At 46.5% G+C, this 127291-nt stretch overlaps 3 protein-coding genes across 7 annotated transcripts; 2 read left to right on the top strand and 1 right to left on the bottom strand.

Moving 5' to 3' along the window:
- The first annotated feature begins 15318 nt into the window (after window positions 1-15318).
- On the top strand, window positions 15319-75338 carry LOC102961457 (zinc finger protein 709-like). 4 transcript variants are annotated; one of them, XM_042977707.1, is made up of 7 exons: window positions 15319-15501; window positions 32044-32170; window positions 35362-35419; window positions 35838-36093; window positions 69840-69969; window positions 72668-72831; window positions 73245-75338. In XM_042977707.1, the coding sequence occupies exons 1-6, from the start codon at window positions 15499-15501 to the stop codon at window positions 72721-72723; spliced, it is 630 nt and encodes a 209-aa protein (XP_042833641.1). In that variant the 5' UTR covers window positions 15319-15498; the 3' UTR covers window positions 72724-72831; window positions 73245-75338. The 4 variants fall into 4 exon arrangements, with proteins under 4 accessions (XP_042833641.1, XP_042833639.1, XP_042833638.1 ...); XM_042977705.1 differs by lacking the exons at window positions 69840-69969; window positions 72668-72831; window positions 73245-75338 and adding an exon at window positions 36238-37863; XM_042977704.1 differs by lacking the exons at window positions 69840-69969; window positions 72668-72831; window positions 73245-75338 and having other exon boundaries at window positions 35838-37863.
- Window positions 64793-66456, bottom strand: LOC122236526. Its single transcript, XM_042977710.1, has 2 exons — window positions 66003-66456; window positions 64793-65574 (listed from the first exon to the last, which is right to left on the bottom strand). The coding sequence occupies exons 1-2, from the start codon at window positions 66398-66400 to the stop codon at window positions 65244-65246; spliced, it is 729 nt and encodes a 242-aa protein (XP_042833644.1). The 5' UTR covers window positions 66401-66456; the 3' UTR covers window positions 64793-65243.
- Window positions 75339-86091: 10753 nt separating the features above from the next.
- On the top strand, window positions 86092-102603 carry LOC102963327 (zinc finger protein 77-like). 2 transcript variants are annotated; one of them, XM_007075242.3, is made up of 4 exons: window positions 86092-86629; window positions 92020-92146; window positions 99508-99688; window positions 100338-102603. In XM_007075242.3, exons 1-4 carry the CDS (start codon window positions 86498-86500, stop codon window positions 101605-101607), a joined length of 1710 nt encoding a protein of 569 aa, XP_007075304.3. In that variant the 5' UTR covers window positions 86092-86497; the 3' UTR covers window positions 101608-102603. The 2 variants fall into 2 exon arrangements, with proteins under 2 accessions (XP_007075304.3, XP_042833642.1); XM_042977708.1 differs by having other exon boundaries at window positions 86499-86516.
- The last annotated feature ends 24688 nt before the right edge of the window (window positions 102604-127291 follow it).

Genomic DNA, 127291 nt, shown 5'->3' on the forward strand with positions numbered 1-127291 from the left:
TCTGAGCTGTCAGCACAGAGCCTGACGCAGGGCTCGAACTCACAAACCGTGAGATCATGACCTGAGCCGAAGTTGGTCCCTCAACCGACTGAGCCACCCAGGCGCCCCTGGATAAGCAGTTTTAAAGGGGAGACTGCTGGGGCGCCTGGGTGGCTCAGTCGGTTGAGCATCTGATTTGGGCTCAGGTCATGATCTTGTGGTCGGTGAGTTCGAGCCCCCCGTCAGGCTCTGTGCTAACAGCTCAGAGCCTGTTTCAGATTCTGTGTCTCTCTGTCTCCCTCTGTCTCTCTGTCTCTCTCCCTCTCTGTCAAAAATAAATAAATATAAAAAAATAATAAAGGGGAAACTGCTTAACATTATAAGAATAAGAAAATTCACATTAAATTCTGAGGCCAAAACATGTTCAAAAAGACAAAATTACAGTATTGTTTTGATAATCCATAATTGTATCGGAATATTTTATTTTATTTTATTAAAAAATTTTATTGTTTTATTATTTTTGAGAGAGAGAGAGAGACTGAGAGCAGGCAGGGAAGGGGCAGAGAGAGAGGGAGACACAGAATCAGAAGCAGGCTCCAGGCTTTGAGCTTTCAGGACAGAGCCCGACACGGGGCTTGAACTCACAGACTATGAGATCATGACCTGAGCTGTAGTCGGCCGCCCAACGGACTGGGCCACCCAGGTGCCCCTGTATTAGAATATTTTAACATATCCTTTCAGTACATGAAAAATAAAGTTAAGTTTTAAGTATACAGAAAATATGAAAATATGAAAATTTAGGATTTTTCCAAAAATGATGTACCAAAAAATTGTTTGACAAAACACAAATTCAGGAGAGGGCGGGGATGGGGAAAAACAGGAAAAAAAAGCACAAATTAGTTTGCAAACATAAAAATTGTAATCATTGAACACATGTTAAATTTATCATTTAGAGATTGCATTCATCTCTAACAGAACACTCCCACAATCTGCTTCATGTATTTACAAGGTACCTATTTCTCATGTAGAATTGTCCAGAAACAAAAAGTACGGGGTAAATGCAACAACTCAGTAGAGCAACTGGGAAAAAAAAAAAAAAAAAAGGTCCTGTGTGTTTTCTGACCTAATTGTAAATTTCAGAAGTTCCTGTGGAGTCAGGTACACAGGGCCACTGGACATATTATAGGAAGATGTTTAGTACACAAATTCAACCTAACATAAATATGGTAAAATGAGAGAAATGAGGGAGTGTCAGAAAAGATCAACTAAAAGAATACAAATCAGTGGCCTGGGTGGATGTGTGGGAGCTCACAGGAAAATCTAAATGGTGGATATGTGAGAATGGAAGCAGGCCCATCATGGGAGATGCCTGAATGGCACCAACTCTGATGGAATGAAGCCAAATAACTGATGTTTGGTTTACAGGCACTCTTGATCAATGGGCCCAGAAGGCAGGAGAATCTGTTGGGACTTGGAGTCTGCTGGGGCGTCTGGGTGGCTCAGTCAGTTAAGTGACTTCAGCTCAGGTCATGATCTCACGTTTTGTGGGTTTGAGCCCCGCGTCGGGCTCTGTGCTGACGGCTCCGAGCCTGGAGCCTGCTTAGGATTCTGTGTCTCCCTCTTTCTCTGCCTCTCCCCTGCTCGTGCTCTGTCTCTCTGTCTCTCTGTCTCTCTCTCAAAAATAAATAAACCTGAAAGAAAGAAAGAAAGAAAGAAAGAAAGAAAGAAAGAAAGAAAGAAAGAAAGAAAGAAAGAAAGAAAGAAAGAAAAGAAAGAAAGAAAGAAAGAAAGAAAGAAAGAAAGAAAGAAAGAAAGAAAGAAAAGATATCTATGACTTACACAAATGTGATAAATATTCCTTTGTGAACAATGTGAAGCATTTAACTTTTCTCTCTACCTGAACCCTCCGGAATTCAGAAACATCTCAGTGAGTATTCCTTCTTTGTGGAAATTATGATTGCATAAGTTCAATGAGAATCTGTTCTCCTTGTAACAGGACACCATTGGAAACGCTGGTTATTTTACCAAGGCTTTGACAGGAATGTCAGATTTGGACAGACCTGCATAGACTCAGAACTAACCAGACAGCTTGGAGGAACTGAGGTGGGCTTTGTGGAGCCAGTCAACCCCCGGAAATATTGGCCCGATGCCTGGCTGACAGAGTTCCCAGCAGTCTTACCAGGTGAGTAAAGAATATCGCTTCCTGGCAGGTGCAGGAACCTCAGGATATTTGGGGGACCTCAAGAAGAGGGATACACCCAAATCTACAGGTATTTGGCTTGGCTTCTGGCCTAGAGAGGCTTCTAAAAGTTCAATCTAGGTTCCTTATAAAAAGTTCCAGCAAAGTATATTTTATTTTATTTTATTTTATTTTTTATTTATTTTTTTTTAATTTTTTTTAACGTTTATTTATTTTTGAGACAGAGAGAGACAGAGCACGAACGGGGGAGGGTCAGAGAGAGAGGGAGACACAGAATCTGAAACAGGCTCCAGGCTCTGAGCAGTCAGCACAGAGCCCGACGCGAGGCTCGAACTCACATACCGCGAGATCGTGACCTGAGCCGAAGTCGGACGCTTAACCGACTGAGCCACCCAGGCGCCCCCAAAGTATATTTTAAAAGATGTGTATGATCAATCGCTACTCTTGCTGAGCTTATGTAAATAACTAAACCAAATTAATTAAAGTTGGACGTGTTTTTCAAATGCATTAGTCTTGATTTGGCTACCTTTGATAAAAACGAGGGTGATTATATGGGGCGCCTGGGTGGCTCAGTCGGTTAGACTTCCGACTTCGGCTCAGGTCATGATCTCACGGCTTGTGAGTTCGAGCCCTGCGTCGGGCTCTGTGCTGACATCTCAGAGCCTGGAGCTGGCTTTGGATTCTGTGTCTGCTCTCTCTGCGCCTCCCCTGCTCATGTGTGCTCTCTCTCTGTCTCTTAAAAATGAATGTTTAAATTTCTTTAACGTTTATTTATTTTTGAGACAGAGAGAGACAGAACACGAGTGGGGGAGGGGCAGAGAGAGAGGGAGACACAGAATGTGAAGCAGGCTCCAGGCTCCGAGCTGTCAGCACAGAGCTGGACGCGGGGCTCGAACTCACAGAACGCGAGATCATGACCTGAGCCGAAGTCGGACGCTCAATCGCTCAATCGACTGAGCCACCCAAGCGCCCCATGAATAAATGTTTAAAAAAAAAATGAGGTGCTACTGTATCCCTTGGGTAAATTCCTAGCAGTGCTGTTGCTGGGTCATAGGGTAGGTCTATTTTTAATTTTCTGAGGAACCTCCACACTTCTTTCCAGAGCGGCTGCACCAATTTGCATTCCCACCAACAGTGCAAGAGGGTTCCCATTTCTCCACATCCTCTCCAGCATCTATAGTCTCCTGATTTGTTCATTTTGGCCACTCTGACTGGCGTGAGGTGATATCTGAGTGTGGTTTTGATTTGTATTTCCCTGATGAGGAGCGACATTGAACATGTTTTCATGTGCCTGTTGGCCATCCGGATGTCTTCTTTAGAGAAGTGTCTATTCATGTTTTCTGCCCATTTCTTCACTGGGTTATTTGTTTTTCGGGTGTGGAGTTTGGTGAGCTCTTTATAGATGGGGGGTGGGAGGGAGGGGAGGGTGGGTGATGGGTATTGAGGAGGGCACCTTTTGGGATGAGCACTGGGTGTTGTATGGAAACCAATTTCACAATAAACTTCATATATTGAAAAAAATAATAAAACAATCTAAAAAAAATGAGGGTGATTATAGAGGAAATGTGTTTCCATAACATGTCTTTGTAAGTATTAGAATTTAAGCACTGAGACTCAAGAAAATTGAATTACTATTTTGCCAAAAGTGTTTCTCAGAATGAGAATTGCCCCAAAACAATAGGGTTAAGCCTCTTTGAGTTACTATGCAGAAAGGCCTTTCTCACTGTGACTTGATCAGTAGAGGAAAACTATTATGCTCTGTGAAGTTATTCACTTCAGGTTAATTCATAACTTTGTAAATGGACAAGCAGGCCATCTCCTCCCTAAACCTGATCTGACAGTTACCAGCAACCCACCCCATATAAACACAGGAGACATGCTTTATTTAAGGTATTGGAAGTCCTTTTTTTTTTTTTTAATTTTTTTCTTAATTAAAAAAAAATTTTTTTTTAATTTTTGAGACAGAGAGAGACAGAGCATGAGCACAGAAGGGGCAGAGAGAGAGGGAGACACAGAATTGGAAGCAGGCTCCAGGCTCTGAGCCATCAGCACAGAGCCCGATGCGGGGCTTGAACTCACAGACCGTGAGATCATGACCTGAGCTGAAGTCGGACGCTCAACCGACTGAGCCACCCAGGTGCCCCTTGGAAGTCCTTTAAATGGGAAGTCCTGCCTGGGGGGCTCAGTTGTTGAGGGTCCTGATGAGGGAAACAAAGGCAAGAAAAATGTAGTTTAAATTAAATTCCCATCGTAGATGTCAGAGGCCTGCAGGGTGTAACACTCCCCAACGCGTTGATAGCTGCCCTAATGCCTCAATGTTTATACTTCCTTAAAAACTAAAAGCAACCTTATCTTGACAATAGCTAAATCTTCAGGGTCCTGTGAGACCCTGCTTTCAGCATCCAGAAATTCCTTGGTGACTTTCAACCCCCTCCCTCCACAAATTTGAAAGTATATAATCAGTCACCCCTTACAACCCCAGTGCAGCTCTTTCTGCCCACGGGTCCTGTCCCTGTGCTTTACTAAAACCGCCCTTAGCACCAAAGACATCTCAGGAATTCTTTCTGGGTCGTTTGTTCATGAACCCCACTCCAGATTTCATCAGTAGATTTTATCTACTAAGCTGACTCCTGTCTTTCAGCTCAGGTCATGATCCCAGGGTCGTGGGGCCAAGCCCTGTGTAGGGCTCTGTGCTGAGTCTGGAGCCTGCTTGGGATTCTCTCTCTCCCTCTGCCCCTCTCCCCAGCTCTCTTTCTCTCTCTCTAAAATATAAGTAAATAAAACGTAGCTTCTTTCACTGTGCAAAAGCTTAAAAAAATAAAAGATTGGAAGTCTAATACAGCAGGAGATTTACTTCCAAAATGGAAGGGCCCCTCCTGGGTCACATCATGTGCTGTAACATTCCTCATGGACTCATCTATCAAGAATTAGACCAGTACGTCCCTCACAGGAATCCAGTGTGCCTGCTAACGTGCCTTTTTATTCCTGTGAACTTGTGGAAGATCCATGGCACCAAGATGCCTTCACTGCCTTAAGTTCAAGCTGACAGATGATCCTGTCTGCTGAAGGAGACTCCCATATGTTATCAACTCTAGCCACAGCTGCCTCTGCCTTTAGTAAGTCCTACACGAACGTGCCCACCTGACCAACGTTGACCCATAGGTAGGGACCTCGCTGCCCCCCTATTTAGCCGAGAAGTTGAGGAAGGCCTTCCGCTTTTAGCAACCTTATAGATTGAAGGGTCAACACTGTTTAGAGGGGAGTGGTGAGGAAAGCAAAGGCAAAAGAAATGTAGATAAAATTAACTGTCCTTACAACGTGCAGCCCATTGACAGATACTTGAGACAGGCAGAGTAGGACATTTCTCCGGGAACTGACAGCTGCCTTAAGGTTAATGCTTTGCTAGAGGCAAAAGGCAGCCTTAGCTTGACATTAGACAGACCTCCAGGATCCTGTCAGTCTTCTTTAACATGTGAAAACGCCTTCGGAAACTTCCTTTATCTCTACCCTCCCCTCCACCAAGATATGTGGTAGCAACCATCCTTGAAACATAGGCCCCCCGATACACATCTGAAGGGTCTCGGGATTAATGTTTTACTAGACAGTAGTCAGTAACCTTCTCTTACGAGCAGCTAGCCCCTCAAGGTCCTGGAAGCCTTGCTTCCAAATTCCTTTGAGACTTCTGCTATTCCTAACCCCAACTAACCAAAAAGTATGTAACCAGTCGCTTCTCACAATCCCAGCGCAGCTCTTTTCGACCACGGGTCCTGCCCCCTGTGCTTCAGTAAAAACACCTTTTTGCGGTGAAAATGTCTCAAGAATTCTTTCCTGACTTTTTGCTCTCAGACCCCACATCACATCAGTTTAATACTTACGGCTCTTTTCGTAAGATTTCTCTGGTGTTTTTCATTTAGTTCAATATTAACTGGGGTGAGATGTACAGAAAGTCATGAGTCCCTCTGCGAAAGTAGCAACCAGGGCGTATTTGATCCTTATCAGAACAATGCAGACTATAGGTCAGCCTTCTGGTGAACATTTTTCTGATTCTGTCCTTCATCATTTCCTCCCTGACCAATCTTCGGTCCTTAAATCTTTGAAAGGTGAAGTGCTCATCTTCTGTAACTTCTTCAAACTGACAGGTGGCAGGAGGAAGAGGAAGGAGGGAGGAGGGGAGGGAAAAGAGGGGGGGAGGGGAGGGAGTGGGTGGGGGGAGGTGTTCCTACCTATGGACTCAAATTGGTCACTATGTGTCCCAACAAGTAACTATTACAGAAAGCCGTTGCTGTAGAGTCCAGAGTAGACACAGTAATAAGGATCAAGGAGTCAGGAACTGCGATCGTGAATCTCGACAATAGGAGAAAACACAGAGAAAGAGACAACATATTAGGATTGACATTATGATAAAAATAGGAAGTGTGATAAGAAGATCCTTTAGTGGGGGACTATAATCCACCCCACCCAGGAATGTAACCAATGGTTAAAAGACTATGTAGGGTCCTTAAGAGCACCAATTTAATTATTTATATCACTATCCTGTTACATTTTTGTTATAATCTGGAGTGCAAATGCAACATTCTGCTGAAAAATGCCCCATGTTCCTCCTTGTGTTCTGTTAAGACATCTACTGTCTTTCTATTTTATAGAATTGCTTTACGCATTCGGGTGACGTTGGTGTTTAATAGGGTTAGGCTAGTTTGAGGGTCATTTAAGGCCTTAATTGTGTATTTATCAAGGGCCCCCATGAGCCATACGACCTCTTCCAGACCTCCTGATGAAAGAAACATTGGTGTCAGATGGTCATACCAGTGGAACGGGGAGCTTGTCCATCGTTGTCATGAGCCCATCTGTAGCTTGGCATATTCAGTTAAAATTCTGATAGTTTGATGATGATAAGACAAAGGCCTCTTAGGACCTGCAGAGTCCCAAGTAACATTTACCACCGGCCAGAAAGAAACATTCTTTTTAGGGATAGAAATATCCCTATATGTGCTGGTATTGGGGTGATGTATTATACTGGCTACATATTGATACAAATAACGCTAATCTGTACCTTGTAATGGAGAAACCCCCCAGGCTCAGCATCACGTTGTGCACATTGTAAAAAAAAGAGTTGGCATTTAGGTACCGTGTGTACATCTGCTAAAACTTTGGATACTTTAGCAGAGGCATCTGGGATAAATACACAACATTCAGTCTCAACGTTAGCATGATAGCTTTTTTCTTTGACTTGCAGCCAGGATTAGGTTTTAGAGGGCCACTTTTTGAATTTGTGGGCGGCTGCAGGTTGGGCCTGGTTAAAGGTGGCCACTGTATGCTTGGCTAAAGCTTCTACTTGTAATGTTACATCACAGAGGCAGCTCCCAGAACAAATAGGGCTAAAACAATTAAGAAGCCCCCTTTGCCCGATGTCTGGTCTTAACAACATCCTAATTACAAGGAATCGTTGGCAAGTGGGAGATGAGTTGTTCCAGGAGATAAGGGCGTCCCCAAGTGTGTTGTCCAATCCAGTCATAAGGAGAGTGGGGCCATCCATTAACTCCATAAGTCCATAGTTAACCCCCATGGAGTGGTTTACGCTCTGACTCTTAAGGAGCGGTTTTGACATCCCAGCCGCATAGAATTGATCGAGGTGAGAGCTGAGCTATATAGTTGTTGGGGAGTTCATCCCATTGTCCAGTTGGTTAAATAATCATATGCCTTTGGGTCCTTTTATCGTCCCCACAGAGTAACAAGCAGGAAGGTTGCGTACATATGAACAAGTATGGCAGTCTCTCTGAAGTTCGCCTCAAGTTGTGCAGCTTAGGCAAATGTTTAAAGACAATTGAAAACTAGAATCGAACATCCAGAAGGATGTGTTGTTGAAACATAATTTTTCTGTCAAAATTCACCCTTATTCCCAGGGATAGCCAAATCAAAACGAATTCGTTTATGAAACAAGTCCAGTTTTAACAAACTTGACCTAATTACTTACAAAAGCTCAGCAAGAATAGTGATTGTTCATATAGATCCTTTATTTTTTTGTCTTATTTTTAAAAATGTTTATCTATTTTTTTTTAAATTTAAATTCAAGTTAGTTAACCTGCAGTGTAGACTTGGCTTCAGAAGTAGGACCCAGTGATTCAGCTCTTACATATGACACCCAGTGCTCATCCCAGATGAGCCCTCCTTAATGCCCCTTACCCATTTAGCCCACCCCCCACACTCCTCCCTCCAGCAACCTCAGTTTGTTCTCTGTACTTAAGAGTCTCTTATGGTTTTCCTCTCTCCCTGTTTTTATCTTATTTTTCCTTCCCTTCCCCTCTGTTCAGCTGTTGTGTTTCTCAAATTCCACATGTGAGTGAAATCATATGATCTCTGTCTTTCTCTGATTTATTTTGCTTGGCATAATGCCGTTCAGTTCCATCCACGTTGTGCAAATGGCAAGACTTCATTCTTCTTCATCGCTGAGTAGTATTCCAGTGTGTGTGTGTGTGTGTGTGTGTGTGTGTGTGTTGTGTGTGCGCGCACACCGCGTCGTCTTTGTCCATTTATCAGTCGATGGATGTTTGGGCTGTTTCCATAGTTTGGCTACTGTTGATATCTATTTTTGAGAGAGAGAGAGAAAGAAAGAGAGAGAGAGAGAGAGAGACAGAGGGCGCACAGCAGGGGAGGGGCAGAGAGAGAGACAGAGGATCCAAAGCAGTCTCTTTGCTGACCGCAGAGAGCCAGATGTGGGGCTCAAACTCAAACTCACAAACTGAGAACAGATTCTTACTGAACTTATGCAAGTAATTATAATTGCCATGAAAGCAAAAATACTCGCTGAGTTTCTGAATTCTGGATGGTTCCGGGAGGGAGAAAAGCGAAATGATTCAGTATGTTCAAAAAGGGATATTTTATCGTTTCCCTCATTTCATTGAGTCCTATGTCATTAGTTTTTGTTCTGTTTGCAGCTTTTTCAGTTAATTCTGGAAATTCTTATTCAGCTTGGTTTTATGATTTTAAAGGTAGCAAAACCTATGTTTGTCAAAAGTCCTTTTTAAGAATATCCTTGACGATGAAACACGTTTTGTGAGGACTTCAGAACAAGAACTAACATGATTTACCAAAGAAAAGAAAACGGGGCAAAACAAGCCACCAACTCAGAAATGGCCATGGTCAAAGATCTGATAGGAGAGTTCATTATAATGCCAATGTCAAGGAAAATCTGGTTATTTCCACGACACACGATATTTCAATAATTCAAGTAATGAGTTTCCACCAGGACATAGTAAAACTTGAGGAATTTCATATATTTTCTAGAATAGTTACAGCATCTGCCCATTCAGTACGACGTAAGGCTTATCATCACTGGCTTGACAGGGCTTTCCAATTAGCATACAAAATAGACAAGACTAATTAACTTTCCCATTTAAATCTTGGAAAGTTTGTTAGAAACCTCAGGAAATTTTATTTTCTAATTTTTTAAATGTTCTTTTATTTTTGAAGGAAAGAGACACAGAGTGTGAGGGAGGGAGGGGCAGACAGAGAGGGAGACACAGAATCTGAGGCAGGCTCCAGGCTCTGAGCTGTCAGCACAGAGCCCCAGGCAGGGCTGGAACCCACGAACCACGAGATCATGACCTGAGCTGAAGTCAGACGCTTAACCGACAGAGCCACTCAGCCGCCCCAGAAACCTCAGAAAATTTTAAAACACAAGCCTGATATAGGATTCCATATCATAATAAATTTAATATTTATGTTTAACCAAGGTGGCAATAGGATTCTGCAGGAAGCCATATAATTGTTGGCAAAACTTAGCTGCTTTAACATTGAGAAGTTTTTAACTTTGTTAAGTAATCAAAGACCTGATAAAGACAAAACTTAGAAGCTTTGGTTTTCTGGGCAGATAGAAGAGAAAAAAAAAAATAACAACCTTTGTTTGTGCTTTCTTATCAAGGGTGGACCAACAATCCAAGAAAACTTTGTCGTTTTAACAGAGAGAAAAGCTGAATTTCAATTTTATACCAGTATACTTTTATTTTTTTTAATTAAAAAATTTTTTGGGGGGGCCACCTGGCTGGCTCAGTCGGTTAAGCATCTGACTTCGTCTCAGGTCATGATCTCACGGTCCATGGGTTTGAGCCCTGCATCGGGCTCTGTGCTGACAGCTTGGAGCCTGTTTCGGATTCTGTGTCTCCCTCTCTCTCTGCCCCTCACTCATGCTCTGTCTCTCTCTGCCTCTTAAAAATAAATAAACATTATTTTTAATGTGAGTGTGAGGAGAGGAGAGGCAGAGAGAGAGGGGAGACATAGAATCTGAAACAGGCTCCAGGCTCTGAGCTGTCGGCACAGAGCGTGACCTGGGGCTCAAACCCACAAACTGGGAGATCATGACTTGACCAAAGTCAGACGTTTAACTGACTGAGCCGCCCAGGCGCCCCTAACTCTCTGGTTTTTCTAGGTCACGGTGCCTTCCGTTCTCAGGAAGTAGGCCCCAAGTAGGAAGTAGGCCCCAAGTCAAGTTCTTGTCTAGCCTGACCACAATCCACATCCTGGATGAGCTCGGGACAGAGCCCCTTGAAAACCTGTCACCTCCTGCTCCACCCTGCCCAGGATCCACCCCTTCCCCCACCCTCCACTGTGGACACAGCTACAACCTTCTCATGCCCTAAAAAACTCTTAAAAGGCCCAGCCTGCCAGGAACCAGGGCCGACATTTCTCTAGATGTCCGGTCCCTCTCCTCCCTTGGAGACAGAATCAGCTCCATCCCGCTTGTGGCTCTGCTCTCTCTGCACATCCTCACTGCCTGTGTCACCGGCCAACCCCACACGGCTAGCATGGCCGCCTATGTTTCAAAGTCCTTTAGGACCACGTTCAGACAGTGATCTCAAATAAATTTCTTTCCAGTGTGAAATGTCCCCTTGAAATTTTTTTTTAATGTTTATTTTTGAGAGAGAGAGACAGCAAGGGAGGGTCAGAGAGAGAGGGAGACACAGAATCCGAAGCAGGCTCCAGGCTCTGAGCTGTCAGCACAGAGCCCGACATGGGGCTCGAACCCATGAAACCGTGAGATCGTGACCCGAGCCTAAGTCGGACGCTCAACTGACTGAGCCACCTAGGCACCCTGTAAATTTTTTAAGTACATGTCATATCTGTGGTTGTTTGAAGAGCCTGGGTTCTGTTGAAAATAAGACCACAAGTCCAAAATGGAATCACTTGCTAAGCTCCTGGTCACCAGACCAAGAGTTAACTTAATTGCAGTTTTGGCCTCTCCCAGAAATGGAATCTTAAACCAGTCAATCAGGAACGACCTGGTCAGCCCTGGTGAGGTCGCCGGGCTGCTAGACCCCTGCCCTCCCGGAAGGAAAGGTGACCTCCCACCACCCATCCACTTTTTGTCTAACAGAACTTCCTGTCCCCACTCCTCCCGCCTGTGAGCCCTTCATTTTGCGCAGCTCCTCCGAGCTCCCTTGTATCGGCGAGATGGCATGCTGCCCGATTCATGAATCATTGAATGAAGCCAACAAAGATCTTTAAAATGAATTCAGTTGAGTTTTGCTTTTTAAACAGTTCCAACTTCCCATGAGCACCAAGCTCTCAGGAAGCTGTGGGTTTCCTGATTTAAAGTGCATGTATGTCCAAAAAAAACAAAAAACAGAAAACAAAAACTTGGATTTGTCATAAGGACGAACTTGACTTAGGTAGGAACAAAATGAGCCCAGAAGTCTGCAAAGGTCTCGAATCAGACAGAAAGGGGCTTTTCTTTTCCAGGTAAGAAGGGGAAAGTGCACTGATGAGGACAGACCGGAGGACAGCAGGACCAGCGGGGTGGAGACAGGGTAGGGCGCCCTGTGGTCAACTTGTTCTCAGGAGAAACAGACCAGGAGCTGGTTCTCAGTTCCGGTGTTTGCTCAGTCCTGGAGGTGGCCCAAACTTTGGGGCCTGAATGGAGAGAACCTGATATAACCAAGGGGCAAGAAATGAGGTGTGGGGAACCCTTGGTCAAACCCCAGACGCTGCGGAGGGCAGGGCTGGGCCTCAGGGTGTCCAAGGTCACATGTCAAAACAGCTGGGACACTGTTGAGTGTCTTTGTTGTTAGAGGAAGGACACAGAACCACCAGGACCTCGTCCCCAGGCTGACCCCCCGACCCCCGAAGTCTCCAGACCCTTCTGACCCGTCCAGGCCTGTCCCCTTTTGTCCCAGCTCTGGACAAGGGGGCGCTCCGCAGGGACACTGAGTCAGGACTTCTGGTCCAGGAGGAGGATGCAAGTGGTTTCTGCCTCTGCGTCCTCGGCAGCAGGGTCCGGTTGCACGAAGGCGGCCGGGCAGGGGAGGCTGGGGCCAGAACCCGAGTTCACGCGGGCTCAGCCATGTGCCTGTCACGCAGGACCCACGAAGCACTCTCCAGTCAAGTTGGCCAGGCATGGAGAGCCAGGAGCCCTGACCAAACCCAGTGCCAGTGCTGGGGCGCTGCCCAGTGGGCGGATGTGGGGGCAACTTCCGAAGCTCTGTTGGGTCACAGGTTCTGGGAGGGGAGTGCAGACCGTTCAGGGTGCGGGGAGCTACAGCATCATCCAAGGGGGAGGTCTCCTAGCCTCGTGGACGTGGCTCTGTGCACCTGTCCTTGGGGCCCCAGGTGTCGCCACCATGTTACCCTCACCTGGTAGGACCAGGAAGACTGGGAGGGGCTGGTTCCCACTTGAGCGGGCTGGACGTGGCCGCAGCCTGGGTCTCCCAGTACTGTAGGGGTCCCCACCACAGTTTATGCCCCTGGCCGTGGGCTGGGGTCCCGGTACCCCGTCCATCCCCTCTTTCCACAGGGGTCTGCACTCCAGTCCTTGGCCGGGTGGCATCTGAGGGAGGACCAGAGGGCAGCAGGCACTGCCGGGAGGGGCTTAGGGGAGCCGTGGAAAGACCTGCCGTGACTGAGGCTGGAGGGAAGGGAGGGAGACTCAGGAGACAGACCAGTGTAAAGCCCTTTCGGTCTTAGGCTGACCCTTAACCTAAAAGTCATCAGGTCATGAGAAGAGTCACATGGTCTGACTCATGAGAAACCACAAGACCCCGCTCCCTCCAGCAGTAAAAGCCACAAAGGCTGGACATGCTGAAAATTGCCCGCCGTGGGTGGTTCCACAACCTTAAGACAAAGGAAAAACTCACCTCAGTGATGAACCCAGAGTTAAAGAGTAAGTTCTTTTCTGTACGGTGAGCTAATTAAGATAAAATAAAATAAAACAAACTTATAAAACCTTTGGTTAGAGGCAAGGGAGGGTTGCCTTCTGGGTCATCTGGGAGGAGAGGCCATCATTGTGTGAAGGATCTCCTTTCTTACCTCTATCCTTAGTAAATCTTTGTCCCTTTCCTTAAATGGCTGGCCCTTGGATTTCTTGTGCAAAGCCAAGATCCCTCTCAGGGCCTTGCTGCTCTGACATCGTAACTGAACCCGCGACCTTTTCCCCACTGGCAGCAATGCTGATCACGGAGTCTTGGGGGATGCAGCCAGGACGCCTGTGTTTAAGAGCCAAGCCGCCCGATAGGAAGCTGGCTCAAGTCTGTCTCCCACAACCGACAGTAGAGTAAATCTTTGTGCATCAAAGGACACTATCAAGGGAGTGAAAAGACACCCGCAAAAATGGGAGAACATTTTTATATCACTTATGCGATAAGACTTTATTGACTGGAATACACAGACGGCCCTTATATCTGCAATACAGAGCGTGAAAAAACCTGGTTAAAAGTGAGCAAAACCTTGAACAGCCATTTCTCTTAAGATGATGCACAAATGTCTAATAAACACATGAAACGATCCTCCCATCAGGACGATGCGAGTCAGAACCACGATGAGATGCCACTTCCCACTCACGAGGACGGCTGGGAGCCAGAATCCAGAAAAGAAGCGGCGGCCAGGATGTGGAGAAAGCGGAACCCTGTGCTTGGCTGGTGGGAGTGTCAGGGCAGCTGATGTGGAAAAAAGATTGGTGGTTCCTCAAAAAGTGAAACACAGAACCGCAGTGTGACCCAAGTGTTCCAGTCCTACGTAAACGGAAACACTCAGATGTGTGCCCACGAATGCCAGGTGCAAAACTGTGCAGACCCCGCAAAAGAGGGACACGTCCCAAGTGTCCCCCAGTGTGTGGATGGATGAACAGGGTGCGGCGTATCCACAGGACGGACGGTGATTCAGCCCCAGAGAGGAATGAAGGACAGACACAGCATGCACGTGAACGTATGGTGACAATGTTATACCACGTGGAAGACACCAGCCACACCAGGCCACATGGTGTGAGTCCACTGACATTAAATAGGCAGAGTGGGCAAATCCGCAGAGACACGAAGTATTTCAACAATGCCCAGGAGGCATGATTTCCTGGCTATTGTGGCCTTTAAATTTGTTTCGGAAAATGGAGATATAATTCACATCCCATAGGGCTCACACTTGTCAGAGTAAAACTCAGCGTTCTTTTTATTTTGTGTGTTCCCAGAGCTGTCGCACATCAACCCACCCCCTGAAGAAGGATGTGGAGCTTTTACATTCCACGTTCACAGGGACGGATTATAAAATGGATCTGCGTGACTTTCCTTGCAGAATATAACGCACACCTGAGTACTGTAACGTGTCACATCTGTGGCTGTGCCCAGCTGGGCACACAGGTAATGAAGCCACGTCCCCCGGGGGCTGAGGACCCAGGGCTTGTTTGGTTGACTTGAGGCCAGAGAAGTAGGGGTGGGGCCGGAGGGCGGGGCCTTGCGGTGTCCAAGGGTCAGGTCAAAATCTCGGGGGAGCTTGGCTTCCTTACGGTGACGTCACCGGTCAGTGAGCAGTTCCAAAACACAGGGGACAGGTGCACCGTTATGCTGTATGGGCCACGGACTGAAGGGTCACCGGGTCCTTCTATTCTGTCATCCGGATCCGGATCCCCGCGTAAGGGAGGCTCCGCGGAGAAACTGAGTCAGATCCTCAGACAGAAGGAGGAGGAGACAGGCGGCTCAGTCCGCCCGGAGCGCATTCTACTGAGAGCCCACCTCGGGCAGGGGGATCGGACACGTGTGTACCGCCAGCCTGTCACTCAGGGGCAGGGGGCGGGCCTGGGGGGGGGAGGAAATCAGCTGCAGGACCAATATCCAATCAGATTCGAGGAGAGTCAGCTTCGGAACATCATCCAATCAGGTCGCAGGGACTGAAGGATCGCCCAATCAGGGCCCGGGACCTGCACACCACCCAATCAGGCCCGAGCGAGAGCCCGGTGGGTGTGGCTCTCCGCCGGGGCGGCTGGCGCAGTCGGATCCTGCGCTGCCACAGTTGCGGGGGTGCGCGCCGTGGAAGGACGCCCCGAGGGCGCGGAGCGGGGTCGCGAGATGGTGAGTGCGCGGGCCGGAGGGGACCAGCCGGAACTAGGTGGAAGCGGCCGCGGCGGGGTGTCCCCGTTCCCCGGGGTCCGCACCTGGGTCCTGGGCGGATGGAACTGAGAAGGGAGGCTGGGGGAGGGCAGGGGGGAGGCCTGGGATTCGGGGAGCGTGTGCGACGAGCTGACTAAGCAGGAGTTTGCTCCTCGGTGGGGGACAGGTAGAGACTGTCCGGTGAGTTGTCTCATAAAGGAAACTTTGCAGCCATAAGGAGGCCGCAGGGAATAGCTTCCGAAGCCGCGACTCCCCAGCAGGGAAGAGGGTTTTTCTTTTATGGAGGGTGAGGATGAATATTCAGAAAGGGGAGCTCTGTCGGGGGCAGTCTAGGCGGGCGTGAGGTTGCTCGGACCGAGCTGCAAGACGTGCCCAGAAAGCACGCGTGCAGTGTGACGGTCCCGGAGCCAGAGCTGCTCCCGGGGGCTGAGACTTGGACGTTAGAATCCAGCGGAGGTAAGTGTGGGACGTGGGGCCGGGGCTGAGGGAGCAGGTGCGCGCGCACGGGGTCCTGGGCTGCGATCTCGGGTAAGAAATGCAGGGTTTTCTCACTTTGGAAACCGCGCGGAGAGCTTCACGGGTTTGGCTGTTTCCTGGCCTGGTGCAGACTGTCAGTCTGCAACCCGCTGTTCCCTTCAAGTCGTAAATGGCTGAGATTGCTTTTTTGTTTTTCCATTTCTTTGCGATTCTGACCCGGACCAGGAAGTTCTGCAAGGAGTGTACTGGGCAAATAGAGCCGGAGAGGCGTAGATCACGGAATGGAGCGGGGGTCCTAAAATGATTGCTTTTCTGGGCACCCCCTAAACCCGCTGAGCTTACAGGGGGACCCACGGTGGACCTGTCACCCAACCAACCTGAGTTCTCTGCTTGGTGAGTCAGAAAGTGCTCCACATTGAGCAGTCCCAGGAAGAAAACGTTATTAGCAGCAGATACAGAGATCAGTAGATCCCAGGAAATAACTTCCAAAGCCCTGACTCCCGGAGGGAGGGTGGATGGGCTCTTCTGGTTTAGGGCTGGGATGGATATTTCCATGGGGAAGCCTCCTCATCCTGTGTGGGGTGGAAGGAGGGGTGCTGGAGGTGGGCCTTAGGGCAGCAGGCCTGTCCCCAGGGAGTATGTCATGTACAGGAGGCTGTGCTCCTCCCCCAGTGGAGACTTCAGTGTGATAATGAGGTAAAGGTAATTGGTGGTCATTCCAGAGGTCCCTCCAGGTCCCTCTGCACAGGCAGGAATCCCGGGGCTCCTCAAACTGGTCGGGGAGGTTGGGGCCCTGGAGGTCTGGTGAGGGCAGTGGGTCTGCTCCAGGGGCGGGTTCCTGTCATTTGCCTGAGTTAAAGAGGACAGCTGGAAAGGACAGCTTAGGGAAACGTGGGGCAAAGGTCTGTGAGTACAACCACGTGGGCTTGGGGTCTAGCTGGTGACAGACCTGAGAGATGACCTCAAATCTGCACCTGGCTGAGGACAGTTTATTACAATCAGTTCCAACAGGACCTGCTCCCATCTCAGGGACTCTCCAGTGAAACAGAACCCAGCTTGGCTGTTCTGCGAGAGGGGGATGGGCAGGAAGGCCCAGTGTCAGGATCTGGCCCCTGTGGTGGAGGAAGGCCTCATTGGCTCACGTCCCCAGGGCCTTGTTCCTCAGCTCAGTGGATGCTCAGCGTGTGGGCCACCTGCAGTTCAGGGGCCTGTGGGGAGCACAGCGGCCTGGGCAAAGTTTGGGTAGGAAAGGGGCGGTCGTGGACAGTTGGTCAAACCAGTGTCAAAAAAAAAAATCCGAGTTGAGTAAGGAGAGTCCTGTATTGAGAAGAATGACTGCAAAGAAGGGGGAGGGAACTGTTGCATTAGGGGCAGGGGCCGTGCAGGGGGGTAGGAGGGCTGTTGCACTATGGGCAGGGACTGTGCAGGGGTGAGGGGGACTGTAGCATTAGTGGTGGGGGCTGTGCAGGGAGGCAGGGGGCTGTTGCACTAGGGACACGGGCTGTCCAGGGGGGCAGGGGCGGGCTATTGCATTAGGTGCAGGGGCTGAGAACAGAGTGGGGGGCAGTTGCATTAGGGGCAGGGTCTGTGCAGGGGGAAGGGGGGGCTGTTGCATTAGGATCAGGGGCCATGCAGGGCACGGGGGGGCTGTTGCACTAGGGGTGGGGGCTGTGCAGGGGGGTAGGAGGGCTGTTGCATTAGGGGCAGGGGCTGTGCAGGGGAAAGGGGGAGCAGTTGCATTAGGGGCAGAGGGGCAGGGGAGGCTGTTGCACTAGGGGCAGGGGATGTGCAGGGGGCAGGGGAGGCTATTACATTGGGTGCAGAGGCCATGAAGGGGAGTGGGGGAGCAGTTACATTAGGGGCAGGGGCTGTGCAGGGGGGAGGAGGACTGTAGTATCAGGGGCAGGGGCCATGCAGGGGATCGGGGGGCAGTTGCATTTGGGGCAGGGGCTACATTGACACTGTGAGCCTAAGACCTGCGAGTGTCTCAAGAGTCGTGTAGAAGGGAGGAGAGGAGGAAAGAAACCAGGCATGAACAGGTATGGTGCTGACGTTGGGGTTCCCTGAGGCCAGCCTGTCCCCCCTGTCCCCCAGGAGGGGCTGTGTGTGGCTCAGCCTGAGAGCAAGCCCACATTCAGGGGCCTGGAGGAAGGAGAGAAGCCAAAGCAAAGCGGGACCAGCCAGCATTTTGTGCCCCTTGGTCACGGGGACAAGCAGCTGAGCTGATCGCAGATGAGGCACAAAGTGTGGATTTGGGGGCTTTGTGCATGGCCCTGTCGTGGGTGAGCCAGGGGGACTTCCTGTGAGTCTTCTCTCTCTTTTTATATTTATTTTATTTATTTTCAGGCAGAGAGTGTGAGCAGGGGGAGGGGCAGAGAGACAGGGACAGAGAATCCCAAGCAGGCTCTGAAGCCTCAGCTCAGAGCTCGATGTGGGGCTCGAACCCATGAACCATGACATCACCACCTTAACCAAAATCAAGACTCACATGATTTAACACTTAACCAACTGAACCACCCAGGAGCACAGGGCTCAGGTAGGCGTCTGCAGGTCACCTGTCACCTGTGAGCAGCGCTGTCCCTGTCCAGCTCAGCACTGATGGCTCTGTCCTCCGCCAGCCTCGCGTTGAGCAGGTGTAAAGTGCCCGAGTTCTTTCTGCCTCCTTTCTTCCTCGGGTTACTGGGGGGCTTTATCCAGAGAGCGTCCCCTGGGGAAAAGTATCTCAGGACAGAGCTGTCGTTCTCCATGAGGGTTGGGGGGGGGGTCTGCAGGGGGCTCCACACCTTCATGCCAGGTGGATGGGGTCATGGATCAGGGGATTCATCCCAGGCACCTGGGTTGCTCAGTTGGTTGAGCAGCTGACTTCCCCTCAGGTCGTGATCTCCGGGTTTGTGAGGTCAAGGCCAGGCCTCACATCCAGCTCAATTCTGTCAGACTGTCAGTGGAGAATCCCTTTTCTCTCCCCCTCTCTCTGCCCCTTCCCTGCTTGTGCTGTCCTAAAAATAAATATTAAAAAAAAAAAAAAGGATTCATCCAAATGCTAGTGACGGTTCCATGCAGGGTCCAGGGTTGCAAAGCTGTGACCCTGATCTGTCTCACATATTGCATATTGTAGCTCATGAGTAACTTATATGTTAGTAGGAAACGCGGGTGCAGAGTGTGAGCCACACGTCAGTGCTGGGTCCTGTCCCTTCTGGCTTCCTGTTTTCTAGTTCGTGGGTGTGACACGGGGTCTCCTGGATGTCACACGTTGGTTTTTCTGATTCCTCCAGGGCTGAGCATTTCTCACGTGTGGGTTCCCTCTTCCGTGGAAGCGTTTCCAGCGTGTTGTGACCTGTAACTCACATGTCTTCTTCCTGATGATCTGTTTCCTTCACTTCCTGGGGACATTTGTCTGTTTCATTTCTACGTGTTGTGTTTTCTCCACGTCAGGGTGTGTCCTTTCTCTGGGTTGTCTGCGTGGATGCACCCTTCACGTTGTTAGTAGACTTGTCCTTCCCCGTCTCTTCCTGTGCAGACGACCGTCTTTTGTTCTGTGGGAAAACTCCTCCATCGCTCAGGTCTGATCACACGTGCTGGAACTTTTCTGTCCGTGTATGTTCCTCTTGTTTCCGTGGCAGTTAAATCCACAACACTCGGTTATTGTCCGTGAATCTGATGATTCCTTTTACCCCTTAGATAACCAGCCTTCCCTGGCCCCATGTGTCCAAGTGTCCCCATCTCTGCTGATGCCACTTGCTAAAGTCAGGGGCGCCTGTCTGTGCATTTCTTTGTCGATCAGGGTGTTTATCCGTCTGTCTGTTGCTGCCACGTGTTCTGGTTACTGGTAACTTGTAAATTGAAACTGTCAGTTACTTTACACCCAAAACTGAGTTTGTTCCGGAACAGCAGAGAATTAGTTCTGGACGTGTAAGATACCACAGGACCACAGGCAGTTACTAGAACAGAGGAGAGGGACACTCTCCTAGAGAGGCCAGGAGGGGCCGGGATGGAAACACGGGATGTGGAAGAACCTAGGGCTGGAAGCACAGTGGCTCCTCCCTGGCAGGGTGGGGGTGGGGAGGTGGCGTCCCAGCTGAGGCAGGATGGGCTTGCAGGGTGCTGGGCTTGCGGCTGGGGCCCCCCGGTGAGGATGGGGCAGGACGCGAGGGCGCCCCCTGCCCGCCCCCCACTCCGTCCCTAAGGAGCTTTCCGTGTGCGAATTTCTGCATTTCCTCTGTGTGACCTCAGTGTTTCCTGAGAAGCATCTGGGAGTGAGAGGCGGGTTTGCTGTATTTTGTGGATTTGTCCCTCAGCGCCAGGAAGGACGTCTCCCGCTTGGCGTGGCTCGTGTTGGAGGGAACGAGCAGAGCAGCGGAAACCAGTCGAGGCCACAGCTGAGTAACAGGGACGGTTCGGAGGGAGATGCCGTCAGACACTTGTCGTCTAGGCCGTGTTCACCAGCAGTGTCAGCCTTGCAGAGCGTGTACTTGTATGAATCACACGGGTCACTGGCAATAAAATATGGAAGAAAAGTAGCATAACTCTATGGTTTGTTCTAATCCGGGACCCCGGGTCTGAAGGCAGCCCACTGAAATGTTTATTGGCACTTATTCCAACCCCGGGGAGAAAGTTCTCCCTGTGGAGCAGACCCGGAGTCCTGTTGGCCTCTTGGAAGTCCCCGCCTGGGCCACCGTGAGGGCAGATGGTGAATCCCAGGGACCCAGAGGGAGAGAACGAACCCAGGGCATTTGGGAGGAGACAGTGTCGGGGGGCGGGGGGGGGGACACAAAGCTTAGTGGTGAAGTTTCTGAAAAAGTAGCAAAACTTGAAAGATGTTTTAACAAGTGTTCTCAAAAGTGCAGTTTGGAACCACATGTTACCCAGAAATGCAGCCTGTAAGGTTGTGAATGGAGAGACCATGAATTTGGGTAATAGGACGGCATCAGCTAATAGTTCGGATGAGGAAAGACTTTTGTGAATTTAGAGCCTTCTAACACGTGAGAAAAGGCAAGTGACCGGTTCATTTGTCTCGGGATCCTGATGAGGCCTTTCCTGAAAGGCCAGAACCCCACGAAGAGAGTTCCATGAAGCAGAGAAGAAGCAACAGTGAGAAAAAGGGCCCCAAGCCAGGGCCGGACGTCTCGGGAAGGCTGTGGCACAGATGTCGTCTGCTGCCGTTCGGGAAACCTTTCCTGTCGCGTCACCATGTGGTGTGCAGGGCAGTCAGGGTTTGCTGTGTGTCTACACGTGCCACGTGCCTCCAGGGTCTGTGCCCTGGAGTGCGGTGACACAGGGGCTGGCGGGCAGATGCTGACGGGGGGCCTTTCCTGGGAGGCCGGAGGGAACCAGGAGGGGTCGCGTCAGTAGACGAAATCTCGGGAGTTGGAAGGTGGGAGGCCTCAGGGTCTTCCTCCCCCCGGGAGGGCACTGTGAACATTGCTCTCCCACGGCATGGTTATTTTGTTTTGTTTTGTTTTTAATTTTTTTTTATTACATTTATTTATTTTTGAGACAGAGACAGAGCATGAACGGGGGAGGGGCAGAGAGAGAGGGAGACACAGAATCAGAAGCAGGCTCCAGGCTCTGGGCCATCAGCCCAGAACCCAACGCGGGGCTCGAACTCATGGACCGTGAGATCGTGACCTGAGCCGAAGTCGGACACTCAACCGACCGAGCCACCCAGACGCCCCTATGGCATGGTTATTTTGATAAGAAGCTATTAATTTTTTCCAATACTAACGTATACACCTTTTTGTCACCGGGAGTCAAAGGAGCGAGGGCCAGGGCCTATGACGTGCTGTGATTTCTCAGGGTGGGAGTCGGGGGGGCTCTGGAGGGGGGGTGTGAGATGGAAAAGGACCAACCCCAGTGCTTTTGGACACGGTGTTTGGGAGGCGGGGGTGTCTCCACACAGGGTGTCCGTTGAGTAGCAGCAATGCCTTCAGTGAGTCCACCTGAGCCCGAGGATCCTCGGTGTTACGCAGAGCGAAGGTGTAAAACGGGCCGAACGGAACGGCACCTGGCCGGTAAACTGGGCTCCCGGATCCCTGTGAAGTTTGCGAGGTGTTCCCCAGGTAGGGACGCCCTTTTCTCACAGCACTGCAGCCACAGGACAAGAGAAGGCTTCCGCCAGTGAGATAACCTATGAACCGTGACTAACACATACTCATAGAGAGGGGGCTGCGTGAAATCCGTTCATGCAAACAGGTTTCCCTGGGTTGTAACTGGACAGGTGGGACCAGCGAGGTTGTCACGTTTTTTTGTGGCTTCAGTCTTTCTCCACGAGTACTTCTCGAACACTCTCCTGTTGTTGGAGGCCGCTGCTCTACTGTGTGTTCAGTGGTGAGCAGTTAATATTGTAGAATCGCTCCTAGGGCCAGACTGTTCTTTGGCCCAAAGCAGAGTTCTCCCTTTTTTTGAAGTAACAGTTAGACTTCTAATAAAGTGTTTCCATTTCTGGGGCGCATTTTGGGGACACCTCTGGTCAGTTTTGCTAAATTATTATTTAGGAGAACATCCCTTTGAAGTAGAACAGAAGTTTGCCTGTTGGTTTCCTTGAGCTGGCTTCCATTTTTTGCGTTGAAGACGTGTCAGAGATCAAGAGGGAACTTGGGGCAGAGCCCCTGTGGTCCTTAGGGCCCAGATGTTGGCAATGAGGAGGGGTTGGGAAGGGCTGGGAGGAGGGCTCCCGCATCTGGAGCATTCAGGCTGCTGATAACCTTCTCTCACATGTCCCGCCTGTTTGCAATCGTAGTGCGAACTGTAGGTGTTTGGTTTTTAGGAGGCTTCAGATGCCGTAGGTGAGAATTAAGAATTTTGGCTGCCTTTCCTCCATGTGGGGTGTGAGTCCGCTTGTTTGCCAAAATAACGAAAATGCAGTGGACGTGGAGTCCCATTCCATCTTGGGCCTTTTAAGTAAAAAGCAAGATCCCAGTTCAGCCCATGAAATGCTGCCTGGGTAGATTTCACATGTGAAGAAAGACCTGAAGTTATGTTGAAGACAAGCTGGAGTCTGTTACAACAGCCACGTACAGGTTCATCAGGCTTTTGTGTGGAAGTCTAGATTTTGTCTTAATTCACAATCTTAGGAAAAGCTACTGTAATTGCTCGGTGGGGATTTCCAGCGAGTGTCATAAGCATCTTTCCAGAAGTGGGCATCTGTGTCTCGCGGGTTAGTTTCATCCCATGTGTGGCCTGGGCCTCAGCAACACGCATGTGGACTAATGATCTCAATCTGGGACACCCTGTTGGTGTGTCCCAGTTGAATAGCTGTGTTATGTTCCTCAGCGAGCTTATGGGGGTTCTAGGCATTTCTGGAAACTTCTGCCTTAGTCCAGGGAACATGAGAAATGTGGGGTTTTAGATCTTGAGAAGCCTTCCCTTTAAAGAGGCCTGGTTAACAGGCTGAGGTAAGGAGGGATCAAGGGCAGGTTCAGAAGAAAAGGGAAGTTCAGAGCTTGTTGAGGAAAGTGGTTGGAGGCAGGTCCTGGGTGTAGAGTAGCCGCCGGGTGTCTGCAGCAGTGAAGTCAGGGTGGGAGAAAAAGACACTTCGGAAGCCATTTGTCGTATTTCAGTTGTTTGCCTCCGTTCATTTGAAATAGTCTTTTGCAAAGAGGCACACTTAGATCCTGAAAATATTTGCAAGTCTTGAGGTACCGAATAAAATCTGTATCAAACTCAATGTTCTGAAGTCACGACTTCCTAATTTAATTTTCAATAAAACAAGTTTGGGGAGATCGAAAGTTCCCCATAAAGGCCATTGTAATTTTAAATTACATTTGGTTCAGTTGTTCATTTTTTAGAAATGCACATGAGGACGCACCATGGCTTTTTAAACGTAAGACTGGTCAGGGTCCCAGGTGGGAGCCCCCCCTCCCTGCGCTTTGATGTTTGGAATCCATTTCATGGTGGTTTTCTCTAGACCAGTGTATAAACACTGGTCTCTACAGGGGTAGCCTCTTTACAGAAGAAATCAGACCAAGGGCTAGCACATTTCCAACAGGTACGGTTCTAAGAGGTACAGTCCAGTTCTGAAAAGTAGTCGGAACAAAAGCCAAATGAGTTCTCTCAGAAAGGACAAGCCCCTAAGACAGGTCCCCAGTAAACCCCGGAGAGCACAGACACAGGACAGCGCAGACCCGGGGAGCGGGGCTCTGATCCTGGCACAAAACTTACCCTCCACTTCAGGGTCCGCGAGAAAGCAGCGCAGTGGGCTCTGTGGGACCTGCACCTGTTTGCTCGCCAGCCCGGAGTGGTTGGGGTCTTTTGTGGGTCCACCAGTGATCAAGTAACTGTTAACCTTAAAACCAGATTATTTTTCCAGGAAAAAATGGGTTTATCTGGGACTAGCAGAGAATTGTAATTTGGGACACATATGCCACAGCAAAACCACAGGCAAATCTGGAGGAAAAAAGGGGAGGACTATAGGGAGGGCTACTGTTTTCTAGAGGAGAGGGGGCATTGGGAGGGGCTGTGCAAACAAGAAGTCCGTTGGAGCAAACTGGGGGGGGGGGGTTCTACGTTCAGGGGCTTCTCATTGGCTGGGCTATGACCATCTCTCATTGGGTGATCCATGACTGTCTCTCATTGGCTGGGCTGCTACTATCCTGCATTGGCAGGGCTGTGGCCGTCTCTCATTGGCTGGGTTGTGGCTCTCACTGGCTGAGCCCTGGCTCTCTCTCATTGGCTGGGCTATGATTGTCTCTCATTGGCTGGGCTGTTGCCACCCCAGGAAATAATCTCCCTTCCTCCTGCAGGAGCAGTGATGCATTATGGGTGTGCGGGTGCGTCTCTCCGTGTTGTGTCTGCCCTTGGCCCTGAGCGGCAGGTTGGGGAGCTTCCCCTGTGGACTCCTGACTCCACTTCAGTCGTGTCGCCTTTACTCAGCCTGGAAGGGGTTCCCGGCTTCTGGGTGGTTTTCATCGCTGGCGATCGGGAGTCGTGCCGCGCAGAGCAGAGCGCGTGCGCACGCGTGTGTGTGATGGCGCTCGTCCTCCCGGGTCTGGGGCAGGTGGATACGAGGAGCGGACCTGCCGTGTTGGGTGGGAACTCCACGTTGCTCGTGTTGGGGGTCCACCAGACTCTTCCAAGGCGGCCGCCCCCTCTTACATCCGCAGCAGGATGAACGAAGGAGAATGCGCCCTGCTCACGTCCTCGCCAGCGCTTCCCGGGGCGTCTTTATAGCCAGTGTGGTGGGTGCGAAGGGGCCTCTGCTGGTAGTTCGAGGCGCGTGTCCCGCGTGACGAATGTCTAGCATCTTTTCATCGACCCACTGGCCATTTGCATATGTTCTTTGGAGAAGTGTCTGGGTGCGCAAATGTTAGGTGTGGACTTTTCCCCGCCGCCCCTTTTCCGGGATGAGGAAGTTCCTTTCTGTTCCTAGTTGGCTGAGTATTTTTGTCAAGAGAGGGTGGTGGGTTCAAGGAGATACCTCTTCTGTGTGTAAGTGATCATGGGGTTTTTGTTTCTCTCCTGTTCATGAAGTTTATGACTGCTATTTTGCTTGCTGAACCAACCATTTTATTCCCAGATAAATCCCGCTTGGTCACGTTGTAGAATCCATTTTATATATGACTGGTTTTGGTATCACCATAAACTGGCCTCATAGAGTAGGTTAGACGTGTCTGTGCACAATTAAATTTTGTGAATGGATCCCAGATGATTGGTGACATAGAGCATCATTTCATATGGTTTTTGGCCATTGTGTATCTTCCTGGGGAAATGTGTACTCGCGTTCTTTGTCCATTATTTGGTTGTATTATTTGTCTTTATAATGTCTTTTTTTAATTGTTGTTATATGAGTTTTTAGAAACTTGTTTAGATCACAAACCTCGTATCAGCTGTGTGACTAGCAAACCCATGTTACAGCCCCAGACGAAGGGGTGTTGCCTTTGTTGTAGCTGGAGTTCTGTGTCCTTAGATTTTGGGAACATGTCTTTTGTTTAAACAACTTTTGATAATTTTATGATAATTGTTTTCTTTATTTCAATGATATGGTGGCTTCTTGTATTGCTCCAAAGATATTACGTATGGGGGTTCTGATGTTTGGGGGACCCAGCAGTGTGGGTTGTGTAAGAATTCACCCAATGCAGCACAAAGGAGATAGAGGTTTATTGAATGCACCATGAGGGAGCAGAGGGCCACCAGGAAGTGGTTTGGGGCCAGACTTATAGGGCAGAGTGAAGGAGTGTGGGAACATATGGAAATTCCCCTTTTTATGGTAACTGTGCCTGGTTATAAGTAGGCCATTGGATAGTTGGGGCCTGTGGCCATTTCGAGGTGGGTCACTTCATGAGCCTGCTTTTTATGCATCTGTGTGTTCACTGTGGGCCCTTTTGCCTAACTCCGTTTTCCATTGGTGAAGCCTGTTATCTAAATGTGGCCCTGACATCCCCCTGACAGGTGGACAATACAACTCTTTGGCATTAGGGCAGGGGTGTCACCTTCAGTAGCTTCTTCCTGCTGAATGAGGGCATAGAGATGTCCCTGGTGGGTCAACATTCAGCAGGAAGAGAAGCTGAAATAAAAGACCTTTAATAGTTGACCAAAATCTTCCTACAGTGGAGTTTAACCAGTTATTGAAGGAGAGGGAGGGATCCTTTCAAGCACCAACATGAGTATCCATATCTTTTAGCATTATTGTAATCTGAAGCATATATTTAACACTCTTTTAAAACGATTTTTTTGGGGGAGGGTTGGGTTGCCTGGGTGGCTCAGTCTGTTAAGCATCCGACTTTGGCTCAGATCATGATCTCACAGTTCATGGATTTGAACCCCACATCAGGCTCTGTGCTGACAGCTCAGAGCCTAGAGCCTGCTTTGGATTCTGTGTCTCCCTCTCTGTCCCTTTCCTGCTTATTTCTTTTTGAGAGAGAGAGTGCACGAGGCAGTAGAAGGGCAAGGAGAGTGGAAGACAGGGGATCCAAAGTGAGCTCTGCGCTGACAGCAGAGATCCCGATGTGGAGCCCAAACTCCTGAACCAGGAGATATGACCTGAGCAGAAGTCAGACTCTTAACCAACTGAGCCACTCAGCTGCCCCAACACTGTTTTAATGAAAGTATACGTTACTCCTTGAGCTGCAGCAGGATTTTAAGGGCTGTTTGGTTTTGCAGGACCACCTCAATTTCTGGGTGAGCATGTGTTGGGGTTGGTTAAAGGTGATGTCTGTGTGCTTGGTTAAAGCATCTACTTATAATTTTACATTGATAGAGGCAACTCCTGTGACAGATATGTCTAAGGGGTAAAACCATCAAGAAGGCTTCTTTGCCTGATGTCCAGCCCTAATGACATTCTTTTTTAAATAATTTTTTTACTGTTTATTTTTGAGAGAGAGAGAGAGAGAGAATGTGAGCAGGGGAGGGGCAGAGAGAGAGAGGGAGACACAGAATCCAAAGCAGGCTCCAGGCTCTGAGCTGTCAGCACAGAGCCTGACGTGGGGCTTGAACACACGAACCGTGAGATCAGGACCTGAGCCGAGGTCAGATGCTTAACTGACTGAGCCACCCAGGTGCCCCTAGCCTTAATGATATTCTAATGATGAGGAATTGCTGGCAAGTGAGAGGTGACTTGTCCTGGTAGATAAGGGCATCCCTAAGTGCATCATGCAGTCATATCATAAGGAAAGAATGGCTACCCATTATTTCCAGAAGTCTACGGCCAATCCCATGGAGAAGGGGAAATTCGGGATTTTGTGGAGTGATTTTTGGCCTCCCAGCCACACAGAATTGGTCAAGGTGATAGTTGAGTTATGAAAATGTTGGAGAGTTCCTCCCATTTTTTTGGCTGTTCAGATGATCGTATGTCCATGAGGTCTTGTTATCATCCTCACAGTAACAAGCATCATGATTCTTTATACATGAGCTTTTGCCAGTTTCTCTGAACCTCACCTCAAGTTGTCCAGCATCAGTTTTCAAGACTTTAGGAAAAAGGGTGGTTGTGGTTTTTAATGACTTTAGTCAAGAGGATGGAAGGTTGGAAACCTTAGTTTGGAGAACTCTAGCTAAATATTTGATGAAACCAGAAGAATTCAGGACCTAGTCTGGTTTATAAGAAATAGTGTTAAAATCTAATATCTACAAAGATGTGTTATTGAAACATTATTTTTTATTCTCTCTGAAATCACCCTTATTTCCAGACATAGTCAAATCAAGACTAACAAACATGGCTTAATTATCCACAGAAGCTCAGGAAGAATGTGTTGGTGGGGCGCCTGGGTGGCTCAGTCGGTTAAGCATTCGACTTTGGCTAAGGTCATGATCTCACAGTTTGTGGGTTTGAACCCTGCGTTGGGCTCTGTGCTGACACCTCAGAGCCTGGATCCCGTTTCGGATTCTGTGTCTTCCTCTCTTTCTGCCTCTCCCCTGCTTGTGTTCTGTTTCTCTTGCTCTCAAAAATAAATAAAATATAAAATAATAATAATAATGATAAAAAGAATAGTGATTGGTCATAGGAGTTTTTTTTTAATGACTTTCTTTGCTTGAAATGTTTATAAATAATCTCTAGATTGAATTTTTAATAACCTCTCAAGGCCAGAAGCCAAGTCAAATACTTGCTGTCAGATTTGTCTACAATCCCTGTAGATTCAGGTGAATACCTCTTCTTGAGGCCCTGAATAAATCCTGAGGTTACCTGCACCTGCCAGGAATTGACTTTGTCTACTCACCTGGTAAGGCTGCTGGGAACTCTGTCAGCAAGGGATCAGGCCAGCATTTCTAAGGGGCTTGATTGGCTGCATAAAGTCAACCTTATTTCTTTAAAGCTGCCCGGTAGTATCTGTTGTCTTACCATGTCTCTCTGAAATATGACATTTCAGTCGAAGCCTCGGTAGGATAACCAACATTTCCGATGGTGTCCTGTTACAAGAAGAAGAGAGGCTCATTGAACTTACACAAATGCTTATCCTTGACAGGAAAAGAAAGAATACTCACTGAGAGTTTCGGAATTCTGTGGCATTGAGGTAGGGAAAAAAGGGAAAGGTTTCCATTTGTTCACAAAGGAATACTTCATCACATTTCTGTAAGTCCTAGGTATTTCAAGAGAAAACTTCCTCAGTTTGTTAGAGCAAACACTATAGAACCAGCAATATTTCAAATAAGAGTTACAAAAACTATAAGCATCTTTAATTCACTTAGTCCTATGTTAATTAATTCCTGTTTGTTTGAATGCAACTTTCCCATTAGTTCTGGAAATTCTTACCCAGTTCAGTTTTATGATTTAAAGATATCAAATACCTGTATTTACAAAAAAAATCCTTTTCATGAATCTCCTTGAAGACAAAACTCATTTGGCAAGAGCATCAGAACAATAAATATAAATGACAAAAAAACAAAACAAAACAAAACAACATAGAAATGGCCATGACTCATGATCTGATCTGTGACTTCAGTGTAATATAGCTGACAAGGAAATCTGCTCATTTCTTTGACAACTAGTATTTTAACAATTAGAATGTCAAGTGATGATGTTATATGAGAACATATTTAAACTTTATGGATTTTATGTAATTTCAAAACAGCTGTAGTATACACTCAAATGATACAATCTAAGGTTTATTACTATTTGTTTGACCCTGCTTTCCAAGTAAGTTAACATACCAAATATGCAAGCCTAATTAGTCAAAAAATACTTCATTTACAATTTCTAAACTTGGGAAAGTGTGTTGGAATCCTCAGAAATTTTTATTTTTATTTTTATTTATTTTAAATGTTTATTTACTTTTGATACAGAGACAGACAGATCATTACTGGGGGAAGGGCAGAGAGAGAGACACACACACAGAATCTGAAACAGGCTCCACGCTCCAAGCCATCAGCACAGAGCCCGATGTGGGGCTCGAACTCACAAATCGTAAGATCATGACCTGAGCCGAAGTTGGATGCTTAACTGACTGAGCCACTCAGGCACCCCTTGAACTCTCAGAAATTTTTAAAGCACATGTCTAAATAGAATTACAGATCTTACACATTTTGAGAAGTTTTAACTTTAAGTAGTCAGAGACCTGGTGAAAGCAAAACATAGAAACTTTGGTTTTGGGGGCAGATAAGGAAAGGAAGAAGACTTTTGTTTACATCGTCTTGATCAAGACCAGACCAACAATCCAAGAAAGCTTTGTCCCAGCGAGAAAAGTGCATGTTTACTATTGAAGCAGTATCCTTTTAAAATCAATTTATTTCAATATTAGTCCATCCTAAGCACACACACATAAAATTACTTTCTAAAGCTGTCCCTTCACAAACTTGTCTGCAACATTCTTTTGCACTCAGAGTTTGTCCTGAGATTTTTTTCTCTAAATAACCAGTCTCATTTTAGGAGAAAATTACTTTCTTTCACCTTAACAAAATGTATTCCCATCCCTCATATCTCCTACTCTCTTAGATACAGACTTGCTTTCCCCATTCCGGTCGGTCTCAGTTACATTTAGAATTGTACCTCTTAGAAACCTTAGTCTCCAGTGAAAACCAATTGAGAACTGTCTATACACCAGGATTCTTTAGATGACAAACTTATGGACGCATTTCATAGTTTTTAGGAACATGCCTTTTTCATAGCACAGTCTTTATATGAGGCACAATGTATGTTTTCCAACAGGTGCAGGTATCTTTAGTTTCTTTGCAATAAGAAGTCAAAAGCAGATGAAACTTATTTTTGCTAATTAACATGTTAGTATTTCATCTTATTGAGAAAAGACTTAGATGCCCAGTGAATTAAACCGAATTTATCACTGAACTTAGCAAAATTTCAAAGTTTCAGGTTATGAAAGATTTTGAAAACTATCTTAAAAATTACCCATGAGAACTTTCTGAGACAAAGTTAACCATGATTTTAAGTCATCATTTATTTACAAACTGCAACAGAGATAACATGAGCTTATTTGACCTTTAGTATAAAAGTTTTATATGTAATAAATATGTATGGATAACTCTAAAATCATGTCTTTTCGTTACATCAGCAACCTTAAATTAGCTTTAATATCAAATATATTCTGGGGCAGCTGGGTGGCTCAGTAGGTTAAGTGTCTGACTTTGGCTCAGGTCATGATCTTATCGTTCATGACTTCGGGCCCTGCCGTCGGGCTCTGTGCTGACAGCTCAGAGCCTGGAGCCTGCTTTGGATTCTGTGTCTCCCTCTCTCTTTGCCCCTCTCCTGCTCATGCTCTGTATCTCTCTCTCTCTCAAAAATAAACAAACATTAAAAATTTAAAAAAAATCAAATATGTTGCATCTGCGTCCACTAGGAGTCAATTTGTTGCCCACTGTTTTTTTTTTTTTTTAAACCTGGGATACCTATGGGAAAAATCTAAAGTTGGCCATTTAAGTCCAGTAGAGCCCCTGTTCCTGTAGAGGCAGGGGAAAGCCAATGGGTGGAATAAAAGAGAGGTCATCTAGAATGTCTGAAGGGTCAGATGGGCCATGTGTCTGAGGAAGACACATTCTGCAGTTTTTGTAGAGGTTGGGATTTGGGGACAGTGCCATGAATATGAAGGCTTGCATGTACGGGACCTGTGAGCATTTGGAGGAGTTCTGGCAAAAGACTTCTAGTTGCGTAGTGGGGCCATATGTCTTGATCTGGGAGTTTGTATGAGGCCAGGACACATGACATGAAAGATGAGATGATTTTTCTCAGGTCTTGGGGTTCATGTTTTATCCACTTTTTAAAAATACAGCCCAAAGGCTGAATCTGAGTGTCCACAGCATCCTGACATTCTGGTTCCAGTTCTCGGAGCTGACGAGGCACAATCGTCTTAGAGCAAGCCAAGTGTGTGTCCTCCGGTCTGTGTGTTGTCCGAGTGAATATTTCAGTTTTCGGTCTGTACAGTACTGGTCTGCTCAGATCTGTCTCAGTGTAAATATCCCACTAAATAGGCTGTGTGTAAGTCCATGTCAGCTGTTGTCCTCACCCTCTGTTGTGACTCAGGGGTCCTAGGAATGGAGTCAGCTCCCTGCCTGTCACCCACACCCTTCATTCTCTAACCCACACCCTTCATCCTCCCACACACATGGGTGATGATGGAGCTTTGCTGCAATAGAGTGTGTGGTATGTTTCAGGCCTCTGTGGTCTTTGAGGATGTGGCTGTGAACTTTACCCCGGAAGAGTGGGCTTTGCTGAATCGTGGTCAGAGGAAGCTCTACAGAGATGTGATGCTGGAGACCTGCAGAAACCTGTCTGCCGTGGGTAAGGATGGCTCCATACCTTCACTGGTCTTTTCAGGAGGAAGAAGAATAAGTCAAATTTGCAAATGATATGAAACAATACATAGAATGTCCTTAACACTTCACCAAATACTATTAGAACTAATACATGAATTTAGAAGACTTGCAGAACACAAAATTAATATTCCAAAATCTGTTGCACTTCCGTATCTACTATCAAAATAGCAGAGAAATGTAGAAAACAAACCCATGTTAAATTACCTCAAAAACCATAAAATACTATGTTAAATGTAACTAAGGAAGTTTAAAGATATTTACTCTAGGAGGTATAAACATTTAGTGAAAGAAATTGAAGGGGCGTCTGGGTGGCTCAGTTGGTTAAGTGTCAACTTTGGCTCAGGTCGTGATCTCACGGTTTGTGGGTTTGAGCCCTGCGTTGGGCTCTGTGCTGACAGCTCACAGCCTGGAGCCTGCTTCACAGTCTATGTCTTCTTCTCACTCTGCCCCTCCCCCACTCATTCTCTCTCTTTCTCTCTCTCTCTTTCAAAAATAAATATTAAGAAATTTTTTAAAAAATAAATTGAAGGGGCACTTCAGTGGCTCAGTTGGTTGGGCATCCGACTTTGGCTCAGGCCATGATCTCATGGTCTGTGAGTTTGAGCCCTGCATTGGGCTCTGTGCTGACAGCTCAGAGCCTGGAGCCTGTTTCGGATTCTGTGTTTCCCTCTCTCTGCCCCTCCCCCACTCATGCTCTGTCTCTGTCTCTCTCAAAAAAGAGTAAATAAACATTTAAAAATACTTAAAAAAAAGGAAATTGAAGACGACACAATAAAAAAAGGTATACCATTGTCCTGGATTATAAGAACTAATATTATTGAAAATGCCCATACTATGAAAAGTGTTATACATATTCAATGCAATCCCCATCAATATACAGATAGTATTTTTGAAAGAACTAGAGCAAGAAATTTTAAAATTTTTATGAAAACAGAAAAGATTCCAAATAAAGCAATTTTAAGAAAACATACCAAAGCTGAAGATACAACAGTCTCAGATTTCAAACTATACTAAGCAAAACAGTGTAGTACCGGGACAAAAATAGACACATAGATCAAGGCAACAAAATAGTCCAGAAATAAACCCATGCTTATATGGCTGGATTATGTACAAAGAAGGAGCTGAAAATATACAATGGGGTTAAGACTGTCTCTTCAATAAGTGGTGTTGGGAAAATGAGACAGCTACCTGCAAGGAGGTGAAACTGGGCCAGCTTCGTACCCCTTACCTGAAAGGAAACTCAGTATGGATTAAACACCTCGGTGTAGGACTTGAACCCATACACGTCTTAAGACTAAACGGAGGCACTGAACTCATGGACATCAGCCTTAGCATTATTTTTGTGGAATCATCCCTTCAGGTAAGGGAAACAAAAGGAAAAATAAAAAATTGAAAGGGGAACATAGCAAACATAACAGACATTTTGCCACAGAAAATAATAGAGGTGGCCACTTGGCACATGAAAGGCTGCTCAATATCACTAATCCTTAGGGAAATGCACATCAAAACCACAATGAGCTGTCCCCTCACAGTAGCCAAAATGGCTAGTGTCAAAAAGACAGGAAATACGAGTGTTGGTGAGGATGTGGAGAAAAGGAAACTCCTCGTCGGTGGGATTTAAATGGGTGCAACCAGCTTGGCAAACAGTTTGGAATTTCCACAATAAAATGAAACCTAACATATAGCCCACAATTCCACTTCTGGGTAGTTCACCAAAGAAAAAAAAGCCAGCACAATAAGACATGTGCACCCCCTGGTTCACTGGACTGTTACTCGCTGTACTCAACATAGGGAAGCAATGCAGGCGTCCTTCAACAGATGAATGGATAATGAAGATGTGGTATCTACCTACAAGGGACTATCCCTCAGTAATACAAAAGGGACAAATTTGTGATGTTTGCGGCAACGTGGATGGACCTAGAGAGTATTATACCAAGTAAATAAGTCCGACAGAGAGACAAACAAAACACGTTACTTATATGTGGAATCTAAATGACAAAATGAACAAACAACAGAAAATAGGGACAGTCTTAAAATTCTAGGGAACAAATTGGTGTTTGTGAGATTGGAATGGGATTGAGAGACAGGTGAAATCATGGAGGGGATTGAGAAGAACAGATTTGCACTTGTTGAATAAATAAGTTACCAGAAGGAAAAGTAGAGCACAGGGAATATGGTCAATAATTGTATAGTTGTGTATAATGACAGCAATTACACTTTTTATGGTGAGCATTTTGTAACGTATGTAATTGTCAAATCACCATATTGTACACCTGACACTAATATATAGGTCAGTATGCTTCTAGTAAAAGAATGATTAAATGAATGAATTAATAAATGAATAAATAATAAAAAGCCACCAATTATCGGTCATCAATGACCCTGAAGACTAAAGTTAGTGCCCATCTTCCAGATTGCTTGTTCTTCAAATCCTCCGTCCCGCTGAGCTCTTCTCAGGGGCAGGCCAGCAGCCACACACATCACCTGACCTCTAATGGCAGCTGGGGCAGTGTAGGAAGGCTTCACCAAAGGCCTGTGTGCCTTCAGAACTGATCAACCCTTGGTTGGACCAGGTTCCAGACAAGGGATTGACATTTGGACACATCCCCTAGAAACATGACTCTGTTTTTGAGAAGGGTGATATTTGTCATTCACCCGGCTTTCCTGTTGGACTTTTCGTCTATCATACCCCATGTGCCCAGTCTTTCTGTCTTCCTGTAGAGGTAGGGTATGGATGTGTGTATCTTGCCCAGTTCCTTCCTACTTGGCTCTTCTGATAATTCTTACCTCCACATTAGTGTCCATCTAGTTTGAAGTATTTTTGAATGAACAGGCTGCCATTTCAGACACTTTCTCTATTATTGCCAAAGTCCCGAGTCACAAGGGTCCTCGGAATTTTTTGGTCACCTGACCATTCTTCCTCATGAAGTTCATTTACATTTCGGGATCCGTATATAAATAGAGATACATGGTCTGTTTTCTTACCTTACATATCAGATCATTTCCGAGAAATTCAATTAGACTCCTAATTCTTGTAGTTTCTCCCAGTCAAGGTAAAATGAGTGGATCAAAGGCTCAGTGGAATTCTTTGCAGAATGAGCCTCTGAGTGAAAATACTAATGTATACAAAAAATGATTCCTGTTCTGTGTTTGTAGAGAAGCAGAAATTTCACAGCAGTGGAGACTTGACCCGAATGCAGGAAGGGCTTTTGAGGTGAGTGACACTTGTAAGGGAGGAAGGGGGGGATGTTGGCGATTGTGAGACTGACCTGAAATTAGAGAACAGTTGCAAACCTAGCACAACAATCCTGTAGTCGAAATTTTCACAAGACAAACCTTTATAAATGCATTCTACCTATTGATCATCTGAAAAACAATTCAGTTGGAAAAAAATGGTCAGGGAAAAGCATATGTAAGAAGCCCTGAATGTTGACTCTATTTGAGTCCTCAGGGAGAACAGGAAGCTTGTTCCACTTTGGAACCTTGCACACAGTGCTAAAAACATACTCATTCATTGAGAATATCCATCATGTAACCCAATAATGATTAACAAACATCAATAGATCATTAGGTAATAAAGAGATCACTTATAATCATTATTCCCTAACAATGTACCTTCCTATTTTGAACAGAAGTCCTTTGGTGGAGAGTGTCTGTGAACGTATTGAAGGAGATCCATGTGGAGAAACCCTGAACCCGATTACAAGTCTTACTGTGCATGAGGGCTGTCCCACTGGAGGCAAATCCTGTGAATGCGCTAAGTGTAGGGAAGCCCTCACAGATGGTTTTTTTCTAGGGAATCTGGGAAGATCTCACCCAGGACTCAAATCTAGTCCCTGTGAGGAATGTGGGCCGGCCTGTAGCTCCGTCTCAAGCCTCAGCACTCAGGTGGGTGCAGACCTTGTAGAGAAACCCTATGAAGGTCAGGACACCGGGAGAGCATCAGAGACATACGCAAAGAGTCTGAGTAGTAAAAAATCTCTAGAGTGCAAAAAATGTGGAAAAGCTTTCACTTGCATTTCTTCTTTTCAGGGTCATGTGCAAAATGACTGTGTACAGAGGGTCCACGCATGTGACGTGTGTGGGAAAGCCTTTATGTGTCACTCTGATCTTACACATCACGTGAGAACTCATACTGGGGAGAGAACCTATCAATGTCAGGAGTGTGGGAGAGCCTTCCAGTGTAAGTCAGGCCTACAGAAACATGTGAGGACTCACACTCCAGAGAAACTCTATAAATATCAGCCCTGTAAGAAATCCTTCCCTGGCCAGCAGTCCTTTCTAGTACCTAGGAGAAGACACACAGGGGACAGACACTTGGAATGTAAGGAGTGTGGGAAAACTTTCAAGAAGCATCTACAGTTTGAACGTCACATGACCACACACAATGTAGTGAAACCCTATGAATGTCGGGAGTGTGGCAAAACCTTCAAGCATCACCCAGACCTGCGAGTACATATGAGGACACACACTGGGGAAAGACCCTATGAATGTAAGGAATGTGGGAAATCTTTCCGAAAGTATGAACATTTTAAACGTCACATGACCACTCACAGTACTGTGAAACCGTATGAATGTAAGCAATGTGGCAGAGCCTTCCGGGATCACACAGACCTGCGAGTGCATATGAGGACACACACTGGGGAAAGACCATATGAATGTCAACAATGTGGGAAGGCCTTCAGATATCTTGGGAATCTGCGAGAGCATGTGACAATACACACGGGGGAGAGACCCTATGAATGTCAGGAGTGTGGGAAAGCCTTCAGGTATAACTCATGCCTGCGAGAACATGTGAGGAAACACACTGGGGAGAGGCCCTATAAATGTCAGCACTGTGGAAAAGCCTTCATTCGACACCACACCCTCGTACTACATACTGCGAGAAGACACTCAGTGGGTGGACACTTGGAATGTAAGGAGTGTGGGGAAACCTTCCGGAAGCATCAACCTTTTCAACGTCACATGACCACACACAATGTATTGAAACCCTATGAATGTCAGGAGTGTGGGAAAGCCTTCAGGTATCACAGAGACCTACGAATACATGCACGGACACACACTGGGGAAAAACCCTGTAAATGCCAGCACTGTGGGAAAGCCTTCACATCTCCTTCCAACCTGGGAGCACACATGAGGACACATGCTGAGGAGAGACTTTTTGAGTGTATGGAGTGTGGGAAAGCTTTCCGTCAGCTGCAAAATTTTCAAAGTCATTTGAAAACACACAGCACCATTAAATCCTATGAATGTAAGAAGTGTGGGAAGGTGTACAAGTTCTCCTCCTCTCTTCGAGCGCATATGAAGAAGCACCCTGGGGAGAGACCTTGACAAATCACTGCTCCCTTCAAGAACACGTGAGGCTGCACAGTGGACAGTAGGCCTCTGTATGTAAGGACTCTGGTAAGACCTTCCAGTGTCTCGTAGACCTGGGCAGAAGAACCTTATGAATTTTCGCTCTGTGGGAAAGCCTTCAGTTGTCCCTCTTCCCTTCGAGAACACACGTGCAAGCACAGTAATGTGAAACATTACACACTTAAGCACCATGGAAAAGCCTGTCCGGGAATCTGTGAGCAAAGCCACACTGTAGGAAAGCATTTATTTTTCCTTCAAATATTTTTTTATGTTTATTTTTGAGACAGAGACAGAGCATGAGCAGGGGAGGGGCTGAGAGAGAGGGAAACAATCTGAGGTAGGCTCCAGGCTCTGAGCTGCCAGCATAGAGCCAGATGTGGGGCTTGAACTCATGAACCATGAGATCATGATTGAGCCAAAGTCAGATGCTCAAATGACTGAGCCACCCAGGCATCCCTCCTTTCAAATCTTATTGAAAATGCAAGTCAGTACAACGGAGATGATCCTGAATGCACACAATTTTGGGAAAACTTCAGGTATAGAACTTCATGTATTTTGTTCATGAAAATTCAGGCAGGAGAGAAATCTTTTCATTGTTGTGAATATGGCTTTGACTTTCCAGGTGCCTCTTCCTTGACTGGGATCCCAAGTGTATGAATTCCTAGTTCATCTCACTGATACGAACACTGATGGTTTTAAGTGGCCTTCTTTGTCCTCTCTATCTGTACAACCTAGATGTTACCTCAGACTTGAAGTAATCACATGGTTTTGTACAACATGTCTCTTTCCCATTATAATGTCTTTTGGACCTAGAGGTGATAAAAATGTGTCTATTGTTGGTGTGTACTTAACATCTTTATATACTTTTACAAAAGAATGTCTTGAATTATACATTCCAAAATGTCCTTGATAAATTTTCATGATGTTAGACCCCTCATTGTTGAAAGTTCTTTTCTGTCCTCTGTTATGGATACTGGAATTTCCTGATTCTGTCTACTCGTCTTTTCAGTCTTTATTATTAAAAGTTATATTTTCACATCAATTTTCTCATTTTCTTCAATTTTTAAAAAATTCAAAAATGTTTATTTTTGAGGTAGGGTGAGAGAGAGAGAGAGAGAGCGTGCACAAGCGGGGGAGAGGCAGAGAGAGAGAGAGGGATACATGGAACCTGAAGTAGGCTTCAGCCTCCAAGCTGTCAGCACAGAGTCCAACGCGGGGCTTGAACTTACAAACCTCAAGATCATGACTTGGACACTTAACCCACTGAGTCACCTGGGCACCCCTTTTTCTTCAATTTTTAAAGTTCTGATATTGGTTTATCTTTCTGGCACTAGTTCTTGTCTTAGATTGATTTCGTTCCAAATTATGACCTAGAAGAACATCCCTTGTGCAGTTATTTCTTGAGAGTGGATTGCAAGGCCTGGGAAAGTGAATGGGGTAAATGCTGAAACATCAGCAATGTTCTGGGCTCAAGGCTGTCCACCAATAGCCCTGTGAGATCCAGAGTCCCATGATCTCCCAGGAGCCAGTTCGGGAACAGACCCACTGTAGTCGTCTGGCAGTCTTCAAAACCGCACATCTTCCCTACGTGCTTTCATGTGAACACCGGATGTGTGTGTGGTCTATGTCCAGAGGTTCTTTGTGTTTTCCTCCCATGCTTTGACATTCTTTGATGTTTATTCCTGGCGAACAGGAAATAAAGACTATGCAGTTTGCTCCTGGTGCTGTTTTGCTGGCAGAGAGAGCCCTGCATGTCCACTCTGACTAAGTGAGAACTTTTTCTTCAGTGCGCGGGGACATCCCTTTGGACCATGACTCAGGTTTGCCTGCTTATTTCCGAAAGCAGTGATTGTGGTGGAAATACCAGTGGGGTGCTTTCCTCTGGCCCCCAGGGGGTGTCTGGAAAGACCAGTACCCTTGATATCAGCCAGATCAGTCGACCAAAATATGGTATTTGGTAAATTCTGGACATAGGAGCCCCTTCGGTTTTATCCTTAATAGAGGTAAGAAAAAAAACCAAAAAACCAAAAATAAAAACAAAAAAACCCTTGCTGTTTCCATAATGTTCCACAGTTCTGAGGTACCCCAAAGTCATTCCAACTATGGGACGAGATGCTTGTGGTTTTACCCTTGACTACGATATTTGGTCATGTAACGGTATGTAACATCCTATGGGGCTGGACATTCAAAGGGAAAAGTATTGCCACCTTGGTACCTTTAAAAGGATTTGCAGGGCACTTGGCTGACTCGGTCAGTAGAGCATGTAATTCTTAGTCTTGGACTTGTGGGTTTTTGCCCCACACTGGGTGTAGAGGTAATGTAAAAAAATAATAAAATGGAATTTAAAAAAAAAAAGGATTTGCAAAAGCATACCCAACCTAATATTTACTGTTTTCCTCCTTTAAAAAAAAACACATCAGTAAACTATGAAAATTCTTTATTGTTTAGAGGAGTGGCATGTAAAATGCCATGGGGAGTCAAAAGGGGACGTGTCAGCATTAAGCAGTCATGAGTTCTCTTTGGATCCAAATGTGGTCTGAAGAATTTGCTCTCAGTGGCAGTGCATGCCAGTAGCCAATAGGGCTTAAGAACAACAGAGTTTGGAGGGATAAAGATGTTATTTATTGCTGAGACGTCTTGGACAGACATCCGTTATCATCCATTAGGTTCTGCCACGTAAAGGAGGCACTTCAGGAAACAGTATAGGGGATTCTGAGCACCTGAGCCTTCTATTCTTAGGATGGGCCTGATGCCCTGAAGAGCCTCTTTATTTGTAGTATATTGTCTCATTCCATTCTGCCAGGAGGGTTTGAAAAATACAATTTTATATTCATAGCTACACTACGATTCTGCCAATATCAGCTGAGGATGCTTCCCAGAAAGACGATGGCAGGTGATCCAGTTGAAAGAAATGGTTAGTGTCCCCTGATTCCACTCTAGTGCTGATAAAATGTGTTCAAGGGTCATTTGATCTCCCTGGTTGGTTAATCTGATTACTACTGTCAAAGTTTAGAATTATGTCTCCCTTTTGGAGGAAAGAAATTCTGTCATGATCCTGTTCTAAGAAATCTCTGCCTAATACGTGAATAGAGGAAGAAGGGAGAAAAAGACGGTGAGTCTCTCGCAAATGTCCTAGACAAAAGGAATAGGCTCACAGACAGGAACTTGTTCAGATTTTTTTTTAGACACCCCCCCCCCCAAATACTGGAACTATATTAATCCTTCCAGGCAGGGGCTGCATTACAGCAGGGGTTTGGGCACCAAGAGTGTACTTCTGGTGTCAACAAGGACAGAGATTCATTCCCAATGTGCAGGTGGTTCCACAAGCGGATTAAGACGGACAGCTGGGAAGAGCCCCTGTGGTTCCCTGGAGCCCTGTCACTGGGAATGAGGAGGATGTCAGAAAGACCAGGTGGAGGGATGCGGGTGGATGGAGTGCTTACATTTGAAGATTTTTTCCAAAATCCTGGCTCTTTGTAATAATACCAGAAGCTACACTTTTTTTTTTTTAATTTTTTTTTTCAACGTTTTTTATTTATTTTTGGGACAGAGAGAGACAGAGCATGAACAGGGGAGGGGCAGAGAGAGAGGGAGACAAAGAATCGGAAACAGGCTCCAGGCTCCGAGCCATCAGCCCAGAGCCTGATGCGGGGCTCGAACTCACGGACCGCGAGATCGTGACCTGGCTGAAGTCGGAGGCTTAACCGACTGCGCCACCCAGGCGCCCCAAAGCTACACTTTTTAAAATTTTTGTGTGGAGAGATTTCATATGCTGTCAGTAAAAAGTGAGAATTTTCTCATTTTATTTTTAAATTTATATCCAAGTTAGTTAGCATATAGTGCATATAATGGTTTCAGGAATAGAATCCAGTGATTCATCCCCTACGTATAATACCCAGTGCTCATCCCAACAGGTGTCCTCCTTAATGCCCCTTGCCCATTTAGCCCATCCCCCCACCCACAACCCTCTCCAGCAACCCTCAGTTTGTTCTCTATATTTAAGAGTCTTTTATGTTTTTCCCCCTCCCTCTTTTTATATTATTTTTGCTTCCCTTCCCCTATGTTCATCTGTTTAGTATCTTAAATTCCACATATGAGTGAAGTCATACAATATTTCTCTTTCTCTGTCTGACTGATTTTGCTTAGCATAACAGCCTCTAGTTCCATCTATGTTATTCCAAATGGCAAGATTTCATTCTTTTTGACTGCTGAGTAATCTCCATTGTATGTATGTATGTATGTATGTATGTATGTATGTATGTATATGTGTGTGTATATGCACACACCACATCTTTATCCATTCATCTGTTGATGGACATTTGGGCTCTTTCCATATTTTGGCTATTGTTGATAGCTCTGCTATAAACATTGAGGTGAATATGTCCCTTTGAAACTGCACACCTGTATCCTTTGGATAAATACCTAGTAGTGAAATTGCTGGGTCATAGGGTAGTTCTATTTTTAATTTTTTGAGGAACCTCCATACTGTTTTCCAGAGTGGCTGCACCAGGGTGCATTCCCAACAGCAGTACAAAAGAGTTCCCCTTTCTCCACATCCTTGACAACATCTGTTGTTGCCTGAGTTGTTAATGTTAGCCATTCTGACAGGTTTAAGGTGGTATCTCATTGTGGTTTTGATTTGTGTTTGTATTGATTTGATTTGTATTTCCGTGAAGTTGAGCATTTTTTCATATGTCTGTTAGCCACCTGGATGTCTTTTGAAAAGTTTGAGAAGTGTCTATTCATGTCTTTTGCCCGTTTCTTCACTGGATTATTTGTTTTTTGGGTGTTGAGTTTGATAAGTTCTTTATAAGATTTTGGATACTAACCCTTTATCTGATATGTCATTTGAAAATGTCTTCTCCCATTCCATCAGTTATCTTTTAGTTTTGCTGATTGTTTCCAAGTTTTTATCTTGATGAGATCCCAATAGTTCATTTTTGGTTTAGTTTCCCTTGCTTCTGGAGACATATTGAGTAAGAAGTTGCTGTGGTTGAAGTCAAAGAGGTTTTTGCCTCGTTTTCTCCTCAAGGATTTTGATGGCTTCCTGTCTTACATTTAGGCCTTTCATCCATGTTGAGTTTATTTTTGTGGATGGTGTAAGAAAGTGGTCCAGGTTCATTTTACTGCATGTCGCTGCCCAGTTTTCCCAGCACCACTTGCTGAAGAGACTGTCTTTATTCCATTGGATATTCTTTCCTGCTTTGTCAAAGATTAGTTGGCCATATGTTTGTGGGTCCATTTCTGGGTTCTCTACTCTGTTCCATTGAGCTGAGTGTCTGTTCTTCTGCCAGTACCATACTGTCTTGATGATTACAGCTTTGTAATAAATACATCCTGAAGTCTGGGATTGTGATGCCTCCAGCTTTGGTTTTCTTTTTCAGGATTTCTTTGGCTATTAGGGGTCTTTTCTGGTTCCATGCAAAGTTTAGGATTGTTTGTTCTAGCTCTGTGAAGAATGCTGGTGTTATTTTGATAGGGATTGCATTGAATATGTAGATTGCTTTGGGTACTATCAACATTTTAACAATATTTGTTCTGTCCATGAGCATGGAATATTTTTCCATTTTTTGTGTCTTCTTCAATTTCTTTCATAAGCTTTCTATAGTTTTCAGTGCATAGATTTTTCACCTCTGTGATTAGGTTTATTCCTAGGTATTTTATGTGTTTTGGTGCAATTTTAAATTGAGATCAATTCCTTGATTTCTCTTTCTGTTACTTCATCATTGGTGTATAAAAATGCAACTGATTTCTGTGCATTGACTTTATATCCTGTGCCTTTGCTGAATTCATGGATCAGTTCTAGCAGTTTTTTGGTGGAATCTTTTGGGTTTTCCATATAGAGAATCACATCATCTGCAAAGAGTGAAAGTATGTCTTCCTCCTGGCCGATTTGGATGGCTTTTGTTCCTTTGTGTCGTCTGATTGCTGAGGCTAGGACTTCCAATGCTATATTGAATAACAGTGGCAAGAGTGGACATCCCTGTCGTGTTCCTGACATTAGGGGGAAAGCTCTCAGTTTTTCCCCATTGAGGATGATATTAGCAGTGGGTCTCTCATATATGGCTTTTATGGTCTTGAGGTATGATCCTTCTATCCCTGCTTTCTTGAGGGTTTTTATCAGGAAAAGATGCTGTATTTTGTCAATGCTTTCTCTGCATTTGTTGAGAGGATCATGTAGTTCTTGTCCTTTATTTTATTAATGTGATGTACCGCATTGACTTGTGGATATTGAACCAGCCCTGCATTCCAGGTATAAATCCCACTTGATCATGGTGAATAATTCTTTTAATGTATTGTTGGATCCATTTGGCTAGTATCTTGTTGAGAATTTTTGCATCCGTGTTCATCAGTGAAATTAGTCTGTAGCTCTCCTTTTTAGGGGGTCTTTGTCTGGTTCTGGAATGAAGGTAATGCTGGCCTCAGAGAATGAGTTTGGAAGTTTTCCTTCCATTTCTGTTTTTTGGAACAGCTTCAACAGAATAGGTGTTAACTCTTTAAAAGTTTAGTAGAGTTCCCCTGAAAGCCATCTGGCCCAGGACTCTGTTTTTTTGGGAGAATTTTTTTTTTTTTTTTAGTGTTTGTTTATTTTTGAGAGAGAGAGAGAAAGAGAGAGAGAGAGAGAGAGAGAGAGAGAGAGAGAGTTGAGTGGGGGAGGGGCAGAGAAAGACAGGGAGACACAGAATCTGAAACAGGTTCCAGGTTCTTAGCTGTCAGCACAGAGCCCAACACAGGGTTTGAACTCAGGAATGGTGAGATCATGACCTAGGCTGAAGTCAGATGCTTAACCAACTGAGCCACCCAGGTGCTCCTAGAGATTTTTGATTATTAATTCAATTTCTTTACTGGTTTTGGGTCTGTTCAAATTTTCTATTTCTTCCTGTTTCAGTTTTGGTAGTTATAGGTTTCTAGGAATTTGTCCATTTCTCCCAGATTGCTCATTTTATTGGCATCTAATTGCTCATAATATGCATTTATTACTGTTTGTATTTCTGCAGTGTTGGTTATGATCTCTCTTTCATTTGTGATTTTATTTATTTGGGTCTTTCCTTTTTCTTTATGATCAATCTGGCTAGGGGTTTATCAATTTTGTTAATTCTTTCAAAGAACCAGCTCCTGGTTGCATTGATCTGTTCTACTGTTTGTTTGCCTGCCTGTTTTATTTTAATAGCATTGATTTCCACTATAATATTTATTATGTCCCATCTTCTGCTGGTTTTGAATTTTATTTGCTGTTCTTTTTCCAGCTCTTTAAGGTGTAAGGTTAGGTTGTGTATCTAAGACCTTTATTCCTTCTTTAGGAATGCCTGAATTGCTATATACTTCCCTTTTATGATCGCCTTTGCTGCATCCCAGAGGTTTGGGGCTGTGGTATTATCATTTCCATTGACTTCCATGTACTTTTTAATTTCCTCTTTAACTTCATGGTTAGCCTATTCATTCTTTAGTAGTATGTTCTTTAGTTTCCAAGTATTTGTTGTCTTTCCATTTTTTTCTTGTAGTTGATTTCATAGCTCTATGATCTGAAAATATGCATGGTATGATCTCAATCTTTTTGTACTTTTTGAGGGCTGATTTGTGTTCCAGCATGTGATCTGTTCTGGAGAATGTTCCATGTGCACTTGAGAAGAATGTGTATTCTGCTGCTTTAGGATGAAAAGTTCTGAATATATCTGTTAAGTCCATCCGGTCCAGTGTGTCATTCAAAGCCATTCTTTCCTTGTTGAGTTTCTGCTTAGATGCTCTGTCCATTGTTGTAAATGGGGTGTTAAAGTCCCCTACTATTATGATATTATCGTCAATGCGTTTCTTTATGTTTGTGGTAAATTGATTTATATATTTGGGTGCACCACGTTAGGGGCATAAATGTTCACAATTGTTAGATCTTGGTGGATGGACCCCCTAATTATGATATAATGCCCTTCTTAATCTCTTGTTAAAATCTAGATTGTCTGGGGCACCTGCGTGGCTCAGTAGGTTGGGCGTCCAACTTCAGCTCAGGTCATGATCTCACACTTCATGGGTTCAAGCCCCGTGTCAGGCTCTGTGCTGGCAGCTTGGAGCCTGGAGCCTGCTTCCGATTCTGGCGCTCTCTCTCGCTGCCCCTCCCCGACTTGTGCTCTGTCTCTCAAAAGTGAATGAATGTTAATAAATAAATAAATAAATAAATAAATAAACAAATAAATAAAATCCAGATTGTCTGATACAATTGTGGCTACTCCAGCTTTCTTTTGGCAACCTTTAGCATGATAGATGGTTCTCCACCCCCTTACTTTCAATCTGAAGGTGTCTTTAGGTCTAAAATGGGTCTTTTGTAAGCAGCATATAGATGGATCTTGTTTTCTTATCCATTCTGTTTCGCTATGTCTTTTGATTGGAACTTTTAGCCCATTGACATTTAAAGTGAGTACTGAAAGATAGGTATGTATTGCCATTGTATTGCCTGTAGAGTTGGAGTTTCTGATGGTGTTCTCTGGTCCTTTCTGGTCTTTGTTGCTTTTGGTGTTTTTGTTTTGTTTTGTCTTTTCTCCCCTCAGAGAGTCCCTGTTAAAATTTCCTGAAGGGCTGGTTTAGTGGTCAGGAGCTTTTTTAGTTTTTGTTTCTCTGGGAAACTCTTTATGTCTCCTCTATTTTGAATGAAAGTCTTGCTGGAGAAAGAATTCTTGACTGCATATTTTTCTGATTCATCACATTGAATATATCCTGCCACTTCTTTCTGGCCTGCCAGGTTTCTGTGGCTAGGTGTGTTGCGAACCTGATCTGTCTTTCCTTATAGGTTAAGGACTTTTTTCCCTTGCTGCTTTCATAATTCTTTCCCTGTCTGCATATTTTGTGAATTTGACTATGATATGCCTTCTTGATGGTCAGTTTTTGTTGAATCTAATGGGAATTCTCTGTGCTTCCTGGATTTTGATGTCTGTCTTCTCCCAGGTTAGGAAAGTTTTCCACTATGATTTGCTCACACAAAACTTTGACCCCTTTTTCTTTCTCTTCTTCTTCTGGGATCTCTGATTTGGATGTTACTCCTTTTTAATGAGTCACTGAGTTCTCTAATTCTTATATCATGCTCTTTTGCCTTAGTTTCCCTCTTGTTTTTTTGCTTCATTCTCCATGTTTGTCTTCTATATTGCTGATTTGCTGCTCTGCTTCATCCGTCCTTGCTGCTTTGGGAACCATTGAGATTGCATCTCAATTATAGCATTTTAAATTTTGTCCTGACTGTATTTTACTTCTTTTATCTCCACAGAAAGGTATTCTATTTTTTTTTCACCCCAAGCTAGTATTATTATCGTGGCTGTAAATTCTACTTCAGACATCTTACTTATATCTGTGTTAAGTCCTTGGCTGTCATTTCTTCCTGTTCTTTCTTTTGGAGTGAATTCCTTGATTTTGTCATTTTAGAGGAAGAAAAATAATTAATAAATAAAAAATTAAATTAAAAATTAAAAACAACACAAAAAAGTCAAATAAAGGAAGCTAGGTTCTAAGTGTGTTTTGATCTGGTTGTTGAAAGAAGCTTGATAGAATATAGAAAAAAAAGGAAAGAAAAAAAGAAAACTTTAAAAATTTTAAAAGGATGTATACAATAAAATAAAATAAAATTAAGAAAGTAAAACAGACTAAAAATTTACAAAATTAAAAATAGTAAAATCTTTCTTCATAAAAATGGAAAGTAAAAATAATTTTTTTCTCTTTCTGTTCAAGAATAAGAAAAGAAAAAAATGAATAGATGGACCAGCAATCAGAATGAAATCCGAATGAAATTATATTGGTTTCCCTAGAAGTCAAACTATGAAGCATTTTATAGTCTGTACACTAAGCAGGCAGAGAGACTTGTGGTGATCCTCTAGGACTTGGTTGGTCTAGTTGGACCGGGCTTGGTGTAATGGCTCTGTACTCCACTAGGTGGTGCTGCTTAGCTTACTGGGGGTGGATTGGTGTGTCACATGTGTATGTGTATGTGCATGCTCAGAAGAGGTGAAAATGGTGTCACCCAGCTTCCCAGTCTCTAGGATCAGAACTCTGCTCTCGCCGACTAGCAACCAAGCATCCCTCCTTTGTCTCCAGCTTCCATCCACTCACCACTTCTACACTGTCCGCAACCAAGCCTTCAGCCTGCCAAGCAGCACCTCCCTCCCGAATTTTATCTCAGATGGGGCTGTGTTTCCAAATCCCTCACTTCTGAGGGCCCTGAGGCTTGAACCTGCTCTGACCCTCTGGGGAGGGTATCTTTGAGTAATGGCCGGGTGCCAGCCTACCCCCAGGAATGTTCACATGACTGTGCTGCTGCAGATGCTCAGAGACTGTGGCTGGTGCCAGTCTGCCCCAGAAAAATTTAGCGTTATCATGTAGCAGCAGTGGTTCAGGGACTATGGTAAATCAAAACATACATCTGACGCCACGTTTCACTGCTCCCTCATGCCCCCTAACATCCTTGTTCCAATACCAGCAAACATGGCTGAAATATGGGGTCTGCTGAGATCTTTGCCTGTGAGGAAGCTGCATGGCCTCTACCATATATCCTCCTGGCAGGGGACCTGCCTTTCCCCATATGGTCCGAGGACCCCCAGGACCTGAGAACAAAGGAGAGGATGCTCTTTTATAGGCAAAGGAGGAGTAGGGAGAGGGGAGGAGCTCTTATATAGAAAAAGTCCATTTGGGCAAACTGCGTTTTGAAGATGGTGGCTTCTCATTGAGCTGTCACCGTCTCTCATTGGTGGAGCTGTGACGGTGGAGCCGTCTCATTGGGGTGTGACAGCCTCTCATTGGCTAGACTGTTGCTGGGCAGGGGAAAGTTTTCTCAATGGGGTAAGGGCAGTAAAGTCTTTTCTTGTTGAGTCTGCAGGTGGCCAGGAGTTGAACAAGGAGCATCTCCGGCTGGCCTCCTGCCTTTATTTTATTTCCCTTTTGTGTTCTCACAAAACTTACACCTTTTGACGTTTTACTTTCTGCTGTGATTTTCTTTAACTCCTTTACAACTACCACTTTTTATTTATAAAAATGACGTTGTCACTCCTAATCTTGAAAACCTAAATATTGCTTATGAAATGGTCTTTGACAAAGAACACCAGGAGTCTTGGCCTTGCAGGTTAAAATTGTGGGATGGGGAGCCAGACACACATCTTCCTTACTTGTCTGTCAACAACTAGAACAGTGTCATTAGTGAGGTGAGTCTTAGTTGTGGGAATGAGTTCTTACACGGAGCTCCAGGCATAACTGCGTTGAGGACACTATTAATTTCTGGAAATGCTGTTCCCAATGTGTGTTTTCCAAATAGCTCTTTGATGTTTACATGAAAATCGATACCAGAATGGAAACATGTCCTTATTTCCTTACTTATTCTTACTAGGAATAGTGCTATTTGTGTTCAACAGGAGGTTTCTTCCTGTGATGGGTGGGTAATTGGTTGGTAATGTTTCACCCATCGATGTATCCTTGTATTAATTCCAGTGGAGGACAAATGGGCCATGCCTTTCTCTTTTCCTTCAAACCACTGATACTTCTGTTGATCTGCCCCCAATTGACATAAATCAGTTTCTATTGCTGTGTCAGATGGCCTCCAGGGATGCTTCTCTGGCCCCGGGCATGGTCGTAGTCCGGTTGTATTTCAGGTTGGGTTTCATGTCTGAGATGGTGTGTAAGGGGAGCCGCAGTCCCACTGGGATGTGGGGAAGGAAACAGTAAAGGAAATGTACAGGAATGTGGTAGCATAAATGGAAAATAGAGATACCTATACACTGTGCAGTCTTTGCAGAGAGGAATGCTTATGTCTTATCATTCCAACCAGGGTCAGAATGGGCTTTCCTGTCTACTGTCCTCAGTTCACCAAAATGACCTTGTCATGGGGACGACAACACACTAACCTAACAACATGGGAAGTGTGGATCACAACAACATTGCAATTTCTGCACTGGCAGGAAAGAGTCCGTATGTGACATTTGATGTGGGATTCTTGCTTGTTCATAGAAAAACCATGAAATCCCTGATTTTAAACATTGTCTAAAAAGAGTTCACAATTGCAAATACTCAGAGGATGTTTTCTTTGTGAATTTGTGTTCCTTTTCTTTGCAATGCCCTTCTGATTCTGAGTCTGCAGTTTTGCAGGACAACCACTGAGTACATGTTTAGAGGCCTTGAAGGTGCACCTGTTCTGTGGCCATTAAGGGTTGGCCAGTCTTGGCAATGACGGGGGGGGGGGGGCACAGGAAGGCCCAGGACAACAGACAACCTTATCCTCAGGTCTGAGATGGACAGTCAGTGCGTAGAGATGGGGTGACCGTGGGAAGCACCAAGAGAACGAGCCTAAATGGGCAGCTGGGAAGCAGTGAGCGTGAGGACATGTGGGCAAGTGTCTGCAGTGCCTGGGTCCACATGGAATATAATTGTGTGCTTTGAGCAAACATTGCTTTGCTTTGAGCCAGCTGTGTGGCACATAAGAGGGGGCTCAACTTTTAGCACCTGATACTGAGTATAGAGTCTGGGAAAGAAAGGATAAATTTGAATCATAATCCTGAGTTGTTTGTTTTGTTGTTGTTGTTCCTATGCTTGGTGCCTTCTAAAAATTCACCTAGATTTATAGGCCTCAGTTAACTCATACAAGGAGGGGGAAAAAAGTATGGCATTTGAGCAACTTGATTTATATGTGATGACAGGGTTCCCTTAAGGAGGACATTTAACACACTGCCGGATATGAGTAAGCAGCATGTCCGTGTTCACACAGTCGGTGAGAATGGCAGTCATAGCCTCAGACACGGAAGCCGGCCCGGCGCTCGGTACTGGGCTGTGACATTCACTGAGCAGAAACCATTTCACCCACCTGTCCTCGGACGAGGCACTCCCTTGTCTGTGATGCGTCAAGGCACATGAAGACCACGATACGGTCATGTGTGTAAAGAGGCTAAAAAATAGAGTCCAGTCCACACAACTCCCCACATATTCCCTGCTTCTTGCTGATGTGCTTGCTGCCTGTTTTTAAAAAAAAATTTTTTTAATGTTTATTTTATTTTTGAGAGAGAGAGAGAGAGAGAGACAGAGCATGAGCAGGGGAGGGGCAGAGAGACGGGTAGACACAGAATCCGAAGCAGGCTCCAGGCTCTGAGCTGTCAGCACAGATCCCGACCCGGGGTTCAAACTCATGAACCAGGAGATCATGACCTGAGCCAAAGTAGGACGCTTAACCGACTGGACCACCCAGGCACCCCGTGCTGCCTCTTTATTCATAGTTTGAGCTGCACCGCATCCCGCCTGCTTTCTAGACAAGAAGTGTGAAGATCTCCAATCACAAACTTACCTGTACGTCCTGATGGCATCTAGTCTAGAATAAGGGAGCCCTTCCCACACGCCCCCATCATCTGTCACACGTCTGCATGCATCATGTCAGAACACGTCCTCACGTGGTACATGTCACAGTGTGTCCCTCACACCGACACCTCCGCCCACCTTCATGAGTTGTGGTCATCCAATGTCCCGATGCAGTGTGATCCTCTCTGCCGACAGGTGTGGTCCTGGTGGTCTTTGAGTGGAGGGCATTGATGAAGTCATCGCCTTAGTCTTAGTAATGTGTTACAATCACGGTAATGACAAAGATCGTAAGTATATAAGAATTTATCAACCCAAAAGAAAACATCCCTAAAATCCTGTGCAGCTGGTACCATGACTAAGAATGCATGAAAATATTAACCAAGAATTGTCCTAAATGAGAAATAGCAAGGCTGACTTGACACTACATAAGTGCAAAGGGATATTTTGATAAAATCTCTCAGCCAATGAAAAGTTAAAGAGAATTACATTCATTAGTATACAGGTGGTTTTTAAAAATGATTGACAAGTTTTCTTCCGGGCAACATGCATACAAACTTGTGTTTGACTAAACAAATGCACGCAGTTTTTAACCATAATATAAAATGTGAACACTTGCTGAATTCTTGGCTTCAACTCCCAAGTAAAAGAAATCTCCCACATCCCGCCTGAGACATGCAGAAGGTGCTCGTTTCTCACACGGAAGGATAGAAAAGTACAGACACTCAACAGGGCAGGAGAGGGTCAGAGTCCCATGTAGTTTTTAGCTGCACCATTATATCTGTTGTCCTGGAATCAAGATGCCTGGTCTTCCACAATTACTGAGAGAATGGGTGCTTGCTATACAAATGATATGTTACACAAATACGGTAAGAAAAGGGGAGTCAAAGCATCAGAGAAATTTAAGAAATATGACTTTAAATCAGTGGCTCGGGGGACACAGTGGGGCTGGGTGGAAAACCCAAAGCTGTGGCTTTCTGACCATGGAATCTGATCTGTATTTGGGGGGTCATAGAGACGTGAATGGAAGGCAAGACTGCTAAAAAAATAGGAGGGGAAAAGGTTAGTGTTTGGTTTGGTACATGCTTGACTGACAGGCTGCTAGTTAGAAATTTGGGCTGCAGGCTGTTGGCAAATAAGCCCCTATGCATTTGTCCATCTGTATGGTGACCCCAACACTAGACTAGGGCATCTTCACCTCTACTTTCAATACTCAGGCCACCAGTGAGTTGTCACCTAGAACCATGAATATGGGGATTCTGGGAAAAGTGGCTGTTAGCCTTACCCACAATGAAATAATTCAGCAGAACCATAATTATCTACGTAATTTTATTGACCTTTCACAGTCGCATGGAAAAATGGAGTACAGTGAAGGGACAAAAAGAAAAGGTATATGGAGATTATATATTTCTTAGATATACATACAGTCTGAAATATATATGTACATACAGTCTGAAACATATATGTATATTTTAGAGGGATAGCTGTATATGTGGTTGGAAGGACTAGGAAAACAAAACAGTAAAGTAATGATTTCACGTAACACTGGAAGTTGATACCTAAATTCATGACAAGGTATATGCAGTACAAACACACACATACTCTGGGTTCAGTATTGTACCCCCATATTTCCTGTCTACATGGAACCTCAAAATACAGCCTTATCTAGAAATAAGGTGTTTGCACATTTAAGGAAGATGAGGCCACACTGGATTAGGGTAGGTCTTGACCCAGTGATGGGTGTCCTTATAAAACGGGGAAATTGGGACACAGAGGCCTGTACTGAAGACAGGGCTTGACCATCTGAGACAGAAGCAGGGATTGGCATGATGTGTCTACCCGCCGAGGAATGCAAGGGTTCTTTGGCAACCCCTGGAAGCTGGGAGGGAGGCCTGGGACACATTCTCCTTCAGAACTTTCAGAAGGAACCAACCTTGCAGACAACTTGATCTCAGGCTTCCAGCCACCTCAATTGTCTGTCCACAAATATCTGTCCTCTGAGCCACCCAGTGTGTAGCACTGTGTTACAGCAGCCCCAGGAGAAGAATGCATTCCGAAGGAGGGAAGGGACCTCGGATATCTAAGGGACAGCTGGAAGCCGCTGTGTCTACAGCAGAGTGAGAGGGGAAGAGGCACAGGAGATGTGAGAGGAGAGGATGGGGCGGGTCACATGTGCCACTCAGCCAAGAAGACGGACTTTGGTGGTGGGTGGTGTGGACCCTCAAGATGAACTGATAGGGCAGCCTCACTGGACCCATTACCATGACAACAGACAGCAGGATGGTGATGTTGTCCAAGGTGGTGGATCACGCTGGGCGGATCATAGCAGTGGCAATGACGTGGAGGTTGGAGTGCAGATAGAGTTGGAGCCATGAGAACTTCGCGGTTTGCAGGTGGGCTGAGAGAGATTCCAGGAAATGTTCCCACGATGTCAATACTTCGCAAATAGTTGGATGGTTTTAGTAGAATTTCATCAATACTATAACCAGGTTTTTCTTGGAACTTCACAAATCCCACTTCAGAATTTTATACATAAGAACAATTGTTCGATCATGGACATGCTTTTCTATATAATGAGGTAGAGGGAATTACCCCAAAACGAGCAATCATCAAGAACTTGTATGTTGGAAGTATAATGCTGAAGGTATGGATGTATAGAAGTATTTTCACATAGGAATCAAAGATCATCACTTAAAACAGAAACACCTGGGGCGCCTGGGTGGCTCAGTCAGTTAAGCGTCCGACTTCGGCTTAGGTCATGATCTCGCGGTCCGTGAGTTCGAGCCCCACGTCGGGCTCTGTGCTGACAGCTCAGAGCCTGGAGCCAGTTTCAGATTCTGTGTCTCCCTCTCTCTGACCCTCCTCAGTTCATGCTCTGTCTCTCCCTGTCTCAAAAATAAATAAACGTTAAAAAAAAATTTTTTTTCCTATGCAATAGGTTTTATTTTTATTTTTTTTTTAATATATGAAATTTACTGTCAAATTGGTTTCCATACAACACCCAGTGCTCATCCCAAAAGGTGCCCTCCTCAATACCCATCACCCACCCTGCCCTCCCTCCCACCCTGCCCTCCCTCCCACCCCCCATCAACCCTCAGTTTGTTCTCAGTTTTTAACAGTCTCTTATGCTTTGGCTCTCTCCCACTCTAACCTCTTTTTTTTTTTTTTCTTTCCTTCCTTCCCCTCCCCCATGGGTTTCTGTTATGTTTCTCAGGATCCACATAAGAGTGAAACCATATGGTATCTGTCTTTCTCTGTATGGCTTATTTCACTTAGCATCACACTCTCCAGTTCCATCCATGTTGCTACAAAAGGCCATATTTCATTTTTTCTCATTGCCACGTAGTATTCCATTGTGTATATAAACCACAATTTCTTTATCCATTCATCAGTTGATGGACATTTAGGCTCTTTCCATAATTTGGCTATTGTTGAGAGTGCCGCTATAAACATTGGGGTACAGGTGCCCCTATGCATCAGTACTCCTGTATCCCTTGGATAAATTCCTAGCAGTGCTATTGCTGGGTCATAGGGTAGGTCTATTTTTAATTTTCTGAGGAACCTCCACACTGCTTTCCAGAGCGGCTGCACCAATTTGCATTCCCACCAACAGTGCAAGAGGGTTCCTGTTTCTCCACATCCTCTCCAGCATCTATAGTCTCCTGATTTCTTCATTTTGGCCACTCTGACTGGCGTGAGGTGGTATCTGAGTGTGGTTTTGATTTGTATTTCCCTGATAAGGAGCGACGTTGAGCATCTTTTCATGTGCCTGTTGGCCATCCGGATGTCTTCTTTAGAGAAGTGTCTATTCATGTTTTCTGCCCATTTCTTCACTGGGTTATTTGTTTTTCGGGTGTGGAGTTTGATGAGCTCTTTATAGATTTTGGATACTAGCCCTTTGTCCGATGTGTCATTTGCAAATATCTTTTCCCATTCCGTTGGCTGCCTTTTAGTTTTGTTGGTTGTTTCCTTTGCTGTGCAGAAGCTTTTTATCTTCATAAGGTCCCAGTAATTCACTTTTGCTTTTAATTCCCTTGCCTTTGGGGATGAGCCGAGTAAGAGATTGCTACGGCTGAGGTCAGAGAGGTCTTTTCCTGCTTTCTCCTCTAAGGTTTTGATGGTTTCCTGTCTCACATTCAGGTCCTTTATCCATTTTGAGTTTATTTTTGTGAATGGTGTGAGAAAGTGGTCTAGTTTCAGCCTTCTGCATGTTGCTGTCCAGTTCTCCCAGCACCATTTGTTAAAGAGACTGTCTTTTTTCCATTGGATGTTCTTTCCTGCTTTGTCAAAGATGAGTTGGCCATACGTTTGTGGGTCTAGTTCTGGGGTTTCTATTCTATTCCATTGGTCTATGTGTCTGTTTTTATGCCAATACCATGCTGTCGATGATGACAGCTTTGTAGTAGAGGCTAAATTCTGGGATTGTGATGCCTCCTGCTTTGGTCTTCTTCTTCAAAATTACTTTGGCTATTCGGGGCCTTTTGTGGTTCCATATGAATTTTAGCATTGCTTGTTCTAGTTTCAAGAAGAATGCTGGTGCAATTTTGATTGGGATTGCATTGAATGTGTAGATAGCTTTGGGTAGTATTGACATTTTGACAATATTTATTCTTCCAATCCATGAGCATGGAATGTCTTTCCATTTCTTTATATCTTCTTCAATTACCTGCATAAGCTTTCTATAGTTTTCAGCATACAGATCTTTTACATCTTTGGTTAGATTTATTCCTAGGTATTTTATGCTTCTTGGTGCAATTGTGAATGGGATCAGTTTCTTCATTTGTCTTTCTGTTGCTTCATTGTTAGTGTATAAGAATGCAACTGATTTCTGCACATTGATTTTGTATCCTGCAACTTTGCTGAATTCATGTATCAGTTCTAGCAGACTTTTGGTGGAGTCTATCGGATTTTCCATGTATAATATCATGTCATCTGCAAAAAGTGAGAGCTTGACTTCATCTTTGCCAATTTTGATGCCTTTGATTTCCTTTTGTTGTCTGATTGCTGATGCTAGAACTTCCAGCACTATATTGAACAACAGCGGTGACAGTGGGCATCCCTGTCGTGTTCCTGATCTCAGGGAAAAAGCTCTCAGTTTTTCCCCGTTGAGGATGATGTTAGCTGTGGGCTTTTCATAAATGGCCTTTATGATCTTTAAGTATGTTCCTTCTATCCCGACTTTCTCAAGGGTTTTTATTAAGAAAGGGTGCTGGATTTTGTCAAAGGCCTTTTCTGCATCGATTGACAGGATCATATGGTTCTTCTCTTTTTTTTTGTTAATGTGATGTATCACGTTGATCGATTTGCGAATGTTGAACCAGGCCTGCATCCCAGGAATGAATCCCACTTGATCATGGTGAATAATTCTTTTTATATGCTGTTGAATTCGATTTGCTAGTATCTTATTAAGAATTTTTGCATCCATATTCATCAGGGATATTGGCCTGTAGTTCTCTTTTTTTACTGGGTCTCTGTCTGGTTTAGGAATCAAAGTAATACTGGCTTCATAGAATGAGTCTGGAAGTTTTCCTTCCCTTTCTATTTCTTGGAATAGCTTGAGAAGGATAGGTATTATCTCTGCTTTAAATGTCTGGTAGAACTCCCCAGGGAAGCCATCTGGTCCTGGACTCTTATTTGTTGGGAGATTTTTGATAACCGATTCAATTTCTTCGCTGGTTATGGGTCTGTTCAAGCTTTCTATTTCCTCCTGATTGAGTTTTGGAAGAGTGTGGGTGTTTAGAAATTTGTCCATTTCTTCCAGGTTGTCCAATTTGCTGGCATATAATTTTTCATAGTATTCCCTGATAATTGTTTGTATCTCTGAGGGATTGGTTGTAATCATTCCATTTTCATTCATGATTTTATCTATTTGGGTCATCTCCCTTTTCTTTTTGAGAAGCCTGGCTAGAGGTTTGTCAATTTTGTTTATTTTTTCAAAAAACCAACTCTTGGTTTCGTTGATCTGCTCTACAGTTTTTTTAGATTCTATATTGTTTATTTCTGCTCTGATCTTTATTATTTCTCTTCTTCTGCTGGGTTTAGGCTGCCTTTGCTGTTCTGCTTCTATTTCCTTTAGGTGTGCTGTTAGGTTTTGTATTTGGGATTTTTCTTGTTTCTTGAGATAGGCCTGGATTGCAATGTATTTTCCTCTCAGGACTGCCTTCGCTGCATCCCAAAGCGTTTGGATTGTTGTATTTTCATTTTCGTTTGTTTCCATATATATTTTAATTTCTTCTCTAATTGCCTTGTTGACCCACTCATTCGTTAGTAGGGTGTTCTTTAACCTCCATGCTTTTGGAGGTTTTCCAGACTTTTTCCTGTGGTTGATTTCAAGCTTCATAGCATTGTGGTCTGAAAGTATGCATGGTATAATTTCAATTCTTGTAAACTTATGAAGGGCTGTTTTGTGACCCAGTATATGATCTATCTTGGAGAATGTTCCATGTGCACTCGAGAAGAAAGTATATTCTGTTGCTTTGGGATGCAGAGTTCTAAATATATCTGTCAAGTCCATCTGATCCAATGTATCATTCAGGGCCCTTGTTTCTTTATTGACTGTGTGTCTAGATGATCTATCCATTTCTGTAAGTGGGGTGTTAAAGTCCCCTGCAATGACCACATTCTTATCAATAAGGTTGCTTATGTTTATGAGTCATTGTTTTATATATCTGGGGGCTCGGGTATTTGGCGCATAGACATTTATAATAGTTAGCTCTTCCTGGTGGATAGACCCTGTGATTATTATATAATGCCCTTCTTCATCTCTTGTTACAGCCTTTAATTTAAAGTCTAGTTTGTCTGATATAAGTATGGCTACTCCAGCTTTCTTTTGGCTTCCAGGAGCATGATAAATAGTTCTCCATCCCCTCACTCTCAATCTAAAGGTGTCCTCAGATCTAAAATGAGTCTCTTGTAGACAGCAAATAGATGGGTCTTGTTTTTTTATCCATTCTGATACCCTATGTCTTTTAGTTGGCGCATTTAATCCATTTACATTCAGTGTTATTATAGAAAGATATGGGTTTAGAGTCATTGTGATGTCTGTATGTTTTATGTTTGTAGTGATGTCTCTGGTACTTTGTCTCACAGGATCCCCCTTAGGATCTCTTGTAGGGCTGGTTTCGTGGTGACAAATTCCTTCAGTTTTTGTTTGTTTGGGAAGACCTTTATCTCTCCTTCTATTCTAAATGACAGACTTGCTGGATAAAGGATTCTCGGCTGCATATTTTTTCTGTTTAGCACACTGTAGATATCGTGCCAAGCCTTTCTGGCCTGCCAAGTTTCAAAGGAGAGATCAGTCACGAGTCTTATAGGTCTCCCTTTATATGTGAGGGCACGTTTATCCCTTGCTGCTTTCAGAATTTTCTCTTTATCCTTGTATTTTGCCAGTTTCACTATGATATGTCGTGCAGAAGATCGATTCAAGTTACGTCTGAAGGGAGTTCTCTGTGCCTCTTGGATTTCAATGCCTTTTTCCTTCCCCAGTTCAGGGAAGTTCTCAGCTATAATTTGTTCAAGTACCCCTTCAGCACCTTTCCCTCTCTCTTCCTCCTCTGGGATACCAATTATGCGTATATTTTTTTTTTTTTTAGTGTATCACTTAGTTCTCTAATTTTCCCCTCATACTCCTGGATTTTTTTATCTCTCTTTCTTTCAGCTTCCTCTTTCTCCATAACTTTATCTTCTAGTTCACCTATTCTCTCCTCTGCCTCTTCAAGCCGAGCCATTGTGGTTTCCATTTTGTTTTGCATTTCGTTTAAAGCGTTTTTCAACTCCTCGTGACTGTTCCTTAGTCCCTCGATCTTTATGGCAAGAGATTCTCTGCTGTCCTGTATACTGTTTTCAAGCCCAGCGATTAATTTTATGACTATTATTCTAAATTCACTTTCTGTTATATTATTTAAATCCTTTTTGATCAGTTCATTAGCTGTTGTTATTTCCTGGAGATTCTTCTGAGGGGAATTCTTCCGTTTGGTCATTTTGGAGAGTCCCTGGCGTGGTGAGGACCTGCAGTGCACTTCCCCTGTGCCTCTTCCGTGGGCCTCTAGTCTGCGCTTGACTCCTGAGACTCCCTTCTGCTAATCCTCTGGCGGTTTTCTGGGTTCTTTAGGCAGGTGTAGGTGGAATCTAAGTGATCGGCTGGATGCGCTGTGAGCCCTGCGTCCTCCTACGCCGCCATCTTCCGGAACCAAAAAAAATTTTTTTTTAAAACAGAAACACCTTCATGGCCTCGCACATTAGACAAGTGTCCAGGGACATGTGTGTTATCAGAGCATCTCAGTTCCAGGCCTTGGAAACAGCTCTGCTGAGAATCCCCAGCCCTGAAGGGGCCTGTCCTGGATAATTCGAGAGTGAAAGAAACTCAGGGAGAAATCTTCATGAACTCGCATTCGGTAAGGTTTCTTAACAGGATAATCTCAGGGAACACAAGAAAAAGTAGGTAAATAAGGCTTCAGCAAGATGAAAATCTTTTGTGCATCAAAGGTCAATATCAAGAGATTGAAAGGACATAAAATGGGAGAACAACCTTGTAAATCACATCCATGGTAAGATTTTATCATTCAGAATACACAAAGAAGTCTTAAGTGAGTAACAAAAACGTGGCCCAGTCAGAAAGCAAGCAACACCTTGAAGAGACATTTCTCTTAAGATGACGCACAGGGGCGCCTGGGTGGCTCAGTCGGTTAAGCGTCCGACTTCAGCTCAGGTCATGATCTCGTGGTCCGTGAGTTTCAGCCCCGCGTCGGGCTCTGTGCTGACAGCTCAGACCCTGGAGCCTGCTACCGATTCTGTCTCCCTCTCTCTCTGCCCCTCCCCTGTTCATGCTCTGTCTCTCTCTGTCTCAAAAATAAATAAACGTTAAAAAAAATTAAAAAAAAAAAAAGATGACGCACAAATGTCTAATAGACACCTGAACCGATCCTCCCATCAGGACGATGCGAGTCAGAACCACAATGAGATGGAAAAAAGATTGCTGGTTCCTCAAAAAGTGAAACACAGAATGGCAGTGAGACCCAAGTGTTCCAGTTCTACGTAAACGGAAACAGACACTCAGATGTGTGCACACGAATGCCAGGTGCAAAATTGTGCAGACCCCGCAAAAGAGGGAAACATCCCAAGTGTCTCCCAGTGCGTGGATGGATGAACAGGGTGCGGCATAGACACAGGACGACGGTGATTCAGCCCAGAGAGGAATGAGGCACGGACACATCATGCACGTGAACGAACGTGAAAATGTTATACTACGTTAAAGACACCAGCCACACCAGGCCACATGGTGTGAGTCCACTGACATTAAATAGGCAGAGTGGGCAAATCCGCAGAGACACGAAGTATTTCAACAGTGCCCAGGAGGCATGATTTCCTGGCTATTGTGGCCTTTAAATTTGTTTCGGAAAATGGAGATATAAGTCACATCCCATAGGGCTCACACTTGTCAGAGTAGAACTCAGCGTTCTTTTTATTTTGTGTGTTCCCAGAGCTGTCCCACATCAACCCACCCCCTGAAGAAGGATGTGGAGCTTTTACATTCCACGTCCACAGGGACGGATTATAAAATGGATCTGCGTGACTTTCCTTGCAGAATGTAATGCACACCTGATCATTACAATGTGTCACGTCTGGGGCTGTGCCTGGCTGGGGCCTCGGGGTCCCACATCCCTTGGTGGCTGAGGGCTCAGGGCACTTTTGATTGACCTGAGGCCTGAGACGTGGAGGTTGGTTCAGAGGTCGGGGCCTCACGCTTTCAATGGGCCAGGTTAAAACTCAAGGAGACCAATCATCCCTTAGGTGAGGCCACAGACCAGTGACCTTTCTTCTCTCTTATTTTTTAATTTTTTAAATGTTCTTTTATTTTTGAGAGACAGAGGCAGAGCACAAGTAGGGGGAGGGCCAGAGAGAGAGGCAGACACGGAATCTGAAGCAGGCTGCAGGCTCTGAGCCACCCAGGCACCCCGTCAGTGAGCTGTTCTTAAACACAGGGGACAAGTGCATCGTCACCCCGTGTCGACCACGAACACAGGGTCACCAGGACATTCTGTTCTTTCGCGTCCCGAATCGACCCTGGACTAGGGAGTCTCCGCAGAGAAAGTGAGTCGGATTCCCTGAACAGCATAGGAGGAGGCAGGCTGCTCAGCTCGCCCCGAGCTCTTTCAGCTGAGAGCCCACCTCCTGGCAGGCGGATCGGACACGTGTGTACCGCCAGCCTGTCACTCAGGGGGGAAAAAGGCGGGACCTGGGGGTATCTGCCCAATTTTCGGCCACCCAGGACTACCCTCCAATCAGAACGGGAAGGGCCGAAGGCTGTCCTATCACGGTGAGGAAGCGAGGTGGCTTGGTAACGTCCAATCGGGTTCTGGGGGATTATCTTCGGAACCCATCCAATCAGGCTGCAGGGACTGAAGGATCGCCCAATCAGGGCCCGGGACCTGCGCACCACCCAATCAGGCGCAAGCGAGAGCCCGGTGGGTGTGGCTCTCCGCCGGGGCGGCTGGCGCAGTTGGATCCTGCGCTGCCGAGGTTTCGGGTGTGCGCGCTGTGGGAGGACGCCCCGGGGGCGCGGAGCGGGGGCCCCGAGATGGTGAGTGCGCGGGCCGGAGGGGCGGAGGGGACCAGCCGGACCTAGGTGGAAGCGGCCGCGGCGGGGTGTCCCGTCCCCAGGGGTCCACACCTGGGTCCTGGGCGGTTGGTACTGAGAAGGGAGGCTGGGGGAGGGTAGGGGGGAGGCCTGGGATTCGGGGAGCGTGTGCGACGAGCTGACTAAGCAGGAGTTTGCTCCTCGGTGGGGGACAGGTAGAGACTGTCCGGTGAGTTGTCTCATAAAGGAAACTTTGCAGCCATAAGGAGGCCGCAGGGAATAGCTTCCGAAGCCGCGACTCCCCAGCAGGGAAGAGGGTTTTTCTTTTATGGAGGGTGAGGATGAATATTCAGAAAGGGGAGCTCTGTCGGGGGCAGTCTAGGCGGGCGTGAGGTTGCTCGGACCGAGCTGGAAGACGTGCCCAGAAAGCACGCGTGCAGTGTGACGGTCCCGGAGCCAGAGCTGCTCCCGGGGGCTGAGACTTGGACGTTAGAATCCAGCGGAGGTAAGTGTGGGACGTGGGGCCGGGGCTGAGGGAGCAGGTGCGCGCGCACGGGGTCCTGGGCTGCGATCTCGGGTAAGAAATGCAGGGTTTTGTCACTTTGGAAACCGCGCGGAGAGCTTCACGGGTTTGGCTGTTGCCTGGCCTGGTGCAGACTGTCAGTCTGCAACCCGCTGTTCCCTTCAAGTCGTAAATGGCTGAGATTGGTTTTCTGTTTTTCCATTTCTTTGCGATTCTGACCCGGACCAGGAAGTTCTGCAAGGAGTGTACTGGGCAAATAGAGCCGGTGAGGCGTAGATCACGGAATGGAGCGGGGGTCCTAAAATGATTGCTTTTCTGGGCACCCCTAAACCCGCTGAGCTTACAGGGGGACCCACGGTGGACCTGTCACCCAACCAACCTGAGTCCTGTGCTCTGATGTGGGAAACGAAGGCACGCTGTGGGCACAGTACAAGCTGACAACCCACCCCTCCTCCCCGCAGGTGGAGTATGTGTGACATTCCTCAGGCACTCTTAGCCGCCCAAGAATGAAGGAAAGAGAGAAACAAATGGTTAATGATGAGGTTTTGGGGTGATGGTGGGGTGGTGGAGTCCAGAGCCTACACAGGCCAAGAATTCTGGAAGACATCTTTGGTGCAAAAAGGTGAAGCTGTTAAAGCTCAAGGACAGGACCTGAGGGCAGGAAGAGCTGCTCCAGGACTTGAGAGTCTGCTTATATACTATGGGGTTGTGGGAGGTCTAGTCCTGGGGAAGTTTCCAATGTGATTTCCGTATGCTAAAGAAGACACGGAGGATGGGGGGAGGGGGGGTCAGGCTAGCCATTGCCAAGCTAAGGTTGTATTTCTGTCTAGCAAAGCGATAAAACTAAGGGAGTTCCTGGCTTTTACTCTGCCAACCTCAAGTATTTGTCGATGGTCTACAGATTGTAAGGAAATTGAATTTTATCTGCCATTTCCTTCTGCCTTTGTTTCCCACAGCAACTAAGTGATGGAGAGCACAGTGAAGCAAGGCTTGAGTTGCCACCAGCTTACAAAGCTCTTAGGAAATTGCAAGGAAAAAGAGGAGTCTCCAGGAACCGATAGACTCAGTTGCCTGGACCCCAATATCACCCTCCCCTCCATAGGATAGAAAATCTCACGGAATCAGTCACTCTTCAAACCGAGTGCAGCTCTTTCTGCCCACGGGTCCTGGCCCCCGTGCTGTAGTAAACCATCTTTTTGCATCTCGAGAATTTTTTCTTGGCGGTCGTGCTCCGAACCCCTCCCCCACTCCAAAGCCACACCAGCTCCTTGGTGAGTCAGAAACCACAGCATGTGGACAGTCGCAGGAAGAAAACTTTATTAGCAGCAGATACAGAGATCAGTAGATCCCAGGGACTAATTTCCAAAGCCCTGACCCCCTGGAGGGAGGGTGGATGGGCTCTTCTGGTTTAGGGCTGGGATGGGTATTTCCATGGGGAAGCCTCGTCACCCTGAGTGGGGCAGGCAGGAGGAGTGCTGGGGGTGGGCCTTAGGGCAGCAGGCCTGTCCCCAGGGTGTGTGTCACGTACAGGAGGCTTTGCTCCTTCTTGGGTAAAGACTTTAGTGTGATAATGAGGTAAAGGCAATTGCCGATCATTCCAGATGTCCCCCAGGTCCCTCTGCACAGGCAGGAATCAGAGGCTCCTCAAACTGGTCGGGGAGGTTGGGGCCCTGGAGGTCTGGTGAGGGCAGGTCAGTCTGCTCCAGGGGCGGGTTCCTGTCGTTTGCCTGAGTTAAAAGGACAGCTGGAAAGGACAGCTTAGGGAAACATGTGGGGCAAAATTCTGTGAATACAAGCACGTCAGCTTGAGGTCTAGCTGGTGACAGACCTGGTGGATGACCTCAAATCTGTGCCTGGCTGAGGACAGTTTATTACAATCAGTTCCAACAGGGACCTGCTCCCAACTCAGGGACCCTCCAGTGAAACAGAGCCGGGGCATGGCTGTTCTGCAAGAGGGGGATGGGCAGGAAGGCCCAGTGTCAGGATCCCGCCCCTGCGGTGGAGGAAGGCCTCAGTGGCTCAGGTCCCCAGGGCCTCGTTCTTCAGCTCAGTGGATGCTCAGAGTGTGGGCCTCCCACACTTCAAGGGAGGACAGTGGCCTGGGTAAAGTTTGGGTAGGAAAGGGGCAGTGGTGGACAGTTGGTCAAACCAGTGTCAAATGAAGATTCCCAATTGAGTAAGGAGAGTCCTGTATTGAGGAGAATGATTGCAAAGGGGTGGGGGGGGGGGAGGGGACTGTTGCACTAGGGGCAGGGGCCTTGCAGGGGGGCAGGGGCTACATCAACAGGGAGGACACTGTGAGCAAAAGGCATCTGAGTGTCTCGAGTCGTGTAACAGGAAGGAGAAGAGAAAAGAGACCAGGCAAGTGCAGGTGTGGGGCTGACGTGGTGGGTCCCTGAGGCCAGCCCGTCCCCCTGTCCCCAGGAGGGGCTGTGTGGCTCAGGATGAGGGCAAGCCCACATTCAGGGGTCTGGAGGAAGGAGAGAAGCCAAAGCAAAGTGGGACCAGCCAGCATTTTGTGCCCCTTGGTCACGGGGACAAGCAGCTGAGCTGCTCACAGATGAGGCACAAAGTGTGGGTGTGGGGGTCTGCGCGTGGCCCTGTCGTGGGTGAGCCAGGGGGACTTCCTGTGAGCCTTCTCCTGGTCTGACGGGGGAGGGACCCTCGTGCAGCCTGCTGTTTTCCAGACCCCAGCAGGGTGGGGGAGGGAGTGCCTTTCCCTTCCACTGAGGTTTCCCTGGGAGCACAGGGCTCAGGCATCTGCATGTCACCTGTCACCTGTGAGCAGTGCTGTCCCTGTCCAGCTCAGCACGGATGGCTCTGTCCTCTGCCAGCCTCGTGTTGAGCAGGTGTAAAATGCCCGAGTTCTTTCTGCCTCCTTTCTTCCCCTTCAGGGGAGAGGGTGGTAAATGTGTCAGGTCGTTCCTGTCCCTGCTGACTCGGGTTACTGGGGGCTTTATCCAGAGAGCGTCCCCTGGGGAAAAGTGTCTCCGGACAGAACTGTCCTTCTCCATTAGGGTTGGGGGGGGGGGTCTGCAGGGGGCTCCACACCTTCATGCAGGTGGGTGGAGTCATGGGTCAGAGGATTCATCCAAATGCTGGTGACGGTTCCACGCAGGGTCCAGAGGTGGAAAACTGTCTTCCTGATCTGTCCCCTGGGAATTGCCGGTGTCAGAGACGCACACAAATTCTGTGAACTGAGACGGGTTCAATTCTAACGGTACCAGGTCCCTGTTCTCTGAAAGGGATAAACAGCTTCCATGTTTGTGAAACCACACAGGAGCCCTAGAGCCGCCCCTCCCACTGTGGCCTTGACCTCAGGGTGGAAGCCGTGATTCTGCACCTGGTTGTCCACACAGCAGCTTGGGGTCCCCGTGTCATTCGGATGACCCGGGTTGCTGGAAGCTGGGGCCTCCTCTGGGCTGGGGACCGGCCACCCCCAAAGCTGGGCCTGGTGGGAGGCGAGGGAAGGTGCGGTGGGGTCTCGCTCACTTGCAGGTGGCCTCCAGCCCCCGGGATCAGTGGGGACCAGTGGGGAAGGGGCTGGGGCCGCCCTGGGGTGTCTTCCGAGGACCGGTGTTGGCATCGTCCAAGGGGTTGTGGGGTTAAGTGGGATCTGTGGAAACAGGAAGTCTGTGCAGGTCAGACTGAGGGAAGGCTCCTCGGGGTCAAGTGCCATTGGAAGGGTCATGAACACAGAGCGTGTAGGGGTCAGATCCTAAACTGGGAGGGTTTCCTCTCTGGTGAGAATTGTGGCCCCAGAGGAGGGGGTGCAGGGCGTGTGGAGCTCAGAGTTCAGTCCCCAGGGGTCTCTGGTCCCCTCCTTCCATCCCAGAGGACCGGTGTCAACAGGGAGAGCTTGGCGCTCATGGGGGGACTGGGTGTCACCCTCTGCACTGGGGTGTCATGTGTGGTGTGGGCGCCGTGGGTGACCAGTCTGAACGGCTCCTGCTCTGGTGCTCGGCCCGTTGTTCCTGGAGAGGCTCTCGCTGCCCTGGGCATCCAGTGTGGGTGACACTTAGGACTTTTGTCCCTTGGCCATACCTCTTTGTGCTGGCAGCTTTCCGTGTCGTCACCCCCCAGCAGGCGTCACTCGACCTGATCTCTGTTGCGGGGCCAGAGGGGAATGTCAGCAGTGCCACCGGTGACGTGTGGCTGCCCAGGGCTCGTCTGTGCCTCTCGGGCGGGTGCTTGCGGCTCAGTGTGTCCGGTGAAGCCCTCCGTCCCGGGATGGTGGGGCGTGGGGTCTCCAGTTCATGTTTTCCTTTTGTGGGCTCTGCTGTTGCCGTCAGTGTGGTCTTGTCTCCAGGGTGAAATCCTCGTAAGTCCTTCTGCGCTGGGGGGACATTGCATGTTGTAGCTCGTAAGTTACACGTTAGCAGGAACGGGGTGCGGAGTGTGAACCACATGTCGGTTTTGGGTCCCGTCACGTGCGACTTCATGGCGTCCAGCTCGAGTGTGTGATGCGGGGTCTCCTGGACGTCGCACGTTGGTTTATCTGATTCCTCCAGGGCTGAGCATTTGTCACGTGTGGGGTTCCCTCTTCTGTGGAAGCGTTTCCAGCGTGTTGTGACGTGTAACTCACATGTCTGCTTCCTGATGTTCTGTTTCCTTCACGTCCTGGGGACATTCAAGCTGTTTCATTTCTACGTGCTGTGTTTTCTCCACGTCAGGGTGTAGCCTTTCTCTGGGTTGTCTGCGTGGATGCACCCTTTGCGTTTTTAGTAGACTTGTCCTTCCCCATCTCTTCCTGTGTAGACGACCGTCTTTTGTTCTGTGGGAAAACTCCTCCATCGCTCAGGTCTGATCACACGTGCTGGAACTTTCTGTCCGTGTGTTCCTCTTGTTTCCAGTTAAATCCACCAGACTCGGTTATTGCCCGTGAATCTGATGATCCCTTTTACCCTTTAGAAAACCAGTCTTCCCTGGCCCCCTGTGTCCTGGTGTCCCTGTCTCTGCCACCGCCCTGCGGCACTTGCCGTGTGGACATCCACTTGCCTAAATCAGGGGCGACTGATGTCTCCCCTTAACTATATCCTCATTACGGGAATCGATGGCAAGTGGGAGATACTTGTCCTGGGAGATAAGAGCATCCCCAAGTGCATCCTCCAGTCCAAGATAAGGAATGTGATCCCATCCGGTATTTCCACAAGTCCGTAATTAAGCCTATGGAGTGGGGTACGCTGTGGTTTAAGGAGCGATTTTGAGATCCCAGTCACACAGGATTGGTCAAGGTGATAGTTGAGTCATGCAGTTGTTGGGGAGTCCTTCCCATTTTCCGGTTGATCACATAACCCTGTGTCCATGGGGTCCTGTCATTATCCCTCTAGAGACACAAGCATGGAGATTGTGTCTACATGAGCCGTAGGGTGGTTTCTCTGAAGCTGACCTCAAGTTGTTCAGGATCCGTTTTCAGGACTTGAGGAAAAAGGGAAGATTGGTTTTTAATGACTTTAACTCAAGAGAATGGACGATGGGACCCCTAGTTTGGAGAACGGTAGCCAGAAATTTGAGGAAACCAGACGAATTCAGGACCTAGTCTGGTTTATAAGAAATAGTATCAAAGTCTACTACCTACAAAAATGTGTTCCTGAAACATAATTTTTTTCTCTCTGCATTCACTCTTATTTCCAGAGATAGCCAAATCAAGAACAATTCATTTGTAAAACAAGTCCAGTTTTAACAAAATGGCCTACTTACTTCCAAAAGCTCAGCAAACGCAGTGATTGACCATATAAGTTTTCCAAAAACTTGCTTTGCTCAAAATTTTCATAAGGAATCTCTAGATTGAACTTCATTAGCCCCTTGAGACCAGAAGGTAAGTGAAATATCTGTCATCAGACTTGTCTGCAAGACCTATAAATTTTCATGACTTCCTCCTCTTGAGGCCCCCAAACTATCCTGAGGTTTTCTGCGCCTGCCAGGAGTTGACTTGACTCACCTGGTAAGGCTGCTGGGAACTCTGTCAGCAAGGCATCAGGCCAGTATTTCCAGGAGGCCTGATTGGTTCCAGTAAGTCTACCTTAATTCCTTCATGCTGTCTGCTTATTCTGAGTCTATGCAGGTCTCTGTCAAATCTAACATTCCAGTCAGAGCCTTAGTAAAACAACCATTGTGTCCAATGGTGTCCTATTACAAGGAGAATACGTTCTCATTGAACTTATGCAAAAGGAGGGGAGGACTCAGCACTCAGATGTGTAGGGATGTGTTTGCTTGTAGGTCAAGATGGCAGCTGGGTACATGGGAACTAAGGAGTTAAGGGGGGAATCTGACAGAAGCAAGGCTGCCGCGACTCAGCCAGCATCAGGAAGGGGTCCCAGCTGAGTCCTTCACATGTGCGGATTCACCACGGCCGAGCTGCCGTTGCCATATTTGCCACTCGTTGGGAATAGACCTTGGGAACAGAGTGGAGAGGAGAGGAAAGGGATCATTCGCCCATACAGGCCCGAATGGTCTGACCTTGTTCACCCTCAGACCCATAGACCATACCAGGGACCCCTTGGATAGAGAACTTTGGCTGCCTGGTGAGGACTGTGGTTACACCTGCCAAAGGGCAAAAAGAAAGGAGAGGGAGTCACGGATCCCCCTGAAGGGCAAGAGGGGAAATTCCTCATCCTGTTGGGCAAGGGGTGCCCCATAGACACCCCCTGGGACTTGGGATCCTCACCAAGGAGGAACCTCAGGTGGAGGTTGTCAGCTGCCCAGAGAACGCTAGGGTCAGTCCACCGAGGGAAACTCCCAGAAAATTCCTAGAAAATCCCAGGAGAGGCCCAGTACAGCAGAGGGTCCCTGTGAAGGCCATCAAATATGGGGTGAGCCAATCAGGGGGAGGCCCGCAGCTCAGGGGGTGAGAGAATTCCCCCCAAGGCAGAACAGAGGAGATAGAAGTTTACCGAATACCCTGCGAGGGAGCAGCGGGCAGGACGGCAAAGAAGAGACCATCTGCCGGGAGGCGGTGCTGGGGGCTACAGTTATGGGGTCACGAGGGAGCATGAGAACCTTTGGAATGCTCCCTGTGTGGGACCTGTGCCCGGTTGTAAGTACGCAGGGGTTAGTTAGGGCCTGTGGCCATTTCGAGGCAGGTCACTCAGGAGCCCGTGTGCATTCAGCTGTGTGCTCACTGCGCCCTTTGCTGCGTATCTTTCCATCTCAGGCCTGTGCCTGAAAGCGGTCCATACACTGTGATTCTTCCTCCTGTGTTAACGTGAGCGGTGGCTGTGTCCCCATCAATCCCTCAGGGACTCTTCCTTCTGGTGCCCTTTTCCTTGAATTCTGGGCCCTGGGTTAAAAGTTTGAGCGGCCCTGCTGACTTCCACGTTTCTTAAGGCCCCGGACTCGTCTTACACATCAGGTGTGCCAGGCGCCCGGGCCCTGGCCTGTGTCGGTGCCCAGAGCCCACCTAATCCGGGGAAAGGGTCGTGTCTGCCTCTGTCGGAAGAGAGGGGACTCCACCAGGCTTCGTGCCCTTGTTCCTTCCAGGGCGAGAGCTGCTCCCATCAAGCAGCCCTGGAATCTGAGTGTCCACAGCATCCTGACATTCTGGTCCCAGTTCTTGGAGCTGACGAGGCACAATCGTCTTAGAGCAAGCCAAGCGTGTGTCCTCCGGTCTGTGTGTTGTCTGAGTGAATATTTCATGTTTCAATCTGTACAGTATTGATCTGTTCAGATCTGTCTCAGTGTAAATAACCCAGTAAATGGGGTGTGTGTAAGTCCATGTCAGCTGTTGTCCTCACCCTCTGTTGTGACTCAGGGGTCCTAGGAATGGAGTCAGCTCCCTGCCTGTCACCCACACCCTTCATTCTCTAACCCACACCCTTCATCCTCCCACACACATGGGTGATGATGGAACTTTGCTGCAATAGAGTGTGTGGTATGTTTCAGGCCTCTGTGGTCTTTGAGGATGTGGCTGTGAACTTCACCCCGGAAGAGTGGGCTTTGCTGAATCGTGGTCAGAGGAAGCTCTACAGAGATGTGATGATGCTGGAGACCTGCAGGAACCTGGCCGCAGTGGGTAAGGATCCTCCATACCTTCACTGGTCTTTTCAGGAGGAGGGAGAAAAGGTCAATGTTTGCAAATCATATGAGACTGTACCTAGAATATCCTTAAGGCTTCACTAATTAGTATTAGAAGTAATAAATGAATTGGAAAAGTTGCAGAACACAAATTAATATTGCAAAATCTGTGCATTTCTATATTTACTACCCACGTAGCTGAGAAATTAAGGAAACAAACCCATGTTCAATTAGTTCAAAAACAATAGAATACTATGTTAAAAGTAACCAAGGATGTTGAAACAGCTTACTCTGGCAGGTATAAAACATTTAATGAAAGACATTGAAGGTGACATTGTCACGGATTGTATGGACTAATTTTTTTGAAAATGCCCATAGTATAAAAAGCCCTCTACGTATTGAGTGCAATCTCTATCAATATACTAATAGTATTTTTGAAAGAACTAGAGCAAAATACTCTCAAATTTGTGTAAGAACAGAAAAGATTCCCAACAAACAAAGCCATTTTGAGAAAGCATACCAAAGCTCAGCAAAAAACAGTCCTAGATTTCAAACTGTAGTAAACAAAACCATATAGTACAAAAGCAGATACAGAGCTCAAGGCAACAGAATAGAGAGCCCAGAAGTCAACCCATGTTTATATGGCCAGATTATCTACAAAGAAGGAGCTGAGAATATACCGTGGGGAAAAGACTGTCTCTTCAGGAAGTGGTGCTGGGAAAATGAGACAGCTACCCGCAAGATGAAATTGGAAAATCTTCGTACCTCTTACCTGAAAGGAAGCTCAGAATGGATTAAACACCTCAGGATAGGACTTGAACCCATACATGTCTTAGGACAAAACAGAGGCGCTGAACTCATGGACATCAGTCTTAGCAATATTTTTGTGGAATTATGCCATCAGGTAAGGGAAACAAAAGGGAAAGTAAAAAATGGGAACAGGGACATAACAGACATTTTCCCACAGAAGATATAGAGATGGGCACTTAACGCATGAAAAGCTGCTCAATGTCACTAATCATCAGGGAGATGCACATCAAAACCACAATGAGCTGTCCCCTCCCAGAAGCCAGAATGGCTAGTATCAGAAAGATAAGAAATAACAAGTGATGTTGAAGGTGTGGAGAAAAAAAATCTCGTTGTTGGGATTTAAATTGGTGCAGCCACCTTGGAAAACAGTATGGAGTTTCCACAAAAAACTAAACACAAGTACCATATGTCCATAATTCTACTTCTGGGTGGGTAAACTTACCAAAAAAACTAACATAAAAAGATATGCGCACCGTCCCACTCCCTGTGGCATCAGTCACAATACTTAAGATATGGAAGCAACCCAGGAGTCCATCAACAGGTGAACGGATAGTGAAGATGTGGTATCTACTCAGCCATTTGTGACAACACGGTTGGACCTACAGGATATTATTCCAAGTAAATAAGTCAGAAAGGCAAACGTTGTATTTGACTTACGTGTGGAATCGAAACAGCACAATGAACGAACAAACAAACAACAAGAAATAGAAACAGACTTAAAACTATAGAGATTAAATTGGTGTTTGTGGGATTGGAAGGGGTTGGAGGAACATGTGAAATAGGTAAAGGGGATTGAAAAGTACAGAGTTGGGTTTATTCAGTAAAGAGGTCATGGGAATGCAGAGTCCTGCACAGGGAATATGGGCAGTAATATTGTAGTAGTTTTGTTCAGTGACAGATGGTAATTCAATTATCGTGGTGAGGATCTTGTAATGACTGTAATTGTCCCAAGCACTAGGCTGTACAATATTACAGACCAATAGATTTCCACTGAAAATGCCCCACACTTATCATCATTAACGAACCTGAAGACTAAAATAAGAGCCCATCTTCCAGATTGCTTGTGGTCCTTCAAATCCTCCCTGGTGAGAGCTCTTCTCAGGGGCAGGACAGCAGCCACACACACACCATCTAATCTCCTAGTGGCAGCTGGGGCAGCGCAGACAGGCTCCACCGAGGGCCTCTGTGCCTTCAGAACAGACCAGTGTTCCTCTGGTTGACCAAGTTCTGGAGAAGGAAAAGCATTTGGACACAGCCATTAGGTGACTCAGCCTTTGCTTGAAAAGATGATGTCTGTCATTCACGTGGCTTCCCTGTTGGACTTTTCATACATCCTCACCCTCATGGTGAGCCTTTTGTGTTCCTCTTGTAGAGGTAGGTGTGGACGTGTGTGTCTTGCCCAATTCCTTCCTACTTTGCTTGTGTGATACTTATCTCCACTTTATGTCTATTTTTTTTTAAGATTATTTATTTACTTTGAGAGAAAGAGTGTGTGGAAGGAGCAGAGAGGGAATCCCAAGCAGGCCCCACACTGTCAGTGCAGAGCCCACACAGGGCTGGAGCTCGTGAACCATGAGGTCATGACTAGAGCTGAAGTCGGCTGCTTAACCCACAGTTTCCAATGGTCAGGCGCCCCAGTCTCCATCTGTTCGGAAGTATTTGTGAGTGAATGGGCCGCCATTATGTACCCTTTTCCTATTACTGCCAAAGTCCCAAATCACTAGGGTCTCCCAAAGTTTTCTTTGGTCACGTGTCCATTCTTTCTGATGAACTTCATCTACATTTCAGGATCAGTGTATGAATAGAAATCAGCATATGGTCTATGTTCTTACCTTACACACCAGGTCATTTCCAAAGAAATTAAATTAGGCTCCCAATTCTTGTAGTTTCTCCCAGTAAAGGTAAAGCGTGTGGATCAAAGACTCCGTGGGCTACTGAGTGAAGAGGAAACAGTAATATTTACGATAAACGATTCCTGTTCTGCCTTTGGAGAAAACCAGAAGTTTCATAGCAGTGGAGATGAAACCCAAACCCAGGAAGGGTGTGTGAGGTGAGTGACAGTTGTACGGGAGGAATGCGTGGATCCGGAGAGATTGGGAGACTACCTTGAAATTTAAGAACAGCCATAACCTAGCTCAACAATCGTATAGTCAGATTTGCACAGGACACTGTTTTTACAAACGCATTCTAGGTACTGACCATCTGAAGAACAATTCAGTTGGAAATAATGGTCAGGAAAAACTATATGTAAGAAACCCAGAAAGTTATGACTGTCATTAATGCCAAAGCATTAATCTTGTTCCACGTTGTAACCATACAGACGGTGCCACAAACAAACCCATTCATTGACAATGGACATTATGTAGTCCAATAATAATTAACAAGCATCAATAGATCATTTATTAATAAAGAGATCACTTATAATCATTATTCCCTGACAATGTGCCTTCCTATTTTGAACAGAAGTCTTTTGGTGGAGAGTGTCTGTGAACGTTCTGAATGAAGGAGATCGACGTAGAGAAGCCCTGAACCCGATTACAAGTCTTCCTGTGCATGAGGGGTGTCCTACTGCAGGCAAATCGTGCACTAAGTGTAGAGAAGCCTTCGCGGATGGTTCCTTCCTAGAGAAGACGTGAAGCTCTCACCCAGGGCTCAAACGTAGTCCCTGTGAGGAATGTGGGCTGGGCTGTAGCCCCGTCTCGAGCCTCGGCACTCACGTGGATGTAGACCTCGTAGAGAGATCCTATGAAGGTCAGGATGCTGGGAGAGCATCTGACACATACGCGAAGAGTCTCAGTAGTGAAAAATCTCTAGAGTGCAAGAAATGTGGAAAAGCTTTCACTTGCACGTCTTCCTTTCAGGGTCATGTGTCAGTTCACTGTGGACAGAAAGTCCATGAGTGTGACGTGTGTGGGAAAACCTGTATGTATCACTGCTACCTTACATGCTATGTGAGAACTCACACTGGGGAGAGACTCCTATCAATGTTAAGAGTGTGGGAGCGCCTTCAGGTATAAGTCAAGCCTGAGAAAACATGTGCGAACACACGCTCAGGAGAAACACTATGAACGACCACACTGTGGGAAAGTCTTCACTTGTCTCTCTTCCTTTCGAGGACACACATGCAAGCACAGTGGCATGAAACCTTATGAGTTTAAGCACCATGGAAAAGCCTTCAGGTATCCCAGGAATCTTTGAGCACAGACGTGCTGTGGGAAAGCATTTTTTCTCCCTTAAAATCTTATTTATTTTTCTTTTTTTCTCTTAACATCTTAATTAAAATGTGAGCCAATACATTGGAGATGATCCTGGATGCACACAATTTTGGGAAAACTCCAGGTATAGAACTTCATGTATTTTATTCATGAAAATTCAGGTGGGGCAAAAATCTGTTCATTGTTGGGAATATGGCTTTGAGTTTCCAGGTGCCTCTTCCTTAATAGGGATCCCACATGTATGGATTCCTAGTTCGTGTCACTGATATGAACACTGATGGTTTTAAGTGTCCTTCTTTGTCCTCTACATCTGTAGGATGTAGATGTTGTTATCTCAGACTTGAAGTAATCATATGGTTATATAAAAATACCTGTTTTCCATTACAATGTCTCTTGGACCCTGGGGTGATAAGAAAGTGTCTGTTGAGGGGAGGTGTACATGCAACTTTATATAATTTTAGAGAAAAATTCCGTGAATTCTACATCCCAGAATATGGCTACTATCTGATCACGACACCAGACTTGTCTTATTGCAAGTTCATTTCTGTTCGCTGTTGCGGATACTGGAATTTGCCAATTCTGTGTGTACTTTCAGTCTTTATTATTGAAAGATACATTTCCAGTTCAGTTATCTCTTTATTTAATGGATATTTGTTAAAATTCCAATATTGGTTAATGTGTTCGGGCATGGAATCTTGGTATCTTTGGTCAGTTTTGTTCCCAATTATGACCTGGAAGAACATCCCTTTGGACCATGACTCAGATTTGCCTGTTGTTTTTTTTTTTTTTGTTTGTTTTTTCATGAACAGTGATTGTGGTGGAAATACAGTGGGGTGCTTTCCTCTGGCCCCCAGGAGGTAAAGTCTGGAAAGACCAGTACCCTTAATATCAGACAGATCAGTCGGTCAAAATATGGTATCTTGTAAATTTTGGACACAGGAGCCTTTTCCGTTTTATCCCCCCACTGGAGATAAAAACACCTCATTATTTCCATAATATTCCACAGTTCCTAGGTACCCCAAAGGCATTCAAACTATGGGACTAAATGGTTTTGGTTGTACCCTTCACTAAGGTATATGGCCAAGTAAGCATATGTAACTATCCTGTTGGGTTGGATGTCAAAGGGAGAAGTATTGTTTCCTCAGTACTTTCAGGAGGATTTACAGGGCATTTGGCAGGCTCATTCAGTGGAGCGTGCAACGTTTGGTCTTGGACTTTTGGATTTTGACTCCACACTGGGTGTAGAGATAACGTTAAAACCAATGATAATAAAATAAAATCGCTAAAGAAAAAAAAAAGGATTTGCAATAGTACACGCAAGTTAATATTTACCACTTTGATCTTTTTTAAAAGACCCATCAGTAAACTATGCAAAATCTTTACTGTTTAGAGGAGTGGCATGTAAATTGCCATGGGGAGTCAAAAGGGGACGTGTCAGCGTTAAGCAGTCCTGAGGGGTTTTCTTTGGATCCAAATGAGGTCTGGTTCCACGATCAAGTGCCCTAAGCGTCGGTCCTGACTTTGAGCAAACTGCAGATTTTTGAGGCTTTATGTCCCTTTAAAGCCAAAAGTTGCAACAGGTACATGATGTCTTCCACTGGGGGGAAGCAGACAATGAAACTACCTGCGTACTGTAACTAAGTAGAGATGCGGAAGACTCTCTCTCCTCCAGATCAGCTTTAGTGGTTTGTGAAACGACAGGAAGATCATCAGTCCCTGGGGCACGACTGTCCAGTGTATTTCTGTGCCTCCAAGAGAGAACAAAACCTCGCTACACTGGTAGCTACACTGGTGGGAGTATAAACTAGGACAGCTGACGTGGAAAACGTTTGGTGGTTCCTCAAGAAGTGAAACACAGAACCGCAGTGTGACCCAAGTGTTCCAGTCCTATGTAAACGGAAACAGACACTCAGATGTGTGCCCACGAATGCCAGGTGCAAAACTGTGCAGACCCCGCAAAAGAGGGAAACGTCCCAAGTGTCCCCCAGTGTGTGGATGGATGAACAGGGTGCAGCGTATCCACAGGATGAACAGTGATTCAGCCCCAGAGAGGAATGAAGGACAGACACAGCATGCACGTGAACGTATGGTGGCAATGTTATACCACGTGGAAGACACCAGCCACACCAGGCCACATAGCTTGGTCCGCTAACATTAAATAGGCAGAGTGGGCAAATCCGTAGAGGCATGAAATATTTCAACAGTGCCCAGGAGGCATGATTTCCTGGCTATTGTGGCCTTTAAATTTGTCTAGGAAAATGGAGATATAAGTCGCATCCCATAGGTCTCACACATGTTTTTAAATCTTTATTTATTTTGAGAGAGGGAGCAGGGGTAGGGGCAGGGAGAGATGGGGACAGATCTGAAACGGACAATATACTTAAGCCCAATATTGGGCTCCGACTCACTAACCAGGAGCTCATGACCTGAGCTGAAGTGCTTCGCTCAAGCGACTGAGTTGCCCAGGTGCTCCTGTGCTCACACTTTTTAAATTTTTTTTTTTCAACGTTTATTTATTTTTGAGACAGACAGAGACAGAGCATGAATGGGGGAGGGTCAAAGAGAGGGAGACACAGAATCCGAAACAGGCTCCAGGCTCTGAGCTGTAAGCACAGAGCCCGACGCGGGGCTTGAACTCACGGACCGTGAGATCATGACCTGAGCCGAAGCTTAACCGACTGAGCCACCCAGGTGCCCCCTGTGCTCACACTTAAGAGTAAAACTCAGTGTCCTCCCCTCCCCTCACCTCCCCTGCCCTGCCCTCCCCTCCCCTGCCCTGCCCTGCCCTCCCCTCCCCTCGCGTGTTCCCAGGCTGTCCCACATCAACCCACCACCTGAAGAAGGAAGTGGAGCGTTTACATTCCACATCCACAGGGACTGATTACAAACTGTATCTGCCGTGACTTTCCTTGCAGAATATAACGCACACCTGAGTGTTGTAACGTGTCACACCTGTGGCTGTGCCCGGCTGGGACCGCGGGATCCCACGTCGCATGGTGGCTGAAGACACAGGGCACTTTTGATTGACCCGAGGACTGAGAAGTGGAGGTTGGGTCGGGGGGGGGGGGGGGCGACTCTAGGTGTCAAATGTCAGCTCCAAACACGGGTGGACCTGGCTCCCGTGCGATGAGGTCACCGGTCAGTGAGCTGTTCTTAAACGTAGTGACCACGTGTAGGCCACGGACTGAAGGATCACTGGGCCCTTCTGTCCTGTCACGTCCCGATCCCACGCCGGACAAGGGAGTATCCACAGAGAAACTGAGTGGAATGAGCGACAGAAAAGGAGGAGGCAGGCAGGAGACCCCGCCCAGAGCACATTGGCCTGAGGGCCCACCTCCCGGCCGGAGGAGGAACCATGTGCGTGCCTCCCACCTGTCACTCAAAGTGGAGAAGGCGGGGCCTGGGCGTTCAGCCCAATGTGTGACCGCAGAGGTGGTGTCAGGATTATCTTCCAATCAGAACGTGAAGGCCCCAGACTGTCCTATCAAGGTGCGGAAGCGCTGTCGGTAATGTCCAATCTGGTTCGGGGTGGTATCTTCGGGACAGCATCCAATCAGGCCGCAGGGATTGAAGCAACGTCCAATCAGGGCCCGGGACGTGTAAGCTACCCTACCAGGCCCGAGTGAGAGTCCGGGGGGTGTGGCTCTCAGCCGGAGCCGTTGGCCCCTCGGATCCGGTGCTGCCCCAGGCGCGGGTGTGGGCGTCGGAGGAGGAAGCCCCGAGGGCGCGGAGCAGGGCCCCAAGATGGTGAATGCGCGGGCCGGCGGGGCGGAGGGGACCAGCCGGACCTAGGTGGAAGCGGCCGCGGCGGGGTGTCCCGTCCCCAGGGGTCCGCACCTGGGTCCTGGGCGGATGGAACTGGGAAGGGAGGCTGGGGGAGGGCAGGGGGGAAGCCAGGGGGGGAGGCCTGGGATTCGGGGAGCGTGTGCGACGAGCTGACTAAGCAGGAGTTTGCTCCTCGGTGGGGGACAGGTAGAGACTGTCCGGGTGAGTTGTCACATAAAGGAAACTATTTGTAGCCATAAGGAGGCCTCAGGAAATAGCTTCTGATTCCGCGACTCCCTAGCGGGGACGGGGCGGTGGGGGTGGGGGGGGAGCTCTGTCGGGGGCAGTCTAGGCGGGCGTGAGGTTGCTCGGACCGAGCTGCAAGACGTGCCCAGAAAGCACGCGTGCAGTGTGACGGTCCCGGAGCCAGAGCTGCTCCCGGGGGCTGAGACTTGGACGTTAGAATCCAGCGGAGGTAAGTGTGGGACGTGGGGCCGGGGCTGAGGGAGCAGGTGCGCGCGCACGGGGTCCTGGGCTGCGATCTCGGGTAAGAAATGCAGGGTTTTCTCCCTTTGGAAACCGCGCGGAGAGCTTCACGGGTTTGGCTGTTTCCTGGCCTGGTGCAGACTGTCAGTCTGCAACCCGCTGTTCCCTTCAAGTCGTAAGTGGCTGAGATTGGTTTTCTGTTTTTCCATTTCTTTGCGATTCTGACCCGGACCAGGAAGTTATGCAAGGAGTGTACTGGGCAAATAGAGCCGGTGAGGCGTAGATCACGGAATGGAGCGGGGGTCCTAAAACGATTGCTTTTCTGGGCACCCCCTAAACCCGCTGAGCTTACAGGGGGACCCACGGTGGACCTGTCACCCAACTAACCTGAGTTCTCTGCTTGGTGAGTCAGAAAGTGCTCCACACTGAGCAGTCCCAGGAAGAAAACTTTATTAGCAGCAGATACAGAGATCAGTAGATCCCAGGAAATAACTTCCAAAGCCCTGACTCCCCGGAGGGAGGGTGGATGGGCTCTTCTGGTTTAGGGCTGGATGGATATTTCCATGGGGAAGCCTCCTCGTCCTGTGTGGGGTGGAAGGAGGGGTGCTGGAGGTGGGCCTTAGGTCAGCAGGCCTGTCCCCAGGGAGTATGTCATGTACAGGAGGCTGTGCTCCTCCCCCAGTGGAGACTTCAGTGTGATAATGAGGTAAAGGTAATTGGTGGTCATTCCAGAGGTCCCTCCAGGTCCCTCTGCACAGGCAGGAATCAGAGGCTCCTCAAACTGGCTGGGGAGGTTGGGGCCCTGGAGGTCTGGTGAGGGCAGTGGGTCTGCTCCAGGGGCGGGTTCCTGTCATTTGCCTGAGTTAAAAGGACAGCTAGAAAGGACAGCTTAGGGAAACGTGGGGCAAAGTTCTGTGAGTACAAGCTCGTCAGCTTGAGGTCTAGCTGGTGACAGACTTGGGAGATGACCTCAAATCTGCGCCTGGCTGAGGACAGTTTATTACAATCAGTTCCAACAGGGACCAGGTCCCATCTCAGGGACCCTCCAGTGAAACAGAACCGGCTTGGCTGTTCTGTGAGAGGGGGATGGGCAGGAAGGCCCAATGTCAGGATCCAGCCCCTGGGGTGGAGGAAGGCCTCAGGTCCCCAGGTGGCTCAGGTCCCCAGGGCCTCGTTCCTCAGCTCAGTGGATGCTCAGAGTGTGGGCCACCTGCAGTCGGGCCTGTGGGGAGGACAGTGGCCTGGGTAAAGTTTGCATAGGAAAGGGGCAGTGGTGGACAGTTGGTCAAACCGGTGTCAATTCAGTCAAAAATCCGAAGTGAGTAAGGAGAGTCCTGTATTGAGAAGAATGATTGCAAAGTGGGGAGCAGGGGCACCGTTGCACTTCAGGCTGGGGCCATGCCAGGGGCGGGGCACTTTTGCACTAGATGCAGGAGCCATGGGGGGGGGGGGTGCAGCTGTTACATTAGAGGCAGGGGCTACAGGGGGGAGGGGGCTGTTGCATTAGGGGCAAGGGCTGTGCGGGAGGCGGGGGGCTACATCGGCAGGGAGGACACTGTGAGCCTAAGACTTGCGAGTGTCTCAAGTTGTGTAAGTTGTCTGCGAGTCGTGTACAAGGGAGGAGAAGAGGAAAGAAACCAGGCATGAGCAGGTGTGGTGCTGACGTGGGGGTTCCCTGTGGCCAGCCTGTCCCCCTGTCCCCAGGAGGGGCTGTGTGGCTCAGGATGAGAGCAAGCCCACATTCAGGGGTCTGGAGGAAGGAGAGAAGCCAAAGCAAAGTGGGACCAGCCAGCATTTTGTGCCCCTTGGTCACGGGGACAAGCAGCTGAGCTGCTCACAGATGAGGCACAAAGTGTGGGTGTGGGGGTCTGCGCGTGGCCCTGTCGTGGGTGAGCCAGGGGGACTTCCTGTCAGTCTTCTCCTGGTCTGACGGGGGAGGGGCCCTCGTGCAGCCTGCTGTTTTCCAGACCCCCACAGGGTGGGGGAGGGAGTGCCTTTCCACTGAGGTTTTCCTGGGAGCACAGGGCTCAGGTAGGCGTCTCCATGTCACCTGTCACCTGTGAGCAGGACCTGTCACCCTGTCCAGCTCAGCACTGATGGCTCTGTCCTCCTCCAGCCTCGAGTTGAGCAGGTGTAAAATGCCCGAGTTCTTTCTGCCTCTTTTCTTCCCCTTCAGGGCAGAGGGTGGTAAATGTGTCAGGTCGTTCCTGTCCCTGCTGACTCGGGTTACTGGGGCTTTATCCAGAGAGCGTCCCCTGGGGAAAAGTGTCTCAGGACAGAACTGTCCTTCTCCATTAGGGTGGGGGGGGGGTCTGCAGGGGGCTCCACACCTTCATGCAGGTGGGTGGAGTCATGGGTCAGAGGATTCATCCAAATGCTGGTGACGGTTCCACGCAGGGTCCAGAGGTGGGAAACTGTCTTCCTGATCTGTCCCCTGGGAATTGCCGGTGTCAGAGACGCACACAAATTCTGTGAACTGAGACGGGTTCAATTCTAACGGTACCAGGTCCCTGTTCTCTGAAAGGGATAAACAGCTTCCATTCATGGGAAACCACACAGGGGCCCTAGAGCCGCCCCTCCCACTGTGGCCTTGCCCTCAGGGTGGAAGCCGTGATTCTGCACCTGGTTGTCCACACAGCAGCTTGGGGTCCCCGTGTCATTCGGATGACCCGGGTTGCTGGAAGCTGGGGCCTCCTCTGGGCTGGGGACCGGCCACCCCCAAAGCTGGGCGTGGTGGGAGGCGAGGGAAGGTGTGGTAGGGTCTCGCTCGCCTGCAGGTGGCCTCCAGCCCCCGGGATCAGTGGGGACCAGTGGGGAAGGGGCTGGGGCCGCCCTGGGGTGTCTCCCGAGGACCGGTGTTGGCATCGTCCAAGGGGTTGTGGGGTTAAGTGGGATCTGTGGAAACAGGAAGATGTGCAGGTCAGACTGAGGGAAGGCTCCTCGGGTCAAGTGCCATTGGAAGGGTCATGAACACAGCGTGTAGGGGTCAGATCCGAAACTGGGAGGGTTTCCTCCCTGGTTAGAATTGGAGCCCTGGAGTAGGGGGTGCAGGGTGTGCAGATCTCCAGGGTTGGGTCCCCTGGGGTCTCTGGGTCCCCTCCTTCCTTCCTGGAGGACTGGTGTCAGCAGGGAGAGCTTAGCTCCCGTGTGGGGATTGGGCGTGACCCTCTGCAATGGGGTGTCCTGTGCGGTGTGGGCACCGCGGGTGACCGATGTGAGCGGCTCCTGCTCTGCTCCTTGGCCTGTTGTTCCTGGAGAGGCTCTCGCTGCCCCGGGAGTCCAGTGTGGGTGACACTTAGGACTTTTGTCCTTTGGCCATACCTCTTTCTGCTGGCAGCTTTCCGTGTCGTCACCCCCAAGCAGGTGTCACTTGACCGGATCTCTATTGCGGTGCGAGAGGGGAATATCAGCAGTGCCACCGGTGATGTGGCTGCCGTGTGGCTGCCCAGGGCTCATCTGTGTCGCTCGGGCGGGTATTTGCGGCTGGGGCCTCCTAGTGAACCCCTCTGTCCCGGGATGGTGGGGCGTGGGGGTCTCCAGTTCATGTTTTCCTTCTGTGGGCTCTGCTGTTGCCGTCAGTGTGGTCCTGTCCTCAGGGTAAATGCCTCGTAAGTCCTTCTGCGCTGGGGGGACATTGCATATTGTAGCTTGTAAGTTACATGTTAGCAGGAAACAGGGTGTGGAGTGTGAACCACTCGACAGTACTTCTGGCTGGTATCACCTGGGTGGTAAACTAGGTTCCCAGCCTGGCTGGTGAACTTTGAAGCACCTGGCTGGTAAACTGGGTTCCCCGATCCCTGTGAAGTTTGAGAGGTGTTCCCCAGGTAGGGATATCGTTCTCTCACAGTCTGAAGCCATAGGGAAACACTGGGCTTCTGTCCAGTGAGATAACATATAAACCATGGCTAAACTGTATTCGTGTTTACGAGAGAGGGAGCTGTGTGACATCCATTTGTGCGAGCCAGCTTCCCTGGGGTTGTCCTTGGACCGGTGGAACCTGCGAGGTTGTCACTTTTGTGACCTTATTAGTATTTCTCCGCTCATAGTCATTATCGAACACTATTAGGTTGTTGGAGGTCACTGCTCTAATGTCCGTCCACTGGTGAGTAGTGCATATTATAGTGTCTCTGGATATTGCTGGACTGGTATTTGTCCAACCAGAGTTCTCTTTTTACTAACGTCACAATTATTAGATTTCCCTCAATGCTTTTACATTTCTGAGGAACATTTTTGGACACCTCTGTTCAGTTTCTCTATGTTATTATTTGGGAGAACATCCCTTTGAACTATGACATGAGTTTGCCTTGGTTTCCTAGAGCTGTGTTTCCTTTTTTTGTGTTGAAGAATCATCAGCCAAATGGTTTCTTTTGGTCTCCAAGGAGTCAGATCTGGAGCCAGGACCCTTCGTAATGCCAGAGAGGTCAGTTCAAGTAGGGCATCTAATGAATTTGGGACAAAGGAGCCATTTTTAATTGACCCCCATGTGGGTAAGGACATCTTGTCTCCATAGTAGTCCAAGGTCATGAGCTCCCATACAGGCATGGCGACTGTCCCTATGAACATGTGTGAACATGTTTTACCCTTGGTGAAGGTGCAGGGCCAGAGGAAGGGCCGATCATTCAGAGTGTTGAGCTGAAGTAGCCCAAAGGTAAAGTGCTGCTCAGTGACCTCAAGGGACTTGCAGTCGCATCCCCAGCACGATATTTACCGTTTTCAATTTGTAAATAAGAGTAAACCATAGAACCTGTGCGTGAGAGGCACTTCCTGTTTGCAGGGGGAGTCAGAAGGTGCCGTGTCCGTGCTAAGCAGTCACGAGGGGTTTCACGTGGGTCCACGTGTCATGCTCATTCCCGGATCAGACGCCCTACGTATCGATCCTGAGTTTGAGCAACCTGCAATATTTCTTTAGAGACATTTTGTCCTTTCAAGGCCAAAAGGTGTAACAGGTGGATTCGGGCTTCCCGGGAAGCGGTCTGAGAAGGGGAGCAGAGACCGAAACCATCTACATATCATCAGAGAGCAGAGCCTTCAGCAATTTTCCATCATCCAGACCAGCTTTTGAGATTCAAGAAAAGCAAGAAAGCCTGTGCCGGCCTGGGCGTGAGTGCCCTGGTGTGTTTCTATTCCTTTCAAATCAAAGCGGACACATGGGTCATCCCTACTGGAATATGAAAATGCACTGCATAGGGTAGTTATATCAAAAAGCTGCTTTCCGTGGGAATGGATGTCAGTAGTGTTGGAGGCTGGGAATGATGGCGTGCCAAGGGTTAAATAAAAGATGTTCAGGGGCGCGTGGGTGGCTCAGTCAGTTGAGTGGTTGAGCACCTAACTTCAGCTCAGGTTATGATCTCGCCGTTTGTGGGTTCGAGCCCCGCGTTGGGCTCTGTGCTGACAGCTCAGAGCTTGGGGCCTGCTTCGGATTCTGTGTCTCCCTCTCTCTGCTCCTCCCCTGTCCAAAAAAAAAAAAAAAAAAAAAAAAGATGTTCAAGGGGCATTTCATCCCCTGGTTAGGTATTTTGAGTACCTTCATCCAGTTCTAGAATTACTTCCCCTTTGTGGGAGAATGAAATTCCAGCGTGATCCCTTCTGAGGATCCGTGCAGTGAATGACTAGAGGTGGAGGAACTAACGTGAAAATGGTGTGTCTGTCACACGGGACTAGACACAAGGGGGCGGGTTCAGAGGCAGGAACCTGTGCAGGTTCATTAGAGACCCCACTGTTGGAGCCCCGTGAGCTCTCTGCGGCGGGACCTGCTTCACAGTGTAGGTCCCGTGCCAGGCGGCACAGAGAGAGTCCCTCCCCATCTGGAGAGTGGTTTCTCCAAGCTGATCAGGAGGGAATTTGGGGCAGAGCCCCTGTGGTCCTTAGAGCCCAGCCGTCGGGCATGAGGAGGGCTTGGGAGGGCCCGGGAGGAGGGCTCCCACCTGGAGCATTCAGGCTGCTGATAACCTTCCCTCACATGTCCTGGATGTTGGCAATAATAGTGCAAACTAGGAGGTATTTGGTGGGTTTTCTTTAAATGTTTGTTTATTTTTAGAGACACAGAGTGTGAGTGGGGGAGGGCAGAGAGAGGGAGACAGAATCCGAAGCAGGCTCCAGGCTCTGAGCTGTCAGCACAGAGCCCACCATGGGGCTCAAACCAACGAACTGTGAGATCATGACGTGAGCCGAAGTTGGATGCTCAACCAACTGAGCCACCCAGGCGCTCCTTATAGAAGCCTTCAGTTGTTCGTGGTGCAAATTAAGAATTTTAGCTGTCTTTCCTTCATGTGGGCTGTGAGTGGCCTAGTTTGTCAAAATAATTAAATATGCAGGGGATGAGATTTCCCAGCCCATCCTGGTCCTTTTAACTAAAAAGAAAGATTCCAGTCCAGCCCATTAAATGCTGCCTGATGGATTCCACATGTGAAGAAAGACCAGAAGTTACATTGAAGATAGGCTGAAGTCCATTGTAATAGCTATGTACGGGTTCATCAGGCTTTTGTGTGGAAACCTGGATTTTGTTTTAATTCACAGTCTTAGGAAAAGCTACTGTAATTGCTTGGTGGGGATTTTCAGATGTTTGGCATCTTTTCAGAAGTTGGGCCTCTCTCTCTCTCTCCCTCTCTTGGGTTAGTTTCATCCCATGTGTGGCCTGGGCCTCAGCAACATGCATGTGGACTAGTTGATCTAAATCTGGGAAACCATGTTGGTAAGTTGAATAGCCATGTCATGTTCTTCAGCCAGCTTATGGGGGGTCCTGGGCACTTTTGGAAACTTCTGCCTTAGTCCAGGGAACATGAGAAACATGGGCTTTTAGATCTTGAGAAGCCTTCCCTTTAAAGAGGCCTGGTTAACAGGCTGAGGTAAGGAGGGATCATGGGCAGGTTCAGGAGAAAAGGGGAAGTTCAGAGCTTGTTGAGGAAAGTGGTTGGAGGCAGGTCCCGGGTGTAGAGTAGCCACCGGATGTCTGCAGACAGGGAAGCCTGGGCGGGAGAAAAAGACACTTCGGAAGCCATTTGTCGTTATTTCAGTTGTTTGCCTTGGTTCATTTGAAATAGTCTTTTGCAAAGAGGTACACTTAGATCCTGAAAATATTTGCAAGTCTTGAGGTACTGAATAAAATATGTATCAAATTCAGTTTGCTGGATTCATGACTTCCTAATTTCTTTTTTTTCTTTTCTTTTCTCTCATTCTTTCTTTTCTTCTTTCTTTCCTTCTTAATTTTTAATTTTTTTTTCTAACAGTATTCAATAAAACATGTTTGGGGAGATTGAAAGTTCCCCATAAAGGCCCTTGTAGTTCTAAATTATATTTGGTTCAGTTGCTCATTTTGTTAGAAATGCACGAGGATGCACCATGGTTTTTAAACATAAGATTGGCCAGGGTTCCATTTGAGGGCCCCCTCCATGCGCTTTGATAACTGGAATCCATTTCTTGGTAGTTTTCTCTAGACCAGAATAAAAATTTATGAACACTAGTCTCTATAGGAGTAGCCTTGTTCCAGAAGAAATCAGACCAAGAGCCAACGCATTTCCAACAGGCACGATTCCAAGAGGAACAGTCCAGTTTTGGAAAGTAGTCGGAACAAAAATGAGTTCTCTGAGAAAGGACAAGCCCCTAACACAGGTTCTGAATAAACCCTGGAGAGTGCACACACAGGAGAGCGCAGACCCAGGGAGCGGGGCTCTGATCTCAGCACAAAACAACCTCCACTTCAGGGTCCCCAAGAAAGCAGAGAGAGCAGTGGGCTCCGTGGGTACCTGCACCTGTTTGCTCGCCAGCCTGGAGGGGTTGGGGTCTCCTCTGGGTCCCCTGGTGATCACCAAGTAACGTTAACTTAAAAATGAAACCGGCAGTTATTTTTCCAGGAAAAAAATGAGAATAGCAGAGAATTGGGATTTGGGACAGGTAAGCCCCAGCAATACCACAGGCAAGTCTGGAGAAGAAAGGGAGGAAGAAAGGGAGGAACGCTTTTTCCTAGAGGAGAGGGGACATTGGGAGGGGCTGTGCCAAACCAGAAAGCCATTGGAGCAAACTGGGTGTTCCACGTGTAGTGGCTTCTCATTGGCTGAACTGTGGCTCTCTTTCATTGTCCGAGGCATGACTGTCTCTCATTGGCTGGGCTGCGACCATCCCTCATTGGCTGGGTTGTGCCTGTCTCTCATTGGCTGGACTGTGACTGGCTCTCATTGGCTGGCCTATGATTGTCTCTCATTGGCTGAGCTGTTGCCACCGGAGGAAATAATCCTTCCTCCTGCATGAGCAGTGATGCATTATGGGTGTGCGGGTGCGTCTCTCCGTGTTGTGTCTGCCCTTGGCCCTGAGCGGCAGGTTGGGGAGCTTCCCCTGTGGACTCCTGACTGCACTTCTGTCGTGTCGCCTTTACTCAGCCTGGAAGAGGTGCCCGGCTTCTGGGTGGTTTTCATCGCTGGCGATCGGGAGTCGTGCCGCGGAGAGCAGAGCGCGTGCGCACGCGTGTGTGTGATGGCGCTCGTCCTCCCGGGTCTGGGGCAGGTGGATACGAGGAGCGGACCTGCCGTGTTGGGTGGGAACTCCACGTTGCTCGTGTTGGGGGTCCACCAGACTCTTCCAAGGCGGCCGCCCCCTCTTACATCCGCAGCAGGATGAACGAAGGAGAATGCGCCCTGCTCACGTCCTCGCCAGCGCTTCCCGGGGCGTCTTTATAGCCAGTGTGGTGGGTGCGAAGGGGCCTCTGCTGGTAGTTCGAGGCGCGTGTCCCGCGTGACGAATGTCTAGCATCTTTTCATCGACCCACTGGCCATTTGCATATGTTCTTGGGAGAAGTGTCTGGGTGCGCAAATGTTAGGTGTGGACTTTTCCCCGCCGCCCTTTTCCGGGATGAGGAAGTTCCTTTCTGTTCCTAGTTGGCTGAGTATTTTTGTCAAGAGAGGGTGGTGGGTTCAAGGAGATACCTCTTCTGTGTGTAAGTGATCATGGGGTTTTTGTTTCTCTCCTGTTCATGAAGTTTATGACTGCTATTTTGCTTGCTGAACCAACCATTTTATTCCCAGATAAATCTCACTTGGTCACATTGTAGAATCCATTTTATTACTATTTTTAAATTTTTTTTTTAACATTCATTTTTTGAGAGTGAGAGAGACAAAGCATGATCGGGGGAGGCAGAGAGAGAGGGAGACACAGAATCAGAAGCAGGCTCCAGGCTCGGAGCTGTCAGCACAGGGCCTGACGCAGGACTGGAACTCACAGACTTGAGAGATCATGACCTGAGCCGAAGTCAGACATTCAACCAACTGAGCCACCCAGGCGCCCCTGTAGAATCCATTTCATATAGGATTAATTTTGGTGTCAGGATAAACTGGCCACATGGGGTAGATTGGAAGTGTCTGTGCATGGTTGCATTTTGCATATGGATCCCTGATGTGTGGTGACGTTGAGCTCATTTCATGTGCTTTTTGGCCACTTCTGTATCTTCCTAGGGAAATGTGCATTCACATTTTTTTGTCCACTATTTAGTTGTATTATTTGTCTTTATAATGTAACCTATAATATAATCTTTTTTATTGTTGTTATACAAGTTTTGAAAAACCTGTGTAGGTTACAAGCCTCGTATCAGATGTGACTAGCAAACCCACGCTGCAGCCCCAGATGAAATGGTGTTGCCTTCATTGTAGCTGATGTAGCTGGGATTCTGTGTGCTTAGGTTGTGGAAACATGTCTTTTATTTAAGTAATTCCTGATTATTTTCTCATAATTGTTTGCTTTTTCCTTCAGTGATGTGGTGTCCTCATATTGCTCCAAAGATACTATGTGTAGGGTGTTCAGATTGGTTGGGGAGGGAGGGTGGGCAGCATAAGCTGTGAAAGAATTCACCCACAGCAGAATTTACCCAACAAAGGAGTTAGAAGTCTATTGAATGCACTGCAGGGGAGCTGCAGGCCACCAGGTGGTGGTGACGAGCTATGGTCATAGGGCAGAGTGAAGGAGTGTAGGGACACATGGAAATTCGCCCTTTTTATGGTAACTGTGCCCGGTTGTAAGTAGACCATTGGAGAGTTGGGGCCTGTGGCTATTTAGAGGCGGGTCACTTAATGAGCCTGTTTTTTATCCATCTGTGTGGTCACTGTGGGCCCTTTTGCCTAACTTAGGTTTCCATTGGTGAAGCCTGTTGTCTAAATGTGGCCCTGACATCCCCCTGACAGGTGGAAAATGACAAATCTTTGGCGTTAGGACAGGGGTGTCACCTTCAGTAGCTTCTTCCTGCTGAATGAGGGCATAGAGATGTCCCTGGTGTGTCAACATTCAGCAGGAAAATAAGCCTGAAGAAAAGACCTTTGATAGTTGACCATGATCTTCCTCCAGTCCAGGAGTTTCGCCAGTCATTAAAGGAGAGGGAGGGATCCTTTCAAGCACCGACATGAGGATTTGTATCTGTCAGTGCTCCTGTTACGTTATTGGGGTAATCTGGAGCGCATACATGGCACTCTGTTTTAATGAAAGCATAGGTTCCTTTTTGAGCTGCTGCAGGATATCAGGCCATTGGGTATTGGAGGGTCACCTTCTCAGTTTGTGGGTGACTGTGTGTTGGGCTTGGTTAAAGATGGCTGTTGTATGCCTGGCTAAAACCTCTATTTGTAATTTTAAATCCATAGAGGTTTTCCAGGAGAAATATGGTTACAGGAGAGTCCCATTAATAAGCCTTCAATGCCTGATGTCTAACCTTAACAATATCCTAATTATGAGGAATTGCTGGCAAATGGGAGCTACCTCTCCCCGGAGATAAGGACGTCCCAACCTGCACCATGCAATCCAATATAAGGAAAATGAGGGCATCCCTTATTTCTGTAAGTCCATAGTTAATCACATGGAGTGGGATATGCTCAAGCATTTAAGGAGTGAATTTCTTATCACAGCCATGCAGAATTGGTCAAGGTGACAGTTGAGTCATGCAGTTGTTGGGGAGTCCTTCCCATTTTCCACCTGTTCAAATAATGCTGTGTCCCTGGGGTTCTGTTCTTATCCAAACAGAGTAACAAGCATGACGATTCTCTGTACATGAGTTATTGTGGCAATCTCTCTGAAGTTCACATCAAGTTGTCTAGCGTTGGTATTCAGAATTTTAATAAAAACAGCAGTTTTAACCTTTAATGATTTTAAGTCATGAGAAAGGAAGATATGAAACCTTAGTTTGGAGAGCTCTAGCCAGATATTTGAGGAAACCAGAAGAATTCAAAACCTGGTCTGGTTTATAAGAAATAGTACCAAAAACCCAGTATCTACAAAGATGTTGTTTTGAAAACATAATTATTTTCTCTCTGCATTCACTCTTATTTCTAGAGATAGCCAAATCAAGACCGATTTGTTTGTAAAACAGGTCCAGTTTTAACAAAATGGCCTAGTTATTTACAAACGCTCAGCAAGAACAGTGATTGGCCATATAAGTTTTTTAAAAAGCTTGCTTTGCTCAAAATTTTCATAAGGAATCTCTAGATCGAACTTTTTAAAAAAACTTTATTTATTTATTTAAATGTTTATTTTTGAGACAAAGAGACAGAGCATGAACAAGGGAGGATCAGAGAGAGAGGGGGAGACTTAGAATCTGAAGCAGGCTCCAGGCTCTGAGCTGTCAGCACAGACACTGACACGGGGCTTGAACTCACGGACCGTGAGATCATGACCTGAGCCGAAGTTGGACGCTTAACCGACTGAGCCACCCAGGTGCCCCTCTAGACTGAACTTTTAATAGCCCCTCGAGGCCAGAAGACAAGCCAAATATTTGTCATCAGACTTGTCTGCAAGACCTGTAGATTTATGTGATTTCTTCTTCTCAAGGTCCCCAAACTATCCTGAGGTTTCCGGCACCTGCCAGGAGTTGATTTTACTCACCTGGTAAGGCTGCTGGGAACTCTGTCAGCAAGGCATCAGGCCAATATTTCCAGGGGGGTTGATTGGCTCCACAAAGTCCACCTTAATTCCTTCAAGCTGTCTGGTTAGTTCTGGGTCTATGCAGGTCTGTCTCACATCCGACATTCCTGTCAAATCTTTGGTGAAATAACCAATGTGTCCAATGGTGTCTTGTTACAAGGAGAACAGATTCTCATTGTACTTAAGCAAAAAGGAGGGGAGGACTCAGCACTCAGATGTGTAGGAATGTGTTTGCTTGTAGGTCAAGATGGCAGCTGCATACATGGGAACTAAGGAGTTAAGGGGGGAATCTGACAGAAGCAAGGCTGCCGAGACTCAGCCAGCATCAGGAAGGGTCCCAGCTGAGTCCTTCACATGTGCGGATTCACCACGGCCGAGCTGCCGTTGCCATATTTGTCACTCGTTGGGAATAGACCTTGGGAACAGAGTGGAGAGGAGAGGAAAGGGGTCATTCGCCCGTACAGGCCCGAATGGTCTGACCTTGTTCACCCTCAGACCCATAGACCATACCAGGGACCCCTTGGATAGAGAACTTTGGCTGCCTCGTGAGGAGTATGGTTGTACCTGCCAAAGGGCGAAAAGAAAGGAGAGGGAGTCACGGATCCCCCTGAAGGGCAAGAGGGGAAATCCCTCATCCTGTTGGGCAAGGGGTGCCCCATAGACGCCCCCTGGGACTTGGGATCCTCACCAAGGAGGAACCTCTCAGGTGGAGGTTGTCAGGTGCCCAGAGAACACTAGAGTCAGGCCACCAAGGGAAACTCCCAAGAAATTCCTAGGAAATCCCAGGAGAGGCCGAGTATAGCAGAGGGTCCCTGTGAAGGCCAACAAATGTGGGGTGACCCGATCAGGGGGAGGCCCGCAGCTCAGGGGGTGAGAGAATTCCCCCCAAGGCAGAACAGAGGAGATGGGAGTTTGCTGAATACCCTGCGAGGGAGCAGCGGGCAGGACGGCAAAGAAGAGACCATCTGCCGGGAGGCGGTGCTGGGGGCTACAGTTATGGGGTCACGAGGGAGCATGAGAACCTTTGGAATGCTCCCTGTGTGGGACCTGTGCCCGGTTGTAAGTACGCAGGGGTTAGTTAGGGCCTGTGGCCGTTTCGAGGCAGGTCACTCAGGAGCCCGTGTGCATTCAGCTGTGTGCTCACTGTGCCCTTTGCTGCGTATCTTTCCATCACTCAGGCCTGTTGCCTAAAAACGGTCCATACACTGTGATTCTTCCTCCTGTGTTAACGTGAGCGGTGGCTGTGTCCCCATCAATCCCTCAGGGACTCTTCCTTCTGGTGCCCTTTTCCTTGAATTCTGGGCCCTGGGTTAAAAGTTTGAGCGGCCCTGCTGACTTCCACGTTTCTTAAGGCCCCGGACTCGTCTTACACATCAGGTGTGCCAGGCGCCCGGGCCCTGGCCTGTGTCGGTGCCCAGAGCCCACCTAATCCGGGGAAAGGGTCGTGTCTGCCTCTGTCGGAAGAGAGGGGACTCCAGCAGGCTTCTTGCCCTTGTTCCTTCCAGGGCGAGAGCTGCTCCCATCAAGCAGCCCTGGAATCTGAGTGTCCACAGCATCCTGACATTCTGGTCCCAGTTCTTGGAGCTGATGAGGCATAATCGTCTTAGAGCAAGCCAAGCGTGTGTCCTCCGATTTGTGTGCTGTCCGAGTGAATATTTCACTTTTCAGTCTGTACAGTGCTGGTCTGCTCAGATGTGTCTCCGTAGAAATAACCCAGTAAATGGGGTGTGTGTAAGTCCATGTCAGCTGTTGTCCTCACCCTCTGTTGTGACTCAGGGGTCCTAGGAATGGAGTCAGCTCCCTGCCTGTCACCCACACCCTTCATCCTCCCACACACATGGGTGATGATGGAGCTTTGCTGCAATAGAGTGTGTGGTATGTTTCAGGCCTCTGTGGTCTTTGAGGATGTGGCTGTGAACTTCACCCCGGAAGAGTGGGCTTTGCTGAATCGTGGTCAGAGGAAGCTCTACAGAGATGTGATGCTGGAGACCTGCAGGAACCTGTCTGCTGTGGGTAAGGATGGCTCCATACCTTCACTAGTCATTTAGGGAAGAAATATTTCTTACAATTGGCTATTCTTACTGGGCCGGAGGAATGGGAATACATTGGAAGAAGGACAGAGTTGGTCCAAGCATTCATGCAACCTATCTGGAGTCATATAGCTTTTCCACAAAAGCATAGTTTTATGTGTTAAATTGGTTGTTTATTACCCTGTTTTTTAAGTTTATTTATTTTGAGAGGGAGAGAGAGTGTGTGTAGACACTACTCATGAGAGTGGGGGACGGGGAGAGAGAGAATCCCAAGGAGGCTCCGCACCGTCAGCACAGAGAGCAATGTGGACTTGATCTCACGAACCGTGAGATCATGACCTGAGCTGAAACCCAGAGTCGGGTGCTTAACCAACTGAGCAAGCCACCAGGCACTCCAAGGCCACTAGTTTTAAGACCAAGAAATGTTGCCGACTTGCTACATGCCAGCACAGGGAGGAGACAAACAAATATGTTGTAAAGGAAACAACAGGACAAAACCACTGAAAATGAGCTACATGATATGGAGATAAGAGACCTACCAGAGACAGATTTCAAAGTCATGGTCCTGCAGATCCTCACCAGTCTTGAGAGAAGAGTGTAGAAACACAGACCTTCAACAAGAAGATAGAAACTATAAACAAAAACCAGTCACAGCTCAGAGTTTCCATAACTGGCCTGAAAAACGCCAGATGGAATCTGCAGGAGGTAAGAGGATGTTAAACACAGATCAGTCATCTGGAAGATGCACTAGTGAGAAGCCACCAGGATGAACAGCAAAAGAACAATACTGACAAATAAGTGAGGACAGGTTCTGGGACCTCTGTCACTACTGGGCTGCTTGGTTCTTGTCCTGGATGCACCAAAGAATCGGCGACCTGTACCAGAATGGGGAGCTGGGGTGGCTTGAGTAGATATGCGTAGTCATTGCACTTTCCATTAGAGAAAAGGGGCCACTGCTGGAGTAAGAGGGGCAGTGGCCCCAGGATGCTCTCCTTTGAAGCCTGCTTCGTGTACGTGTAAATTTGCCTTTGGTTGACATTTTGACTGGCAAAATGGTGGTTGTAGAATATTTGGGCTTCTGTGCCTGTGCCTGCTCATGATTCATTCTGTTAGAATTGTACAGATTTATATATTGTCTATTTATGAGTTTTTGCTATTTATGAGTTTTATGAGCTTTTGCTGTAACCTTAAGAGTAAGTTGCACTCTTTCTGCACATGGCTCAGCTCTTGAAAGTCCCAATGTGGCTTTTGTTTTTGAATTTTTTTTTTTTAGAGAGAGAGAGTATGCAAGCAGAGGATGGGGCAAAGGGAGAGGGAGAGAGAGAGAGAGAGAGGGAATTCTCAGGCTACACGCTAAGCACGGAGTCCAAAGCAGGGCCTGATCCCATGGCCCTGGTATCATGACTTGAGCCAAAATCAAGAGTCAGATGCTAAACAGACTGAGCCACTGAGGCTCCCTCATACACACCCCTCACACACACCTCCCTCATACACACCTTTGTGGCTTTTGAGCCAGCTCGGTGGCTAGGCCTTTCCTGTTTTGGTAGCCCTTAGAGGTGGCTCTGTAGGTGTGGCTGTTAGCCCCACCCCCCGCCACGCCCCACGTAGGGGTGGCTCTGAGGTTGTGGCCAGATCTGTTTTATCCCTCCTCACTCATGTCTAACTAACTGCCCCACACTATACCATGTCAGGGGGAATAACATTTTATTAGAGAAGTCTAAGGAGGGGAAGAGAGAGAAAGGGGCAGAAACTTACTAGAAGAAACAAAAGCTGAGAATTTCCCTAATCAGGAGATGGGAACAGATATCCAGATCCAGGAAGGACAGCAAGCCGAAACAGGATGAACCAAAGGAGGTTCACGCCAAGACTTATAATAAAACGGGAAAAAACTTAAAACTAAGGAGATAAGGTCTAAGAAGAAAGAGAAAAGCAAACTGTAAACTCTAAGGGAAATTTCGTAAGGCTGTCAGCTGATTTTTTTAGCAGAAACATGGCAAGTCAGTGGGGAGTGCCATAATACTTTCGAAGGGCCAAAAGGAAATAACTATGACCAAGGATATTCTACCAGGCAAAGTTAATCATTTAGAATTGAAAGAGACAGAGCTTCCCAGAGAAAAATAATTAAAGATGTTCATCACCATTAACCCAGCTTTACAAGAAATCTCAAAGGACTTACTTTTAAGTGGAAAAGAAAAGGCCATAAGTAGAAGCATGAAAAGTATGAAAGGAAAAACAAAATTGCTGGTAGAGGGGCACCTGGGCAGCTTAGTCAGTTAAGCATCCAATTTCAGCTCAGGTCCTATTCTCACAGTTCCTGGGTCCGAGCCCCATGTCAGGCTTTGTGCTGACTGCTCAGAGCCTGGAGCCTGCTTTGGGTTCTGTGTCTCCCTCTCTCTCTGCCCCTCCTCTGCTCACACTCTGTCTCTCTCTCAAAATAAATAAACATTAAAAAATTTTTTTTAATTCCTGGTAGAAGCAAATGTGTGGTAAAGATAGTAAATCAATCACTTACAAAATTAGTATGAAGGTAAAACTCAAAAGTAGTAAACTCAAAAGTTGTATCTTGAGGTTACTCAAGGGATACACAAGAAAAGATGTGAAATATGTGGTTCCTGGCTGGCTCAGTCAGTAGAGTGTGTGACTCTTCATCTCAGAGTCATAAGTTCAAGCCCCACATTCATTGGTGTGAACCCTTGGGGAAAAAAAGACATGAAGTATGACATCATACCCACAAAATGTGGGGGAGTATAAATGTGTTTTAGAATGTGTTCAAATAAGCAATTATTAATGTAATCCATACTGCTGTATGCATAAGATATTACATATGAACCTCATGGTGACCATAAACCAAAACCCTATAATCCATGCACAGAAAATAGTGAAAGGTACACAAGCAAAACATTAGGGAAAGTTGTCAGATCACACGAGGAGAGAGCATGAGTAGAAAGGAACAGAGAAGAACTATGAAAGCACTTAGAAAACATTGAACGAAATAGCTAGAAGTACATGCCTCTCAATAGTTACTTTCAGTGTAGGTGGACTGAAGGCTCCAATCAAAAGATCTACAGTGACTGAATGAATAAGAAGAAAAGACCCATGTATAACAATTGCATATATCTATGCATCTGACAGGAACACCTCAATATATAAAGCAAACATTACTAAATACAAAGGCAGAAAATGACAGTAGTACAGTAATTGTAAGAGAATTTAACACTCCACTAATGTGAATGCATAGAACGTCTAGACTAATAATCAGTAAGGAAAGAATGGATTTCAATGACACATCAGACCAGATGGACTTAATAGATGTATACAGGACAGTCCATCCCAAACAGTGGAATACACATTCTTTTCAAGTCTGCATGGAACATTCTGCAGGATAGGCCATAGGTTAGGCCCAAAATTTTACAAGTTGCAGTAAATTTAAGAAGACTGAAACCATACCAAGCATGTTTTCCATGCATAGCAGTATGAAAGTACAAGTCAAGTACAAGAAAACAGAAGGAAGCTCCAACGCATGGAGCCTAAACAGAATGTTACTAAACAACAAAGAAATTAAAGTGAAGTTGTTAAATACCTCCAGGTATTCACTGAATGAATGCAGTGATGGAAGATTTTTGTCATGTGTAGCATAAGCAGTTTGAAGAAGGAAGTGTATAGTGACACAAGCCTACGTCAGGAACAAGAAAAATCTCAAACATTCTACCATTGCACCTAGAGTAACTAGAAAAAGAACAAGCAAAGCCCAAGTCATAGCGAACAGAGCAGAAATACATGAAATGGAGATTTAAAAATAGATCAATTGCAAGAAGAGTTGGTTCTTTGAAAAGATAAAATTGACAATATCTGGTGAAAGTAATCAAGAAAACAAGAGAGAAGGCTCAAAATTAGAAACGAAACTAATGAAACTAGAAAGAAAACTTGCAATCAACACCACAGAAATACAATGGACTAAAATAGATTAGCATGAGAAATTGTTTGCCAACAAACTGCACAAGCTAGAAGAAATAGACAAGTTTTTAGAAACTGTAATCTGCCAAGGCTAGATCAAGACGTAATAGAAAATGTAAATTGATCCATTACAAGAAATAAAATTGAATTACTAGTGAAACAACTCCTAGGAAAAATCCAGAACCATCCAGATGGCCTCACAGGTACATTCTACCAAACATATAAAGAAGAGTTATACCTATCCTACTCAAACTATTCTCAAAAATAGAGGCGGAAAGAATACTTGCAAGTTCATTCCATAAGGCCAGCATTACCCTGATACCAAAACCAGACAAAGTCACTACAAAGAGAAAAAAAGTTACACAGGAATATCCCTGTTGAACATAGATGTCAAATATAAAACAAAATGTTAGCAAACTGAATTCAAACTATATTCAAAGGAGCATTCACCACAATCAAGAGGGATTTATTCCATGGATGCAAGGATTTAACATAAGCATATCCATCAACATATGATACACCACACTAATGAGATAAATTATTAAAAATCATGTGATCATCTCCATAGATGTAGAAAATCTTTGGACAAAATTGAACCTCCATTCCTCATAAAAACTCTCAAAAAGTGTGTATACAGGGAATATACCTCAACAGAATATAGGCCACATATGACAAACCCATAGCTACCATACTCAGTGGTCAAGAGCCAAAAGTTTTTCCTCTATGATCAGGAACAAAAAACGATGTCCACTCTCACCACTTTGATTTAACATAGTACTGGAAGTCCTAACCAAACAAGTCAGACAAGATTAAGAAATATGCAAACTGTTAAGGAAGATGAAAATATGGTCAATATTTGCAGATGATTTGAAACTGTTTATAGAAAATCCTTGAAACTTCACCAAGTACTATTAGAACTAGAATCATTGAAAGATGCAAAAGTAATAATACCTAAGTCTGTTGTTTTTCTATAATAAGAAAATGGCAGAAAGAGGAATTAAGAAAGCAATCTCATGTTCAGTTCCTTCAAAAACAAGAAAATATAGTGAATAAATGTACTCAATGAAGTTGAAAGGCCTGTACTCTGAAAGTATAAGACATTTAATGAATGAATTGAAAAGGACACAATAAGTGGAAAGATACACCATTGTCATGGATTGTAAGGGTTAATATTGTTAAAAATGCCCATACTATGAAAAGCACTCTACATATTCAATGCAATCCCTATTGACATACTAATAATATTTTTCAAAGAACTAGAGCAAAAATTCTAAAATTTTTATTGAAACAGTAAAGATTCCAAATAACTAAAGCAATGCTGAGAAAGAAAGCATATCAAAGCTGAAGATATAACAGTCCCAGATTTCAAACTATACTACAAAACTATACGAAACAAAACAGTATCGTACTGGCACAAAAAGAGACCTATAGATCAAGAGAACAGAAGAGAGTCCAGAAATAAACCCATGCTTATATGGTCAAATCATCCACAAACAAAGGAGCTGATTATATACAATGGGAAAAAGACTGTCTCTTCAATAAATGGTGTTAGAAAAATGAGACAGCTACCTGCAAAAGTAAGGCTCGACCACCTTCTTACATCATCTCACACAAAAGTAAACTCAATATGGATTAGATACTTATGTGTAAGACTTGAACCCACATACCTCTTAAGACAAAACAGAGGAGATAAACTCATGGGCGTCATCAGCCTTGGCAATATTTTTGTGGAATTCTCCCTTCAGGTAAGGGAAACAAAAGGAAAAATAAAAAATGGGATGAGGAACATAACAGACATTTTCCTAAAGGAGATATAGAGTTGGCCACTTAGCACATGAAAAGCTGCTCAATAGCACTTATCCTCAGAGAAATGCAAATCAAAACCACAATGAGCTGTCACCTTAAAGCAGCCAGAATGGCTACCTTCAAAAAACACAGGATATCACAAGTATTGGTGAGGATGTGGAGAAAAGGAAAGTCATCATTGTTGGTGGGATTTAAACTGGTGCAGCCACGTTGGAAAACAGTATGGAGCTTCCACAAAAAGCTAAACATAAGTACCATATGGTCCATAATTGCATTTCTGGGTAGTTCACCAAAGGAAAAACCAGGACAGTAAGATACATGCACCCCCACATTCTTTGTGGCATTAGTCACTATTCTCAAGATATGGAAACAATGCAGGTGTCCATCAACAGATGAATGGATAGTGAAGATGTGGTATCTACATACAAGGGACTATCACTCAGCAATATGAAATGGATGAAGTCTTGCAATTTATGACAACTTGGATGGATCTAGAGGGTATTATTTCAAGTAAATAAGACAGAAAGACAAACACTGTCTTTTATATGTGAAATCTAAAGAACATAATGAACGAACAAACAGCAGAAAATAAGGATAGACTTAGAACTATAGAGAATAAAATGGTGTTTGTGAGATTGGAAGGGGATGGAGAGACAGGTGAAATCATGGAGGGGATTGAGAAGAACAGATCTGCACTTATTGAATAAATAAGGAAGGAAGGAAAAGTAGAGCACCGAGAATATGGTCAATAATTTTATAGTAGTTTTGTATAGTGACAGTAATCACACTTATTATGGTGAGCACTTTTTAATGTATATAATTGTCCAACATATAGTTGTATGTTGTACAACTGACAATAGTGTAGATCAATATGCTTCCACTAAAAACAAAACAAAACACAGGTATCCATTAGCAATGACCTTAAAGACTATGAATCCATCTTCCAAATTGCTTGATGCCCTTCAAATACTGCCCCCTGCTGAGCTGTTCTCCAGGGGCAGGGCAGTAGCCACACACACCACCCGACCTCCCGTTGGCAACTGGGACAGTGCAGGAGGCTTCACCAAGGGCCTCTGTGCCTTCAGGACAGACCAGCAACCCTCGGGTGCACCAGGTGCCACAGAAGAGAAAAGCATTTGGACACGTCCATTAGAAAGGTGACTCAGTCTTTCTTTGAGAAGATGATGTTTGTCATTCACTTGGCTTCCCTGCCAGACTTTTCATCCATTCTCACCCTCAAAGTGAGCCTTTTGTGTTCCTCTTGTAGGGGTAGGGGTGGCTGTGTGTATCTTGCCTAGTTAGTATCTGATAATAATCTGATAATACTTATCTCCACATTGGTCTCCATGTATTTTGAAGTATTGCTGAGTAAAGAGGCTGCCATTTCATACACTCTTCTTAATGGCAAAGCCCCAAACCACTAGGGTCCCCAGAATTTTTCTGTGGTCATGTGTCCGTTCTTCCTGACGAACTTCATTTACATTTTGGGATCAGTATGTGACTGGAAGTCGATGTAAGGTCTGTTTCTTATCTTGAAACATCGACCATTCCCAAGAAATTAAATTACGCTACTAATTCTTGCAGGTTGTCGAAGTCAAGGTAACACAAGTGCATCAAGGCTTCAGTGGAGCATTTTGCTGAATGGGCCACCGGGAGAAGACAAAACAGGAATATTTACAAGAAAAGATTCGTGTTCTGTTTTTGGAGAAAAGCAGACATTTTGTAGCAGAGGAGATCACCTGCAAACCCAGGAAGGGCATTCAAGGTGACTGACACTTGCATGGGAGGAACGGGGATGTTGGCGGTTATGAGACTAGAAATTAAAGAACAGCTGTAAACCTAGCACAACAATTGTGCAGTCGGAATTTTCACAAGACAGAGGTTTTTGGTTTTTTTTAATTTTTTTTTAATGTTTATTTTTGAGAGAGAGAGAGACAAAGCATGAGTGGGGGAGGAACAGAGAGAGAGGGAGACACGGAATCCAAAGCAGGCTCCAGGCTCTGAGCTGTCAGCACAGCCCGACACGAGGCTCAAACCAAAAAACTGTGGGATCGTGACCCGAGCTGAAGTTGGATGCTTAACCGACTGAGCCACCCAGGCGCCCCACAAGACAAAGTTTTTATAAATGCATTGTAGATATTGATCATCTATAAAACAATTCAGTTGGGAAGAATGATCAGGGAAAACTACATGTAAGAAGCCCAGAAAGTTATGACTTTGTTTGAGTCCTTAGCCAGAGCAGTAAGCTTGTACCACTTTGTAAGCATGGAGACAGTGCCACAAACATACCCATTCATTGACAATGGCCATTAGGTAGTCCAATAATGATTAACAAACATCAATATATCATTAATTAATAAAGAGATCACTTATAAGCATTATTCCCTAACCATGTGCCTTCCTATTTTGAACAGAAGTCCTTTGGTGGAGAGTGTCTGTGAACGTATTGAAGGAGATCCATGTGGAGAAACCCTGAACCCGATTACAAGTCTTACGGTGCATGAGGGTTATCCTACTAGAGGCAAATCCTGTCAACATGCTAAGCGTAGAGAAGCCTTCGCAGATGGTTCCTTCCTTGGGAAGCCAAGAGGATCTCACCCAGGACTCAAACCTAGTCCCGGTGAGGAGTGTGGGCTAGCCTGCAGCTGCGTCGTGAGCCTCAGCACTCACACGGACACAGACCTTATAGAGGAACCCGATGAAAGTCAGGACACTGGGAGAGTATCTAAGACATCGAAGAGGCTCAGTAGTAAAAAATCTCTAGAGTGCAAGAAATGTGGAAAAGCTTTCACTCGCACGTCTTCCTTTCAGGGTCATGTGCGAGGTGACTGTGGAAAGAGAGTCCCTGCATGTGACGTGTGTGGGAAAGTCTTCAGGTATAAGTCAAGCTTGCGGACACATAAGAAAACACACACTGGGGAGAAGTCCTATGAATGTCAGCACTGTGGGAAAGCCTTCTCTGGTCGCAGTTCCCTTGTAAGACATGTGAGAACACACACAGGGGACAGACCCTATGAATGTAAGGAATGTGGGAAATCTTTTTGGAATTGTGGACATTTTAATCGGCACATGACCATGCACAGTATGGTGAAACCCTGTGAATGTAAGCAGTGTGGCAGAGCCTTCCGGGATCAGACAGATCTGCGGATCCATATGAGGACACACACGGGGGAAAGACCCTTTGAATGTCAGCAATGTGGGAAAGCCTTCAGATATCTTGGAAATCTGCGAGAACATATGCGGACACACACGGGGGAGAGACCCTACGAATGTCAGGAGTGTGGGAAAACCTTCAGGTACAACTCAAGTCTGCAAGCTCATGTGAGGACACACACTGGGGAGAGACCCTATAAATGTCAGCACTGTGGAAAAGCCTTCATTCGACACCACACCCTCGTACTACATACTGCGAGAAGACACTCAGGGGATGGACACTTGGAATGTAAGGAGTGTGGGGAAACCTTCCGGAAGCATCGACCTTTTCAACGTCACATGACCACTCACAATGTAGTGAAACCCTATGAATGCAAGGAGTGTGGGAAAGCCTTCAGGTATCACAGAGACCTACAAATACATGTGCGGACACACACTGGGGAGAGGCCCTATAAATGTCAGCACTGCGAGAAAGCCTTCACCTCCTCTGAGAACCTGCGAGTACACATTAGGACACACACTAGAAAGTGACCCTATGAATGTCCGCAGTGTGGGAGGGCCCTCAAGTGTCCATCACACCTGGAAACACACACGTGGACACACACTGGGGAGAGACACCATGATTTTAAGGAGTGTGGACAAACTTTCCAGAAGTGTGAACATTTCAAACGTCACTCAAACACGCACAGTGCAGTGAAACTCTGAATAAGCAGCGTGGCCTCCTGGGATCACACACATCTGCAGGTACCTGTGAGAACACACACTGGGGAAACTTCGTAAATGTCTGCTCTGTGGGAAAGCCTTCGTTTGTCTCTCTTCCCTTCAAGGACACACACACGGGCAAGCACAGTGACGTGAAACCCTGTGAACTTCAGCACCGTGGAAAAGCCTTCAGGTATCCCAGGAATCTGTGAGCACAGACACACTGTGGGAAAGCATTTATTCTCCCTTAAAATTTTATTGGGAATGTGAGCCAACACACTGGAGATGATCCTGAACAAACAAGATTTTGGGAAAACATCAGGTATAGAACTTGATGTATTTTGTTCACAAAAATTCCGGCAGGACAGAAATCTTTTCATTGTTATGAATATGACTTTGTCTTTCAAAGTGCCTCTTCCTTAATGGGGATCCCAAATGTATGAATTCCTAGTTCATGTCACTGATATGAATGCTACTGGTTTTAAGTGGCCTTCTTTCTCCTCTGCATCTGTACAACATAGATGTTGTTGTCTCAGATTTCAAGTAATCACACTGTTATGCACAACATGTCTCCTTTCCATTAGTATATATCTCAGACCCAAGAGTGAGAAGAGAGAGAGTGTGTGTGTGTGTGTGGCAGTGTGTGTACAACTTTATATAATTATAGAAAAAGATTTCTTTAATTTCACCTTGCAGAGTGTTTCTAGTATATGATCACAACATGTAGACTTCTATTGTTGAAAGTTCTGTTCTCTGTTGCAGATACTGCAATTTCCTGAGTCAGTACCAACTCTTCTATTCAATCCTTATTATTAAAGGATATATTTTCACATCAGTTCTCTTTTTTTGTTGTTTATTTATTTGTTTTGAGAGATTGGGGGAGGGGCAGAGAGAATTCCAAGCAGGCTCCACACTGTCCACATGCAACCCGATGCAGGGCTTGATCCCACGAATTGCAAGATCATGACCTGAGTGGAAGTCAAGAGTCAGATGTTTAACTGCCTGAGTCACCCAGGTGCCCCGAGTTCTCTCTTTTTATTGAATGGACAATTGGTAAACTTCCAATATTGTTTCTTTTTTGGGACTAATTTTTGGTGTCAGTCAATTTTGTGTCAAGTTGTGACTTCGAAGGACATCCCTTTGGACCATGACTCAGGTTTGCCCGTTTGTTTCCATGAGCAGTGATTGTGGTGGAAATCCTTATGAGGTGCTTTCCTCTGGCCCCCAGGACATAATACCTGGGGTGCCTAGTACCCCTAATATCAGCCAGATCAGCTGGCCAAAATATAGCATCTGATAAATTTTGGACATAGGAACCTCTTCAGTTTTATCCCCATTGGAGATAAAAACACCTCATTGTTTCCATAATATTCCAAAGTCCTGAGGTACCCCAAGTGCATATCAACTATCGGGCTAAATGTTTTTGGTTTTGCCCGTGGCTAAGGCATATGGCCGAGTGGCAGTTTGTAACTCATACTACTGGACTGGATGTGAAAGGGAAAGCATTGCTCCCGTAGTACCTTTTAAAAAAGGTCTTGCAGGCTGGCTGGCTCAGTCAGTGGAGTGGGCAACTCTTGCACTTAGAGTTGTGGGTTCGATCCCCATAGTGGCTGTCAAGATAGTTTTAAAAAATGATACAATGTTATTTAAAAAACAAAAAAGATTTCCGATAGCACACCCAAGCGAATATTTACCACTTCCATCCTATTTAAAAGACCTATCAGTAAACTATGAAAAGTCTTCATTGTTCAGAGGAGTGACGTGTAAAATGCCACCAATCAAAAGGAGATGTGTCGGTGATCCGCAGTCCTGAGGAGGTTTGTCTGGATCCAAATGTGGTCTCTTTCCTCAAGGCATCCGATGACTGGGATCTCCTAAAACTCCTAAAAACCAGTTTCCTGCAAACTGGCTGGTTTCAAAAGGCCATGATCCAAAGGCCTGCACAGGTCCAGGTAGGAAGAGTCTGAGTCCGCACAGGAGTAGGACTGAAAGCACACTTCTAACGGGTGCGGTTTCTGACCCCAAAGTGAGGTTAATTTTAAGTGTCTATTATTTTACAAGCAAAAACGAGTTTATTGGGAATAGCAAGGATTGCAAATCAGGACAGGCAAGAAATGGCTGATCCATGGGCAAGTTCAGAGAAGAAAGGAGAGGATGCTCTTTTACAGGAAATGGGGAGAGTTGGGAGGGGTTGTGGTAAAGAAAAAGTCCGTTGAGACAAACTGGGGGTTTGAAGATGGTGCCTTCTCATTGGCTGATCTATGACCACCTCTCAACGGCGGAGCTGTGATGGTCTGTCATCAGCTGGGCTGTGACTGTCCTGCTCAAAAATATGGGAGGAGGAGGCAGACACGGATCTTCCCTACTTGTCTGTGAACGACTAGAAGAAACAGTGTGGCTGATGAGGTGAGTCTAGTGGTGGTGGGAATGAGTTCTTATATGGAGCTCCGGGCATAACTGCCTTGAGGACATTGCTAATATCTGGGAAGGCATCTTTCCAATGTTTGTTGTCCAAAATAGCTCTTAGATGTTTACTTGAAAATCGACACCAGAATGGAAACCTGTACTTCCTCCCTGCTAGAAATTGTGCTGAAAAGGATGTTTCTTCCCATGAAGGATGGGTAATTGATTGGTAATGCTTCACTCAGAGGTGTTTCCTTATTTCCAGTGGAGGAAAAATGGGCCAGGCCTTTCCCTTTTCCTGCAGACCACTCATGCTTCTGTTGGTCCGCCCCCATTGGACACAGATCAGTTTCTATCTCTGTGTCACATGGCCTCCGGGGATGATGCCCTGGTCCTGGGCGTGGTGGGAGTCTGGTTGTATTTCGGGTGGAGTTGGGCTTCATGTCTGAGATGATGTGTGAGGTGAGCAGTCCCACTGGGGCTTGGGGGAAGGAAATGGTAAAGGGAATGTTCAGGAATGTGGTAGTTTAAATGGAAAATCAAGATATTTGTACAGTGTTTGCAGAGAGGAATGCTTATGTCTAGTCATTCCAACCACTGTCAGAATGGGCCTTCCTCTCTGCTGTCCTCAGTTCACCAATCGATACGACCACTGGTCACGTGGATACCACACACTAATAAGGCTCAGATATAGCTGCACTGAACTAGAACAGCATGGAAGCTGTGGATCAGAACCACGCTTCTGTTTCATCACTGGTGGAAAAGAGTTCAAGCTGGACATATTCCATGGAACGCTCTTTTTCTTAGCAGACCCATGACATACATTGTCAAACTGGCTTATAAGTTGTTAGCCCTTCTGCATACCCAGTGGCAGTTTTCCTTCTGAAGCTGGAGTTCTATTCTTTGTAGTGCCTTCAGATTCTGACTGAGAAGTTTTGCTGGGATGCCCATTGATGTCTGTAGGCTGTGACTCTGCACGTGTTCTGTGTGCCTTTAGCGGCTAGCCAGTTCGTGTGACCAACCCAGGTGCACAGAAAGGCCCAGGATAATCGTGTATTATGATCACATCCCAGGACAGTCAGTGCATGTAAAGAGGGGGTGACCCTGGGGAGCACCACGGGGGCGAGCGAGCAGAGCAAGAGGGTGGGCGGCCATGAGCACGAGGCCATGTGGGCAAGTGTCTGCAGTGCCTGGATCGGCATGGAACATCACTGTGTGCTCTGGGCCGACGGTGTGGGGCATGAGGGAGGCTCATTATTTATTACCGGACAGTATAGAATCTGGGAAAGAAGGCTCAGTTTCAGTGACCATCCTGAGTGCTTCCTTTCCTCTTGTGTCCTCTGGAAAATCACCTGCATTTGTAGGCCTCAGGCAACTCAGACAAGGAGATAAAAAATACCTATCTTACAGATTTTGCTCAGGGCAAACTAGATTTATATATGTTGGTGGATTTCCTTTATGGAAGGAACACACTGCCGGATATGAGTAAGCAGCAGGTCAAGTGTTCACACAGTCAGCGACAATGGCAGTCATAGCCTCAGACACGGAAGCCGGCCCGGCACTCAGTACTGGGCTGTGACATTCTCTCACTGAGCAGAAACCATTCACCCACCTGTCCTCGGACGAGGCACTTCCTTGTCTGTGATGTGTCGAGGCACATGAAGACCATGTTATGGTCATGTCTGTAAAAGGCTTGAAAATAGAGTCCAGTCCATAAAACTCACCAAATATTCCCTGCTTCTTGCTGATGTGCTGGCTGCCTCTTTATTCATAGTTTGAGCTGCACTGCATTCTTTTTTCTAGATAAGAACTGTGTGGGCACCTGGGTGGTTCAGTCAGTTCAGCATCCGGGTCTTGCTTTTGGCTGAGGACGTGATTTCATGGTTCATGAGATTGAGCCCCACGGTGGGCTCTCTGCTGATAGCGTGGAGCCTGCTTGGGATTCTCTCTCTTCCTCTCTCTCTGCCCCTCCCCTGCTCTCTCTTTTTCTCTCTCGAAATATTGTTTTTTAATTTATTAATTATTTTTGAGAGAGGGCAAGCAAGGGAGTGGCAGAGAGAGAGAGGGTGACAGAGAACTGGAAGCAGGCTCCATGCTGACAACAGAGAGCCAGCCCCATGGGGGGCTCAAACTCAAGACCCATGAGTTCATAACCTGAGCCAAAGTGGGATGCTTAACCAACTGAGCCACCCAGGTGCACCAATAAATAAACATTTTCAAAAAATAAAAACAGATAAGAACTATGATAATTTTTCAATGATAAATTTACACGTACCTCCTGAAGGTATCTGTATTAGACAGCACCCAGTCCAGAGTAAAGGAGAACATCCCACACACATCATCCATCACATGTCTGAATGTGACATGTCAGAACACGTCCTCACGTGGCTCATGTCACAGTGTGCCCCTCACACTGACACCTCTACCCTCCTTCATGAGTTGTGGTCATTTGATGCGCTAATCCAGGATGATCCTCTCTGACTACAGGTGTGGTCCTGGTGGTCTTTGGCTCAGGGCATCGACAAAGTCATTATCTTAGTCTTATTAATGTACTACAATCATGTTAATCACAAAAGTCTTAATAGATAAGAATTTTAAAAATTGATTCATAAGGAGAAAATCCATGAGGTCATATGTAGCTGGTACTATGACTAAGCATGTATGAGAATATGGACAAGAATTGTCTTAAATGAAAAACTGCAAGGCTGATTTGACAACCCATAAATGTAAATAGATAAAATATCATTTTTATATATAAGTCTCACCAGTGAAAAGTAAACAGGGTGTCATTTTGTTGCTATACAAGTTCTATTTAATTAAAATATCAGGGATATATATTTAGGAGGTTGGTGGGAATAGTAAAATGACAATTTCAGGTAACACTGGAAGTTGATAAATTCATGACAAGGTATATGCAGTACAAACACACACACACTCTGGGTTCAGTATTTTACACCCCAAATTTCATGTCCACGTGGAACCTCAGAATACAACCCTCTCTAGAAATAAGTAGTTCAGGGGCACCTGGGTGGCTCAGTTGGTTCGGCGTCCGACTTTGGCTCACGGTTCGTGGGTTCAAGCCCCACATCGGGCTCTGTGCTGACAGCTCAGAGCCTGGGGCCGGCTTCAGATTCTGTGTTCCACCCCCCCCCCCCGCCCCACCCCTGCTTGTGCTCTGTCTTTCAAAAATGAATAAAAACATGAAAAGATTTAAAAAAAAAAAAGGAAAAATAAGGTGTTTGCACATGTAAGGAAGATGAGGCCACACTGGATCAGGGTAGGTCTTGACCCAATGATGGGTGTCCTTATAAAACTGGGAGATTTGGACACAGAGGCCTGCACTGAAGACAGGGCTTGACCATGTGAGACAGCAGCAGGGATTGGCATGATGTATCTACCCCCTCAAGGAATGCAAAGGGTTGTGGGCAACCCCCAGAAGCTGGGAGGGAGGCCTGGGACAGTTTGTCCTTCAGAGCCTCCAGAAGGAACCAACCTTGCAAGACATCTTGATCTCAGGCTTCCATCAGCCTCAGTTGTGACACCACAGATGTCTGTCTCATGCTGTGTTATGGCAGCCCCAGGAGACGAATGCATTCTGAAGGAGGGAGGGGACCTCGGATATCTGAAGGACACCAGAGGCCACTGTGCCCCCAGCAGAGTGAGGGGGGAGGAGGAACAGCAGATGTGAGAGGAGAGGATGGGGTGGGTTGCATGTGCTGGTCAGTCAAGAAGACGGACTTTGGTGGTGGGTGAGTTGATCAGGCACCCGCAGAGGATCCTTCTGTTACCATGACAACAGACAGTAGGATGGTGATTTCTCTTTTTTTTTTAATATATGAAATTTATTGTCAAATTGGCTTCCATACAACACCCAGTGCTCATCCCAAAAGGTGCCCTCCTCAATACCCATCACCCACCCTCCCCTCCCTCCCACCCCCCATCAACCCTCAGTTTGTTCTCAGTTTTGAAGAGTCTCTTATGCTTTGGCTCTCTCCCACTCTAACCTCTTTTTTTTTCCTTCCCCTCCCCCATGGGTTTCTGTTAAGTTTCTCAGGATCCACATAAGAGTGAAACCATATGGTATCTGTCTTTCTCTGTATGGCTTATTTCACTTAGCATCACACTCTCCAGTTCCATCCACGTTGCTACAAAGGGCCAGATTTCATTCTTTCTCATTGCCACATAGTACTCCATTGTGTATATAAACCATAATTTCTTTATCCATTCATCAGTTGATGGACATTTAGGCTTTTTCCACAATTTGGCTATTGTTGAGAGTGCTGCTATAAACATTGGGGTACAAGTGCCCCTATGCATCAGTACTCCTGTATCCCTTGGGTAAATTCCTAGTAGTGCTACTGCTGGGTCATAGGGTAGGTCTATTTTTAATTTTTTGAGGAACCTCCACACTGTTTTCCAGAGTGGCTGCACCAGTTTGCATTCCCACCAACAGTGCAAGAGGGTTCCCGTTTCTCCACATCCTCTCCAGCATCTATAGTCTTCTGATTTATTCATTTTGGCCACTCTGACTGGCATGAGGTGATATCTGAGTGTGGTTTTGATTTGTATTTCCCTCATGAGGAGCGATGTTGAGCATCATTTCATGTGCCTGTTGGCCATCTGGATGTCTTCTTTAGAGAAGTGTCTATTCATATTTTCTGCCCATTTCTTCACTGGATTATTTGTTCTTTGGGTGTGGAGTTTGGTGAGCTCTTTATAGATTTTGGATACTAGCCCTTTGTCCGATATGTCATTTGCAAATATCTTTTCCCATTCCATTGGTTGCCTTTTAGTTTTGTTGATTGTTTCCTTTGCTGTACAGAAGCTTTTTATCTTCACGAGGTCCCAATAGTTCATTTTTGCTTTTAATTCCCTTGCCTTTGGGGATGTGTCAAGTAAGAAATTGCTGCGACTGAGGTCAGAGAGGTCTTTTCCTGCTTTCTCCTCTAGGGTTTTGATGGTTTCCTGTCTCACATTCAGGTCCCTTAGGATGGTGATTTCTCAAGATGAGTTGATCAGGCACCCGCAGAGTATCCTTCTGTTACCATGACAACAGACAGTAGGATGGTGATTTCAACCAAGGTGGTGGATCACACTGGGTTGGTAGAATGGCTATGATGTGGAGGTTGAAGCCCAGATAATATTTGAAGTTAGAGCCATCAGAATTTCCTGGCTTGTAGGTGGGCTGAGAAAGAGGTTCAAGGAAATCTTCCCACGTGTCAATACTTAACAAATAGTTGAATCATTTTAATAGAATTCCATCAGCATTATACCAAGTTTTTCTTGGAACTTCACAAATCCCACTTCAAAATTTTATACATAGGAACAATTGTTCAGAGACATGAATTTTTATAAAATGAGGTACAGGGACTTACCCCAAATTGAGCAGTCATCAAGAACTTGTATGTTGGAAGCATAATGATGAAGGTATGGATGTACAGATGTGTATTTGCATAAGAATCAAAGATCATCACTTAAACCAGAAACTCCTTCATGGCCTATCGCGTTAAACAATGTCTAGGGATGTGTGTTATCAGGACCCCCAGCTGGGCACAGCCACAGGTGTGATGTGTTGCAATACTCAGGTGTGCATTGTGTTCTGCAAGGAAAGTCACAGCAGATCCTGTTTGTAATCAGTCCCTGTGAATGTGGAATGCAAAAGGCTCCATTTCCTTCTTCAGATGGTGCACTGAGAACACACCAAATAAAACAACACCTGAATTTTACTCTTAAAAGTGTGAGCACTACGGTATGTGACTTATATCTCAATTTTCAAAACAAATTTAAAGGCCACAATAGCCAGGAAATCATGCTTCCTGGGCACTGTTGAAATACTTAATGTCGCAATGGATTTGCCCACTCTGCCTATTTAATGGAAGCGGACTCACACCATGTGGCCTGGTGTGGCTGGTGTCTTCCACGTGGTATATAACATTTTCACGATTGGTTCACGTGCATGATGTGTCCGTGCCTCATTCCTTTCTGGGGCTGAATCACCGTCCGTCCTGTGTATACGCTGCACCCTGTTCATCCATCCACGCACTGGGGGACACTTGGGAAGTTTCCCTCTTGTGGGTCCTGAATAGTTTTGCACCTGGCATTCGTGGGCACACATCCGGGAATCTGTTTCGATTTGGGTAGGACTCAATACATGGGTCACATTATAATTCCGTGGTTAACTTCTTGAGAAACAATCAAGATTTTATCCACATCAGGTGACCTAGTTTACATTCCCCTAGCCATGCACACCTGTGGCTGTGTCCTGCTGGGATCGCGGGATCCCACGTCTCATGGGGGCTGAGGACACAGGGCACGTTTGGTTGACCTGAGGCCAGAGAAGTGGGGCGGGGATGGAGAGTGGGGTCTCGCGGTGTCAAAGGATCAGGTCAAAACCCAGGAAGACCTTATCTTCTGTTTGGTGACATCACCGGTCATTGAGCTGTTCTTAAATACAGGGGATACGTGCACCGCCACCCCGTGTCCACGGCGGACTCAAGGGTCGCCGGGACCTTTTGTTCTGTCTCTTCCTGATCTGGCGCCGGACAAGGGAGGCTCCGCGGAGAAAGTGAGTCAGATTCTCGGGACAGAAGGAGGGTGCAGACGGGTCAACGGGCCAAGAGTGTATTCTGCTGGGAGCCCACCTGGGGGCTCACAGATCCGGCACAGGTGTATCGCGAGCCGGACGCTCAGGGGGCAGGAGGCGGGGCCTGGGGGAGCTGTCCAATCTGGGGCCCCAGGGGCCGTGTCAGGGTTACGCTCCAATCAGACCGTGAAGGGCCGCAAGCTGTCCTATCACGGCGCGGGGGCCGCAATTATATCCCGGGAACCGTCCAATCAGGCCCGGGGGCGGGCGCGATCCCACCTCGTGGACGTGAATCCGCGTTCCCCGCGGGCTGGGGCTCCTCTGCGCGGGGCTGGCACCCGCGTGGGGCCGCAGTGCCGAGTGGAGGACGCGTCGAGAGCCCGGAGCGGAGCCGCCAGAGGGTGAGTCCGGCGGGATTGAGACGGGGTGGGGGGCGCTCGTTCCAACTGGCCGGAACCGTCCGGAAGTGGCCGCGGGCCCACGTCTCCCGGACCGCGGTGACCGGACCCGAGTTTCAGCCCTCGTCCGCGGAGTGGGGTTCTGGCGTCCTGTCCCCTCCCCGCGGGTTGGCTCTGGGGTCCCCTCCCGATTTTCTGCGGCGGGCCGCGAGGTGGAGTCCCGGCGTCCTGTCCCCTTCTCACGTGCTGGTTTCCGTGTCACCAGCTGAGTCCCTGGCTGGTGGAAGAAGGCCGGGACCACCACCGGTGGGGCGGTAAATCCGGGGAACTCATGATGGACCTAAGAGAGAAATTCAAATCCCAGCTTGTCTGAGGACACTTTAATACAAAAAACTCCAACAGGGACAATGTCCGGTCTCAGAGATCCTCCAGTGTCTCCAGTGAAACAGAGCCGGGGCGTGGCTGTTCTTTAAGAGGGGGATGGGCAGGAAAGCCCAGTGTCCGGATCCCGCCACTGCGGTGGAGGAAGGACTCATCGGCTCATGTCCCCAGGGCCTTGTTCCTCAGCTGAGTGGACGGTCAGAGTGTGGGCCACCCGCAGTTCAGGGGCCTGTGGGGAGGACAGTGGCCTGGGTAAAGTTTGGGTAGGAAACGGGCGGTGGTGGACAGTTGGTTAAACCAGTGTCAAATGAAGATTCCCAACTGAGTAAGGAGAGTCCTGTATCGAGGAGAATGATTGCAAAGGGCGGGGGGGAGGGGACTGTTGCACTAGAGGCAGGGGCCTTGCAGGGGGACGGGGAGGGGGGGATGGCTTTTGCACTGGGGACAATGGCTGTGCAGGGGGGCAGGGGCCTGCAGGGGATCGGGGGGGCAGTTGCATTTGGGGCAGGGGCTACATCGACAGGGAGGACACTGTGAGCCTAAGACCTGCGAGTGTCTCAAGAGTCATGTAAAAGGAGAGGAGGAAAGAAACCAGGCATGAGCAGGTGTGGTGCTGACGTGGAGGTTCCCTGAGGCCAGCCTGTCCCCCTGTCCCCGGGAGGGGCTGTGTGTGGCTCAGGCTGAGAGCAAGCCCACATTCAGGGGCCTGGAGGAAGGAGAGAAGCCAAAGCACTTTGCTTCTCAGCACTTTGCTGGGACCAGCCAGCATTTTGTGCCCCTTGGTCACGGGGACAAGCAGCTGAGCTGATCGTGGATGAGGCACAAAGTGTGGATTTGGGGGCTTTGTGCATGGCCCTGTCGTGGGTGAGCCAGGGGGACTTCCTGTGAGTCTTCTCTCTCTCTCTCTCTCTCTCTCTCTCTCTGTTTTTATATTTATTTTATTTATTTTGAGGCAGAGGGTGTGAGCAGGGGGAGGGGCAGAGAGACAGGGACAGAGAATCCCAAGCAGGCTCTGAACCCTCAGCTCAGAGCCTGATGTGGGGCTCAAACCCACGAACCATGACATCACCACCTTAACCAAAATCAAGACTCACTTGATTTAACACTTAACCAACTGAACCACCCAGGAGCACAGGGCTCAGGTAGGCGTCTGCAGGTCACCTGTCACCTGTGAGCAGCGCTGTCCCTGTCCAGCTCAGCACTGATGGCTCTGTCCTCCGCCAGCCTCGCGTTGAGCAGGTGTAAAGTGCCCGAGTTCTTTCTGCCTCCTTTCTTCCTCGGGTTACTGGGGGGCTTTATCCAGAGAGCGTCCCCTGGGGAAAAGTGTCTCAGGACAGAGCTGTCCTTCTCCATCAGGGTTGGGGGCTCCACGCCTTCATGCTATGGTGACTCCAGTGTTCACAAGCACTTAAGACCTTTGTGCCGTATTTGCAGGTGGATGATTTTTCTGTTGTAGTGTGTGAGTGTGCTGTCCCTGGGGACTGCTGTTGTTTTCCTTTCTTTGCAGCTCTACCTCTGTTCTCATCCCCAAGCAGTGCATGGCTTTATTTTGCCCCTGTTGAACTTGCAATAAGGGAGTAATCCTAGAATAGTCTTTGATGTCACGGGAGCGTGCAGTTTCACAGCCCTGCTGTGTCTCACTTGGGCAGGTTTCCTGGAGAAGGGAGGTTCCTGGAGAAACTTAGTTACCTGAAGGAGGGAGGATGCGGGTGCATCCCCTGGCCAGGAGCCATCCTGCTGGGAGCTGACCTCTGGATAGGCGGGTCAAACACGTGTGTACCGCCAACCTATCAGGGAGCAGGAGGTGGGACCTAGCAGATCTGCCCAATTCTGGGACACAGGGGTGGTGCCAGGATCACCTTCCAATCAGAACGTGAAGGGGCTGCAGGCCGTCCTATCACGGGGTGGGAGCGGGTTTCTCAGAGCAGTGTCCAATCAGGTGTCAGGACCTGAAGCAATGCCCAATCAGGTCACAGGGGTGCATAACGCGGTGCAATTGTATCATTGTGCTCAGAAACCATCCAATCAGGCTCGGGGGTAGGCGGGATCCCGTGCTTTCCAAGGTGGCTCTTTCAGTGCAGCTGGGTCATAACCACATGCCTCCCTCTGCTCTAGGTGTGGTGTCCACATTCTTACCTGCCACAGTCCCAGAACCACCAGGAAGATGCTCTGAGAGCCTGGAGTGGGACTGAGAAAGGCTGAGTCATGGGCCCAGGTCTCCCAGATCCCAGGGGTGTGGCCCCGAGTTATAGCCGTCTTCCCGAGTGGGGTTCCGGTGTCCCATACTGGTTTTGGGGTCACCGTCGGTCCTCACCTGACTCTCCATCCTTGTCTGCGAGGTGGGGTGCAGGAGTGGTGGTCCCAGGACCCCCAACCCCAGTTGTTGGCAATGTAGGGGGGCAGAGGGCGGAGGGGCCCACCGCTGCTTTGGGGTTCGGGTCTGGGACGACCCCCCACGGATCTGTCTTGTAACGACAGTTGTGTCCTGCACGGGCTGATAGTACTGCCTTCACACAGGCCTGAGGTTTGGGTAAACGGCCTTGTCTGCTGTTCTCTGGCAAAGAGTAAGTTTCTGTCCTTGAGGAAGTACCTCCAAGTGCTGTCCCATGTGTTCTGGGGCTCATTGTGGGAGTGCCACCAGAGCAGGGTCTCAGGAAGGTCCTGGAAGGGCCGATACACACAGTTCCGCACCCTAAGGGGAAGTGGGTGCGGGAGTGATTAAAAATTCATAAAATCCTTAGGACTCTGAAAATTCAGTGAAGGAAGATGTGGTCAATTCTCATTAATTTAAGACTTGTTATCATGAGGATACAGTTAAAAGTTAACTGCTTTGTGAAGGTGTGAACAGTTTCCGCTTCCATAAAACCACCCAGGTGCCCTAGAGCTGCCCCTCCCACCGTAGCCGTGACCGCAGAGTGGAAGCCATGAGGCTGCACCTGGCTGTCCACACTTTTAGGCATATATTTGCCCTATAATACGTTGGGTCAGCATGACATTGAAATAATTAAACGTTTCTTAGGTTTAAGTGGCAAGAAAGACATCTTGCAGAAACCTCAACTTGAGCTGGAATCAGGTCTCTTCTGCCTCAAAGACAGCCTTTCACGGGCCTGTGGAGCCTGTCTACCTGGACGGATTCCTTCCGCTTTCATCTGACCCAGTCTCTAGCTTCCTCTTCATTTTGAGGGATGTTTTCGCTGAGCATAGACATTTAGTTTGACAGATAATTTTGCTTTTAGCCTTTAAAATTATTTTTTTTATGTTTATTTTTGAGAGACAGAGACAGAGTGAGAGTGGGGGTGGGGTGGGGTCAGAGAGAGGGAGACACAGAATTTGCAGCAGCTCCAGGCTCTGAGCTGCCAGCACAGTGCCAGCCTTGGGGCTCCAACCCACGGATGGTGAGATCATGACCTGAGCCGAAGTCGGTGGCTCAACCAACTGAGCCACCCAGGCGCCCCTGCTCTTAACATTTTAAATATGCCACTGCACTATATTTGTGCTGCCATTAGTTCAAGTAAGAAATCAATGTCAACCTTGTTAACCTTCAAAATGAAACTCTTAGTTATTTTACCAGCAAATAAATAAGTAAATAAATTTGGTAAACTGGCTTATTTACAGACAGTAGATAATTACAGTCTGGAACAAGCGATGGCAGAACCACACAAGTCCAGAGAACAAACGAGACAAACAGTCTTCTAGTGGAATGTGAAGGTTGGAAGGGTTGCTGTGAACCAAGGGTGCATTGTAGGAAACTAGCAGTTGGACGCGTTGTGGCTGCTCACTGGCTGGGCTGGCAGAGGATGAAAGCCTTTCTTCCTGCTCCTGGGGGAGTAAAGTATTAGCTGAGGTCCTACTGACTTGCAAGGCTTTTCTCTTTCTGTGGGATCTGCAATTAAGCACGAGCGGTAGTGGACAAGGGCTGCCTTGCTTTTCTCCTGAGTCCATTCTAAAGCACATTTCCATTTATTAATTTTCACACTTGCCCCTTTCAATCAACCTCCTTCCTCAAAAGCATTGCTCATCAAGAGTCAGTTTTTCCGTATTTTAGTGTTTTTGTCTTTTGCCAAGAAGAACCTTTCCTACTTGTGTATTATGTTTGGGGGAACGTACAGAGCAGTGGGAACCAGTTAAAGCCACATTTGAGACACAAGGAAGGTTGGGAGGGAGAAACTCTCAGGCACTTGCCAATTAAATATTCTATCTTCTGGAGGTGATAAGCTTTGGAGATTATCTCAAAGCATTGATCCAACATCACATTATTGGGTATATCATTTATTTTTTTATTTTTTTAATGTTTATTTTTGAGAGAGAGAGTGAGAGTGCATGAGGAGGGGAGGGGCAGAGGGAGAGGGAGACACAGAATACGAAGCAGGCTCCAGGCTCTGAGCTGTCAGCACAGAGCCCACTGTGGGGCTCGAACTCGTGAACCACGAGATCATGACCTGAGCTGAAGTTGGACACTTAACCAACTGAATCACCCAGGTGCCCTCAGGTATATCATTTTCTTAAAATGTTTTGAGAGGCAATAAATAAATAAACAAACAAATAAATAAAATTAAAATATTATACAGTAAAGAAGTAACATGACAAATCCAAATTGTAAGATGAATCTAATCCGGGACCCCGAGTCTGAAGGCAGCTCACTGAAATGTTTATTGGCACTTATTCCAACCTCAGGGGGAAAGTTCTCCCTGTGGAGGCAGACCCAGAGTCCTGTATGCCTCCTGGAAGTTCCCACCCGGGAGACCGTGAGGGCAGATAGTGGGCCCTGCAGAAGCACAGGGCGAGAACGAACCCAGGGCATGTGGGAGGAGACAGTGCGGGGGAGAACACAAAGCTTAGTGGTGAAGTTTTTGAAAAAAAAAAAAAAAAAAAAGCAAAACTTGAAAGGTATTTTGAAATAGTATTTTTATCTCAAACTACTTGGAACCAAATGTGTTCTCAATAATACAGCCTGTAAGGTTGCAAATGAAGAGACCATGAACTTGGGTACAAATCCTAAGTCAGTCAATAGGTCAAGTGAAGGAAAGACTTGATTTTCTGAACTTTCTATCCCTTCTGAAAACTCATGGGATGCTCATGAGCCTGTTCCTGAAAGGCCAGAAGACCAAGAAAAGGGTTCCCCCTCCCTCAAGTGTTTTATAAACGCAGACAAGGGCAGGGCATCTCTCGGTGAAGAGAGAAGAAAACAACAGTGAGCTAAAGGACCCCAGACCAGGGCCAAACATCACAGGAAGGCTGTGGCACAGATGTGGTCTGCTGCTGTTCCGGGAAACCCTTACTGTCACATCACCACGTGGTGTGCAAGGCAGTCAGGGTTTGCTGTGTGTCTAGACAGGTCACGTGCATCCAAGAGTCTGTGCCCTGGAGTGTGGTGACACAAGGGCTGGCAGGCAGATGCTGAGAGGGGCCTTTCCAGGGAGACTGGAGAGAACCAGGAGGTGTCTTGTCAGTAGGCGAAATCTTGGGGTTGCAAGGTGGGAGGATCCAGGTCTTCCTCTCTCTCCAGAAGGGTACCATGAAGACTGCTCTTCCAAAGCATGGTTATTTCAAATAGAAGCGACCAATCTTTTCCAATACTGAAGCATACCTCCCTTTCTCATTGAGGGTCAAAGTCAACAGGGACCAGTGCAATGGACGTGCTGTGATATCTCAGGGTGGGAGTCTAGGAGTTCTGGAGGGTGGATATGAGATTTAGAAGGACTAACCACAGTGCTTTCGGACATGGTGTAGGGGGTGGGGGGATGTCTCTCCAGTTTGTCAATTGAGCATCGATAGTGCCACTAGTGTGTTCAACTAAGCCTGAGGATTGTGGATGGTATGTGCAGGGAATGTTTTGTAAAACCAGCTTAACAGAACTGGTTCACGGAAGCACCTGACTGGCAAAATGGGTTCACCAATCACTATGAAGTTTGAGAGGTGTTCCCCAGGTAAGGATAATGTTTTCTCACAGCACTGCAGCCACAGGACAAGCACTGGCTTGTCTGCAAGCGAAAGTTTCAGTCCAGTGAGAAAACATGTAAACCATGACTAAACTGTATTCATGTCCAGGAGAGAGGGAGCTGTGTGAAGTCCATTTATGCAGACGTGTTTCCCTGGGTTGTACTTGGACAGGTGGGACCAGGGAGGTAGACACTTTCTGTGGTTTTATTAATGTTTCCTTGCCAATATTAGTTCACGAACATTACCACTGTCATTAGGCCAGGGTTTAACGCATATACAGTGCTGAGTAGTGGGAATTGTGGAATCTCCAGTAGGGCCAGAGTGTTATTTGGTCCAAACCAATGTTCTCTCTTTTTACTGAATCAATAATTATTAGATTTTCAGTATTGTTTTTCCCTCTCTGAGGCCAATTATTGGGTATCCTTTGTTAATTTTTCCAAATTATCATATGGGAGAACATCCCTTTGGACCAAGACAGATATTTGGCTTTTGGTTTCCTGGAGAGTAGTGCTTTTCATGGAAATATCAGTGAGATGATTTCCTTTGGGCCACTATGGGGTTTAGCCTGGAGTGCCCGGGAACCTTAGTAGGGCCCAAGCAGCTAGCAAAAGTATAGCATCTAATACATTTTGGACATAGGAGTCATTTTAATTTTATCCCCATTGGAGGTAAGGAAGCCACACAATTTGTACAATATTCCAAAAGTATGAACAACCCCAAAGGCATACTGACAATTGGTACAGTCTGTGGTTTTACCCTTAGTTAAGGTACAAGCTCAGATAAGGGAATATAACTCACTTATTAGGCTGAAGTAGCCACAAGTAAGGGTGCTCCCTCAGTGATTTCAAAAATAAGTTGCAATAGCACACACAACCCATTCAACATTATCATCCTTTAGGTAAAACCTGCAGTAAACCATAAAAACTATGCCTTAGTTTCCCATACACTGCAATGGGGAGCCAAAAGGTGATCTGTCAGCATTGCCAAATTAACTCAGTCTGGAGTGGATATGTCTTCCCTTTCCATCCTGGTCCTGTTAACCAGAAGAGTATGTTCCTGGTTCAGACGATTAGCAAACATGGAGTTAGTTAAAGGCTACTTGGGAGGATTCCCCGTCTTAAAGGAAGAGCAGCATTTTCTTTGAGGACAACTTGGAGTTGAGTGTAATTGTCATCAACAGGTTCATTCATCAGGTGCTGTTTGCAATCCTAAACCCTGTTCCAGTCAGCAGGCTTAGGAAGAGCTACCACATTTGCCCGGTGGAGACTTTCATTGTGTGTTCTAGCATCTTGCCAGAAGTGGGAGGTCTGTTTCTCTAAATCCCTTTCAAGGATTTCCTGGCAGACTGGCTTCATCCTGTGTGTGGCCTGACCCTCACCAACACGTATAGGGACTAGTTGATATCAATCTGAGGAATCAGTTTGGGAAGTTTGAGTAAGTATGTTAAATTCGTCATCATATCTATGGGGGTCTTCAGTCACTTTGGGAAACTCATTCACCCTGGCTCACAGTTCAGCTTTTTCATCCAGGGAAGAAATTGGGGTTTGTTTGGATCATCAGATTTAGTTTTAAAGGGGAAGGTTTTAACAGGTGCAGGAGAGGAAGGATTGGGTCAAGACTCAGAAGAATAGGGACTTTCAGCGGGAAGAGAGGAAGAGGGTGATGGAGGCAAGTTTGTCTATTTTTTCTTTTGTTACTTGTGACTTTGATGTTACAGCTAAGAAGTCACTGCCACATCCAATGTCATGAAGCTTTTTTCCTATATTTCCTCCTAAGAGTTTTGTTGTTTTAGGGCTTACATGTAGGTTCTTGATCCATCTTGAGTTAATGTTTGGGTATGGTGTTAGGTAAGGGTTCCACTCTGTTCTTTTGCATGTGGATGTCCAGTTCCTTGGCACCATTTATTGAAATCACTGTCCTTTCCTCATTGAATGGTTTTGGCACACTTGTCAAAATCAGTTGACCATGTATGCAAGGATTTACTTCTGGGTTTTCTATTCTATCTGCTTGGTCTATATGTCTATCTTTATGCCCTTCCCACACTGTTTTGATTATAGTAGCTTTGTAGTTAACTTGTAAGCCACGAAGAGGGAGACTTACAAATTTTGTTCCTTTTAGTCATAGACTCTAAGTCTAAAGTTCTCTTTTGGCCAGCAAAAGAGTGGGATACAGGATGAAAACCGAGAGATGGCTAATATCCAGGAAAAGACAAGAGCCCTGAATAAGGGTCCTTGCCCAGTTTTTATTAGGATCAGAAGGCTTATAAACATGGCTACGGACATGCACAAAGAGACAATGAATCTGTGAACATTAACTTGTGGATGTGAGGGAAAGGGGGTCTTGAGCATATTCGGGGTTAGGGGTTTGGGTTAATACAAAAAAAAATTGGTGCTGGGCAGGTGGGCAGGAGGTTGTTTACTGCGGACCTGAGGCACCACCTGTTTATCTTAGCTAGCCTAGGGGATGAGACGGGCAGGACAAATAACCTCAGGGTTAACAAGGCACCTTTCTTTTGTTAATCATCTCTCCTCTGGGCTGCTTCACCTGAAGTGCAGGTCTATAGCCCAATTTACCTGCTTACCTAATTTGTTCCTTCCTTCCTATGAAAGCAGCTTTCTGCTATACTACTAAATTGGGGGGCACTTTTGCCCTGAATACCTAATCTTGCTTACCTCATATACCTTTGTATTGGGGGTCTTTGCACCCCTCTCTATTCTGAGTGGGGGGATCTGCACCCCGTCTCTAGTCTAGGTGCCTTTGCACCCCCTCTTTATTCTGAGGTGCCTTTGCACCTCCCTACTCTTGTTTACCCAAACCCAGGTTGTGAGTATCCTATGGCTTTGTATTTCTTTATGCCTTGTTAACCCATTGGTGTAAGCCCAGGGGATTCCTAAGCTTATTCCCCACACCTTTTGAAAACTGTTTTGACTATTTGAGGTTGCTGGAGATTCTTTATGAATATTAGCATGAGTGTTTCTATTTCTGCAAAGAAAAAGCCATTGGGATTTTGATAGGAATTGCATTGAATCTGTAGATTGCTTTGAGTAGTACTGACATTTTAAAAATACTGTCTCTTTTTTTTGGGGGGGGGCGCCTGGATGGCTCAATTAATTCAGCATCTGACTCTTGGTTTTGGCTCAGGTCATGATCTCACAGTTTTGTGAGTTTGAGTCCCATGTTGGGCTCTGTGCTGGTGGCATGGAGCCTGCTTGGGATTCTGTCTCCCTCTCTCTGCCCCTCCAAGTCACGCTATCTCTGTCTCTCTCAAAATATATAAACTTAAAAAAAAAACTGTCTTTTTTTTTTTAAGTTTAATTTTGAGAGATCACACAGATGTGTGAATAGGGAGGGACAGAGAGAGAGAGAGGGAGAGAGAAATTCCAAGCACAGAGCCTGACACAGGACTCCATCTCACAAACCATGAGATCACGACCTGAGCCGAAATCAAGAGTGGGATGCTTAGCCAATTGAGCCATCTAGGTGCCCTTAAAAAATATTGTCTTTCTGGGAATGCAACCTGGTGCAGCCACTCTGGAAAACAGTATGGAGGTTCCTCAAAAAACTAAAAATAGAACTACCCTATGACCCAGCAATTGTACTACTAACCATTTATCTAAGGGATACAGGTGTGCTGTTTTGAAGGGACACATGCATCCCCCATGTTTATAGAAGCACTATCAATAGCCAAAGTATGGAAAGAGCCCAAATGTCCATTGATGGTTGAATGGATAAAGAAGATGTGGTATATATATACCATGGAGTATTCCTTGGCAATCAAAAGAATGAAATCTTGCCATTTGCAACTATGTGGATGGAACTGGAGGGTATTATGCTAAGTGAAATTAGTCAGAGAAAGACAAAAATCACATGACTTCACTCATATGAGGACTTTAAGAGACAAAACATGAACATAAGGGAAGGGAAACAAAAATAATATAAAAACAGGGAGGGGGACAAAACAGAAGAGACTCTTAAATATGGAGAACAAACAGAGGGTTACTGGAGGGGTTGTGCGAGACAGCATGGGCTAAATGGGTAAGGGGCATTAAGGAATCTACCCCTGAAATCATTGTTGCACTATATGCTAACTAATTTGGATGTAAATTTAAAAAAATAAAAAAAATAAAACAAGTTTAAAAATACAAAAATACTTAAAAAATTGTCTTTGAATCATGAATATATGATGTTTCCATTATTCATATCTTTAATTTCTTTCAGCAATGATTTGTAGTTTTATCTTATATGAGTCTTTTGCCTCGTTGGTTAATTCCTAAACACTTAATACTTTTTGATGATGTTTTAAATGGAATTGTTTTTGTAATTCCTTTTTAGATTTTTTATTTGACTTAGAAAAGAAACTTTTGTGTTTTTATCCTGATATTTTTCTAAGTTCATTTATTATTTCTAATGGTTTGTGTGTGTGTGTGTGTGTGTGTGTGTGTGTGTGATTTTTAGAGTATTCTACACCTAAGCTGTACAGAGATCATTTTTATTCCTTTCCAAGTTGGGTGCTTATTTCTTTTCCTTGCCTAATTGCTCTGGGTATGACTTCCAGTACTCCATTAAACAGGAGTGGTGAAATTCATTCTTATTCCTGATCTGAGGGCATAAGTTTTCAGTCTCTCACCACTGAGTGTGATGTTCTCTGGGGGTTTTTCTCATGCGGATTTTATTAAATGGAGGTGGTACCTTTCTACTCCTAGTCGATGGAATGTTAACATAAAAGGGTGTTGAATTTTGTTGTGTGCTGTTTCTGCATCAGTTTAAGATAATCCTTTGGATTTTTTCTCTTCATTCATTTTTCTAATTAATGTGGCATATTGCATGGGTCAATTTTTGTACGCCCAACCATTCTTACATTCCAGTGATAAGTCTCATTTCATCACAGTGTACAATCCTTTCAGTATGCTGCTGAGTTCTATCTGCTAGCATTTTGTTGGGGAGTTTTGCATACAAATTCATAAAGGATATTGGTTTGTAGTTTTGTTTCCTGGGGGGTGATGCTGGTCTCATAGAATAACTTGAGAAGTGTTCCTTCCCTCCTCTTCAATTTTTTGGAAAATTTTGATAAGGATTAGTATTCTTCACATGTTTGGTACAATACACCAGTGAAGCCTTCAGGTTCAGGACTTTTCTTCGGGAGAGTTTTGACTAGTGATTCAACCTCATTAGATTTCTATTTGGTATTTGTTTCCTCATGATTGATTCTCGGTACATTTTGTATTTCTAGGAATTCCCCCATTCCATCTAGGTTGTCCAAGTTTTTGCTGTACGTTTCTTCATAGTATTCTCTTGTAGTCCTTTTTATTGCTTTTTTAAAAGTGTTTTATTTTTTATTTTTGACACAGAGAGCATGAGCAGGGGAGGGGCAGAGAAAGAGGGAGACACAGAATCCGAAGCAGCCTCCAGGCTTTGAGCTGTCAGCACAGAGCCTGACACGCTGCTCGAACCCACAAACCGCGAGATCATGACCTGAGCCAAAGTCGGATGCTCAACCGACTGAGCCACCCAGGCGCCCCAGTCCTTTTTATTTCTGTAGATTCAGTAGCAATGTCCTGTCACTTCTGATCTTAGTAATTTGAGTCTCCTCTTTCTCAGTCTACCTAGCTGAAGGTTTGCCAATTTTGTTGATCTTCTCAACCAAGTTTTGGTTTCATTGATTTTCTCTATTTTCTTCTTCATTTATCTCTGCTCTAATGTTTATTATTTTCTTTCTTCCGCTAGGTTTGGATTTCGTCCCTCTTTCTCGATTTCTGAGGTTGTGAAGTCAGGTTGTTGATTTGAGGTCGTCCTTGTGTCTTAATGTAAGCATATGTACATACATTCTCCCTTAGCAATGCTTTTACTGCTCTCTGTATGTTTTGGTAAGTTTATCCTTTTCATTTCTCTCAAGAACTTTTTTTTAATGTTTATTTTTGAGAGAGAGGGAGAGACAGAGCATGAGTAGGGGAGGGGCATAGAGAGGGAGACAGAATCCAAAGCAGGCTTCAGGTTCTAAGCTGTCAGCACAGAGCCTGATGCAGGACTTGAACTCAAGAACTGCGAGATCATGACCTGAGCTGAAGTCCGACGCTCAGCCCACTGAGCCACACAGGTGCCCCTCACTCAAGTACTTGTAAATTTCTCTTGTGATGCCTTCTTTGACCCATTTGAGCTATTTTTTAATGTTTATTTTTGAAAGACAGAGTGTGAACAGGGGGGACAGAGAGAGAGAGAGGGAGACACAGAACCGGAAGCGGGCTCCAGGCTCCCCTGTCTGCACAGAGCCTGACGTGGGGCTTGAACTCACAAACCATGAGATTGTAACGTAAGCCAAAGTCAGACGCTTAACCGACTAAGCCACCCTGGTGCCCCAATTTGAGCTATTTTAAAGTATGGTAATTAACATTGCTGTCAGAGAAAAGGTGCCGTTGCTGAAGAGAAACCATATGCTGTTGGGGTTGATGAGGGCAAAGGAAGTCCTTGTGCAGTTACAGTTACTGCACCCACCCATCCGCTTCTCTGTGTTTGAATAAAATGATAGCAATTTGAAATACCTGGAAGTAAAATCTAACTAAAATAATGAGAAAAGATAAATTAACCAGCTGCTTCAAAGAGTATGCAAGTTCTACGTGGAGAATAGCTGTCGTTGTCTTTATACTCTCCTCTGTTTCTTGGTGTTTTACAAATAGGCTGGGGTACATAACAGAATAGCGGGCGATTGAAGGACACATGGCTGCATGCACCTTTGTGATATCCTTGGCAGTCGTGACACTGTTGGATGTGACTGTGCATGTGTTGAGCTGAATTGTGTGGCCGTGGGGATTGCTGTGGCTGAGGAGTGTGTGTCCTTGTGACATGGATTCTGCCACTGTTCCAGCCTCCGCACCTCATGCCATAGAGACCTGCTCCCTAGTGGGTGCAGTTGTGCATCACTAATGATGCTTCTCAGCAGGAGGACACTTTGGTTCCTTATGGGAACACTGGAGCTCGAGGAGACCTTGGGACAGGCCCTGGAGAGAGAGAGACATGCTGCTGAGGCCCAAGGATTACGATTCCCCATAGGAAAGACTGGGCTGGGCCTTTGTTTCATGGCCACAGCATTCCCAAAGGATTGACAGGACTCAGCATCTAGTCACGGTCACTGCCAAGATCTCTCATAGGGAAAGGATACAGGGGCAGATTAGTGAGAGGAATAGGTCCATGGGCCCAAGTTTGGGAAACAAGGCCCAAGCTTTTGGGTTCTCCCACTGGAGGCACACAGGGTGCACTTCATGAATTTTTTGTGACAGCTCATGTAAATTGTTGCCAGCCAGGGAGGCTCAGTACAGAAACAGTGCCAAGGTTTGTATCGGGGAACTGCTCACACAACTACTGCCTGCCTGTCACATGCCAACATTCCAGACTCCCAGAAGGAGGGCAGGAGTTCTGCTTGAACTACATTGCTTATACAAACAGTATAGACGTAGCCAACGTTTCAAAGGACAGAAGTCGGGCCTGCTGTGTTAACTCTTGTCTACAGTCCAGGCCTTTGGCCCTTGGTTTACAGCAAAATAGTTATCAGTGGGAACCATATGGCAGGATGAGACCATCTGCCAGTGCTGATCTCTGTTATGATGTTTAAGGATAGTGGACTTTGGAAAAAAGAAAGGCTTTTCTTAGAAAGCCAGCTGGATTCCTCCTTAAACTTCTGTGTCCACCTTTTTGGCTGGCCTATCAATTCAGACACAACACAACTCTGCCCAGTAACTGGAAGTTGACCCGAATGTCTCCCACAGCTCAGGCAGTGTCAGCACATGTGACACACACAGGAAGTACAGTCCCAAAGGAGGCAGAGAGGGCACAGCTGTCAGGGTGTCCTGAGCACACATTGGTGCATCAGGCAGTTCAGGCTCAGAGGTCCCTGTGTGGCTTCTAATGTGGCCCCTTCTGCCCCTAGAGTTCTCTGTCCTGTCCAGATAATTTAGTTCAGTCCTTGACTTTAGAAGGACTGCCTCACTCCCAGATGGCTTGCCTGCCCTGACCCCCTGCTTCATTCGCCTGGACAGTGTCTCCAGGAGCTCCGTATGGGAATAACAGAGCCAGACTCACATGGGTCAGCCCAGCCGTCTGCGCTCAGACACTCACAGCACTTTAGAAAGGTGGCGTGAGGTTTCCTTCAGGAAGGATTCTGAGAAACAAGGTTGACATTGGCCTCTGCCTTCCCCATCACCTCACTAGACACCAGACTTGTGTCCCACTTAGCCATTATAACATGACATTTTAAAACCAGCCCCTCCTCTCATCCAGACCTTTCCTGTGGAAGAGGCGTGCAGAAGAGGAATAACAACATTTCCATGGAAAACATTTTGATACAACTTACTCAGACACATCCCATTTAAAAGTTGTTCAGGACGAGACGCTAAGTTTTCAAAAATGAATTTGCACAACCTCCCACTCATTTTGTCCTGATGATTTATCCAGCAAGCGGCCCGGAAGAGAGGAGCATGTTTCTGGAGACCGCCACCTTAGTACAGTGTGCATACCAGGAGGAAGGGCAAGGGAGGTGGGTCAGGCTTCCAGAAAGCAGATGAGAGTTGTGATGAGAGTTGTGACATCAGAGCCTGATGTCGGGGGTGGACAGAGAGGCCACTGTCCCTGTGTTGTGCCCTCCCCAAACGAACAGCTTTTGGTAGGAATCACAAGTTAGCAGTACAGTCGGTCTGTGTATCAGACGATCGCTGCAAACATTTATGTCTGTTTTTACCATCCACGCGTCGATCCAGAAGCAAGAGCACAAAACAGAAAGACTGCGGCCTCCCCCTCCTTTTTTTAATCATTACAAATTTACTCAGACCCCGAGCAGTAAATTCAGCATTTATAGTGTTGGCATTAGGGCTGCCAAGCAAGATCATGGGCTAGAATGCAGGAGAGGCTAGGGGAGTGGTACGCCAAGGCAAGAGCACCCACACTGGAAAGACCCTGATCTGTGATACCCATTTCCAAAGTCTGAGTGCACATCAGGTGGCCTAAAACTTTTAACCGTCGAGATTTTAAGCTTGAAGCATGCCCCTACCTTTATTTTCATGTGATGTCATTCATGTAAACTCCACAAATTCACAGCTGTATTTCTTCCCAATATTTACAAGTACTTCCAACAGTTCCTGAAACACTTCATTCACAATTTATTCAGTGTGTTTGTATGAATTAATGACGAGCTCCTCACTGCAACTGTTACTGTCCATAGAGAAAATATACATCACACCCCATGCATTTCCTGTTATCTGACTTGCCACAGTTTGCTTTCCTGAAAGGTCCCTATTTCCTTATAAACCACACCTTTGCCATGTTGGCAATCTCTCTTTTCTCACAAAAATACAAGACCAGGAGTGTTAACACTTGTTTGTGTCATGCCTCTACATCCAGGGCCTAGGATGTCCTGGTTAGCTTTAAACCTAACTGTATACATTTTGAGACTAAAATGCTGGGTATATGAGGGCTGCTCAGAAAATAGCATCAAGGTGCGACTGGGTGGCTCAGTCGGTTAAGCATCCGATTCTTGGTTTCAATTTGGGTCATGATCTCAAGATTTGTGGGTGTGAGCCCTGCATCGGGCTCCACACTGACAGCACAGGGCCTGCTTGGGAGTCTCCCTCCCTCTCTCTCTCTCTCTGTCTCTCCCCGACTTGCATGCACACACTTGCTCTCAAAATAAATAAAAACTTAAAAAAAATAAAATAAAATCATACCAGAAAGAAAAGTCCTTGAATTTGTACAAACCTAGTAACCCTGACAGAATAAGTGTTGCCTAAGTTGGTAATTAGTTGATTTCACAGTCCATAATCGCAAT

Source organism: Panthera tigris, chromosome A2 (genome assembly GCF_018350195.1).
Source record: "Panthera tigris isolate Pti1 chromosome A2, P.tigris_Pti1_mat1.1, whole genome shotgun sequence".
Lineage (NCBI taxonomy): Eukaryota > Metazoa > Chordata > Mammalia > Carnivora > Felidae > Panthera > Panthera tigris.

Coding starts and splice junctions, on each gene's coding strand:
- LOC102961457 (XM_042977704.1), top strand. Junction 32,171..35,361: donor CAGAAACCTGTCTGCCGTGG/GTAAGGATGGCT, acceptor CTGTGTTTGTAG/AGAAGCAGAAATTTCACAGC. Junction 35,420..35,837: donor ATGCAGGAAGGGCTTTTGAG/GTGAGTGACACT, acceptor TATTTTGAACAG/AAGTCCTTTGGTGGAGAGTG.
- LOC122236526 (XM_042977710.1), bottom strand. CDS start 66,400: ATGAAGTCGCACGTGACGGGACCCAAAACCGACATGTGGTTCACACTC. Junction 65,575..66,002: donor AAAGCTGCCAGCACAAAGAG/GTATGGCCAAGG, acceptor CTGTTTCCACAG/ATCCCACTTAACCCCACAAC.
- LOC102963327 (XM_007075242.3), top strand. CDS start 86,498: ATGCATTATGGGTGTGCGGGTGCGTCTCTCCGTGTTGTGTCTGCCCTT. Junction 86,630..92,019: donor CTTTACTCAGCCTGGAAGAG/GTGCCCGGCTTC, acceptor GGTATGTTTCAG/GCCTCTGTGGTCTTTGAGGA. Junction 99,689..100,337: donor ACCCAGGAAGGGCATTCAAG/GTGACTGACACT, acceptor TATTTTGAACAG/AAGTCCTTTGGTGGAGAGTG.